The sequence below is a fragment of the Nycticebus coucang genome, chromosome 11 (assembly GCF_027406575.1).
Source record: "Nycticebus coucang isolate mNycCou1 chromosome 11, mNycCou1.pri, whole genome shotgun sequence".
Classification (NCBI taxonomy): Eukaryota; Metazoa; Chordata; class Mammalia; order Primates; family Lorisidae; genus Nycticebus; species Nycticebus coucang.
The window spans coordinates 110,923,256-111,058,358 of NC_069790.1; the positions used below are offsets into that span (position 1 = coordinate 110,923,256).

At 39.5% G+C, this 135,103-nt stretch overlaps 1 protein-coding gene and 1 non-coding gene across 3 annotated transcripts; one reads left to right on the plus strand and one right to left on the minus strand.

Annotated features, from left to right (window-relative positions):
• Positions 1–2,546: 2,546 nt before the first annotated feature.
• KDM7A (lysine demethylase 7A) lies at positions 2,547–103,138 on the minus strand. 2 transcript variants are annotated; one of them, XM_053609301.1, is made up of 21 exons: positions 102,876–103,138; positions 67,892–67,977; positions 61,244–61,361; positions 54,263–54,423; positions 51,831–51,972; positions 51,332–51,518; positions 49,970–50,132; positions 44,369–44,456; positions 42,468–42,574; positions 28,424–28,515; positions 24,073–24,162; positions 19,268–19,474; positions 16,991–17,115; positions 16,611–16,765; positions 15,504–15,601; positions 14,873–15,021; positions 14,556–14,764; positions 12,883–12,965; positions 12,265–12,357; positions 9,712–9,985; positions 2,547–9,103 (listed from the first exon to the last, which is right to left on the minus strand). In XM_053609301.1, exons 1-21 carry the CDS (start codon positions 103,067–103,069, stop codon positions 9,009–9,011), a joined length of 2,916 nt encoding a protein of 971 aa, XP_053465276.1. In that variant the 5' UTR covers positions 103,070–103,138; the 3' UTR covers positions 2,547–9,008. The 2 variants fall into 2 exon arrangements, with proteins under 2 accessions (XP_053465276.1, XP_053465277.1); XM_053609302.1 differs by lacking the exon at positions 12,265–12,357 and having other exon boundaries at positions 102,876–103,129.
• LOC128560499 (U6 spliceosomal RNA) lies at positions 42,242–42,348 on the plus strand. The gene has a single exon (XR_008372997.1). It is a non-coding gene; the product is annotated as a U6 spliceosomal RNA (small nuclear RNA).
• Positions 103,139–135,103: the final 31,965 nt, after the last annotated feature.

The window sequence follows — 135,103 nt, forward strand, 5'->3', positions numbered from 1 at the left end:
TTAGGTGAGGGTCAAATACTATTTCTCAAATACTGTTTCTTACTATTATTGTGAATCTTTTGTCCCAGGTTTTATTCGGCTTAACAAAAATGTAGGGAATTTATACAAATTACTTTCTACTTGTAGAGCCTTAATTTTCCTTTTTTCCCTTTTCCAACTCAGGCATAGAAGGACCATGAATTTATACGAAGCATGATGGCTTGCACCTGTAATCTCAGCTACTTAGAAGGCTGACTGAGGCAGGAGGACCTCCTGAGGCCAGGAGCTTGAGACCAGCCTGGGCAACATAGAAAAACCCTGTTAAAATGAATATGAGTTTACAGAATTTCAGAACAGGCGCTTTAAAAAGTATAGAGGTGTTTTGGGGACAGAAGCTGGGAATAACCTGGACAAGGAAAGGGGAATGGGCAGCCCAAAAGTGGATGAGGATGTGGATAATGAGCATTTTGCAAGACTCTGAAAGGCAGTACCTCAGTATCAAACGTGATGAGCAGAACAGAATTTTTCTCCTTCTTTATCTTGGCCAATCCACTAACAGAGCAGAGGGGCAGAAGATGGTGGCAGGATACAGCTTCCATGTGGTAGGGCAGGAAAGGAGGGAGCACACTGGCCATGGCTAGGCAGTGAGGGAGGTCACCGTGCTGGCCTATGGGGCCACAGCCATGTGTGGTGTGTTGGCGGTGGGGGGAGACTTTGGGAATCCTCAGTTGGTTCATGTAACAACACTTCTCAAATGTCACTTGTTTACAGCTCATGTTCTTCACTACAAGGTGAGCACAATTCTAGAAGATAACCAGTGTTTTCTCAGTGTGCCCAGCTTCTGGGCAAATAGACACTCAAAAGTTAGGTAAGTGGCTCGGTGCCCATAGCACAGTGGTTACGGCACCAGCCACATACACCAAGGCCGGTGGGTTTGAACCCAGCCCTGGCCAGCTCAACAACAGTGACAACTGCAACAAAAAATAGCCAGGTGTTGTGGCAGGTGCCTGTAGCCCCTGTACTTGGGAGGCTGAGGCAAGAGAATCGCTTAAGCCTAAGAGTTTGAGGTTGCTGTGAGCTGTGATACCACGGCACCCTACTGAGGGGGACATAGTGAGACTCTGTCTAAAAAAAAAAAAAAGTTAGCTAAGTGACAGAACATTTCTAAAAGAAATTATATTTTCAATCCCAAATGGGTGGTGGCTACAAAGAAATTTTTAGAACACAAACCATAAGGATGTATGCCTTCTTAATAAAAGTATACAATTAAAAATAACTAGAGAAAAACAATTCAGAAGAAATAGTCTTTAGAGGTATTCCACAGACTCTTGATTAAAATCTCAATTTTTATTAGTGTGAACCTAGAAATGTGTTATTTACCCTTGGTTTCGTCTGTAGGATAGGGAATATAGGACCTGTCTCATTGGGTTACTATGAGGAAGAAATAAAATATTCCTTGTATCCAGTAAATACTTAAGTGGAATAAAGATAATGAGGGCTTTGGTTTCAAACCCTGCCTGTAGCATAATACTTGATGCCTCCTATTCTAAAATAATTGGTGTTTATCATCAATATCCCACAATGGTATATTCTCATACTGACTCACTGCTTGTTGCAAACATAGAAATTCAAGCTAAAGGTCTAAGGAGAGTAGCTCTTGATCATTTCACTGTAACAGATGAGCTTTTGGGAGGGTAAACATCTCAAAGATTTACAATAGCATGGATTTTTAAAAAGGATTTGTTCAGGTTTAGGTTTCAGTCAACTGTATGAAAGCTGGCCAGATGAAAGACAGAGGAGGTGTAAATAGTTTTGGGGGTACCAATGTAGCAGCTGTCGCAGTGTGTGTAAGCACGACCTCTGGCATCCTGACCCTTTCCCAGGTATTAAGGGAAGAAGAGCATGGTCTTTGGTCCTTCAGGTCACCTAGTTTCTATGACTCGGCACTCAGATACTCTCAAGAGTGGACACCCTGCCCACTCCAGTCTCCCTCCTAGGCTTCTCCTTTGCCCTGGAAATGTTGCCCAGAGGGCTCCTTCCTCCTTGGTCCCTGGCTTCTCTCTCACCCCTCCCAAGGCAGATGTTTTTCTCACCCATATCATCCCTGACCCATCTTTTCAGACCCTGGTCTAAAATTGAGCTGATCCTCCCAGAGCATGCACTGACGCTTCTACCTACACCAGCCAGGCCACCTGGCCATGCCCACTCCTTTCCCTGTCCATCTCACATGAGCCTCGATGCCTGGGACTTGGTTCTGCTCATTCCTGGGGCACTAGCACCAGAACAGCGCCTGGTGTGCTGCAGGCAGGGCAGCGAGGGCTCCTGAAGGTGCCTCAGTAAGCGCCCGCACTCCTCTCTGCAGCTCAGCCTCCTCCCTGTTACCTGTCTGCACTCTCCCCTCTCTTTCAGCAATAGCGCTTCTCCAGGGCTACAGCTGAACAGAGTACGACCTGCTTTTCACATTTAAGTCTTCAGAAGAAGTAAGGAACATAAGCACAGCACGTTTTTTCACATTCTCAAATAATTTACCAGGGTTCAATAAGCATAAAAAGGGAACAAAGTCAGGATTGGATATAGAATTCAGATTCTTTTTCTTTCAAAGACACATTTTATATAACTTCCAACATTTATACTTTTAAACAAAATGAGCAAAAAATACACCGAGTGCAAAATAAATCAAAACAGAAGTAATACAATTTTAATTTCAATATTTTAAAATACAGAAATTGGAAAGTAAGAATACCAAATACAACTTTAAACAAGTCACTTGTCCTCCCCTATAATAATCAATATAAGCTACTTAAAGACTTACAAATTTAAAACAAAACAGAAACAAAATAAATACTGTACACTTTCCTGCCTGCAGGCAAAAGATGGGAAATACTGTTATGAATCGAAAAAAATTGCTCTTCAAGCTTCAGCATCCCACTTCCCAGCCACACCCCATTCCACTGTCACACGGTGGGCTTCCACGTTGAAAGAACACACGTGTGCACACACACTGCCTATACAAACAGATGACACTACCCCGCAGACACCCCAAACAAGAAGGAGAAACAGTCACCTTGGACTGTGGGCGTAAAAGTCAGTAAGGAAAGTCAGTCAGGCTAGCAAAACGTTACTACAAAACTAGTAAATACATAGCCAACAACTGTCCTCTTTTCAAATTTCACAGATTAAAAACCTCTAAAACCAATACTATCCCTTCCCATCACCCTCACTAAAACAAACAAAAAACCCAACTTGCTGAAGCACTGGCAAAGTTAGACATTTCACAGTAAATGTCAAAGTTCATATTATATTATCTCTTAAAATGAACCTTTTCACCCTCTTTCCACAGCATGAAACTGTTATGGCTTAATTTATATTAAAAGTAGAAAAGTCTTTTCTGAAGGAAACACAGTTTGCATATGCATTTCCTGATCAGTGCTATTTCATACCTAACAACTGCATGACTTGCTTTTGCAGTCAGAAGCTGTTTTGGGAGAAGTTGAGGTTATAGCTTTTGATTCAGTCTAACCATAAACTGTAAGGCCCTTAGTTTGGTTTAGATTTCTTTTGCAAGATAAAATAACCTTAGGGTTCACTTAGCAAGTTACACCTCAGGTCCCTGACTATAATGTGGAAATTGTATGCATGCTTTGTAAAAATAAAAGGTTACTTATGAATCTGAGGAAATAAATGATTCTAGGCAAGGAGACAACTCCCCATTATATATTACATTTAATGCTGGTAATTTTTACCAACCAAAACCCACCAAAGAAATATAAGATTATGTCTGGGTTATTTTATTCCTGCAAAATATTATATATTCCAGCACTTAAGATCATTGTTTTGGTGAAAAATCTTGGGGAAAAATGGCTGACATTTTTGAAAAGGAAATGGCCAAAATAAAACTGGAGACAAGTTTTATCTTGAGAATTAAGTTCTGTTGATGACTGCTTTCTGAAATGAAGAAAAGTGAATTTGGAACATCACAGGTCTTGCATAGGTAAGCTACTTGGAGGTCAAGGGCTACGCAGTAGCCAGGGTTTATCAGTGAAACAGTGCAGAGTAGATAAACGTGTTAGAAAAGTCACTGAATAGTTTCAAAAAGGTTTTAACAAAAATGTGTAATGTTGTACTTGTTAAGACAAAACCTTAGGACACTAGAAAGGGCACCAAGGGTGAAAGGGAGAATCAAAGGGTATTTCAAATAAGTATTTTCTCCATTCATAAGGAGGAAAAAAATACCTTAGAAGAATAAAATCACAGTCAATCACAATAAGCTAACTGCTTTGGAAACAGGCATTTGCTTCCTAATGACCTTAATTTTTAAAAATTTATGTAGGGATGTCAAATATTTGACTTATGGTAGGATGTTCACTGAAAAACTGAAATAAGGGAAGGCTGTAGTTTCTAGTAAGGCTATAGTATTAAGACTACATTATGTTCAACAGCAATATAGTGAAATTGATTCTTCCCCTTTCTCTCTACCAGTAAGCACTTCAGCACCAACCACCAGAGGACAAGCAGAGGCTGTACAGCCCCAGGAGGCAGGGGCTGTTTTAGGAAGCAAGGTAACAGTGGTCCTAGACTGTGTATCCCAGGTAAATACTGCCCTCTCTGGGTTTCATCTGTCTCCTTTATTTCTGAGTAACATTCTTTTTCTAGGATAATGATCTGAAGTTCAACCTTCTCAATATTGCTTTAGATGCAGTCTAGGGACATTAGGAAAGGACTGGTGAGCTCCCAGCTTTTCTTTATGGAGAGAATAATTAGCTTAATATTTAACAAGAAAAATGAACTTTTGAAAGTTACTTGGAGTGGTAGCACACCCGGTCATATAGTTATTCCATAGTCTGTATCTATAGTGTGATCACTACAGACAGCATCTTTTGAAAATGGCTAAAGGAAACTTTTCTGCTGAAGCTGTGCCATGGAGCCTCCCTTCCTATACTACTACAGTGTTCTCTCTAAGGGCAAGCTGCTGCTCCCGTCCCACAGCTGTCTTTGTTGACTCCCATCTTTCTAACCACCTTATTGTTTTCCCTAGTTCACCAGGTAGCTGCTAGCGAAATCATCTTAAATTCATCTAAATCATCTTAATTCTATATTTATTTCCCCTTTGTCTAGAAAAAGTATGCTCAATCTGTGGGGAATTTCTAAATTCCTCTTTGAGAGAAATTTAAAGTTATCTTTAAATTACTTCAAGTCACCTTAACATACTTGAGGATAAACAGTCTCACTTTTCTTATCTATAAATCATCTTGTTTCTTTTTCTTTCATTTTAAGCATGGAATCTGATCTTAAATTCAGCACCCTGTTAGAGATTCTTGAGATTTTTGAAGTAGTAGGCCCTTGGCATATATTTGATATGAAATAAATTTTGTGAATAGCAGTTTTCACTTTTGAATGGATATAAAGGTATGGTCATTATCAGCTGTAACTTAATAATAAATTATAAGTGTGACGTGTTAATAGACTATGAAATGCTTTCCTATGTGTTTTTCTTAACTGGTTATCATAATAAGCATTATAATCTAAACATATAAGTGAGAAAACTAAGACTCAGAAAGAATAAGTGACTTATTCAAGGTCACACAGCTGACACATAGATGCAAGAACATGGACAAAGAGCCAGGTCTTCTGCTTCCTTCCATGCCACACTAAGCCCCAGTATTGCCATATTAAATTACTAACTTGTGAAATTTTTTTTAAGTTTTGAAAAAGAACTCAGGCCTTTGTTTTACTTTCACTTCTACAGTGGCATATCTTGGTTGAAAATAATAAAGTTACGCTATTTTTATTTTTATAAATGGACTCTCTTTTATTAATGTTTGCTTAGAAGTGAAAATAATACTGCTAATTTTCTGGAGAAGATAATTTCAAGGGCAGAGACTACAACTGCAACTTTATATCCCCCCACAGTACTAACTAGTGCTGGGCAAACAGTAGATGTCTGATAAGTACCTGTTGATCTCATATGAAAAATACAGTAGAGTACATTGAAAAGACAACAATTAAGATTATTTAAAAAAGAACAGTATTTAAGCTAAGTATTTAATTAGTGGTAAGGATGAGCTTATTCCTCTTGGAGTTTATGATTTCAGTAAGAGTCTTCAATTTTGTATGCTTTAAAAATGAACTGATATTTATGAAGTTTAATATATTTCTAGGATACTGAACTATTCTAAACTGCCAGCTTATATTGTTTACATCATCCATCAACACTGAAGAGCATAATATTATGTGATGTTGTGAATTACAGTACAGTGGATCCCAGGTTAAGTGTTACTTATTTGGTAACAGTATAGGAAAATTATCATCTACTATTACTACTAAACTTGCATACATCAAATCATAATTCTCTATTTTACATATTTGTATTTGCTTACAACTGGCTAAATGCTATCATTGCTGTCTTCTTAAGCTGTGGTGTCTGTATGATAGTACTGTTTATCAATGGGACAAAAGGAAAGACGAGAGGTTGTCTATCACTGTCGAGCCCAGATACTGGCAGCAGTTACCTCAAAGTACAGCCACTTCCAGGATATAAAGGGACCCATCACAGCCAAACTTTACAAAAGTTTTAACTAGGAAATTTGCTTGATCAGTGGCTGAATTTCCACCAATTCAGAAAAAGACATGTATTCTGTTACAGTGGTTATATTACTGTGCTAGAAGTTTGCTAACTTAATCAGTTAATGGGCTAAAACTGCCAAAATGAATCCATAGTATCTTCACTTAAAAATTCCACATTACTGGCTACTCAAAATTAGTATTTATTAGCCTAAGTACATACAGTGAATGAATACTGGCCACAATTTTAATTCATAAAAATAAATTGTTTTGTTTTAATTTATATGGCTAAAGGAATAAAGGATAATTAAAAACATTTAGAGTTATGAAAAATATAAAGAAAAAACCCATCCCACATTATAATGTTACTGGAAAAAGAACTCATAGCTCTTATTTCTTAAACCAAAATAAAAACACGTGTACTGTAACACCAGAAAAGGGTCTACAGAAAACCAAGACATCACAATAATATACTGTGTGAGAAGGTAGAGCAATCAAACTCAGAATTGTGACATCCTGAGAAAAAACTGCCAATGACTGACTCTACCCATCTCTTCACTAGTTTTTGGCATGGTGTAGACAGGGTTTAATTTAGGCCGTTTATAGACACTGAGGATTTCCATAACAATTCTTCCTGGTACTAGCTGAGATTCAGACTTTGGTCCACTCACTCTGGACCAAAAAGGCTAATTCATAAGCTATTTCACATTTATCCCATAAAATTTTGGAGTAGAGGCAGAATAAGGAATATTTCTCATTGAAAATATACATTTGAATGCAATCATAAAAGATGATGGTATAGTTTTTTCCTGTTTTTTTTTTTTTTTTTTAGTAATTCAAGTGATACTTAATACAGGAGAGAAAATCCTGCTACCTTGCTGAGTAAAAAAAATTCATAATATGGCCATATTTCTTCTCCACAAAAATAAAATTTATCCTATTTGCCTATATTTTCTCCATAGGAACCTGTAAAATGCTCTATTGTCAAACCTGGGAACATTTCTAGCCCACTCTCAGAAATTACTTATTTTTATGTCATGGGAGAAAAAGAAAAAAACTATTACAAGCAACTAAAACTGGCATTTAGTAAAAATTGTCCATAAAGGAGATAAATGACTAAAGTTCAACCAGATTCTTAACCTCAGTATGAACTAGTCAAGTTAGGATAGATGGAAGAAACTGCAAAAAGCACCCATTTTACTCCAAATCTAGCTTAAATAATTTTTAGAAGGTTAAAAAATAAAAAAATGTAAACACACACACGCACACACTGAGGATCTCCAACATGCTTGCTTCTATACAACTTAATATAGTATAATTCTATTATAGTACGGCTTATTATGCAGATTTGAATATCCTAAGTTAAATCATATTTTCCAACAAATTAGGTAGAGAGAATAAAAGCATTGTTAAGATATAACCTTTGCAGCAGGTGTTGGTCCTGTTCACCAACACTGGCTGCTATAGTTACACATGTATTTGGAAAAACTACAAACATGACAATTTAACCAAACTTATAATACTTTTCCCACAAGTAGGAAAAAAAATATTAAAGCTGTTTTCTTTGGGACCCAGATATGATCAGCAGAAATGAAAATGCAAGAAGCCTATTTTTTATATTTAGAAGAAAATCACAATGTCAAGTGAAATGAGATATGAGGGATCTTTTATGGAGTTCTTACACATTGGTTATAAAAGTATTTCCCTGCAAAGAGAACAGTCTTGTTGGGTCGTCACAAAATAACGGGGAGTGCAGAGGGAAGGTGGGATATAAGGTAATCAACCTGGATAACAGTATGCACCTTGGATGTTAGCAAAAGCGAAGCTAATAGCTTATAAAAAACATGAAATATATAAAATAAAATGATTTTCATATACATCTTAATTTAAAATAATTAATGCATCAAATCCCTGTTTAAGACTTTAACCTGAATATCAAATTTAAGAGTCCAGACTAATTACTGTTACCGTGGCTCTTCCCCACATATAACACACACACTATCAAAAATAATTTAAAAACCTTCACATTCTTAAATCTAAATTAGTGAGATATTTCTCCAGAAATCTTCCAAATAAATAACTTTAAAAAAGAAAGAATTTATAAGCTGTTAACTTTAAAAAAAATCTGTTAAATAAATTATTGATAATTCTTTATCCTACCACTGAAAATAAATCAAGACACTACCAACCATAAAATGAAATTCAAGCCCTGACAAGAGACCCTTTCCAGTTCCAGGTCTCTTTTTAAGGTTCTACCCTCCTTCTTCCTCTCCCCCACCAGGTCCAAAATGGTTATTGCTGAGTGGGTGTGGCACAGTGAAAATGCAGCATCAGGTTCATTCTGTTTTTCAGGCAGCGTTCTTACTGTACACGCAAACTGCTCCAGGCCGGGGGGCTGTGGAAGCGCCAGGCTCCTGCACCCCCAAGACTGGTCTCCAAAGGGAAAAGTGGCTGCAACAGCAGCTCTGTCACACAAAGAAACGTGCATGGCCATTTCTGTTCAACTTAAGAATCTTCCCAAGACGTTGTTTGGCTGTTGCCATTCCTTTTTTGGGGCGTTTACCTATAAAACACCAACAACAGTGTAAATAATAATGAAAAGCACATTTGGCAGACAGCACCTGGAAGACTTACTAGGAGTTTATGGTAAGTAACCACTGTAAGTGTTCTCAATGGACAAAGTCATACTTCTAGACTTCCATTGTTTAAAACTCGTTCACCTCCTCACATTAGAGATAAAGATCAAACTCTCCTTCATTTGATTACAAGGACCTCCCACAGTTTGATTTCTGCCTAGCTCTCCAGCCTGAACTCTTATGTATCCTGCCTCAAACTTTGCTTTGGCAATAAAACTGAGTACAATTTCACAAATACCTCCCATCCCACTTCTGCCCTTTCTGCCCTGGCTCAAGTGCTCTCCCCTGCCTTCAGAACTGTCCATCTGTCACTCTCCCCGGCTCAGCCTGGCTAACCCCTTAGTATCCTTTTACAGGGTTTGCTTCCTGACCTCAGAGCTGACTTAGGAATCCTTCTTGTTTCCACCGTAGCCTGTGTATACTGCATCACTGTGCTGTCTGTAATGCACTAGACGGTGAGCAACTTCATTGCAGAGACTACATCTACACCATCACACACAGAAATATACTTAAGCTACAAATATGCAAAAGTTACCTTTTGTTGCCTGGTTGCTGATAGGTGGTGGATTTGATGCAAGTCTCTTGGTAGGGTGAAGGGGCACTGAAAAAGAAGTTTCACCAACTGGCCTTTCTGGGCTCAGACTGCCATTACTTATCTGGCATGCCCCTGAAATCAAGGTTGAATTCTGTATATACTTTCCACTCTGAAGGCCTGAGCCACTGCTGTCCACATAATTCCGACTTTGTACCTTTTGACTGGTTTCTGATGAACCTTCTTTTTTGATGCATTTCTGGCTTCTACTTAGATCCTGGAAGAAGGAAGGAAATGAGGCTGAATTTTGAGGGGCTTAAGAAAAGTAAGGTATTTAAGTTCTCTGTGCATTAGCAAAGTCAAGAGATATAAAAAATAATCTGTTGAATTTTGGTTTTCTTAACTTCCATCAGCCAGCAACAACCACCCTTTCAGGATGGTCATCTCAGTTCATACACCTAACAGCTCTGAAGGATTCAAGTCTTGAAGTTGCTTCATAACTTAAGTCAAGAAGAAAAAGGAGAGAGAGAAAATTACAAGTTGAAATGCCCACCCTGCCATTACAGTGAGCCCGTGCCTTGAGGGCCTGAGAGGGGAGATGTAGACTTAGGCTTCTATAGCATGCCACAGCTCCCTTATACCTCTCACAGTATCAAGTACTTGAGTCTCACTATGTCACTCTCAGTAGAGTGCCATGGCGTCACAGCTCACAGCAATCTCAAACCCCTGGGCTCAAGAGATTCTCTTGCCTCGGCCTCCCACACAGCTGGGACTACAGGCGCCTGCCACAACGCCTGGCTATTTTTTGCTTGCAATTGTCACTGTTGTTTAGCTGGCCCAGGCAGGATTCAAACCCGCCAGCCTCGGTGCATGTAGCCAGCGCTGTAACCACTGTGGTACAGGCACCAAGCCTATAACCACCTACTTTCTTTAAGGTAAATCTTTACATCCAGAGCCCCTAGCTTAGTGTTTTTCCTTAACTACATACAACTCCTCTTTCAGTCTCTTAAGACTATTGAGTAAACTTTCAGAAAAAAAAAAAAAAAAAAAGTGACTGACTAGTGAGTCTTCAAATCAACAGAGGGTCAGGACCAGTATTAAAAAGAGAAAGGAACAGATGATGTGAAAAGAGTACACTGCAATGTGATGCTTCACAAAACTAGTTTTAATCATGCACATGTGTATCAAAGAGAGATATAAAATATATCTCTGATGCAGTCATGACCAAGTAAGTTTCAAAATCAGTATTAAAGATAATAGCTTACTTTTAATACTGAACCCTATAATGCTAATAAATAATAAACTTTATGGCCGGCTACAGTGAGGCATTATAAAATCATATACTGAAAAAGTGAATTATATCAGTTAAAGGACTGATTCTGACTCTGGAGTATATCCTTCTAAATTCAATGAAGAACTTATACTCACAAAGCCTTGCTTTAATAAAAAACTTGACCGTTTTACTTCTTGTAAAAGTAATAGCTAACTATGTAGAAAATACAGATAAGCCAAATAAAGGAAATAAAAAACACCCATAATTCCACTACTTAGAGATTAATGATCTTACATACATATTTAGGTTGGTGTCTAATTATCTTTTCTGCTTGTATATTATACATCTCCTTCTCCAGGCCAGGACTCTGGAAGATGGGAAAATCTAAAGGCTCTTTTCACTTCTGCTGAGGTTATTCCAGTGCTATGAGAAAGCTTTATTCACAAGAGATTTCCCCACCAGACACAGTGGCTGATCCTGTAATCTTAGCACTTTGGGAGGCCGAGGCCTCAGGATTACCCGAGCTTAGGAGTTAAAAGACCAGCCTGAGCAAGAGTGAGACCCTGTCTCTAAAAATAGCTGGACATTGTGGTGGGTGCCTGTAGTCCCTGCTATTTGGGAGAATGAGGCAAGAGAATCATTTGAGCCTAAGAGTTTGAGGTTGCTGTGAGCTATGATGCCATAGCACTCTACCACGGGTGAAAAAGTGAGACTCTGTCTAAATAAATAAATAAATAATAAAGAGTTTTGACTCTCTTTGGCTGCTATTTTCCAAGGTTTGCAGCAAAAGGTTATAACACTTTCCTTATTTGGTGCTGCTGGTCAAGTTTTTTTTTTTTTAAACATGTATTTTTGTTATTTGTTATTATTTATTTATTTATTTATTTTGCAGTTTTTGGACAGGGCTGGGTTTGAACCCATGACCTCTAGCATATGGGGCCAGTGCCCTACTCTGTTGAGCGACAGGCGCCGCCCCTGCTAGTCAAGTTTTGATTTCTAATTTTGGTTCATTTTCTTTGGTGTAAGCATTAATATGCTGGGATCCTAAAACATCTAGTTTCATCTCTTAAAGCAGAGGTTCTGCTGGGGTTAATGGATAGTCTTGAGGCTGGGGTTGGGGTGCTGGTAGCAGCACAAACCATGGAAAAATGTAAACAAAAGTCAGTATTTATGATGAACATTTTCCTCAAAAGAGAATCTGTAACTTTCATCAAATTCTCAAAGAAATTTAGTATCTAGAAATGTTCAAGAAATAATGTCAGACTGGGTGCAGTGGCTCACACCTGTAATCCCAGCAATTTGGGAAGCTGAGGTAGGAGGATTGCTTGGAGCCAGGAGTTTGAGACCAGCCAGGACAACACAGCAAGACCCAGCCTCTATAAAACATAAAAAAAAACTAGCTGAGCATGATGATGCATGCCTGTAGTCCCAGCTACACAGGAAGCTAAACTGGGAGGATCATTGAGCCCAAGAGTTCAAGACTGCAGTGAGCTATGATCACATTACCACACTCTAGCCTGGAAAAGAGAGTAAGACACTTGACTCTTAAAGAAAAAAAAAGAAGAAAGAAAGGAAAGCTATAACATCAGAGTTATAAAAAAGATCTTCATGGTATTCTTTTCCTTTCATGTTTCAGTCTAACCATACATACATACAGGTGTTGGAAGTCAGTGATTTTTAAAACTACTGCTTTGAATAAATTATTATTTTCCAGATCACATTCTATCCACGAGCCTTACCTTAATCATCATAGTAGAATCCCAACATGGACAGTTGTTCAAATGTGAATTTAATCATAATTTTTTTGCCTCCTAGTTCTAGTCATTAATAACTATACAAAAATTTTAACAGCTTAAATAAGAATTTTAAATGTCCTTTTATGTTTCCAACTTAGAATATACCTGAGGATTAAGTCTGGAAGTATCAAACTGTTTAATCCAGGAAGAAGTCCTCAAATCTCGATCTTCAGTCTTGACATGGTATCCTAAAGAGAAGTTTTAATTAAATTATCTTTGCACAAACTTGATCTGAAAGGACAAAATTAGCCTAATGCTTAAAACTGAGAGCAGAATTATGTTGACATTTTAAAATAAATACATTAACTCTTTTGATATTTGTTCATATACTTTCCCCTTTACTATTTTCCTTTTCCTTTCAACAACAAAAAACAATCACTAGCTCACAGCTTATCATGTTAATACTTTCAATTCTCTCAAAGACTGTATTTATTTATTATTATTATTTTTTTAAAGGCTACTCAAGTAAAGCAGTGGGTGCAGAGAAGGAACAATGAAATCTGTAACTGAGAAAAAAATACAAGAAATCTGTAACTGGTTCTGATCAATTAGTTGTAAACCCACTGCATTTGACTAGCCTCAAAGATTTTCTTTGTATGACAGGTTTTGGGCCAAATACTGGAAGACCTAAACTCAAATTTTATGGCCATCTGTTGTAGCTATAAAACCAAAAGCAATATCCTTTCTCTAAAAATGTTATTTCCTATGTAGAAGATTTTCCCAAATAGAATAAAGGCAATTGGTTGCAGTGGAAAGATAGACAAATTCAGATTTGAATTTGAGATCTTCCATTACTAATGCAATTGCAGGCAAGTTACTTACCTTCCCCGAACTTCAGTTTGCTCTTATACAATAAGCACAGGCTTTGATATCAGATGGTCTTGGGTTCAAATTCTAGCATCAATGAATAATAGCTAAGTAAACTGTGGGCAAATTAATTTCACTAAGTCTTACTTCCTTTAACTATAAAATGGGAGTGATTTTTACCAATGCTATATGTGTTATTTCAAGAATTAAGTGACATGAATGCCAAGCTCCTGTCCATAGTTGACAATTATGTAGTCAACACAATTATTACATAGACATTCAATTTTAATGTAGTCCATCTTCTCCCCAAACTTCCTCAGGTTTTTTTGTAAATAAAAATTTGCTCTAAAGGTACAGAGCAAAAAAGACAACGGGACATATCTGACATTGTCATTGAGTCTGCCTTCTTTTCCTAATTCTCCGTTTCAAATAGAAGGAAGAATAGCCTCAATCAGAAAGAAATAGTTCAAAACTCATTTTCCTTTTATAAAAGGACAATAGGATTGACTGTTCAAATTTAGCAGACCATTTAAGACACCAAAACATTCCTTTTCACTCTGATAATAATACTGTCTTGCAACAGCAATGGTAGAATTATGCTACTAAACACAATTCTGAATCCTAGGTAATTTACATTTTGAGTTCTTATGCCTCCATCTTACATGACTTGGCAGCATTATATATATTTTGTCAACATTCTTTTTTTTTTTTTTTTTTTTTTTTTGTAGTTGCCATTGTTGTTTGGCAGGCCTGGCCTGGGTTCAAACCCACTAGCCCGGGTGTATATGGCTGGTGCCTTAGCCGCTGAGCTACAGGTGCCAAGCCTCTATCAACATTCTTAACACCATTTAGAGTTAAAGGTGTGCAATGAATAGTTTTTATTCATAATCTCTAACTTGAACTAGGATTAGTGAACTATTAGGTTGGGCATCATGTTACTTCTTAGAAGACTGATAATTTCTTTTTCTTACCATATTCCACTGGTTTATCATAGCGATACAACCGCCTAACCTCATGGTTATTGCTGTGGCAGCTGCTGGGATCCTGGTGAGAGTTTCTTTCACTGCTGCAGTCTGTGCTTTGTATTTGCCTTTGTAAACATGTGGAATAGTGCAACCCTGCCATAGACAGCATGCCCTGAATAGCTTCTTCCTCTGTGCTCGTCGAGGTAGGACATTCCCTAAAAAGCAGATTATCAGAAAAAAAAAAGTGTATTTTTTCTGATAAAATTTTCAGCAAAATTTAAAACTAACAAGTGTTTTAAGACTACTACTATCAGCAAACCTACCTTTTAATTGGAGTTTCACTTCTAAATGGCTTCTGGCTCTTTTGAAGGAAGCTCCTCATCACATTAGATTCTTCCTTAAAGTTTGATGTTATTTCTGGTTTCTTTTCATCACCTGAACTTTCAGACTCTTCAGTGGTAAAATTATTCTTCTGAGATAACAAATAATTAAATAGAAACAAAGCTATGTAAGAAATTGACCAAGTCTGTACAAGCTAATCCAAAAGACTTTATGTGTCTGGAGAAATTCAAAATCTTAATTATTATGAAATTATTTCAGATTTCACATGAAAAAGTAAGAATATCTATCAACCACAGGTACATACTACTTTAATAAAAAACATCCAGGCTTTCTTTAAGGTAAAATGAAATAAAACCTATGAGAGAGATGAGAAACATAGGAACAGCATAAGCAGTAAAGTCCTCTCCCTCCACTTGTCCAAAATCAGACAAAAGCTATGTGAACAGTCACATGACAGTGAGTACATACAATGACCACTACAGGAAGACCCTACACTACACAGATCACAGATTAGCTTCAAGGAAGGCTGTTGTTTGCCTTCCTCCCAACTGATGCTACGTGGTGCTCATCTTTCTATCAAATAACATACAAGTCACAGGGTCTCAGGCGTACCAGTGCAGTGCACTCAGGTCCAGAGTCTTCTGACTCAGAAATATCAGAATATCCTGCTGATCTATTCCTGAGTTCTGATTTCACACGTGTAAAAAATCCTACAAAGGAAGGGAAAAGATGAGGGAAGAAAGACAAAGTCATTAGAATTTGATGAATAAGGCACAAGTTAACGCTAAAGTTCACCCAGCTCCAGGATATTTCCCAATTTTGTCTACGGCCATACCACCCTGAACGCGCCTGATCTCATCTGATATTTCCCATTCTTTCCTCTTCTATCCTCCTTTAGGAAAAACAACTTCCCTAAACCTAAAAAACATTCATGTAGTTAGTGAAGTCAACAACCTTATAATCTAGACTTTCTCTTTTCATGAGGCACCACTATCTAGCACTTCTTGTTTGAGGAATTTCCTGTTGATTAGCACCTTTTTCCTGCCATGTGCACAAAACTAGAGTAACCAACTACAGCAGTGCCAAATTTATCTGAATTAGCAGGAACTAAGATGTTCAGTATGGATGAAATAATGTTACTTATTTGAAACATTTACTTGTCAAGTATAAAAATATTTCAACTACTTTTTAAAGTAGAAGGGTATTTGAAGGTCCTAAAAAATGTTGAGAAATTAAGACTTCAATTAAAGGAGAAAGATCTCAAGGAGAAGACAGTGTTGATATTTTATCATATTGAAAAGAACCAAATTAATAACCTAGTAGAGGCCTTTTTGTCAATAGCTAATCAAGTAACACCACAACCTAACAGCTTCAGATCAGCCAATCTGAAAATTATATACATGTTAGCTATAATTATTATACATACAAAATTTCATTAAACATGGAATTTTTATTTTGGGGATTAGAGACCCATAAAATGTATGAGCTTTCACATGACTAAAAACTGACTAGAACGAAGGTATGTGACCTCCATAACCCCCTGTCTCTGATACCACTTCCCGTTCACATTCAGCACCTCTCCGATGGGTGACAGCATAAGGGCCACAAAAATTCTCAATTCTACTATACATTTACAAACTTTAAAATTACCAAGTTACTTAGCATGTTATCTCGTTAGTAATGAACAGATCTTTAAAATAACCATTAAAACAAACATACTGTTAAGTGGCTTTTGAGATGCTTCATTTTCCATCCCCTCTATTCCTGAAATCCCGTCTATCTTCATTTTTGTCTTTTTTGTCCTTCTTTTATCATCTTCATTTTCACTATCTGCTGTATAAAGACTCTGATCTGCGAAGGGCTGTCTCTCATCTCTGTGTCACGAAGGAAAAGTACTCAAGTCAGAAAATACGACTATGTAAGACTATGCAGCCAAACGGTATTCCCCTCCCCATTAATTTACAGACATTGAGGGTAAAGAACTGAGACCTTGTCCCCATATTTCAGTCAGCTGTGCCACAGTATAGACTAGTGATAGAATGAACAAAGGGAATCCTCTGAAAATTAATCTGCTTGATAATTTGATCTACTTTACGTACTTAATTATTCTTCCATTTGTCAGCAGTAATCGTAGATCATTATCTTTTGCTCTCCATTCAGGTACTGTGGAAGATGGCTGGAGATGTTTGTTGAATTTTCCATTCAATTTAGAGCTCAAGATGTCCTTAAAGTACAAAAGCAAAAGTTACTTAACCTCCACCCTCAGATGTCCCTGCTTGACTGAGGAATACAGTATACCACCAGCTCCCCTATGGTGCTGCATCTCAAAGTGACAGGTAGCCTCCAGAGCATGGGGACATGTGGCACTATGGCACTCCAGAGTTCCTAAAGCCAAAGCAAGAGTAGGGCTCATCTTTCTGGAGGACCATTAACAATAAAATACATTCTATAAAGTAGAATGTCAAATGTGCATAAAGCGAATTAAAAAAAAAATTCACTCTTACAGAAAGCTGAAAAGCTGCGACAGCCCCATATAAAGTATTTTAACTCTCCCTCCCCCCCTGCTTCTTCCTGCTGCAGTGCTGTTGGGCCTTTCGGTTCACCCCATCCTTCACTTAATGTCTCCCTAGCAACTAATAGGTCACCATACTAGGAACACTAGGAACAAAGACCACTAAGTGACATAACAGTATAATAATAGCTGGGTTTTAATGCATAAAAAAGATTTCCTTTTTCCTTAATAACAAATAGAACCTTTCATAATAAGCTAATCTTCCCTGATGACTGTAGGTAAGTAGATCTAGAAAATAACTTAAAACAATTATCTAAAACTTAAAATATTTAAGAAAGTTGACGTTTCCTTCTTTCTTTTTTGTTTTTTTGAGACAGTCTCTGTCACGTTAGGTAGAGTGCCATGGTGCCATAGCTCACAGCAACCTCAAACACCTAGGCTCAAGCAATCCTCTTGCCTCAGCCTCCCAAGAAGCTGGGATTACAGGTGTGCACCACAATGCCTGGGTAATTTCTCTATTACTTTTTTAGTAGAGACAGGGTCTCGCTCTTACTCAGGCTGGTCTTCAACTCCTGAGCTCAAGCAATCCAGCCTCCCAGAATGCTAGAATTATAGGCATGAGCTACCACACCCAGTCAGAAAGTTAAAGTTTCTATAAAACTTTTTTAAATATTTAGTTCAGAGATACCCCTATTTTATTCATTTTATGTACTTATTTATTTTTATGTTTTTAGGGTTGGGGTCTATGTGGCCCAGGCTGATCTCAAACTGCTGGGCTTAAGCAATCCTCTTGCTGCAACCAACCTTTCAGCCAGGCAGGACTACAGGCACATGCACCACACCCAACTCTATCTCATTCATTTTAAATTACTGCCTATCCTCTACTTAAGATACAAAATTATGAATGATACAGCTCTCATCATAAACTTGTTACCATGTTTTACAAAAGTGCTTCATCAATCTCATTACTGCCTCCCATTTTCTCCTTTGTCCAGTAGGCCAGCACTTTACAAATTTTAATGAGTCTATTCTAATACTCTCCCAGTCTAACAGTCTTCTAGGCTGATGATGGTGGCTCAAGTACAGACATTCTGCATTTGCTCTTCTCTCTGCCTGTAACATTATTCCTCAGATCTCTGTGCATTCATTGAGTTGGTGTGATGCATCAGTTCAAACCTGATAGGCTCTCTGACCACCTCAGCTAAAGTCGCCAGCCATAGCCCACCCATTTACTCCTACTGCTGCTCTGTTGTTTTAGGTTCTTTCATCATTTATAATCTGAAATTATATTATTTTGGTGTCTCTGCCTCCCCATCCTTCCAACTTGAACTAGGATGAAAGCTTCATGAGGGCAAGACTTAAGTTTTGCTCACTCTGGCATCTTCTCCAGAGCCTAGAAGAACATATGGTACTTGGTAACATCCACTGAACAGGTCAGGAAATGAATGAGGTCTATTCATCCTAATTCTACAGGACAACTAGGAAGATTACGCACCACTCCTCAAAGCGGGATGATACCTACAATTCTACAGCAAAAATTAGAGAACAAGAATAGTCAGACTGTTCTTTCCTTTTTTTTTTTGAGACAGTCTCACTCTGTTGCTCTGGGTAGAGTGCAGTGACATCATAGCTCACAGCAACCTCAAACTCTTGGGGTTTGAGAAAACCTCTTGCCTCAACCTCCAAAGTAGTTGGGATTACAGATGCCCACCACAATGACTGCTAGTTTGTTTGGTTTTTTTTTCTACAGGAATATAGGTGAGCCACCACCCTGGGCCCAGACTATTTACTTTTTATTACCCTTTTAAAGAACTTCAAAGAAACAATCATATCTCTTTTTGTTATTATGAAACATAATACTTACCTCTTCCCATGGACACATCTCTAATCTTTTGAGGACCTCCCTAGTGTGGAGCTCTAGGATGTCTAGGTTAGAAGGAGTTCGGACATTATCTCGAAGTTTCCTCATCTTTCGCCGAGAATGGTACGGGGAAGTTGCTTCATTTGAGGATCGTGAAACTGGACACACAGTAGGAATTCCCTGAGATTTAACTGGTTTGCCATTTTCTTCCTTTAAGAATTAAAATCAAAGTATTTTTATGACATAGCTACTATATTCATATCTGCCTAATTACCCATAAATACATTTTAGAAAATTAAACCATTCAGTTTAATCATATATACAAAAAAGGTTAAATCATAAGCCTCAAAGAGCTTTGCTGGGACCTTTATTCTCTCTTTTTTTTTTTTTTTGCAGTTTTTGGCCGGGGCTGGGTTTGAACCCACCACCTCTGGCATATAGGGCCAGCGCCCTACTCCGTTAAGCCACAGGCACCGCCCAAGGAACCTTTATTCTCTTCTTTCCCCAACATAAGACACCACTGTGAACACATTTCCTTGATTTTCATTATCATATTAAAGGCTATGTTGTACACATATGCCACTGTATGGATATAGTATAATTTATTTATTTAATGCTTACCGGTAGCCATTTAGTCTGCTTACAATTCTTTTCCACAATAAATTCTTTTCACATAAATACTTGCATAAATCAATATTTACTTTTAAATTTTTTTTTAATTTTTTACTTTTAAAGACAGTGTCTCACTCTGTTGTCCAGGCTGAAGTGCAGCGGCATGAGAATAGCTCACTGCAGCCTTGAACTTCTGGGCTCAAGCGATCCTCCCAACTTAGCCTCCCCAGTAGCTGGGATTATGTGATGGCTAGCTAATTTTAAAATGTTTTTGTATCTTAGAATGGGTACAGGCAAAGACTAAAGACAGAATACAAATGTCCACATACAATAACTAAGAAAATGCCATGAAGGCTACGTTGAACAGTTTGATGAGAATATTTTAGATTGTATATGAAACTAGCACATTGTACCCCTTGATTGCACTAATGTACACAGCTATGATTTAACAATAATAAAAAAAAAACTACCACCAAAAAAAAAAAAAAAAAATGTTTTTGTAAAAATGGGTTCTCACTGTGTTGCCCTGGCTGGTCTTGAACTCTGACCTCAAGCAATCCTTTTGCTTCAGCTTCCCAAAGTGTTGGGATTATAGACATTAGCCATCTGTAACCATATCATGAAAAGTTGTAGTCTACTATTCCCCAATCTGATTCCTATTCTTCAAAAGCTACTATTTGCAACTTTTTTTTTTACTATGGTAATATACATGTAACATAAAATTTTCTATTTTAACCATTTTTTTTAAAATTTCAAGATAGTGTGAGGGTACAAACAACCAGGTCAAAATATTTCAATTTGTTAGGTAGAGTCCCTCTTGTGGTTATGTCCTGCATTCAAAAGGAGTGCCAAATACACCCACACTGTGTCCATTCAGTGGGAGCACTCCACACTTTTTCTCCTCCCTTGTCACCCCTCCCCCAACTTAAATTGAAATGAGTTTTTCTCCTATGTGGGTATGCATTAGATCAGTGGTTCTCAACCTTCCTAATGCCATGACCCTTTAATACAGTTCCTCATGTTGTGGTGACCCCCAACCATAAAATTATTTTCACTGATACTTCATAAGTGTAATTTTGCTACTGTTATGAATTGTAATGTAAATATCTGATATTAGGCAACCCCTAAAGCAAGTTGAGAACCGCTGCATTAGATCATCTACTGGCTTCATATTAGTATTGAATACATTGAATAATTGCTTTTCCACTCTTGTGATACTTTACTAAGAAGAATGTTTCAGCTCCATCCAGGATAATACAAAAGATGTGGCATCACCATCTTTTTTATGGCTGAATAGTATTCGATGGTATGCATACACCATAATTTGTTAATCCATTCCTGAGTGACGGGCATCTTTAAGTATATAGTTCAGTTACATTAAATATATTCATACTGTTGTACAACCATCACCACCATCCATCTCCAGAACTTTTTCATCTGCACGAACTAAAACTGTACCCACTGAACAATAAGTAGCTTACCATTCTCCCCTGCCCCCAGTCCCTAGCAGCTACAATTTTTATCTGCACTCCTCTATGAATTTGACACTAGGAACTTCATATAAGTGGAAGAATATATTTGTCCTTTGATGACCGACTTATTTCACTTAGAGAAATATCTTCAAGGTTCATCTGTTTTGTAGCATGTGTCAAAATTTCCTTCTTCTATAAGGCTGAATAATATTCCATTGTATGTATGTACCACAATTTGTTTATCTTGGCCCAACTTTGGCTATTGTGCATAATGCTGCCATAAACATGGGTTACATACATCTGAGTCCCTGGCTGCGATTCTTTTAACTATTGGGTAGCCAGGACTCACAACTCTAATTGTGGGGTTTTCCCCCCAGTTTTTTGCTTTCAAATTTCTAAATAACATGTTTAAACTGTTTTCAGCTTCAGTCATTACTGAATTCCTACTATTCAAGATGAAGTCTTAATCCTCACATACCTCTCCGAAACATACACATACTCTCCTTTCCTTCAATATTCAGTATTTAAATTATGCTCAGTAAAAATTATTGATAACCCGATGCCATGTAACATACTATTATTACATTCCTTTCTTTTACACCTTTAGATAATCCTTTGAGTTACAACTGCCTCACTCCCCATCTGCTTTGTTTTCTATGAATTCATCATTAATTGATCCTCAAATTCTCCACTAGAAGAATACATTAGGTAATCCTTGTAGACAGCCTCCTAGATAGGATTGCCAGACAAGTACAAGACACCCAATTAAAGTTGAATTTTAGGTAACAATCAATATGGAGCGTTTCAATCTCCTGATTTATCTTGGACTGGCTGCTCTTTGGGGCAGACTTACCAGTATATTTTACCACTTTAAACTTGCAGTATGAATTTGGAGTTGACACAGTTTCAGAAATGACACTTTTTTTTTTGCAGTTTTTGGCTGGGGCTGGGTTTGAACTCACCACCTCCAGCATATGGGGCCGGCACCCTACTCCTTTGAGCCACAGGCGCCGCCCAGAAATGACACTTTCATTTATTTACATATGTTTTACTTCCCTTAATAAAGACTTACAGTTTTTTTTTTTTTGAATGTTTATTAACTTTATTTATTTGAAGCTACCATTTAGGGTATCAATCAGGATCACATTGAGCTGTATGTACCAGAGACTGAAAAATAGCAGCTTAAACTAGACAAAGGCTTTAACTTTTGGTATACAATGAGGAATCCCAGATTTGGAGTCCAGTCGAGATCTGAGGCACTTGGTCAAGAAAACAGACTCCTCTGTCTCACTGCTGGGCTGCTCCACCTCTAGGAATTGCTGTGAACTGTTTTGTTGTTTTTGGACTTGGCACTCAGTTGAACTGCCTTGGGGAGAGCTTGAGCAGGAGTGCGGAGAACTTTGGGCGTTGTCTAGGGCCCCAGACTGAGCCACTGAGCCGGACAGAGCTAATAGTGTTCGGCTGTGGGCCGCAGGGAGCATTGTGAGAGAACTCGACTTACAGTTTTTTTTCATATAGACTCATACCTTTATATTAACTTTATCCTTAGTTTTGGTTGTTATCATGCAGGAGATTTATTTAAGATCAAATATATGACTTTTGATACTAAATTCATTAATTTGTGATTAGTATCACTCGTTAAGAACAGAAAATATTTTTCTACCTTAGCTAGAATATTTTCCTACTATAGCTATTACATGTTCGATTCTATCCATGCATATTAAATCCAGTATTTTTTTTTTTTTTTTTTTGAGACAGTCTCACTTTGTCACCCTCTGTAGAGTGTCCTGGCATCATAGCTCACAGCAACCTCAAATGCTTGAGCTCAAGAGATTCTCTTGTCTTAGCCTCCTTAGTAACTGGGACTACAGATGCTTGCCACAATGCCTGGCTATTTTTTTTTGTTGTTGTTGTTTGTTTGCTTAGCAGGCTCAGGCCGGTTCGAACCCACCAGCCCTGGTAAATGTGGCCAGGACCCCTAACCACTGAGCTTTGGACGCTAAGCCCAAACCCAGCATTTTTAATATTTCTTAGATGTATACTTCTTCCTATTCTCCAAACACAAACCTAATGTAAGCTGTGAAATTATCAGCTGTCCTTCATTCTGCCACTTAATTTCCTCCATTCAAGCTACACACTAACAGAACGACCTTTCTAAAAAATTATTTTAATTAAAACATCCTTTCTACCCTTAAACACTTAGAAGAGCCCTTAATTAATAAATTAAAACACCTAATCATAAATTTTATGAGCTTTGATCAAAAGGCATTTACTTGACCAAGTTGCTCTAACATTTTACTCCCAACACAAAAGGCATTTACTTGACCAAGTTGCTCTAACATTTTACTCCCAACACTATCCTCATCCCTTTCTCCAACCCAGCTTCTCTAGCATAACTCATCCCTCTTACATTTTTCCTCTTGTTCTAATTACTTAACATGTATTCATCTCTGGGTAGTTGAAATTAACTGGATCTGAAAGTGGTATCGTTTAGTCTATAAAGTAACCCAAAGTAATCTGGTAACTGCTTATTATTTCATTTCACTTTAATATTCTAAATTTCTCTCTAGGAATTCTGAAGCTTGAAAACCTGAGAATCCACCCAAGACTCATTCAATTATTTCTAAGTGTCTAAGGGTTTTCAAATGTTTGTAGTGAGATGGTAAATGTATTTGCTTCTCAAGCAGACAGTAACAAAGCGTTTACACAATAGTTTCTACTTACCTCTATTGCTCGAATTACTTTAGAAAGTTCTTTAATAAGATGTCCAGGTCTAACATTATCTGGAATTTCAAAGGCATGTTCAGATACAAGCTGTATTTGGATAAACAAAGATAAGAAAACCAAAGTTACTTACATTTTTACATGTAAAAACTAATTTACTAAACCAATTTTTGAATTCTCTAGGCTCTATAGACATAGCCAAACACTAGAAAGCCATGTCTCAGAGTTCACGAAGTTGATATAATACCATCTAAAGAGATCTTCATTAAAACATAAAAATCAGCTCAGCGCCCATAGCACAGTGGTTATGGCACTGGCCACATATACCAAAGCTGGCAGGTTAGAACCCAGCCCAAGCCAGCTAAACAACAATGACAACCATAACAACCACCAAAAAAAAATAGCGTTGTGGAGGGCCCCTATAGTCCCAGCTACTTGGGAGGCTCAGGCAAGAGACTTAAGCCCAAGAGTCTGAGGTTGCTGTGAGCTGTGACGCCATGGCATTCTAGCAAGGGCAACAGAGTGAGACTCTGTCTCCAAAAAAAAAAACCAAAAACAAAAACATAAGAGTCCTTAGATAGACTTATTTCCCCAGTGAGTTTTGCTTTACATTGAGTAGTAATCTTATACTTTAAATCTTAAAACCCAGGTGGCGCCTGTGGCTCAGTCGGTAAGGCGCCGGCCCCACATACGGAGGGTGGCGGGTTCAAACCCGGCCCCGGCTGAACTGCAACCAAAAAATAGCCGGGCGTTGTGGCGGGCGCCTGTGGTCCCAGCTACTCGGGAGGCTGAGGCAAGAGAATCGCTTAAGCCCAGGAGTTGGAGGTTGCTGTGAGCTGGGTGAGGCCATGGCACTCTACCGAGGGCCATAAAGTGAAACTCTGTCTCTACAAAAAAAATAAATCTTAAAACCCACCATAATTAATAAAGTATAATTAAGCCTAATATTTAATTCATAATCATAAAGTTTTTAAGGGAAATACAGGCACTGACATAATCCTAATTGCTCTTGGAAAATCTAATTTGAATAAATTTTTGTAAACTGTTTTTCTTTTAATAATCAAAAGCAAAACAGAAGGCCAGACACAGTGGCTCACACCTGTAATCCTAGCACTCTGGGAGGCTGAAGGCAGGTGGATTGCCTGAGCTCACAGGTTTGAGATCAATGTGAGCCCAAGTGAGACCCCATCTCTAAAAACAGCCATGTGTTGTGGCAGGCGCCTGTAGTCCCAGCTACTAGGGAGGCTGAGACAGGACAATCAATTAAACCCAAGAGTTTGAGGTTGCTATGAACTGTTACGCCGGTACTCTACTGAGGGCAACAAAGTGAGACTGTCTCAAAAAAATAGAAAAATGATCCAATAATAGTAAAGGGGAATTAATTGGTGAGTTACCATATTGATAGAACTGCAAACTATTGTCATTATTTATCATGTCTATTTCAAATATAAATCTCTATATCTTAAGTACCTTTAGCTTTTTAGACATACTCAACATACTAGTTTCTACTTTTGCTGTATACTTGGCTTTAGCATAATTTGTTAAAACAAGTTAATAACACAGTAATATTAAGTGCTAACATTAGAGTAACTGTGTACTCTAATATTAAGTATTTTACAAGTCTTAGCTCATTTAATCCTTCCAACAACACTATGGCATTTTACAATTTCCCCCATTTTACAATTGAGGGAACTGAGACACATTAGTTAGGTAACTTGCCCAAATCACCTAGCTGGTTTATTAGTAACAAAGCTGAGATTTGATTCCAAACATCTGACTCCAGAATCCATGCTCCTAAACACTATACTGAGTTGCCTCTCATCCTAGAACAAATTAACAGATAGTTAACGTAAACATCATGCTATTTATTTATTTACTTTTAAGACAGGGTCTTGCTCTGTTACCTGGGCACAGGTGCAGTGCTGTCATCATAGCTTACTGAAACCCCAAACTCCTGGGCTCAAGTGATCTTCCTGCCTCATCTTCTTGAGTAGCTGGAATCACTAGATGCAAGCCACTACTAATAGTAATTTCTTTTACTATTTGTAGAGATGGGGTCTCACTAAGTTGCTCAGCCTGGTCATAAGCAATCCCCTGCCTCAGCCTCCCAAAGTGCTAGGATTATAGGTGTGAGCCACCACACACAGCATATCATGCTTTTTAAAATGTGCTGCATGTATTAACAGTATTAATTTTTTACTGTGTATTACTTTGTATTAAAAGTATAAATTTTTTACTATGCACCAAAATCACCTGTGAACTTTGTTAAAAATAGAAGTTCATTGGCTCCCACTGTTAATCCTAGCACTCTGGGAGGCTGAGGCAGGTGAATTGTTTGAGCTTACAAGTTTGAGACCAGCCTAAGCAAAAGCAAGACCCCCATCTCCAAAAAAAAAAAAAAAATAGCTGAGCTTTGTGGTAGGCACCTGTAATTCTAGCTATTCAGGAGGCTGACGCAAGAAGATCACTTGAGACCAAGCATTTGAGGTTGCTGTGAGCAATGATGCCATTGCACTCTACTGGAGGCAAGAAAGTGAGACTGTGTCTCAAAAAAAAAAAAAAAAATAGAGGTTCAGGTCATACTCCTAAATCAGAATCTCTAGAGAAGAATCCAGGGGCTTTATTTTTACAAAATGCACTAATGGGAATTCTGATAAACTCACAAATTTGAGCACCATTTTCTAAAGCCATTAGTAGAAAATGAATTATATTGTTTTTGCAACATGCCCATTTTTATCTTGTTACAGGTGGCCATAAAGTTTATGTGCAATTCAAAATGGTAAACCCTGTACAGTTTTAAATTAGCTTATGCCTTTCCTTCTTATATGGATGATAATGTCTTTTACAGTGGAAGACATGATTTTAATTTTCCTGGATGTTTTCACACTGCCTTGCTCTAGTAGACACATAGCAATGAAAATAAAGTGACAGGGAATGTACAGTTATTGGGATGGTAACCTATTAATTACTGTTCTCCAATATCCTTTAAGAGCAGGATTTTTATTTCAAAGGGACACTCAAGATATTAATTTGGACAGTATTTTCATTAGCTCACATATTTATCATTTATTAAAGTATTATGTATGAATCTCCACAAAGTTAAAATAAAGATAAGAAAGTAAGTTTCTGTTCTTCAAGAGCTCATAAACTTGATGAAGGAGAAATGCATACATTACTTTATATACATTAGTTGTAAGACTACTGCCACAAGAAATATGCTATAAAATTATGAAAGAAATTAACACTAATTCCAAGTGGAGATCTGAGATGACCTTTGGAGGTGGTAGGAATCAATGCAAATATGACCATGTTTTAATGAAAATGAAAAGCTCAAGCTTAAATCTTGACCTCTCCTGTCCTTCATTTGTACCAAAGTCTAGCAGAGGAGTAAAAAGCATATGCTTTGCAATCCCAGAATTACGAGCTTTAAGTTCTAATTCCACCAGTTCTCTTGGGAAAGTTACTTTAAAAACTCTTGAACCGGGTACACGAGAAACTTACCAAATGTAGAATATAAATGTCTTAACACAATAACTAAGAAAATGCCAGGAAGGCTATGTTAACCAGTGTGATGAAAATATGTCAAATGGTCTATAAAACCAGTGTATGGTGCCCCATGATTGCATTAATGTACACAGCTATGATTTATTTTATTTTATTTTTTTGTAGAGAGAGAGTCTCACTTTATGGCCCTCTGTAGAGTGCCGTGGCCTCACACAGCTCACAGCAACCTCCAACTCCTGGGCTTAAGCGATTCTCTTGCCTCAGCCTCCCGAGCAGCTGGGACTATAGGCACCTGCCACAACGCCCGGCTATTTTTTGGTTGCAGTTTGGCAGGGGCCGGGGCCGGGTTTGAACCCGCCACCCTCGGTATATGGGGCTGGCGCCTTACCAACTGAGCCACAGGCGCCGCCCCACAGCTATGATTTAATAAAAAAAAAAAAACAAAAAACTCTTGAACCTCAGCTTTCCCATCTGTAGAACAGGACCCAGACCTTATGTAGTTGCTATGAGGATTAAACAAACTCATGTATATAAAGTCTAAGCACATTGTAAGGGTTCAATACTATTTATTATTCTATTGTATCTACATGTTCATTTCTCCTAAATACACTTAAATTACTTTCTTTGCCAGATTAAAGACATACTTAAGTACTTAATTCTCATAAATATGAACAGAAACCAGTACATCTGTATATATTGTATAATAAAATGCAGGTTGTACTTAAAACATTAGCTCTATTTGAATCCCTTACTACTGATACTCACAAGCACTGCCAAAACAGAGTAAGGACTCCTTGATCTTGCCACATATAAAGCAACAATGATTTCACCAAAGAATATGACTTACTTCTTTTTTCATCCATAATTTTAAAGCAGTATGCAGTGCTTTCACTCCCTGTACTAGGTAAGTTTGAGGCTGGAAACCATCTTCTCTCAGTTCTGTAGGAATGAAAGTGGGGTGGAAAAGGCTTTAAAGTGGTCAAAAGAGAAGGGATTAACTTTAAATTCTGAGTAACCGCCAAATATAAAAATGTGTAACTTCAGCCAGGTGCAGTGGCTCACACCTCTAATCTTAACACTCTGAGCGGCCTAGATGGGTGGACTGCTTGAGCTCAAGACCCCTTAAGCCTAGGAGTTTGAGGTTGCAGTGAGCTAGGATGCCACTGCACTCATGCCTGGGCAATAGAGTGAGACCCTATCTTCAAACAAACAACAAAATACATTAGAAATCAGAAAGTATGTTGGCTAAACAAGACTGAAAATATTATATCAACATGTATGGTATATTATACATAGGAAAATGTATAGCTTTAAATGCTTAGATTAGGGTGGTGCCTGTGGCTCAGTGGGTAGGGCGCTGACCCCATATACCAAGGATGGCGGGTTCAAACCCAGCCCCGGCCAAACAGCAACAATAAAAAAATAGCTAGGCATTGTGGCGGACACTGCCTAAGCCCAGGAGCTGGAAGTTGCTGTGAGCTGTGTGATGCCATGGCACTCTACTGAGGGCGATAAAGTAAATAAATAAATAAATAAATAAATAAAATAAATGCTTAGATTAGAAAAAGAATCTGAAAATTAATGAACTGAGGACCCACTAAAGATTAATTATGAGCAAAAATTAGCAAAATAGAAAAAAGGATGTTAAGTCTTAAACTGGTTCTTCTTTAAGCATTTAAAGCTATACATTTTCCTAAGTATATAACAAATACCTAGTATCAAGCACAAATACCTAGTATCAAGAATAAGAAATCATTACAAATGCTACAGATATTAAGTAGTTAAGAGCGATTAACATGAACTTTCTGCCAACAAACGTAAATTTAGATAAAATTTCTAGATACATTCTAGAAACTAATTTGTCAAGATGGACTGAATAATTAACTAGAAAGCCTTAATATTCCTTTAATCACTAAATATGCTGAGTTAGCAGTCAAAAATCTTCCTAAAAAGAAAACTGTAGCTCCTGATGGAGGTCTGTCCATCACTCAGGAAAGAAAGAAAACTGTAGCTTCCTCAGTGACGTCTGTCCATCATTCAGGAAATAAATCATTCCAATCATACATAAACTTCTCCAAAAATCAGAAAAAGAAGTAACAATCCCAACTTTTTATTTGAGGCTATCTTAACTTTCATACCAAAATCTAACAAGGATAGTATGAGAAAACAAAATATAAACCACTATCACTCAGGGCCAAAATGCAAAAACTACACACACATATGCACACATTTATAGGTAACATGTAAATATATATCCTATATTTGTATAAAATTTATTTTATATAATTTATAAGGTATATTTTATATATTCTAGATATATTGAATATAGAACATATACAAATATTTATAAAATATAAACCATACACCAGCTTACTAGTATATAAAAAGGCCAAGGATGTATACCAAGTGTATATCAAGACCAATGGTGGGTTAATATTAGAAAATTAATGAAGGTAACCACAAAATTAAAAGATTAAAGGAAGAAAAATCATAGAACTAGAGAAAATCATTCAACTACCACTGATCATTCTTAAAAATACAGAAAAAAAACAATATTTTAGCTAACTTAGAATAGACAGGGACTTCCTAAACCTGATAAAACTTACAAACATAAAGCCACAGCAAGACATAATACTTAATGGTACAAGGTTGAAAGCCTCCTTTTGACACTAGGAACAAAGATGAAGATGCCCACCTTCACCACTTTTATTCACTATTGCCATAAAGGTCCTCGCCAATCAAACAAAACCAATAAAAATAAATGAATAACATAAATATTAGGAAAAAAGGAACAAAACTGTCATTCACTGAGAATATATGTGATTGTGTATTTCAGAATCCAAAAATATCCTCAGATAAATAATAGTTTTTAACAAGGCTGCTAGATACAGAACTAGTATAAAATGAACTGCTTTGGCTCAGCGCCCATAGCTCAGTGGTTAGGGCACCAGCCACATACACTAGGACTGGAAGGTCTGAACCCAGCCCAGGTCTGGGTTCAAACAATGACAACTACAACCAAAACATAGTTGGGCATTTTGGCAAGCGCCTGTAGTCCCAGCTACTTGGGAGGCTGAGGCAAGAGAATCCCTTAAGTCCAAGAGTTTGAGGTTGCTGTGAGCTGTAACACCACAGCACACGATGGAGGGCAACACAGTGAGACTCTCTCTCAAAAAACAAAAAAATGAACTGCTTTTATATTAAGTTTCCCATGCCTAGTAGGCTGAACCATATGTAACTGCCAACATTTGATCATTTTTTGAGATAATAATCAGCAATTTCATATGGCCTAACCATACATATATAATTATATATACATAATAATGATATGTTATTTATAATAGTCCTTAAAAAAGTACCTTGAAATAAATCTAGTAAGAGACACATGTGCAAGATTTTTACCAAAAAAAAATCATGAAATGCTGAGAAAACCTTAAAAAAAATCTAAATAGAGATGTTCCATGATCGTTTTTAGAAAATTCAATATTTAGGGCGGCGCCTGTGGCTCAGTCGGTAAGGCGCCGGCCCCATATACCGAGGGTGGCGGGTTCAAACCCGGCCCCGGCCAAACTGCAACCAAAAAATAGCCGGGCGTTGTGGCGGGCACCTGTAGTCCCAGCTACTCGGGTGGCTGAGGCAAGAGAATCACTTAAGCCCAGGAGTTGGAGGTTGCTGTGAGCCGTGTGAGGCCACGGCACTCTACCGAGGGCCATAAAGTGAGACTCTGTCTCTACAAAAAAAAAAAGAAAATTCAATATTTAATAACAGAATTTTACCTAATGGATCTCTAGATTTAAATGTTCTAAGTCAAACTCCTCATGCCTTTATTTGGTTACCTGCTTGCTTTTGGAAAGGAAAGGGGTCAGCTTGTGACAAGGTAATTCCAAAATTTATATGGAAATGAACTAGTAAAGAAAAGCCAGGATATACAAGAAGGATAAAGTAGAAGGACCTACCAGATAGTCTTATTATAACACTAATAAGACAGTGCTTGGTGGAGAAACAGACTACCAGCCCACTGGAACAGAAGATTGAGTGTAGGTATACCACAGGACCTTCACATATGTCAACATATGATGTAGCACAGGAGTGGTCTTTACAAAGACCAGAAAAAGAATATAGACTATTCTAGTGGTTCTCAACCTTCACAATGCTGCCACCCTTTAATACAGGTCCTCATGTTGTGGTGACCCCCAAGCATAAAATTGTTTTCATTGCTGCTTCATAATTTTGCTATAATTTTGCTACTGTTATGAATCCTGATGTAAATATCTGATATGCAGGATATATTTAGGTGACTCCTGTCAAAGGGTCCTTCAACCCCCAAAGGGGTTGCAACCCATAGGTTGAGAACCACTGGACTATTCAAAATACGGTGCTGAAAACAAGTGAATACTTGTAACAAACAACCAAAAACATATCCCCTTCCTTCTGCATCCAGGAAGAAATCAATTGCAACTAAGTTAAAGGTCTAAATTCAAAGTAGAAAATTACAAAAGCATTTTGAAAACAGTATCTGCAAGCCCTCAGGGTAAGAAAGAACTTATTAAGCAAGGCACAAAAAGCACTAACCATAAACACTGAGAAAATACTATTTTAAGAAATTTTGTCCTTCAATAAACACCACAAAGAGAATAAAAAGAGAAGTCAAAGGTATTTGTTATATTTATTTCCAAAAGTAGTAGGATTTGGAATATATAGGGAACTCATATAGATCACTAGAAACAGAAACAACTAAATTAAAATACTGGCAAAAGACCTGAACAGGAGGTGGAGCAAGATGGCAGCTGAGTAACAGCTTCCCTGCAACGGGGCACCATGAGCCTGGAGAGATAAGACTCCAGGCATCTCTGGCTGGTGGGATCTGCCTATAATCATCCCTTTGAGGATACAGAGAGTCAGGAAGGGACTTATGGACCCCAAGAGGAGGACAAATACAGTGGAAAACTGGCAAGTGGTTGCGTTTGTTCGATCGACCTAATCCCACCGGCAGGCATGAGTACAAGCAGCAGTGAGACTGCAAACCAGAAAGGCCTTACCTGCGAACTGTTTTGGTGTTTTTGGACTTGGCACTCAGTTGAACTGCCTTGGGGAGAGCTTGAGCAGGAGTGCAGAGAACTCTGGGCATTGTCTAGGGCCCCAGACTGAGCCGCTGAGCCAGACAGAGCTAATAGTGTTCGGCTATGGGCCACAGGGAGCCATTGTGAGAGAACTGCCCTGGCAAGCTCCGTCCTCAGGGTCACAGAGCAAGGATCTGGCGGGAGCTAGTAACCTAGTGACTGAGCAGCCTAAAGGCAGGGACTGAGCTGCCTTACAGCCTTAACCCACCAGGGGCAGAGTGAGACCGGTTTTGGCACACTGGAGCCTGGGGCTGTTGCCCTGGGTAGAGTGTCTGGCGTCACAGCTCATAGCAACCTCAAACTCCTGAGCTTGGCGCCGCCCGGACCTCCATAAGAGCTGTGCCACGACCCCCGACCTGCAACACGCGCCCACCGGGCCTCTGCATGCCCTGACCAGGAACTGCGGGAGCCGTGCAACCCTGCGTCCTCCGTCCTATACCCTCCCTAACTCCACACGGGCCTGCTCATCTGGCCAGGGACTCTGGTAGCCACATGCCCTCCAGAGCCCTCCTGCCTCTGCGCAGAGCCCTTCTCCTGGCCAGACACTGCTGGCGCTTGCGCTCTCTGTGCCAAAGTCACTGGGCGCCAGGCACTCCCAGAACCGTGCGCAACGCCTCCTGCCCTGTTGCTGGATCTGGGTGTGTCACACTCCAGAACTACTTCCACAACCAGAACTCCCTGGCTGGGGCAGCCCCAGAGGAACTACACAGGGTCACTCCCTACAAAGATCCTGCAACAACAGAGTGATCCCGCTGGGGTCTAATCTTGGAGAGACACCTCCCCAACTCTGAGGACGGCCAGAGGCAATGGTGAAAAACAATCATGAGGCGAAATCAACAGAAAAACTCTGGCAATATGAATAATCAGAGTAGATCAACTCCCCCAAGGATCAATGGGGCAGACACAGTACAAGATCCCATGCACAAACAAATAGCTGAGATGTCAGAAACCAAATTCGGAATCTGGATAGCAAATAAGATAGAACTAGAATTCCAAGCAGTAACCCAAAAGATACCTCAAGAATTCAACGATTTCAAAGAACAAATGACCAAAGATTTTGACACATTGAGACAAGAAGTTGCAGCCCTCAAAGATCTGAGAAACACAGTAGAATCCCTCAGTAACAGAATGGAGCAAGCAGAAGAAAGGATTTCTGACATTGAAGAAAAAAGCTTTTGAATGCTCCCAAACTCTCAAAGAGGAAGAGAAATGGAGGGCAAAAACAGATCACTCTCTCAGAGAGCTCTGGGATTAGAAGAAAACCAATATTCGTCTCATAGCGATCCCCGAAAACGACAAAGTGGCTTCACAAGGCAGAGTCTCTTCTCCCTGAGATTCTGAAAGAGAACTTTCCAGACATGCCAAGAGATTCTGAAATTCAGATAGCAGACAGTTTCAGAACTCCAGCATGACTCAACCCAAGTAAGACATCCCCCAGACACATCATAATCAATTTCACTAAAGTTAATATGAAGGAGAAAATTCTGAAAGCAGCCAGATGAAAGAAAACCCATCACCTACAAGGGGAAGAATATAAGAATAACTGCAGATCTCTCTGCTGAAACCTTTCAAGCTAGAAGAGGATGGTCATTGGCTTTTAATCTCCTAAAACAAAATAACTTTCAACCCAGGATCCTGTACTCAGCTAAACTGAGTTTCATTTATGATGGAGAAAATAAATATTTCAATGACATTCACATGTTGAAAAAATATGCCACAACTAAACCAGCTCTTCAGGATATTCTCAGACCTATCCTCCATAAAGACCAGTATAATCCTACACCACAAAAGTAAGCCCACCCAGAAAATTTTGATCAAATTCCAACTTCCACAGTTGCAAAAGGATTAAAAATGTCCACTGGACTCTCAAAAGGCTTATCAATATTCTCAATTAATGTGAATGGTTTAAATTGTCCTCTAAAGAGGCACAGGTTGCCTGACTGGATACAAAAACTCAAGTCAGATATCTGCTGCATACAAGAATCGCATCTTACATTAAAAGACAAATATAGACTCAAGGTGAAGGGATGGTCATCTATACTCCAGGCAAATGGAAAGCAGAAAAAAGCAGGCGTTACAATCCTATTCGCAGATGCAATAGGCTTTAAACCAACCGAGCTAAGGAAGGATAAGGAGGGACACTTCATATTTGTTAAAGGTAATACTCAATATGATGAGATTTCAATTATTAATATTTATGCACCCAACCAGAACACACCTCAATATATAAGAGAAACTCTAATAGACATGAGCAACTTGATTTCCTCCAGTTCCATAGCAGTTGGAGATTTTTTTTTTTTTTTGGCCGGGGCTAGGTTTGAACCCGCCACCTCCGGCATATGGGACCGGCGCCCTACTCCTTGAGCCACAGGCGCCACCCGCAGTTGGAGATTTTAACACCCCTTTAGCAGTGCTGGATAGATCCTCCAAAAAGAAGCTAAGCAAAGAAATTTTAGTTTTAAACTCAACCATTCAACATCTGCACTTAACAGACATCTACAGAACATTTCATCCCAACAAAACTGAATACACATTCTTCTCATCAGCCCATGGAACATACTCAAAAATCAACCACATCCTAGGCCACAAATCTAACGTCAGCAAATTTTAAAAAATAGAAATTATTCCTTGCATCTTCTTAGACCATCATGGAATAAAAGTTGAACTCAATAACAACAGGAACCTGTATACCCATACAAAAACATGAAAGCAAAACAACCTTATGCTGAAAGATAGATGGGTTATAGACAAGATTAAGAAGGAAATCACCAAATTTTTTGGAACAAAACAACAGTCAAGACACAAATTACCAGAACCTCCGGGATACTGCAAAGGCAGTCCTGAGAGGGAAATTTATACAACTGCAGGCCTTCCTCAAGAAAATGGAAAGAGAGGAAGTTAATAACTTAATGGGACTTCTCAAGCAACTGGAGAAGGAAGAACACTCCAACCCCAAACCCAGCAGAAGAAAAGAAATAACCAAAATCAGAGCAGAATTAAATGAAATTGAAAACAAAAGTATTATACACCAGATCAATAAATCCAAAAGTTGGTTTTTTGAAAAGATCAATAAAATAGATAAACCTTTGGCCAACCTAACCAGGAAAAAAAGAGTAAAATCTCTAATTTCATCAATCAGAAATGGTTAACGATGAAATAACAACAGACCCCTCAGAAATTCAAAAATTCCTTAATGAGTACTACAAGAAACTCTACTCTCACAAATATGAAAATCTGAAAGAAATCGACCAATACCTGGAAGTACGCCACCAAGACTTAGCCAGAATAAAGTGGAAGTGTTGAACAGGTCTTTATCAAGTTCTGAAATAGCATCAACTATACAAAATCTCCCTAAAAAGAAAAAGCCAGGACCAGATGGCTTTATGTCAGAATTCTACCAAACCTTTAAAGAAGAACTAGTACCTATATTACTAAACCTCTTCCAAAACATAGAAAAAGAAGGAATATTACCCAATACATTCTACGAAGCAAACATCACATTGATCCCCAAACCAGGGAAAGACCCAACAAGAAAAGAAAATTATAGACCAGTGTCACTAATGAACACTGATGCTAACATACTCAATAAGATCCTAACAAACAGAATCCAACAACACATCAAAAAAATTATACACCATGACCAAGTCAGATTTATCCCAGGATCTCAAGGCTGGTTCAACATACGTAAATCTATAAATGTAATTCAACACATAAACAAACTAAAAAATAAAGACCATATGATTCTCTCAATTGATGCAGAAAAAGCTTTTGATAATATCCAGCATCGCTTCATGATCAGAACACTTAAGAAAATCGGTATAGAAGGGACATTTCTTAAACTAATAGAGGCCATCTACAGCAAACCCACAGCCAATATCGTATTGAATGGAGTTAAATTGAAATCATTTCCACTTAGATCAGGAACCAGGCAAGGTTGCCCATTGTCTCCATTGCTCTTTAACATTGTAATGGAAGTTTTAGCCATTGCAATTAGGGAAGAAAAGGCGATCAAGGGTATCCACATAGGGTCAGAAAAGATCAAAGTTTCAATCTTCGCAGATGACATGATGGTATATCTGGAAAACACTAGGGATTCTAGTACAAAACTTTTAGAAGTGATCAAGGAATACAGCAATGTCTCAGGCTACAAAATCAACACCCATAAATCTGTAGCCTTTATATATACCAACAATAACCAAGCCGAAAAAACAGTTAAGGACTTTATTCCTTTTACAGTCGTGCCAAAGAAGATGAAATATCTGGGAGTATACCTAACAAAAGACGTGAAAGATCTCTACAAAGAGAACTACGAAACTTTAAGAAAAGAAATAGCTGAAGATGTTAACAAATGGAAAAACATATCATGCTCATGGCTGGGAAGAATCAACATTGTTAAAATGTCTATACTACCCAAAGCAATATATAATTTTAATGCAATTCTCATTAAAGCTCCATTGTCATATTTTAAAAAAAGATCTTGAAAAAATAATACTTCGTTTTATATCAGAAAAAAAATCAGAAAAAAACTCGAATAGCCAAAACATTACTCAGCAATAAAAACACAGCAGGAGGAATCACACTACCAGACCTGAGACTGTAGTATAAATCGATAGTGATCAAAACAGCATGGTATTGGCACAAAAACAGAGAAGTAGATGTCTGGAACAGAATAGAGAACCAAGAGATGAATCCAGCTCCTTACCGTTATTTGATCTTTGACATGCCAATTAAAAACAATCAGTGGGGAAAAGATTCCCTATTTAACAAATGGTGCTGGGTGAACTGGCTGGCAACCTGTAGAAGATTGAAAATGGACCCACACCTTTCACCATTAACTAAGATAGACTCTCATTGGATTAAAGATTTAAACTTAAGACATGAAACTATAAAAATACTTGAAGAAAGTGCAGGGAAAACTCTTGAAGGAATCGGCCTGGGTGAATATTTTATGAGGAGGACTCCCCAGGCAATTGAAGCAGTATCAAAAATACACTACTGGGACCTGATCAAACTAAAAAGCTTCTGCATCGCCAAGAACATACTAAGTAAAGCAAGCAGACAGCCCTCAGAATGGGAGAAAATATTTGCAGGTTATACCTCCAATAAAGGTCTAATAACCAGAATCCACAGAGAATGCAAACGTATTAGCAAGAAAAGAACACGTGATTCCATCTCAGGGTGGGCAAGGGACTTGAAGAGAAACTTCTCTAAAGGAGACAGATGCACGATCTACAAATAACATGAAAAAAAGCTCATCATCCTTAATCATCAGAGAAATGCAAATCAAAACTACTTTGAGATATCACCTAACCCCAGTGAGAGTGGCCCACAGAACAAAATCCCAAAACCAGAGATGTTGGAGTGGATGTGGAGAAAAGGGCACACTTCTACACTGCTGGTGGGAATGCACACTAACATGTTTCTTCCGGAAGGATGTTTGGAGAATACTTAGAGACCTAAAAGTAGACCTGCCATTCAATCCTATAATTCCTTTACTAGGTTTATATCCAGAAGACCAAAAATCACAATATAACAAAGACATCTGTACCAGAATGTTTATTGTAGCCCAATTTATAATTGCTAAGTCATGGAAGAAGCCCAAGTTCCCATTGACCCAAGAATGGACTAGCAAATTGTGGTACATGTATACCATGGAATACTATGCAGCCTTAAAGAAAAATGGAGACTTTACCTCTTTCATGTTTACATGGACAGAGCTGGAACATATTCTTCTTAGCAAAGTATCTCAGGAATGGAAGAAAAAGTATCCAATGTACTCAACCCTACTATGAAGCTAAATTATAGCTTTCATATGAAGGCTGTAACCCAACTATACACAAGACTATGGGGAAAGGGCCAAGGAAGGAGAAGGGAGGGGGGAGTTTAGGGTGGAGGGAGTGTAATGGGTGGGGTCACACCTACGGTGCATCTTAAAATGGGTACAGGTGAAACTTACTAAAGGCAGAATACAAATATCTACATACAATAACTAAGAAAACGCCATGAAGGTTATGTTTAACAGTTTGATGAGAATATTTCAGATTGTATATGAAACCAGCACGTTGTACCCCTTGATTGCACTAATGTACACAGCTATGATTTAACAATAAAAAAAGAAAGAAAAAAAAAGACCTGAACAGGTCTTTCAATAAAGAAGAAATCCAAAAGGCACACACATGAAAAAATGCAGAATTATGAGGGAAACGCACATTAAAGGCACAAGGAACACTATTTTACACCTATTAGATTTGCAAAAATTAAAACCTAGAAATACTAAGTAATGGCCAGAATGTGGAACATTGGGAACTCTCATACCCTGTCAGGAAATGGGAATTGGGGACAATTTGACAACAACTACTAAATTCTTCCTATAACCTAGAAATTGGATCTGTTCTTTGGAGTAATTCTTGTAGTAGTTGACAAAGACAAGATTATCTTAGCAACATTTTCCAAAACTGCTAGAAACTGAAAACAACCCTAAAATGTCCAATTGTAGAATAGGTATATAAATCATGGTATATTCATACAAAGAATACTATAGCAATGAAAAAGAAAACTACGACTACACACAAAAACCTGCACGAATATCATAAACAATGCTGAGTAAAAGACAGTTGGTAAGAGATCATCAGCATGGATCTATTCATCAAGCTTTACAAATGGAGAAAATTAAACTTTTTAGTTTGTGGATAGGTAACAAAACTGAAGAAAAGAATTATCCCTAACGTCAGGATAGTGCTAGAAATGCAGTGAAGGAAAAGGGTATAATGGGAAAGGTAAAAGGTCATTCCTAAGATATTGGCAAGGTTGTTTTTGCTTAACTTGGGTAGTGGTTACCTGAATAATAACAGCTTGATGCTTTAAACAGTACAAGAATGTGTGTGCATATACAGTGTTTATTGTATGTGTATGACACATTTCACTATGATAAAAGTAAACACACAACATATACACACAAATGTCTACTCTGGGTTTTTAAACCAAATTTTAATAATCTAAAACGCAGGTAAAATATGTTAGATGTGGTTCAAAATTCAGAAAAGCTGAAGCAAAGGATTTCACTTCTGCTCAGTGACTAATTTACTGACATAAATACAAACTGGTTGTTTTATTATCACCGACATGAAACACAGTTAAGAGTTTCATATAATCAGGGCAGGGCCTGTGGCTCAAAGGAGTAGGGCGCCGGCCCCATATGCCGGAGATGGCGGGTTCAAGCCCAGCCCTGGCCAAAAATCACACACACACACACACACACAAAAAAATACTTTCATATAATCTACCCCTATTTAGCCCATCATATAAGCCTTGTAAGAGTCTAATAGTTGACAAACAATAGGCCACAATGAGAAGTACAAAGATTAAGAATGAAAGAACATAATTTGGGGTCATAAGATCATTATTTCCATTCCTAGAATGTATTCTTAAAACCATGGCAATTACTATAATGGTCATTTGGCTTTAGCCTTGATGAGACTGGATTCAATCACTAGTATTGCCAGGGATTCTATACCAATCTTGCTGATAAAACATCATAAAACAACCTACAAATAAATACCCTTTTATAGCAATCTTTAGAAAAAAATTTTTTATAGAGTCACACAATCAGGCCTCAATGTTTCTCTACTTTTGATGGCCTAACGCAAAGACTATATAGTTATTTCTAAGACTAAGCAAATTGCTGCTGTGATTTTGATAGTAACAGAAAAAAATTGTCTTTTAGATAAACTTTCCATTTGTTATAAAAAGTTGAATTATAAGCCTTTCTTAGACATTAGGGGAAAAAGAAGCCACTGTGTATCACCCCAGGGCCACATGTGTACGTGCCTGTCTGTGAATAGATAATTTCCCCTAGGAAAGAAAAGTTGGCAGAAAGTACTCTAAACCAAGTATAGAAATGTCAGCTTCTTAACTAGAGAGCTGGGTTTTTTTTTTATTTTTTATTTTTTTGCAGTTTCTGGCAGGGGCTGGGTTTGAACCTGCCACCTTCAGCATATAGGGCCAGCGCCTTACCCCTTTGAGCCACAGGTGCCGCCCGAAAGCTGGGTTTTATTACCACAAAACAAAAACATCTGTAAGTGTTTTTGTAAGTATGTATAATAAGTGTTCCAGCTTTTCTAGGCTTGTACTTAAATAGGAAACTATGAACTCTACTGTCCGGTATTTTACTGAAAACTCTATATGACCACTCTACAGTCCACTGTGACATTCTTAGAGCCAAGAAAAATACCTGAAAACAATAAGTCTGGGATTCACACTGTAGAGCTGAGACTGGTCTTGGGAAGAAAGGACCTATTCCTCCCCATCCACAGGATCCTACCTGCATCATAAATACTTGCAGCACATCAAGACATCTGCCTCTTGTCTACACTGTACTGTGAGGTATGGGGTTTAGGGTGCCACTGTTATTTCCTTAATCTCAAAGGTCGGGGGGTGTCTTGAGACAGAGTCTCTTATCACCCTGGATAGAGTGCTGTCACAGCTGGCACTCTGGGTGACCCCTGGGCAGAGTGGCATGGCAGCTCACAGTAACCTCCAACTCTTGGGTTTAAGTGATTCTCTTGCTTCAGTCTCCCAAGTAACTGGGACTACAGGCACCCACCACAACACCTGGCTATTTTTTGGTTGTAGTTGTCGTTGTTTGGCAGGTCTGGGCTGGATTTGAACCTGCCGGCCCTGGTGTATGTGGCTGGCGCTCTAGCCACTGACCTACAGGTGCCGAACTGGCTTTTTTTTCTTTTGAGGAAAAAAAAGAATACATGAGTTTTATCATTTTTGTTCTGTACATAGTTTCCTGAGAAGCATATTTTTGGTTATTTCTTTTCATTTTCCCTTTTCTTCTTACGTAACTTTTATGTGGAAAAAGAAAGAAATGTTCAGAATAAACTTTACTGTTTAATCTCTTTATATCTGTTCTTCTGAGAGTTATAAATTATAATAGCAGTACTATTTGCAAACTGACTAGTTAGACAACACAAAAACAGATAAACTATGTTCTCACTGCTCAAGTACATGAAAGGCAGAAAATGGATAGAGGCAGAAGCGATAGTCAGTCTCCCAACTTGACTGCTCAAGGATTCTTAAGCCAAAACATAAAAATGTCAACATTTTGAATTCCACATTTTAAAAAGTAGTGTTTGAGTTTAAATAAAGAGATGTTCAAAAAAAATATTTTTCTTTACCTACAGAACATACCTGACAATTGAAAAGTTGGTTTGCATGCTAACAGATAAATTATTCTAGCAGCATAATGGTCATAATAGTGATGGCATAAACCATTACCTGATTCTCTCTGGATATGAAAATTATGCCCTCAATTTTTTAAAACAAATGTTTGGGAACAAATAGTAGGGAAGGAATCACTTGATATAAACAACGCTTTTGAGAGTAAGGCACTTCTACATGCTTAATAATGTGTACTGGCTACCAGAGAACTAGATAAACACTTTCCAACATTACAGGTTGTTAGTTTATGAACTAGAGACTCTAATTCACTAAAGAGGTTTCTGCAGAAGGGAAATCATGTATTTAAAAAAAAAAAATAGGTGCTTGCTTCAGCAGCACATACACTAAAATTGGAACGATACAGAGAAGATTAGCATGGTCCCTATGCAAGGATGACACGCAAATTCGTGAAGCGTTCCATATTTTAAAAAAAATAGGCATGACATCTACACCCTACTAGAAAAAGTACTCTGTGAGGTGGCTTTTAGTTGATTAACAAATGTTATATATCTTATCATCTAAAAAAATGCACAAATTATTAATTACCTTTCAGGGTTTCCAGCAAGTTTTTGGCTACAAACCAACATATGGCTTCAAAGAAAGGGAATTTGAAAAGATCTGGTGTTTTTAGCCTTTTCTCCATCTCATAACACCTAAATGAATAAAATTTGAAGAATTGTTTAATATTATACTAGTATTTCAAAGTTAAATGAAGGTAACTAACTTGAAAATAAAGTATAAAACAAATCAAGTATTATACTTAGCAACACCACCACATATGGACAAAACTGAGTTATCTTATCCAAGTTCTGACTTTAACAAATTTGACAGCATACTTTCACACCCTGGGATTTGTATCCTTATTTTTTCTTTTTTTTTGAGGCAGAGCCTCAAGCTGTTGCCCTGGGTAGAGTGCTGTGGCATCACAGCTCACAGCAATCTCCAACTCCTGGGCGCAAGTGATTCTCTTGCCTCAGCCTCCCAAGTAGCTGGGACTACAGGTGCCCTCCACAACACCTATTTTTTGGTTGTAGTTGTCATTGTTGTTTGGCGGCCTGGGTGGGATGTGAACCTGCCAGCTCTGATGTATGTGGCTGGCACCTTAGTGCTTGAGCTACAGGCGCAGAGCCTTGCATCCTCATTTTAACAAAAGAGATTTTACAAGGGTTCCGCTATAATAAGTAAAACAATGTTTTTGCAGTGTATTGGACAACACAGCAACACCTACCCAGAAGTTTTCTTTAGCCTCAACTCAAGACCTTACTTGGCACCAACCAAGGTGAGAAGACAGCTTGTCGCAGTGTTAAGTCTTCTGTCAGAGTCCCTGCAGCAGTTCATCTGACAGAGCAGGGATAGCTCAGGTCCAAAGAGAAGAGATACACACCTGGTTGTTGTGGGAGCTGCCCTGGCTTTAGCCTCATGTCCTGTAGCCTCTCTCTCTTTTTGTTAAGCGTTATGTTACATATTTTTCTTTGGAGACAGGATCTCGCTGTCACTCAGGGTGGAGTCAGGGGCACAATCATAGCTCACTGCAGACTCCAACTCCTGGGCTCGAGTGATCCTCACACCTCAGTCTCCCGATTAGCTGGGATTATAGGTGCATACTACCATGCCTGGCTATTTAATTTTTTTTTTTTTTTTTTAGAGACAGGGTCTTGCTATTTTGTCCAGGCTTGTCTCAAACTCTTAGCCTCAAGCAATCCTCCTGCCTCAGTCTCCCAAAGTACTGGGATTCCAAGTGTGACCAAATGCACCTAGCTTCACTCTCCCTTGTAATAACTCCATACACAGATGCACAGCTCCCAGGGGTCCTCATGTGCATGCCAAGTGAAAAGAGTCACCACATTCAGGGAAGCCCAAAGATATGGCTTCCTACCAGGTATTTCTAGTTCTCCCAGTCCTGATACAGTTTATCATCAGGAATCACTTTTACCACAGCAATGCTGCTTAGTAACATTCTACCTTCATTGGACTACTAGGGGAATAAAATCAGGCAAAGATCAAATTCCCATACAGAAGGGGAAATAGCTGTTAATCCTTTACCTGCAGCAAAATTAAAGCAGATGTTTTGACAGCAATTGGGACTTAGGGTTGTTTTTTTCCAGCACCGTATGTCACACCTGAGTCTGACTGGATTTCGTTCATTTCCCTCATTGCAAAAATAGCCAAAGAAGAACATATACTTATAAAATCTTGAAATTTAGGGAGATATTATCAAACAGAATAAGTTACTTTTTGTTTTGTTTTTAGATTTAAAAATGCATCAAAATATCCTCCTGCAAAATTTTAAAATACTACTTTTGTTTAAAGTTCTTATTCCTTAATCATTTCTCGGGGTGTATCTCCATGAGATCTCAAATAAAATGTTGTGAATTTACTCTTTTTAACTTAAAAAAAATTCTATTTAACAAGGGACAAAAGATCCTTTAAATACTGGTGACACAAACCTGAGCTGCATGCCAATGTTAAGGTTGTGCAGAAAGTTCCCCCCAAAAGCCATACAGTCCTGAGAAGTGAGCACAGCATGGATCCACCCTGAAATGGTTAAAAGTATAGAAATTAGTAATTTTTCAATATTTGAACCAAACAAATGTGATATCTACCTGTGAAGTAACTCAAAACATCAACCTCAGTTTCCTTCATTAGTCCAGTGCTAGAAAAGTTAGTTTATTACAATCTATAGATTCATTTAATTAAATATTTATAAAATGCTGATTTTACATACCAGACTGTATGCTGAGTTTGAGAAATAGGTGAAGAATTTTTCTGGTTGTTGTTGGTTTTGTTTAAAAACACAACCTGACTTTATAAAGACTGTACTCCACAATAAGTCAAATCTGGTTTGAACTAAGAAAGCACGTCTTCCATAAAGAGCCTCCCAGGGCCACCCTGAACCTAGTGCCCTTAAAGGTAAGCAGAGGAGATCAGGGAACTCAACCCAAGACCTGACTCTATAAGAAGGAAATGGTAGATCACTCACATTTAATTATGAAGGTTTATGGTCTTCCAAGTATAAACTTTGGCAATCAAAATTATGCTTTGTTTTCCCATAAAAATGTTTTCAAAGTGAGAAGCATTTCTTAGAGATGACACATTGGTTTTTAATTGTTTGGGATTCATTGAGAGTACGAAGAATTAGGTTACACTGATTGCAGTTATTAGGTAAAGTCCCTCTTGTAATTGTGTCCCACCCCCAAGAGGTGTGCCGTACACTGTGACCCTCCATAACCCTCCCTCCTCCCCAATCCCGCATTCCCCTACCCTATCCCTTGTATTAGGTCATCTACTGCCTTCATATTAGAATTGCTTCTCCATTCTTGTGATGCTTTACTAAAAACAATGCATTCCACCTCCATCCAGATTAATATAAAAGATGTAAAGTCTCTTTTTTAATGGCGAATAGTACTCCATGGTATACAAATACCACAGCTTGTTAATCCATTTCCGGGTTGGTGGGCATTAAGATGGTTTTCATGTTTTGGCAACTGTAAATTGAGCTGTGATAAACAATCTAGTGCAAATAATCCTTATGACAAAATTTTACGAAATCCTTATGAAAAAAATTTTTTTTCTTCTGGGTATATGCCTAGTAATGGGATTGCAGGATCAAATGGGAGGTCTAATTTGAGTTCTTTAAGGATTCTCCAAACTTCCTTCCAAAAAGGTTGTATTAGTTTGCAATCCCACCAGCAGTGTAAAGGTGTTCCCTTCTCCTGACATCCATGCCAGCATCTGCAGCTTTGAGACTTTGTGATTTGGGCTATTCTCACTGGGGTTAGGTGATAGCTCAGAGTAGTTTTGATTTACATTTCTCTGATGCTCAGGAACAATAAGCACCTTTTCTTTTCTTTTATTTTTATTATTTGGGATTCATTAAAGGTACAAAGAATTAGGTTACACTGATTGCAGTTATTAGGTAAAGTCCCTCTGATAATTATGTCCTAACCCCAAAAGGCGTGCCACACACCGTGATCCCTCATCCTCCTCCCTCCTTCCCTCTTCCCACTTGCTCATTCCCCTACCCCCACCTTGTATTAAATCATCTACTGCCTTATTATTAGAATTGACTACACTGGATTCTTGCTTCTCCATTCTTGTGATGCTTTACCAAGAAGAATGTGTTCCATCTCCATCCAGGTTAATACAAAAGATGTAAAGTCTCCATCTTTTTTAGGGGCTGATTAGTATTCTATGGTATACATACTCAACGGGTTGTTAATCCATTCCTGGGTTGGTGGGAATTTAGGCTGTTCCCACATTTTGGCAATTATAAATTGAGCTGTGATAAATAGTCGAGTGCAGCGGTTCTCAACCTGTGGGTTGTGACCCCTCTGGAGGTCAAATGACCCTTTCACAGGGGTCGCCTAAATACATCCTGCATATCAGATATTTATATTATGATTCATAACAGTAGCAAAATTACAGTTATGAAGTAGCAACAAAAATAATTTTATAGTTGGGGGTCACCACAACCTGAGGAACTCTATTAAAGGGTGGTGGCATTAGGAAGGTTGAGAACCACTGGTCTAGTGCAAACGTCCTTATGATAAAAGGATTTTTTTCCTTCTGGGGAGAAGCCTAGTAACGGGACTGTAGGATCAAATGGGAGGTCTAGTTTGAGTTGAGGATTCTCCACACTTCCTTCCAAAAAGGTTGTATTAGCATCTGCAGCTTTGAGATTTTGTGATGTGGGCCATTCTCACTGGGGTTAGGTGATATCTCAGGGTGACTCTGATTTGCATTTCAAATCAAATAATAAGGGACAATGAGCATTTTTTAATATGTTTGTTAGCCATTCATCTGTCTTCTTTAGAGAAGGTTCTATTCATCTCTCTTACCCAGTCATGTATGGGGTTGTTGGGTCTTTTTTTGTTGATTAATTTGAGTTCTCTATAGATCCTAGTTATCAAGTTTTTGTCCAATTCATAATATGCAAATCTCTTTTCCCATTCTGAAGGGGTTTTTTTGCTTTGGTTGTTGTTTCCTTAGATGTACAGAAGCTTTTCAGTTTAAGTCCCATTTGTTTATTTTTGTTGTTATTGCAATTGCCATGGAAGTTTTCTTCATAAAATCTTTCCTCAGGCCGCTATCTTCAAGTGTTTTTCCCACTTTCTTCAATGATTTTTATTGTTTCATGCCTTAGATTTAAAACGTTTATCCATCTTGAATCAATTTTTGTAAGTAGTGAGAGGTGTGGGTCCAGTTTCAGTTTTTTACACGTGGTTCTCCCAGCACCATTTATTGAATAGAGATTCTTTTTCCCATTATATGTTCTTGTTTGGTTTATCAAGATCAGGTGGCTGCAAGAAGTTAGTTTCATCTCATGGTTTTCTGTTCGGTTCCAAATGTCAATGTCTCCATTTTTATGCCAATACCACGCTGTTTTGGACACTTAACTTTGGAAAGAAATGTTGATAGACTTAACATAAAGACTTCATGTAAATAAATATATATACACATTCATGTGAAAAGTCAGCTTTTAAAATACATAAATTCCTTTCTCTGTATGTTTTTCATCTTTTGGCCCCTCACTGTACTATAACCCAGTATCAAAAAAATCCCAAAGGACTCATTTCAAAATGTGCCCATTTATGTGCTCAAAGGCTCTGAAACTTGAGTGACCCTGAAACCACAAATTAGAAGTTTGTGCCAGTTACAAACCCTATCGATCAGTGCTTCTCAATAGTGGCAGTCCACCTGTACAGGGTGTTTTAGAAAGTTTGGAGGCGGCATGAAATTGTATATTACCTAAAGCTTTCAAGAAAGTTTGCAATTTCAAGGGTCTTTCCTGTATTATCAGATGCACGAAATACCTCAATTCTAAATATTATTCGTGAGCAAAAAAAAAAAAAAAGTTTGGAGGCTTTTTTGATTGCAACTATCAGAGAGCACTATTGGCATTTTGTGACTGGGAGCCAGCAGTGCAACAAGAAAGACAGTTCCATACAATAAGAAACTGTCCCACATCACTTGGGACTGTCAGCTTTGGCTGGACATTCATATAAGTACTAAGTCTATCCATCAACTATCTCAGCCTAGAAACTAGTACTCCATTATATATCTAAACAATGAATTTTGCATGGTTTTGGGACAATTTGAAAGAATATAACGATTCTGAAAACGAAGAAAACATTTGGAAGTTTACAAATGTCAACTATCTTGGGGGGTGGGGGGAGAATCACATTTCCTATAGCAGTGGTTTGCCAAGTGTGGTCACCAGGCCAGCAGCACCTGCATCAGTCAAGAACTTGATAGAAATGCAGATTTTCAGGCCCACTCTACATCTATAGAATCAGAACCCTGGAGATGAAGCCAGTAATCTGTGTTGTAACAAGCCTTCTAAGTGATTCTGACACTCCAGGAAGTTTGAGAAGCACTAGCCTGTATCAATGCTACTGACAAAATTTGTCCTTAAGCCTTCCATCAAAATAGAAGGTCTGTTTATGCAACTAACAGTTTCATTCTGTCCTCTAATGCTGCTGTGCCTAAACAAGCACATATTAAAAGAGCATTTCATTCTAAATTACCTTCTTATTTCTTCTTTGTATTCCAGTTAGATCATTAAATTGATATTTTTTAAAAATTAGTTGTTCAGGAGGTTATCTTACCTATGAATTTCAATGTAAGAACTTAAAGAGGCCACAACAAAATATTTTTATAAAAGGGAAAACTAGGAAAAGGACCTAAGAGGTGGTTAGCCCATTCACAATGAAAGTACTGATACTTATCTGGGCAAATATTTTGGTAGTTCTATGCATTTATTCATTTGTTAATTCAACACACATTTATTTATCATGTACATCAGGGCCAAGACAAAAAAGCAGAGCCTGTGGTAACAGATCCCCGTGAACTCTGCAGACATTAAGGTTGGTCCAAAACCACTGGTCTGGACAGGCTACACTTCGTATTTATTCATATTGCAAAATGACAGACCTGATACTTATACTTAAGGTGATAGCTAAGACTGATACTCAGCCCCTGGCTACTCTTTCCTTCGTAATTATCCTGGGAACCCAGATTCTTATAGCAGGTTTGGCAATGAAGAGCTAACCAAAGTTAAAATTGAAGGGAACAGCATCAAAATTTAAAAACTTCTGTGCATCAAAGGACATTATAAAGAAAAAGTGAAAAACTGACCAACAGAATGGGAGAAAATATTTGTAAATTATATATCTGATATGGGTCTAATATACAGAATATATTATATAAAGAACATTTACAAACTCAATAATAAAAAAGGACAAATGACCCAATTTAAAAATGGGCAAAGGGTTTAAATAGACATTTATCGAAAGAAGATATAACATTATACATACATGCACCAGTTGAGCATCCCTAATAAGAAAACCCAAAATCCAAAATGCTCCAATGAGCATTTCTGGTGAGTATTAAGTCAGTGCTCAAGCAGTTTTGAATTTTAGAATATTTCAGATAAGAGATTTCAGATTAGGGATGATTAACCTATATATCCCTACAATGAAACATTATTGGGACATAAAAAGATGTAGTACTATTATGTGCTACAACATGAATGAGCCTAGAAAATATTATGATAAGTGAAAGAAGTGAGACAAAAAAGGCCACATCACATTATTCCACTTATATAAAGTGTCCAGAATAAGTAAAGTCATAGAAACAAGGAAGGGAAGAATGGGGCATGACTGCTAAAGGGTACATGAGGTTTCTTCCTGAGATGATGAAAATGTTCTGAAATTTAGATAGTGGGGATGGTTGTACAAGCTTGTCAACCTCTACTTAAAGTCACTGAATTACATACTTCAAAAGGGTGAATACTATGGCATGTGACTTTGACCTCAATGAAAGCAAAAATGAAGGCAAAAGACATAAAATAATGCCAAAGAAGTCCTACCTACAAGACAATCCCTCTAAGGGACAAAAAGTAAAAAGTCCAAGATCAGAATTATCTCTCATGTAATGCCTAACTACTTTCCAAACATGTTGAAGCCAGGGGTTCTAACTAAAAGCTGACCCTCTGTGACTGAGTGTGAACTATGGGGAGTAAGGGCTGGGATGAAAGAAAACCTTACCTGTAGGAACAAATAAGGTATGTCCCTGCTTTACCACACACTTGTAGCATTTATCCACCTTATCTCCAAAGAACACCTCACTCTGGGTCACAGATGAACTCCAAGATTCATAGAGTGCCAAATTTTCATCTGTTGGCTTTATCAAATAAAAAATCTTCTCACCCTAGAACGAAGTAATCGAACTATTTTTGAAAAAGCAAAAGCCATTCCTAGGATGGCCTACATTGATGTAATTTCCCACTATAATGATCTAAAATAAATTAGATAATTATCAGATTTTTTAGGTTCAAAACACATATTCCACATACATGATCGGTAGCTACTGACTTAATAAACAGGTGCTAAACCTCGCCCTCCCCAACTAACAAAGACTAGATAAAGTAGTGTTGAAGAAATAGCTGCGAGAAAGGAGAGTAGAAACCATACACATCCCGCTGACCTCCTCTCATTTTCAAAGTACAGAAGTAAGTATGTGACAGGCTCCAGGTTACAGAGTCCTCTACTACAAACTTTGCCCTTTCTCCTAATTTCTCTAACCTGATGATTATTTTTTAAATAGCTGTAAATAAACTTCCTTTAATAAACTAACTCTCCTGCTTCATGAAGAAAAGGAATAAGAGTCTAAGGATAAAGCATCAAATACAGTCCAGAACATTGCCAAGGCATAGACATTTGACACAGATGAAGATCTGTACTAGATCAGTACTCTCCAATGGAACGTTCTGTAATGATGAAATTTTAAAAAATATCTATGCTATCCAATACAGTAGCCACTAGCCCTGTGTGCTACTGAGCACTTGAAATATAACAAGTGCAAATGAGAACTAAATATTTAATTACATTCAATTTAAATTTAACCACACACAGCTAGCAGCTACTATATTGAACAATACAGTCTAGATAAAGCAAGGTGAACTGGTATTTTTACCAAATCCAACTAACTGTCCTTGCCCTATCTTTTTTTTTTTTTTTAAGACTTGCCCAATCTTAAGGCCAAAAGCAATTATTACTGTAATTTTGCTCCTTCTTAGGTATTTGAGTCAAGGATTAATGGATAAATAGGGGGAAGAGAAAATAAAGAGAGACAAAGGCTAAGAGAAACCAATTAAAAGATGAGGGCGAAAGAGAATCTAACTCTAAATAAAAATGTCCTGGCTCTTTCATTACTTGGGATAAAAAAATCTAATGTTTAAAGGCAAAGTGATAGTTCCCACTTAAAAAGTAGAAAAATGTTCCCCTTTACAAATGTCATTTACAAAGAAAAAAAAAGATAAAAACAAAAGTATTTACAACCTATCACTGAAAAAATATAGCTATATATTTTTGTCAATGAAAAAACAAAGAACTATACCCCAATCTTACCCAGAGGACATGGTACCAGACCGAAGTTCCACCGAAGTCAATGTGGAAATCTGTATAGCTGTCCTGAACTCCCATTAAGCAGTATTTCTGAACAAATGGCTTGGGAAATACTGAATCATCTGGCCAATAATTTTCTACCCAAGAAAGTTTTTTGGCTATATCAGGGACTTCCACCAATTCAGACATCCTTAAAATAACAAACAACAAACAAAAAAACCACTTATACACATACCCACATCGTGGAAATTAAACTGCTTAAAAAATGCTTCTTCCATCTGAGCCCAAACCAAGTAATTAACTGGAACTTAAAGTTAACAATATTACTTAAAGTTTAAAGCACATTTTATTTCTAAATATTCTCTGAGCATGCCAATGCAAAATTGATAACATTGCTACCACTGGAGGACTTTGAAAGTCACAACTATCATTCTTACTAAAATAAATGTATCATTTTAGGTAACACTCAGAATGCTAACCCAAAATGTTCAGAACTACTCACTTTGTATCTGAAAATTCAAGGCTGATCACATTTAACACTTTTGGTCTGTTAGGATTTGTGAAGTATTTAACATAATTGTGAAGTGTCATTTTGCTGTCTGCTTGCCTCGCCACATCAATGACATCTATCACTTTGTCACCACCTGCAGAAAAAAATTATAGTCATATTATTATTGCGCTTAAGACTTATGTCAATAGATGCTCTAAACAAAAATATTTTCAAGACTACATTTGAATGGTATGGTAATTAAACCAACTATAAAACTACACAGCGTAGACCAAGATTCTCCATATATTCTTACTTTTTAAACTGGACCTATAAAAAAAAAAAAAAAAAAGGACAGTTTTTGAAGCAAAAAATAAAGCAGTAAGACAGAGATGCATAACTAACACTGAGTGTAAAAATTTATATAGCTTACAAAGTTCTCGAAATACTAATGATGCCCTGTCGCAGCTCATAATGACAAAAAATACATTATGCTGGTGTGTGGAAACTCTGCAACGCTTTCTGGACTGGCTCTTTCATTACTTGCGATAACAAATCTAATGTTTAAAGTGATAGTTCCCCTCTTGAAAAGTACAAAAATTTTCCCCTTTACAAATGTCAATTACAAAGAAAAAAGAAGAAAAAAACAAAACAAGTCAATTTTGCATTTCAAAATTTTGGATTTCAGTTTTCTCAGACATAAAATGAAAAGACTGACTTCTCCTTTTCACTTCTATAATACCTAAAATTCTATTATTTTTAGAAAACAGATCAGTCATTGGAGAATTAGTGAGTAAGTTGACCAGGACAAACAATTTCTGCTTTCCTGATAAGGTCTTCTCTTTTAATATTCTTTTTCAAAAAAAAAATCAGTGGTCAGGCAGCAAAAACCTCAGTCCATATTATTTATTGCCAGTGTCTGAAAGCCCAAGTTCTGAATTATGACTAATTTACAGTTTTCCTGTAAAACCACAACCTGATGCTTATGGGCCACTGCATTGCTACTCTCAGAACCATAACTAGTTTTAATAAAAGAACTACAGGATGAGATGGAATGGAAAATATGGCAATACTTATGCAATCTGAAAGAGAAAACAAACAAGTAGTTTAACAAAGTTCTGTCTCACAGACTATTTTTAAGAGGTAACAGTTCTGTTACTAAAATTTAACTGAAGTTAAATTAAAAAGTTAGCTATCAAGCAGTTTGAACATTTCTTAATACTTATATTTACATTATCTATTTTACAGTTGCTATCTATGCAAATAGGTTTAAGTTAAACCTCAACCTCATGCCCTAATTTGTCAAATATTAAAATTTAACTAACTATGAAGTCATAACATTTAATTAGATTTCCTCAGTGAAACAATCATGAGCATTGTGAACCAATGGCTCAATAAAAAAGAGACAAGTTCCCAGATATTCCAGGGTGACAAGATAAAATTATTGCAGTGAACACACAATTTTGAGTCAAGGTAGATGTGGGATCTAATCCTCCAATAGTATCTGTCTGTCGCTGACAAGGAATGACATCTACACAGTCAGCTTTACTATTAACTACCAAGATGATAATGTAAATGACTGAAAACCTCAACAACATGTCAACAGGGAATTTTTCACCTTGTTTCTTATGCCTTCCTGGGCTTCAAAATTACATATTAAATCCAGACGTTTCTACATGGCAACATTCACCAAGTCATTACTATAAAAACAGATTTCAAAATGATCTCCTCTTTTTATGGTCCCTCCTCTAAGCAGCAAGAGGTCACAAGGCTGATTCCAGAGGACTTATGCAGCTGGAGTACTGGGTTCCAGGAATTCTGCAGCTATTCTACAGATGCCTTCAACCAATCCAATTTCCCATGTCTTCTTGGTGTCTGTGGCTGCTCCTCAGTCATGGTTTTCCCTAACCTCGTATCAGAAAATTTAATGACACTGCAGAAAGAAATAGGATGGGGCTCAGTAAAAATAGGCAAAATGTGAAGGGCAGTGCCTGTGTCTCAGTGGGTAGAGCGCCAGCCCCATATACCGAGGGTAGCAGGTTCAAACCCGGCCCCAGCCAAACTGCAACAACAACAAAAAAATAGCCGGGCGTTGTGGCACGCACCTTTAATCCCAGCTACTCAGGAGGGTGAGGCAAGAGAATTACCTAAGCCCAAGAGCTGGAGGTTGCTGTGAGCTATGTGATCCACAGCACTCTACTGAGGGTGATAAAGTGAGACTCTGTCTCTACAAAAAAAAAAGGCAAAATGTGTCATTCTGTTTTTCTGACAGTTGTAGGTCTGTTGAGAAAACAGTCTTCAACATAGGTGATACCAAGTTTCATTTTTCCTGATCTAGGAAACTGAACTAAATTAACATTTTTTTCATTTAACATTTAATATTATGAGAACCAACATTATTACTTTTACCGTGTCTTCCCAGGTACTTAAAGGAATCAAGTTCGTACCTACATAATGTTCCACATCTGTCACAGAAAAAGTAGGTGAAGGGAGCCTGAGCCCCAGATCATCTAATTTAGGGACCATAATAGGGACATCAAATCCATGTTTCTCTAGATATCTTTGTGTCAGCTGGCTGCCATGCATCTTTACGATGATTTCATCGGCACTATGGAAAAATATAAGAATAAAGTGTCATTTTTTAATTTCAATTTAAAAACAATACTATAGTAATGGGTTAATTCATATGCTATATAATTATCTATATTCATGGTTCTTACCTATCATGGCTGATTCTCCTTTTAATAAAAAATGTTTTGTAAAGTCCCTTTTAGTATACTAAAGTAAAATTTGTAGACAATATAATTTTCTTAAATCAATACATATAATTGAAATATAAAATGCTCTAACTATAAAAAGAAAAAATATCAAACCAATTTACAGCAAAATATGTACAGATTGAGTACATATGTACAGACTGAGTATCACTGATCCAAAAATCCAAAATCCTAAATGGTCCATTTTGAATGTTGATATGATGTTCAAAGAAAATGTTCACTGATGTATTTCAGATTTTTAGTTAGAGATGCTCAAGTGGTTATGTGTAATGCAAATATTCTAAAACTTAAAAAAAAAAATTGAAATCTGAAACACTTCTTATTCCAACCATTTTGGATAAGGGATACTCAGCCTGTACTTCAATGTGTACATGTTCATGTAGACTATACTAGAGGACATCATAAAACAACAGGATGCTTAAAACTAGTTCGAGGATTTAAGAAAAGTAAAAAAGATCAGAAACCATTCAACATGAGCTGTGTAAATCATGAGAGCAAAACATAGGGTATACATTAAAATAAAAATCTGATTTAAGATAAGTAAAAATAGCCCAGATTTTATCTGACTATAAAATTTCATACAAATATTTGCCCGTCATTTCAGAGTCTAATGGGACACAGACCAATTAATTGTTCTTCTGCATATTGGGGGACAACTAGCATCCCTGGGCTCTACCCACTGAAATAAAAGTCCAAAATGCTCCCATTGACAGTTAAATAATCTGTCAACTGGTATTAAATAATCTGTTATAACTGGTATTAGGTAAGTTTTAATACTAGGTAATAACTTTAAGCCACTAAGGAGGTTTGGACCCCCAGCTGCCCTCTGTGATGATCAACATAAGCATTACACTTAAGTATGATCCATCCCTTGGTCATTGTCCTCCAGATCTCTTTCAATGGGGTATTCTAGATTTTGCTCACAGGACACAGATGCTATACAGTCAAATTTAAGTGCAACACTTGCCTTAAAGGTTAAAACAGAACAGTTTCCATTTATACAATCAGATCTGACCTGTTTGATGTCTTTGCAGCCTAGGTGGCAAGGAAAAGACAGAAGAGGGCGGCGCCTGTGGCTCAGTGAGTAGGGCGTCGGCCCCATATGCCGAGGGTGGCGGGTTCATAACCCAGCCCCGGCCAAACTGCAACAAAAAAAAAAATAGCCGGGTGCTATGGCGGGTACCTGTAGTCCCAGCTACTCGGGAGGCTGAGGTAAGAGAATCGCTTAAGCCCAGGACCTGGAGGTTGCTGTGAGCTGTGTGATGCCACGGCACTCTACCAAGGGCCATAAAGTGAGACTCTGTCTCTAAAAAAAAAAAAAAAAAAAAAAAAAAAAAAAAAAAGAAAAGACAGAAGAAAAAGGAGATGCTGGTTCTCTGCATTACTGGGCTCCAACCTTCCCATCCTTTCAGTAAGGCAAAGAGAACTGCCTATAAAAACTGAGACAGTCTTTTCCGAGACAGTCTTATAAGTGAGTGGCTTAGATCTTCATTTGCCTTATCCACTGAGATAGAGTTCTGTACTACCTTTTAGTTTCCCCCAGTAAGCATCCACAGTTGTCCTTTCTCCCAACTTCGGAGGATTAAATAATGCCTTAAACTTCAATCTAAAAGGGAATTTTATTTTTTATTTATTTTATTTATTTATTTTGAGACAGAGTCTCACTATGTTGTCCTTGGTAGAGTGCCATGGCATCACAGCTCATAGCAACCTCAAACTCTTGGGCTTAAGTGAGTCTCCTGCCTCAGCCTCCCAAGTAGCTGGGATTACAGGTACCTGCCACAATGCCAGGCTATTTCTTTGTCATAGTTGTCATTGTTGTTTAGCAGGCCCAGGACAGGTTCGAACCCGCCAGCCTCAGTGTGGCCGGCACCATAACCACTGTGCTATGGGCGCCAAGCCTAAAAAGGGAATTTTATTTTTTTTTATTGTTAAATCATAGCTATGTACATTAGTGCAATCAAGGGGTACAATGTGCAGGTTTTATATACGATCTGAAATATTCTCATCAAAGTGCTCAATGTAGCCTTCATGGCATTTTCTTAGTTATTGTATGTAGACATTTGTATTCTGCATTTAGTAAGTTTCACCGTAGGTGTGGCCCTACCTATTACCTTCCATCAATCCTAACCTCCTCCCTCCCTTCCCCTCCCTTGGCCCTTTCCCCATAGTCTTGTGCTATAGTTGGGTTATAGCCTTCATGTGAAAGCTATAAATTAGCTTCATAGTAGGGTTGAGTATATTGGATACTTTTTCTTCCATTCCTGAGATAATATGCTAAGAAGAATATGTTCCAGCTCCATCCATGTAAACATGAAAGAGGTAAAGTCTCCATCTTACATCATATTGAGTATTGCCTTTAACAAATATGAAGTGTCCATCTTTATCCTTCCTTAGTTCAGTTGGTTTAAAGCCTATTGCGTCTGCGAATAGGATTGTAACGCCTGCTTTTTTCTGCTGTCCATTTGTCTGGAATATAGATGACTACCCCTTCACCTTGAGTCTGTATTTGTCTTTTAATGTAAGATGAGATTCTTGTATGCAGCAGATATTGGGCTTGAGTTTTTGTATCCAGTCAGCCAACCTGTGCCTCTTTAGAGGACAATTTAAACCATTCACATTAATTGAGAATATTGATAAGCTTTTTGAGAGTCCGATGGACATTTTTAATCCTTTTGCGACTGTGGAAGTTGGAATTTGATCAAAATTTTCTGGGTGGGCTTACTTTTGTGATGTAGGATTACACTGGTCTTTATAAAGGATATGTCTGAGAATATCCTGGAGAGCTGGTTTAGTTATGGCAAATTTCTTCAACATGTGAATGTCGTTAAAGCATTTAATTTCTCTGTCATAAATGAAACTCAGTTTAGCTGAATACAGGATCCTGGGTTGAAAGTTATTTTGTTTTAGGAGATTAAAAGTCGATGACCATCCTCTTCTAGCTTGAAAGGTTTCAGCAGAGAGATCTGCAGTTATTCTAATATTCTTCCCCTTGTAGGTGATGGGTTTTCTTTCGTCTGGCTGCTTTCAGAATTTTCTCCTTCATATTAACTTTAGTGAAATTGATTATGATGTGTCTGGGGGATGTCTTATTTGGGTTGAGTCATGCTGGAGTTCTGAAACTGTCTGCTATCTGAATTTCAGAATCTCTTGGCATGTCTGGAAAGTTCTCTTTCATAATCTCATGGAGAAGAGACTCTGTGCCTTGTGAAGCCACTTCCTTGCTTTCGGGGGATCCCTATGAGACGAATATTGGTTTTCTTCGAATTATCCCAGAGCTCTCTGAGAGAGTGATCTGTTTTTGCCCTCCATTTCTCTTCCTCTTTGAGAGTCTGGAGCGTTTGAAAGCTTTGTATTCCCTATCAGAAATCCTTTCTTCTGCTTGCTCCATTCTGTTACTGAGGGATTCTACTGTGTTTCTCAGATCTTTGAGGGCTGCAACTTCTTGTCTCAATGTGTCAAAATCTTTGGTCATTTGGTCTTTGAATTCGTTGATTTCTTGAGATATCTTTTGGGTTACTGCTTGGAATTCTAGTTTGATCTTATTTGCTATCTAGATTCTGAATTCGGTTTCTGACATCTCAGCTATTTGTTTGTGCATGGGATCTTGTACTGTGTCTGCCCCATTGATCCTTGGGGGAGTTGATCTACTCTGATTATTCATATTGCCAGAGTTTATCTGTTGATTTCACCTCATGATTGTTTTTTCACCATTGCCTCTAGCTGTCCTCAGAGTTGGGGAGGTGCCTCTCCAAGATTAGACCCCAGCGGGATCACTCTGTTATTGCTGGAGCTACCCTGTGTAGCTCCTCTGGGGCTGCCCCAGCCAGGGAGTTCTGGTTGTGGGAGCAGCTCTGGAGTGTGACACACCTGGATCCAGCAACAGGGTGGGGGGTGGTGCACACGGTTTTGGGAGTGCCTGGCACCCAGTGACTTTGGCACAGAGAGCCCAAGGCTCCAGCAGTCTCTGGCAAGGAGAAGGGCTCTGCGCAGAGGCAGGAGGGCTCCGAAGGGCATGCGGCTACCAGAGTCCCTGGCTAGAAAAGCAGGCCAGTGTGGAGGCAGGGAGGGTACAGGAGGGAGGACGCGGGGTTGCGCGGCTTCCAGAGTTCCTGGTCAGGGTGTGCGGAGGCCCAGCGGGCGCAGCTCTTACGAGGGTCTGCGCGGGGGCAGATCGCTGATCGTGTGCAGCTCTTACGGAGGTCTGGGCGCCGATAGCTGATCGTGCGCCGCTCTTACGGAGCCAGTGACCTTTTGTTAATGACATACATGCATGTATAACTAACCAGCTGGTGGAGGTCAACAAACAGGAAATAACTCCAATGTGGAGAAACCAAAACGCTTGTGCACTGCTGGTAGGAATCTAAAATGGTACAGCCACTGTGTAAACAGTATGAAGGTTCCCACTGCTCGCCAGGAACCTAGACCCAGGGTGTTTCAAAATCAGAAATGCAGCAGGTAAGCTTGCTCAGTCCCATCAACAAAGAGCCTAAACCCCCACTTCAGAGGTACCCATACGTGCCTAAAAAGGAAATTCTAAATCAGTTGTACTCTCTGATCTCAAATGATTGGTGTTTTATTTCCCCTGTTGACCAAAAATATAAAAATACAAGCACTTATTGCCTGAGGTCATGAGTTCAAGACCAGCCTGAGCAAGAACAAGACCCTCATCTCTAAAAAGTATCTGGACATTGTGGTGGGCGCCAGTAGTCCCAGCTACTAGGGAGGCTGAGGCAAGAAAATCACTTAAGCCCAAGAGTTTTGAGGTTGCTGTGTGGTACTCTACTGAGGGCCACAAAGTGAGACTGTCTCCAAAAAAAACAAGTACTTGAAATATAGGTACAACATTACTTGCAAGAGGAAAAACCGGAGATAAACTAAACATAGCACAAAGGGATGGTGTTTATATACACACATACTACAAAGCAGTTAAGGAGAGGTAAATCTATGTATACATGTGGAAGGACATCTATGAAATACAACACATAAAAAGCGAGTGGCACAACACTATGCATAACATAACTCCATTTTATTTTTTTTAATTATGGGCATCTATATGTGTATATACACAAGTGTATTAAATGTTATTATTTATGGGGAAAAGGGTCTCAAAAAACTTATACTAAGTCTTAACATGGGGAGGGGAAACACATCTGTGTAACCACATCGTGTGTGTAATTTAGTAATTACTGTTACTGTATTATGGTTTAAATGATGTAAAGGTTTACCAAGTTAAAAGATAAAAACAAATAAGACCCTTAATCAATGATAATTAGAGTCTGGGCATTTGTGATCATCTCTATAATCTATTTTCATTTGTGTTAACTTTGGCAGAAAAGCCACATGAATTAGTAAGGCCAGTGTTTTTAAACACTACTTTTATGAGTCAAGAACCTATTGGGGAAAAAAAGGGAGCTTTAGCTCCTCTATGTAAAAGGCTCTAAGCTATGTGAAAAATGCACACTCGCACACTGACACTACATCGTATATCCAGTCTTCAGGAGCTCACAAACATCCCTAAGTCTATGAACAGACTCAGACCGAAAACTCTAGGCCTAGACCCTAAACCAAAAAAAGCATTATCCAATACAAAGGGAAATAAACAAGCAAACATTTCTCCTACCATTTTAAAACTAATAAGGAGAATATTTGAGAATAGGGCCTTTAACACCATAAAAAACACATGAAAACACTGCATTTCATCTATGTTTTCTTTCTGTCTCCTGGTAGACTTGAGGGAGCCACAGTACATGCTTACCATTACATGTTCCTGTTTAAGGACCAAGGGGCAAGGGAATAGAGAGGAATCTCAAAGATTGAGGATAAATAGCAGGAGTTGTATCATTCTAAGATCTGAAATAATTCTATAATAGGCTGCATGTGATACTGTGATTTAAATTTGTGTTTCCCCCTTTAATAAGCCTGGATATAATCTTGTGTAAAAGCCTATTAAACATTACCACTTTAAACAGACATCAGACAGTGAGCAGGAAATGGTCTAAATTAGTATGATTAAATGTTTTATAATGCTTTTGACTCTCTTTGAGCCACAGACAACTCAAATATATTCCATTATTTAAAAAACAAACAAACAAAAAGCCCAGTCCTGCTGCCACCAGAGGCTAAGCAATGGTTGTGTGCGCTTCTGCTGGACCATGGGTATAGACCAGCTGTTCTCAACCTGTGGGTCATGACCCAAGGAACTGTATTAAAGGACGACAGCATTAGGAAGGTTGAGAACCACTGGGATAAACAGATAGGAAAGTAACATAAGGAAAAAAAAAAGTTGGAAAACAGAAGATGAGGTGAAAGAAAAAGAGAAGCAGCAGCTACATATTATAAGAAACCAAATACTGGGACAATTGTCTCAGATTAGTCCATTTTGAGCTTTTTGGACTGTGAACCACAGTGAAGAAGTACATTTTACCATAGTGATAACATGGTGACCCAGGGTGCACATATAACAAAAGTTCTATGAAACTATGCTTGCTGTATTGCTATTTTTCTATTCTACATCACTAAAGAGGAAAAAAAGTGAAAAGCTGGTTGAGAACAATAATAGGTTGTAGCCTGAAGACTGAAACACTGCTTTAGAATAATGTCACTTTATCAGCCAACATTCTCACATTTTCTTTGAACAAGTTTCCATACCTTGGGAAGACTCGAGAACGTAATTCCTTAACAAAAGTTCTAGTTCCCGCTTGCACTGGTTTGGAACCATCATCAATTTCTGTGTAGTCATGCCTGTGCCAGTTTCTCCTCTTCTTCACTACAATTTTTAGAAAAATTTAAAAAAATGTTTGTTAACTGGTAATACTAAGTACTTTTCTATTCACCATAGTCTATATAATCCGAAATAACAATTCTAAGTACAATAAAAACACTCAAATTTTTAATGAATTTCAGCCCACAAAAGTAAATTTTGTTTACTGTAATGCTACAATTACTGGCAATTAACTGGATTTTTTAAATCTACTCTTTTATTTCAAAATATTTAAAAATTAAATTAAGGCATCCAAATCAGCAGATGGAGCTTTTTATAATGTCCTCATTAACACATACTGTAAAGTTTCTCAATTATTTGAAGTTATGATTTTAATTAGAACATTAGATCATAATGTGACTATCCAGACCATCCAAATCACCCTCTCAAAATAGGGCCTTTTATCTCACATCAGTCATCTACTTAACAACATAATTCCCTCCTCTTATGTAAAATTTATCTTCAAAGTAAACATGGCTACAATGACACGAAGAAAAGCAAATGACAAAATCACAACTGAAGGAAGACACTGGGATGACAAATACTTCTAACACTAAGATTCTGTGACTTTATAGTTCTGAGAAGCTACAATCTTGGGCAGGGCAGCAATCGAAATCAGGAGACTTGGATTTGATTCCTAGTTCAGCCATTACCTTCCTCCTTAACCTTGAGCAAGTCACTTAAAACCTCTGGATCCAAATTTCTCAAGGTGGGAATGAAGGGGTAGGTTAGAGTGCTGATTTTTCAAACCGTGTAGAGGAACTCAGAACAAAGGAGACAGAAAAAAGGACTCATTCCTCTTTCCATTAGAGTGGCATCACCTATAGCGTTTTTGTGTGGGAGCAAGGTTAAGATTTCAGTTATAAATCTTTTTTTCTTAAGCTTAAATATCACTCTTAAACCTGAAACTTCCAGGATTCTTGAAAATGTTCTAAGGTCCACAACTTACATAGCAATGAATCCAAAAAAATAAGACAGTGGGATAGCTTATAGATAGATAATGTGGTAAAGCAAACATAAAATGTTAATAGCAGAATCGGAGCGGTAAAGGCTTATATGTACTTACTGTAAGATTCTTTCAACTTTTCTATACATTTGAACATTTTCATAACAAAATGTTGTGGGGAAAGCAACTTTATAATTCCAAATTATTTTAAACCTTCACCTCACAAAGGATCACATTAATACAATAATACTGGGTCCTCACATGAATAAGAACAAATCACACTAAATAATTAATAAGAATGGAAATCAGGCTTATTCATACAGAAGAAACCATTCCCAAGTAACTTATGGAAGCCAAATCTTCAACTTGGAAGAGTGTAAATCCCATTTTTAAAAATTTCGTAAGAAAAATTTAGAATTACAAACAAACTTTCATAGGGAATTCCATTAGGCATCCTTTTTGTGTTTATTTTTCTCATTTAAAATCAATCCTGGCCAGCCGAGTGCAGTGGCTCACATCTGTAATCCCAGCACTGTGGGAGGCTGAGGAGGGAGAATTGCTTGAGCTCAGGAGTTCGAGACTCGCCTGAGCGACAGTGAGACCCCCGACTCATAAAAAAAATGGAAAAACCCAGCCAGGCGCTGCGGCGAGTGCCTGTAATCCCAGTGGCTCGGAGGCTGAGGCAGCGGGGTGCCCACAGCCCAAGTCTGAGGTTGCGGTGAGCTACCACGCCCACTGCACTCTGCTCAGGGGCATAGGGTGGGGCCCTGTCTCAGCAAAAAAAAAAAAAGTAAAGAAATAAAAAATAAGCAACGAAAAAAAGCCAAAAAAAAAAAAAAAATCAATCCTGGCCAGGCACAGTGGCTCCTGCCTGTAATCCTAGCACCCTGGGAAGCTGAGGTAGGTGGCTTGCTTGAGGTCAGGAGTTTTAGACCAGTCTAAGCAAGAATGAGACCCTGTCACTACAAAAAATAGAAAAATTAGCCAGGTATAGTGGCACACACATGCCTATAGTCCCATCTACTTTGGAGGCTGAGGCAGAATGATGCCCTCAGCCCAGAGGTTGAGGTTGCAGTGAGCTATGATGAAGCCATTGTACTTTAGCTGGGGTGATTAAAAATAAGGAAAATAAAAATCAATCCTAAAACTCAAGGATATTTCATTCCAGACTTCCTCCAACTATATATAGATATGAAACTCCATTTTATTTTCTACTGGGATCACAATGTTTACCCTGCTTACCTTTCTCATTATATCATGAGTATTTTCTCCTTATTAAATATTCAAAAGCAATTTAAAGGCAGCCTAGAATTTTAAGATGTACATGAACTATATTTTATTCTTAAACATTTAGTTCATCCTTAATCTTCCTTTAAAGTTGAGATTAATGTTTCTCTAATTAATTCCTCAGGATAAATTCTTAAAAATGATAGAAGAAAAATCAACATCTTTAAGATATTGCTGCATATATATTTCTTTTTTTTTGTAGAGACAGAGTCTCACTGCACCATCCTCCAGTAGAGTGACATTACTTCACATGGCTCACAGCAACCTCTAACTCTTGGCTTACGCGATTCTCTTGCCTCAGCCTCCCAAGCAGCTGGGTCTACAGGCACCCGCCACAACACCCGGCTATTTTTTTGTTGCAGTTTGGCCAGGGCTGGGTTTGAACCCACCACCCTCGGCATATGGGGCCGGCGCCCTACTCACTGAGCCACAGGCACCACCCTATTGCTACATATTTTAAAAGCGCCTCCAGAAAAGTGGTACTGGAAATTTATATTCCTTGTATTATATAAGCAGCCTATTTCAAGGCCCTAGGTTAACAATAGCATCATCATTTAAAAAGAAAGAAAGAAAGAGAGAGAGAGAGAAAGAAAGAAAGGCTGTACATTTGACAGTTGAATTATGATATTATAATGTCTTAATTTTAATTTTTTCAGAGCAGATTAATCAGTGAAGTGCACTGGCTTTGGAATTAAGACAGCTATGGGTTCAAATTCCAACTCTGCCAAACAGCTACATAAAAGAACTAGTTAGATAAGTTTTCTCATTTTTCATATCCAATTGTTAAAATATCAAAGGAGATAACACAGGTCAAGTACTTACCTACTATAGTGCCTGGCATGTAATAAGCTGCTGATTACTACCATTTCCTTTTAAATGTGCTGACTTGTAAGAGGTTAACAGAAGGATACAATTGTCCTGTTAGGACAATGTGCTTAAAACATAAAATGTCTTAAGTTTTATGTTTTAAGCCAACATAACTGACAACAGCTGACTGAACTTGATAAAGGAGGGAACATTTTAGTAGTGGTCATAGGGAAAGGAGAGAAAATGTTGTGTTTGGATTGTATGTGCCTGAAGAAGACAGAGAATATATGTTTAATCACTGAGTTATTTTTTGATATCTGCCCTTAAACAGAGTTCTTAATTCCCATTAAGAGGGTCAAGTCCAAACTCACCATATCAAGTGGGTATTATCCTGTGGTATCTATAATAAAGATTCCCAGGGGAGGCTCGGCACCTGTGGCTCCGTGGCTAGGGTGCCAGCCACATACACTAGAGCTGGCAGGTCCGAATCCAGCCCAGGCCTACCAAACAATGACAACTACAACCAAAAAAAAAAAAAATAACCAGGCATTGTGGTGGGCACCGGTAGTCTCAGCTACTTGGGAGGCTGAGGCAAAAGAATAGCTTCAATCCAAAAGTTTGAGTTTGCTGTGATCTGTGACATCATGGCACTCTACCCAGGGTGACATAGTGAGACTCTGTCTCAAAAAAAAAAAAAGAAGAAGAAGAAGAAAGAAAATAAAGACTCCCAGGAGAATTTTGAAAGAAACAGGAAACCTGAAGTAGCAAGCAAGAGAGGCTTAATAGCAGAGGGAAAAAAATCAAAAGGGTTTACCCAAATTGAAGTGGAGGGTGAGAGGTGCAGAAGCTAAGCCTTATATCAAGAGAAAACAGATTACTGGATTTCAGGCACTTTCCTTAGGAGTAGTCAGAGTTGGGCCTTTGCCCAGAAGATTGCCAATGCCTGACCTTCTGCTCTTCGAGGATGAGAAGCATACAAAGGACCCCATGGCAAGCAAGCTTCTCTGTGAAGTATCATTATTCAAAGTGTAGGTTGTGACTCATTATGGACTGTGTAATCAATTTAGTGAGCATGACAAGTTTTTAAAAAATTAAATCATGTAAGAAAAACAGAAAATAGAGGGCATTACATGTAGTAGATTATTCTGCCTCACAGTAACTCTCAGTAATTGCAGTTAAATTCAAATGATTTCCGTTGGAACTTTAGACTTAAATTCAATGCTAAAACTTATAAATTTTAGTTAGTTACATTTCTCTTGAGTTAACAACACTGTATTATTTACTTCCTCCAAGAATTACTCTTGGTCAACAATTATTTCAAGTTACATTCCACATAGTTCAGTGCTGCCCAGAATAACATTCTTCTTTTTTCTTTTTTTGGAGACAGAGCCTCAAGCTGTCGCCCTGGGTAGAGTGCCATGGCATTACAGCTCACAGCAACCTCCCAACTCCTGGGCTCAAGCGATTCTCCTGCCTCAGCCTCCCAAGTAGCTGGGACTACATGCGCCCGCCACAATGCCTGGCTATTTTTTTGGTTGCAGCCTTCATTGTTGTTTGGCAGGCCCGGGCTGCATTCGAACCCACCACCTCAGGTGTATGTGGCTGGCGCCTTAGCCGCTTGAGCCACAGGTGCCGAGCCCAGAATAACATTCTTTAAAAATATTTATGTCAATAAACTGGTCAGTTACACATGAAACAATTCTATCAATTTGCTAACCTCAAGTTGTGTATACTGTGTAACAGAACAGATAACCTATATTTTACAAGGAAATATCTTAATATATTCACATAGTTTCAATTTCTAAGTCTCTTGTAAATAAATTAGGAAAATCATTAACATTTCTAATAAAACAAATGAGCAGGGGCAGCGCCTGTGGCTCAGTCGGTAAGGCGCCGGCCCCATATACCGAGGGTGGTGGGTTCAAACCCGGCCCCGGCCAAACTGCAGCCAAAAAATAGCCGGGCGTTGTGGCGGGCGCCTGTAGTCCCAGCTACTTGGGAGGCTGAGGCAAGAGAATCGCTTAAGCCCAGGAGTTGGAGGTTGCTGTGAGCTGCGTGAGGCCACGGCACTCTACCAAGGGCCATAAAGTGAGACTCTGTCTCTACAAAAAAAAAAAAAAAAAAAAAAAAATGAGCAGTCAGTTGCTAGTAAGCTTATCTTCAAAAATTATTTGAATATAACATCAGAACAAAATTTCTATTCTATTTTTTTTTTTAAGTGCTGGGGGGGAAGCTGCATTCAAAATAAACAGGTATGGTGGTTCACACCTGCAAATCCAGCACTTTGAGAGACTGAGATCACTTGAGCCCTAGAGTTTGAGACCAGCCAGAGCAACATAGTGAAACACCCCTCCATCCCCCATCTCTACAAAAAAATAAAAATAAATTAGTTGGGCATGGTGGCATGTGCCCAAAAACCCAGCTAATAAGGAGGCTGAGGCAGGAGGATCACTTCAGCCTAGGAGTTTAAGGTTATGGTGAGATGTGAACAAACCATTATACTCCAGCCTGGGCGACAGAGTTAGAGCTCATCTCTTAAAAAAATAAAGAGGTCATATAGGTTATTTACATCCAACCCAAGTATGTATCAAGGTGTGTTTAGGTAAAGGTTTCTTTCAGTTTTCAAGTATGTATCAAGGTGTGTTTAGGTAAAGGTTTCTTTCAGTTTTAAGAAAAGTCTATAGTTTTCCCTTTAATTTTGTAAACACAAAAATGCTAGTTTGTAGCTTAAAGTTTTAAAAGAAATAGGTATAATCCAAAGCCCTTTAAATAGTTTCTCTCACATTTGCACATAATAATATTCCAATTTATTCTTCTGAAGTATCTGTAAAAGGTTCTCTAAATGGCTAAAAGTAAGTATTTTATGTAAGTGTACACTCCAGAGGATGTGTGAGGCTTCCTTGCCTTTGCCCTCCCTTTTTAGGAAAAAGACTGTGGTCAGAGACTTGGTCTGGCCTTGTCCTTTGGACCTTACTTCCTCAGACCTCAGGAAAGGAGTTTCGAGCAGAGAATAGCTGGGCAGGATTCCAGGCCATATTCAATATGACAACCAAATTCAGAAAATATAAATAATATTTTAGCTTACCAGTACTTTTTGTCCTTAAAATGTAAAGCATACCAGTGTATCAGAATAAAGTCTTGTTTCTCTCACATTTGCATGCTCTGTATGCTATCCCTAAATATTACTGATATACCTTTTATTTATGAAGAGATAAAAACAGTTGAAATCAGTTTCCAGAATAAGAAAATTTTCACTTTACCACACTTCTCAAATTGAAACCTTTGAAAATATGTACTTGAGTTTGAGGGCTCTGAACTGGCAATTAAGACTGAAAAGTATTTTTCCCCTCAATCTTTTGACTTATTTAATAATTCAGACAAAAACTATATTCTAGATAACTTCATTAAAATTTTCTTCTATAGTTCTGGGTGGATATAATATCAGGGACATGTTGAACTCAAAACAGTGATTTTTATTTAAGCATCTAATACTTACTCAAGGAGGATCCATGTAAAACTGCACAGTTGGGACAGTGATACAGGTCAATGTCAACGGCATGATGTTCTTCTACTCCAACACAGCTAAGACAAAGAAAAATAAAGTCAGTATGTAATTAGGCTGAAAATCGTTACTTAACTATAATAGAGTGGTTGGAATTAAGCTGAGAAATGTACACCCACCTCACCAACACATTTTATAAAGCACAGAAACATATATAAGGATAAATTTTATCCTCTTCTCCATAAGCTTGCTAAATGAGTCTAGGGGAGAATGTACCCAAATATATGTGAAGTGATTCACTCTTAGCAGCAGTAGAAACAAAAATAACTAATTGTAAGCCGTAAAACCCTTAACCATTATGTAAATGGCACCTGTTATAGAATGTCAATAAGGTATGAGTCAGAAGATAAATCATAATGAAAATCTGAAAATTATTTTGAGCTGAACAATGAAAGTACTATATAACAAAATTTGGGGGATGAAGAGCTTATAGACAGAAATGCGTAGCTTTAAATGCACTCTTCTATGTGTTAGAAAAAAGAGGCTAAAATTATTAAACTGAACATCCACTCAAGGAGTTACAAAACGAATGTAAAATAAACCGTAAAAGCATAGACAGAAGGAAAAATAAAGGCAAGGAGAAAACTCAGTAACAAAACAAAGCCAAAAATAGATTCTTCAAAGATTTACAAAATTGGCAAACTTATAGCAAGATCAGGATAAAAGAGAGAAGACACAATCAACATTAGGAATGAAAAGGGAGATATCATAAAAGAGGACATATGAACAATTTTATGCCGAGATCTCTGATTTTAGACACAGGCAAATCTGAATCGTGAAGAAGTAGACTATCTGGATAGCTCTGTAACTATCAATTAGTAATTTTTTAATTGACCCACAAAGAAAACTACAGGCTCAAATGACCTCACAAGCAAGTTCTACCAAATATTCTAGAAGTGAATAATTCTAATACATCAATTTTGTTCCAGAGAACAGGAAAAAAGGACTTATTAACAACATATCCTTGGTATCACAACTTGGAAAGGATGATTATAGATGACTTTCACTTATAAGCAATGATGCAAATATCAAGCTGGGTCTATGCCAGGAATGCAAGGTGGTTTTTAACACTAAAAATCTTAATCAGTGAGCTCATCACAGTAACAGATCAAAGGAAAAAAATATCATATAACTATTTAAAAAGACATAGGATAGTATCTGACAAAATTCAACATTTACTTATGATAAAAAAGCAAACAAACAAAGCCTCTTAGCAAACTTAAAGGATACTTCCATAATCTAGAAAAGGAACTTCTAAAAAATTTCTATATAAATAGCATGAAAGCAGTCACTTCAAGATTAAGAACAAGAGGGCAGCACCTGTGGCTCACTGAGTAGGGTGCCAGCCCCATATACGAGGGTGGCGGGTTCAAACCCAACCCTGGCCAAACTCCAACAAAAAATAGCCGGACGTTGTGGTGGGTGCTTGTGGTCCCAGATACTCAGGAGGCTGAGGTTGAGAATTGTCTAAGCCCAAGAGCTAGAGGTTGCTATGAGCTGTGACGCCACAGCACTCTACTGAGGGCGACAAAGTAAGACTCTATCTCTAAAAAATAAAATAAAATGGTAATCTCTTAAAAAAATAAATAAATAGGGCGGCACCTGTGGCTCAGTCGGTAAGGCGCCGGCCCCATATACCGAGGGTGGCGGGTTCAAACCCGGCCCCGGCCAAACTGCAACCAAAAAATAGCCAGGCGTTGTGGCGGGCGCCTGTAGTCCCAGCTGCTCGGGAGGCTGAGGCAAGAGAATCGCTTAGCCCAGGAGTTGGAGGTTGCTGTGAGCTGTGTGAGGCCACGGCACTCTACCAAGGGCCATAAAGTGAGACTCTGTCTCTACAAAAAAAAAATAAATAAAAAATAATAAATAAATAAATAAATAGATTGGGCGGCACCTGTGGCTCAAAGGGGTAGGGTGCCGGGCCCCATATGCTGGAAGTGGCGGGTTCAAACCCAGCTCCAGCCAAAAACTGCAAAAAAAAAAAAAAAAGATTAAGAACAAGACAAGAATGCTTGATATTCCCACTTCTAGTGAACAATGTGTTGGAGGATTGAGGATTGAGCTAGTATAGTGTTTAAAAAAATAAAAATAATTAAAAGATATAGGGATTGGGAAAGAAGAACAGTTATCATTGGCAAATGCTATGGTTAAACATGCAGAAAATGTAAAAGAATCTATAGATAAATTATAAGAATCAATAAAAAGATGGACTGCTAATTATTAGTACATAAAAAAGATCATATTTTCACATACCAAAAAGGTGAAGTAAAACTAAAAAATAAAATAAGGCTCAGTGCCCGTAGCTCAGTGGTTAGGGTGCTGGCCACATACACTGAGGCTGACGGGTTTGAACCCGGGCCAGGCATGCTAAACAACAATAATAACTGCAACAAAAAAATAGCCAGGTGTTGTGGTGGGCTCCTGTAGTCCCAGCTACTTGAGAGGCTAAAGCAAAAGAATCATTTAAGCCCAAGAGTTTGAGGTTGCTGGGAGCTGTGACGGCATAGCACTCTACTGAAGGCGAGAGGGTGAGACTATGCTTCAAAAAAAAAAAAAAAGAGTAAAATAAAACACTAGATACAAGTGCATAAAGTTGCCAAGTATGCTGGAATAAATTTAACAAAAATTATAAAACATTATTGAGAGACTTGAAAAGAAGACCTAAGTAAAGGAAAATATACATCCTGATCATGGATTTGAAACTCAATATTAATTCAAAGTGATGTATAGATTCAATTTAATTCCAATCAAGATCTGTGGAACCTGACAGACCAATTCTAAAATTAATATGGAAACAAAAAGGGCCAAGAGCATGCAAGGTATTCTTAGAAAAAACAAAAAAAACAAAAAGCCCCCCAAAACTGCATCAAGCATTAAGACTTTTTTTTTATTTTAAAAATATTTATTTCCTATTTCTGAACATTTCACATTAAAGGATATTCATTTGACACTCCCCCATAAAAGTATCTTTTGCGTCTCCTTCCTTAGGCACACACTCTTTACCACAATGTCTTTGGGTTGAAGTTCTCCTTTGGAAACTTTAGAGGGTGATGTGTCCTCAGCCACCGTCCTGTTTTTAAGTTGTCCCAGAAAATTGGGGATGATCCAAGGAGCCCACAGCGGCCCTGTCTCTTGGAGTGTGTAGTGAGCATCAGCTGTGGATAAGCTCCCAGAGGACAGCCTGAGGTGTGAGGGTGGAGCCTCTCAAGGTAGCAGCTGGGTGCTCTGGAACTGAGAGGAGTTTCCTGCTTATACATGTCATTGAAAAAGCTAACCCCTTGGGACATTAACATTTTCTTTTCCCACCCCCAGTTTTTTGTTTCTTGGAGACACATTGGTGGTCAGCTAATAAGACTTTTTTTTAAGCTACAAAAATCAAGGCAATGTGGAACAGATGCCAGTGTCCCAAAAGAGACGCATGTATATGTGGACACTTATGTATCATATATTGGCACTAAAGGAACACACAGCAATAGACTTTTCAATATAAAGTCCTAGACACTTTTTACATATCTGTGCCAGGAAGAGTTTAATCAAAACACAAAAAGGACTTTCCATAAGTAGAAAAACTGTTTAACCTCAGAGACATTAAAATAACTTCTGTTCATTAAACTATAAAGACAAAATAAAAAGCCAGAGTAGTAGAAGATATTATAATACAGATAACTACTGAAAGAATTATACCCAGAATATAATGAACTCCTACAAATCAATAAGAAAAAAAAAAGAACCTAATACAAAAATGAACCAAAGATTTGAATAGGCACATCTACGAGAAAACCCAAGTGGCTGATAAACATGAAAAGAAGTGCAGCAACTTCATAAATAATTGGGGCAAATATTAATTAAAACCACAATAAAATACCTCAACATACCCAACAGACTGGCTAAAACTAAAAAATCTGATGATAGCAAACAATGCAGATGATGTGGAGTAAAAGGAGCTTTCATATACTACCGGCTGGAGTTATAATTTGATAGAATCATTTTGGAAAACAATTTTGCATCAGAACTAAAGAATAATGTATTCTATGACCAAGCATTCCTCTTTTAGATAAATACACTTTAAAGAAACTCATATACACGGCTGGGCATGGTGGCTCACACCTATAATCCTAGCACTCTGGGAAGCCAAGGCAAGGCGATCACTTCCGTTCAGGAGTTTGAGACCAGCCTGAGCAAGAGTGAGACCCCACCTGTACTAAAAATGAAAAATTGAGGCAAGGGGATCACTTGAGCCCACGAGTTTGAGATTGCTATGAGCTACGACACCATTAGCGCTCTACCAAGGGCAACAAAGTGAGACTCTGTCTAAAAAAGAAAAAAAAAAAAGAAAGAAACTCATGTACATGCACACCAAAATACTTACCTATACAGGAATGTTTACAGAATCATTATTTGTAAATCTATAAACAGTAAAATGAATACAGTATTTCTCAGATTTCTATATGGTGATGAAAATGAAAGAATTATATCCCCGGGGGCGGCACCTGTGGCTCAGTGGGTAAGGCCCCAGCCCCATATGCCGAGGGTGGCAGGTTCAAACCCGGCCCCGGCCAAACTGCAACCAAAAATAGCTGGTCGTTGTGGCAGGCGCCTGTAGTCCCAGCTACTCGGGAGGCTGAGGCAAGAGAATCGCTTAAGCCCAGGAGTTGGAGGTTGCTGTGAGCTGTGTGATGCCACGGCACTCTACCGAGGGCCATAAAGTGAGACTCTGTGTCTAAAAAAAAAAAAAAAAAAAAAAACATGTACTAAGAAAAATAAACCATGAATTTATTAAAAAAAAAAAAAAGAATTATATCCCCAAGCAATAAATCAGTGAATTCTCTAGAATTAATCTACATGAGTATATGCAAATTAACTCAGATTAATCATATGCCTAACTGTAAAAGCTACAACTATAAAAAACTCCAAAGCCCATTAAGAGGAAATCTTCAAGGCCTTGAATCAAGGTATGATTTCTTAGTTCTGACACCAAAAACACCTGGGAGAAAAGAAAAAATAGGTAAACTAGATCTCATACTACAGTTTGAAGGCTTTTATTCTATTTCTCAGCTTAGTGAAAAAAATCAGCTAATTATGGAAAGACGTAGGTGTGAGGAAAGAAAGTATAAAATGGCTGATCCAGAGAATGAAAGACAAAAAACACAGTAACATTGCTAGGTAATATTGAGAATCCACCCGAAGCTAGTAATAGGAATTCCAAATCTTTTCTGCACAGCTGCAGGAATTTTTTTTTTTTTTCAGCAACGTTCAGCCACAAGGTGCAGGCCCAGAGTAGGAAGTCCAGTCCATTGTAAGTTGGGGTTTTTATAGATAAAGACCAGAAAGAGTGTCTCAGATATTTACAAGAGAGTTACTATAATGATGACCCATGAAATTTAAGCTGGACAGAGGTATGTAGAGACAGATGAAAGTAGTGAGAAAATGGTGAGATGACCTGAGGGGTCTCCGTGTGGTCCTAGTATTATCTCCATGGAAAGCCCTGAGCAAGGGATCCATAAATAGGGGAGACTATGCTCACAGAGTAAAATGCTGAAATGACATTTCTGAGGTAGTATAGTCTCCAACACTGATAAATTCCCATTGTGATAACAGTGTGTGGCTAAATGGGGCAAAGAAAAAGATCACTGCAGATAAAGAAGATTCATAAGAGCTATCCTTGCATTCAGTGAAACAAAGTTCAAAATTTTGAAGGTGCAGTTCATTAGGTGTCAGTAATAGGTGTTACACTCCTACCAAAACAGAAACTCAAGGTTACAGATGCCAACATGGCACTTCTTCTAGAAAACCACAGTTTGTCTTGTCATATCTTGCCCTACTCTACCTTCACCAGGCCATATTCCTCACTCTTAGAAAATGATGGTGACACCAGCATATATAATAAACTCATCTATGAATATCTAAGATGCATAAACAAGGATGGCATCCAAGAGGCTTAAGGAAGAAAGAGAGAGGGATATTCCAATTAGTTAGGAACACTCTGAGCAAAATTTAGTGATTAATCCTCAAAGATCTGTGAGTTCCTCTCTTTAGATTCTACTCACTCCCACCCTCACTCCACATAACCTGTTTTACTAAAATGTCATGATGACTTCAGCTTCTGGCCAATTCGAATCAACTGGTAAAACACTTATAGCCACATTTCTTTTTAAATTTCAACACTTAATAGTAGATTTAGTATATCAGTAAAAATAGTAAATCAATATATTAGTAAATCCAAAAAAACCAATTCATTTAAATTAATCATCAAAATAAAATTTTTAAAAATCAAATTAAACATAAAAATTTAATGTTCCTAAAGCAAGAAACTTATTTTAGATCTTTGAAGAGCACTAAAATGAACTACTACATATGTTTTAGTTTCTCTCTCAGAAAAAGGGATAACTTCTCCCTACTTTTTATCAAGCTCACCCATTCCACCCTTCACTCCATCCCAGTAAGAAAATTCTGGAATCACCATAGCTTTTGTAGATACATTAAGACCAACTGCAGTAGGACACACAAAACGCACAACTCAGAAAATAAATTTTGTAAGAATCATTTCAAACCTGGCATGTAACCTTCTATAGTCTCTCCTCCATTTATTTTCCTTAAAATTTTCTTCATGTACAAATCATTAACACTGTTTCCTAACAGCAACATGTTCAAAGTTTATTAACCATTGCGTGTGTGTCGGGGTGGGGTGGGGTTGGGGGTTCCTACGGAGTGACATCTGATCTTTGCTGAATACCTTCCATCTATAGTAGAACAGTCTCAATGCCATTTGGTGAGTAGGGCAGTGACAATTTTAGCACTTTCCATTGTCTTAATCTTCTGAAATTGTTGCTTAGCTGGCATTTTTTGACACTTGATGAGACCTGAATTGAATTAATGAGTAACCAGAATTCCCTAGGCCCTGCCAAACATTCCCTTTTTCTCCTCTCAGATAATACTCCCATTTATAGTTTCTGTTCTTGGTGTTAGAAGAGTGGGTGGTCAAATTCTTTAAGATCTCACTGTCAGTGGACTTCATTAGATATTCCTCTTGCTTCAAATGCTCTCCCCATTCTTCACCAAGCAATTTTACACTACCTAGTCTTCAAAGCCCCAACTCAAATTCCTCCTCCTTGGTAAAACTTCAACTGATCATGCCACAGAAATCTTTCAACATTCTATTCATAATACATTTTATACTGAAAGAGAAGGTAAAGGAAAAAACCCGTACTTCCACTTATTTATGGCCTAGTATTGAGGTATTTTATATACCCTATTTACTGAGCATCTTAAAGACTTCTTTCTCAATACCAAATACATGATCACAGTAATCACTGTTGATTTTGGGGGGGAGGGGCAGGGGTGGGAGACAGAGTCTTACTCTGTTGCCCAGGTTACAGTGCTGTAGCATCATCAGAGCTCACAGCAACCTCAAACTCCTGGGTTCAGGTGATCCTTCTGCCTCAGCCTCCCAAGTAGCTGGGACTATAGGTACTACCCATCACAATGCCCAGCTATTTTTTCTATTTTTAGTAGAGATGGGTCTTGCTCTTGCTCAGGCTGATCTCCTGTGCTCCAGCAATCCACCCACCTCAACCTCCAAGAGTGCTAGGATACTGAGCCCAGCCAATTTCTGTTGATAATTAACTGTGCTACAAACTTATTTGAAAACCATTATATTGTGGTAAAGTCTTTTAAAAGTCTCCCTTGAGGCTGGGCACAGTGGCTTCCACCTGTAATCCTAGCACTCTGGGAGGCCAAGGCCAGTGGATAGATAGCTTGAGACCCTGTCTCTACTAAAGTAGAAAAACTGAGGCAAGAGGATCACTTGAGCCCAAGAGTTGGAGGATGCTGTGAACTATGACACCACAGCACTTTACCCCAGGGTGACAGCTTTAGACTCTGTCTTAAAAAAATAAAAATTTACCTTGAATTTTTTAAGAATCTGGAAAACAAAAATTTGCCTTGAATTTTTTAAGAATCTGGAACTAAAGGCAATAGTTGGTAAATAGGAAAAGACCTTTCAACATATAAATCAGTAAGTTGTTCATCTTTCCTGAGATGGTAGAAGGTTCTGGTAATGAAACTGAAATTCTGCTTCAGTACTAGTTTCCACATGTCTATCAGAAGTTCTTCTCATCCTAAGCACTTAACTATTCAATTTCTTCTTCACCACGGTATCTGACATAATCAGAGGACTGAGTCATTGTGTACCCCTAAAGTCGCACACTAATAGACAATGGGGTATGGAGAATGGTCTTCAAAGCAAGTCAACTCCAGCAATATAAAGGATAGTTTACAACTTGTTCTTTGTATTTCCTTCCATGTCTTAACTCTAAGGTCAGTTTAGGTAAGGCAAGGCCTGTTCAGTCTAGTTGCATGCCACCAGATAAACAAATATCAGTTGGCTTTAGTGGGAAGCATAGATTGTGGATTTAGAAAGACTTGCTTTTATTTCTAGGTCTACTTGTTCTGATTTTGGCTAAGTTTTGTAATCTTCCTAAGCAGGAGGTCCCCTTCCTAGGGAACTGTGCGTGTAAATACATAAACCACAGGGCTAGGTATAGAGTAAACAATAGCATAGTAAATATGTTAAGTAATAAGTGGCAGTTATTAATATTATTATTATGGCTCTATTAGGTACAAGTCAGCTCACATTGTCATATTCAACAGCTCATCAACAGCTTATAAGCTATAAGGTGTAAACCTGAGTAAAAAACTAGGCCTCTATGATTGGGTTTAATATTTTGTTCTTCAATGTTTCTTCATAGTACATAATAGGCACTCAAATGGCTATGTTTCAAGAAAAAAAGAGAATTTGTTTGCAATTTTTTTTTTTTTTGGTAGAGACAGAGTTTCACTTTATTGCCCTTGGTAGAGTGCCGTGGCATCACACAGCTCACAGCAACCTCCAACTCCTGGGCTTAGGTGATTCTCCTGCCTCAGCCTCCCGAGCAGCTGGGACTACAGGCGCCCGCCACAACGACCGGCTATTTTTTGTTGCAGTTTGGCCGGTGCTGGGTTTGAACCCGCCACCCTCGGTATATGGGGCCGGCGCCCTGCTCACTGAGCCATAGGCGCCACCCTTGTTTGCAATTTTTAATTAAGTTTTGATGGTTGAGTCAGTTTGCCTATATCAGAATCCTAGCTAACCCACTTACCAGCTATGTGACTTTGGGTGACTTAATTTATCTGTTTTTTGGTCTCCCCACCTATAAAGATGAAAGATAATAATAGTACCTCTTTCAAAGGATTGTTAAGAAGATTAATATAGCTGGGTGCAGTGTAATCCCAGCACTGTGGGAGGGTGAGGAGGGAGAATTGCTTGCACTCAGGAGTTCGAGACTTGCCTGAGCGAAAGTGAGATCCTGACTCCTAAAAAAATGGAAAAACCGGGGCAGCTCCTGTGGCTCAATGGGTAGGATGCCGGCCCCATATACTGAGGGTGGCAGATTCGAACTGGCCCCAGCCAAACTACAAACAAAAAAATAGCCGGGCATTGTGTCAGGCACCTGTAGTCCCAGCTACTCGGGAGGCTGAGGCAAGAGAATAGGCTAAGCGATTGGAGTTGGAGGTTGCTGTGAGTTGTGATGACACAGCACACTACTGAGGGCGATAAAGTGAGACTGTCTCAAATAAAAAAAAAAAAAAAAAGGAAAAACCCAGCCGGGCACTGTGGTGAGCTCCTGTAATCCCAGCGGCTTCCAGAGGCTGAGGCAGCAGGATGCCCACAACCCGAGTTTGAGGTTGCAGTGAGCTATGATGCCATTGCACTCTGCTCAGCGCATAGGATGGGACTCTGTCTCAACAACAACAACAACAAAAAAAAACCCAAGGAAATAAAAAAAAGAAAAAGAGAATTTATATATATTAAATGCTTAAAATGAAACTATAAACCAATGGTTGTGTTGATTCAAAAACCTTATTATGCTAGCCAGTAAAAATAAGACTTATTAAATGACAGTAAGTTGACATTCTTACTAATAGTACCAGAATACTAAAAGGCACATTTTAAAATCATTAATAGTTTTATACAATGTTTTAACCCTAAGATATGTCACTTTATTTCCAGATATTAAGGCAAAAATTTATACTTCACGGGCGGCGCCTGTGGCTCAAGGAGTAAGGCGCCGGTCCCATATGCTGGAGGTGGTGGGTTCAAACCTAGCCCAGGCCAAAAACCAAAAAATTTATACTTCACACATATAAAATGTTCTTAGTGAAAAAAAATCAAACTGGTAGTTTGTGATTAAATTACCAAAACCCAATTTCTGCTGTTTTCTTGCTGACATATGAAACTATTTCAACCTTTATAAAGATTACATTTTGGCCCATTAAAGCTATTTATTGGCATACTATGTGTTTAACTGTGTTTAACAAGGGGTCTGAGCCAAGTGTATTCTCTGAACCAAATTCCTTTGGTTCACAATAAACTCAGAGGATTAGTCACTTTTCCTATCTCCATCTCTGGGTTCATGCTTCAGTCCCAGGGCTTCTTGAGCTATTTCCAACCAGCTGACTAAGAGTACCTATGTTAACAAGGGTGAAGGGAGGAAGACAATAGAAAAAGAAATTGAACAAAGACCATGAGAGAAAGGGGAGGTGGGGGGAGGTTGAAGAACCAAGAGTGACAACAAAATGTGTCCCTTAAAAAACTGAAAATCGGGCGGCGCCTGTGACTCAGTCGGTAAGGCGCCGGCCCCATATACCGAGGGTGGCGGGTTCAAACCCGGCCCCGGCCAAACTGCAACCAAAAAATAGTCGGGCGTTGTGGCGGGCACCTGTAGTCCCAGCTACTCGGGAGGCTGAGGCAAGAGAATTGCTTAAGCCCAGGAGTTGGAGGTTGCTGTGAGCTGTGTGAGGCCACGGCACTCTACCGAGGGCCATAAAGTGAGACTCTGTCTCTACCAAAAAAAAAAAAAAACTGAAAATCTCCTCAGTCCTCTAGTGGTACAGAAAATTAAAATTAAAAAGGCTGAAAATCCAGCTGGCCTGAAGGTAGTGAATTATCTTAATTCACTGTTCAAATCTGTTACAGATCGAACTCCTTGTTCCACTCTTTAGCCTCTTCTCACTACTGCACTTGACTAGTCTTAAAAAATAAACTTTTTCTTAAAAAAGCTGAAAACCCTGTTGACAAGTTTCTAATGAAATTTGCTCCAAGATAAATGTGAGAAACATATATATCCAATATGATTTTCATGTTAATACAATAAATTATTTGCTTCTTGAGTAAAGAAACATCCTTATTTTGCTTGTCACTTCCATCTGACTCCTAGCACAAAAAGTGGGCAATGCAAATCATACAGGGTCCTTATTAATTAAGCACAAATAAACCACTCTCTCAAGAGTGGTTTTACAATTTCATTGTAATAGAAATCAAGGTTCTAAAGAAGAAACAGGTTTTTAACATTTCTGAAATATCTAAAGAGCTAAATGTATTTGCTTTTCAGTTATCCTGTGGTCGTTCCACCCATCCCTCAACTTCTCAAGCTAATTCTCTCTTACTCCTCTTCACCTGTCTACTTTCTGCCGACCTGGCTATGTATGGAGAATGTCTACAGAGATGAAGAGAAGCTAGAATGCAAACAGTGCCCAGCAGATCTGCTATTTTGTGGAGATAATGACTATTCTGCCAGGTGTGATGGCACACACCTGTAGTCCCATCTATAAGGGAGGCTGAGATAGATCACTTGAGCCCAGGAATTCAAAATAATACTAAAAAGACTATTCTTTTATTTATAACCAGTAATGCAGCAAATAAAAGCTACCCCAAGTGAATATTATATGAGAACTTAATAAGAACTTTATAAACCATCTTGGGGGGAGTAGAAAAATTGCTATGATAATAAAGGATAAACAGTTATCAATTTGATAAAGGTTTGCTTGGCAATGTTTTTAAGTTAACAAAGGAAGGAATTAAAAGCATATCAGTAATGTCTACCTGAAGTATATATATTACTATGTATGTGAGGCTAGACAACAGATATGAATATTCACATGCATTTCTTACACATAGGTATTAGAGTGAAAGACACAGAAGAAAGTGATTCCTTTTTTGAGCAAGTTTTTTTGTTGTTTTCTTTTTTCTTTTTTAAAATAATTTGCTACTTGCTTTGTCCATTCCACCATCCTTAACATTAAGGAAAGGTGCAAGAAACAGTTGCAAGCACCTCTAGCATAAAGGTAGAAAATGGAAAAACCTTCCTGTTTCTAACTGATTCAACCACCACACAATGGCTCCTCAATAATTAAATAAATGAAAACACACTGCTGCCTTCATGTGTTTTTGACTAATGAATTTCACCTAATAACTGCAGCAAGGAAGGAACATTATACGAAAGTCACTACCTAGAAGTATGTGAAATGTTTACTAAGTCCAATTCCTTGTGAAATGCAGGATTTCAGGGATTAACATTCCAAGAAAACTTTCTAAAACCTCTTTAGCCTTCAGTCTACCTGTAGCTCCCAAACCTGGCTGTGCAGTACAACTCCCAGTAGAGCTTTTACAAGCTGCTTACACAGCCTTTCAAAAGAATGAAGCAACTCTTCAAAAGGGTATGAAAAGAACTCCAAGATATGGTGTAAAGCCAGGTGCAGTACAGTTTGCATAATATGCCTTCCCCGCACACACATTTGTAAATGCAAGGCAGATGTCTTAAAGAAATTGGTAGCAGCAGTTGCTTCTGGGAAAGAAAACTGAGTGGATGCAGAATGGAGGAGAACTGCTTTTCACCGTTTAACCTTCTATATACCTTCTGAAATTTGCACTGTGCATTATTCTAAAAAAGAAAAACACATTCTTGAACCCCATCTTGATCTGCTGGGAAAAGTTAATGGGTGTGGCCCAATAATCCGTATGCTTAACAAGATCCCCAGGTGATTCTTTTGCAGCAAGCTCAGCAGAGAAATGGCACTGGGGGGCTACTGATGTAAAACCCTAGCATAAAGGTTAGCATAACACCTAACTCATAGTCACTTCCTATAAAAACTATGTTACTCCAATTAGAATTTAAACTCCTTAAAGACATGGGTAATATTTAATAATTCAGAATTTCCTATTCCCCACAGATCTACCTGCAGCTGATTACAGAGCAGATCCTCATAAAATATTTACCAATTGACACAAAGCAGGAATGTCAAGTACATCAGGAAGGCATCAGTTTGGGCTACTATCTTAAAGCCTGTTTAAAGATAAATTTTGTTTCCTCATCTCACTAGGGTCTGAGAAAGAAAAGTAAATAAATACAAACTTTGCAAATACAAAGAGGTAGAATATGAATATGAGGGAAAATATAGAACTGATGGAATTTTTTCCCCAAGATCTTATTCTGAAATGTTCATATTTCTTGTCAATGAAAAAGAATGCACTATTCTTGACTGTTTAGGTTCAGTTGTAAACAAGATTTTGTTGTACGAATGTATATATTAAAGCCCATTTACTTTGTTTTCCTCTCATGTGGCCCCTGAGTGTCCCTATCTTAACTTGATTTTCCAAACAGGGTGTCTATTAAAAGGATAAACGGGCAGCACCTGTGACTCAAAAGAAGTAAGGCGCCGGCCCCATATGCTGGAGGTGGCAGGTTCAAACCCAGCCCCAGCCAAAAACTGAAAAAAAAAAAAAAAAAAAAAAAGATGAATCAATATTTGTCATGAACTTTCCAACCCATTCAATACAGCAATGCTATTTTTTTGTTTGTTTGGTTTTTGTTTTTGAGACTAGTCTCACTTTGTCACTCTCAGTAGAGTGCCACGGCATCATCCTAGCTCACAGTAACCTCAAATTTCTGGGCTCAAACAATCCTCTTGCCTCAGCCTCCCTAGTAGCTGGGACTACAGGCACCCATCACAATGCCTGGCTGTTTTTAAGAGACAGGGTCTCACTCTTGCTCAGGCAGGTCTCAAACTCCTGAGAGCTCAAACAATCCACCCTCCTGGGCCTCCCAGAGTGCTCCAGCAATGGTATGTTGAACAAAAAAAAGAAGAAATGGTCTGATCCATTTGACAATTTTATTTCCCGTTGTGAGCACAAGAAGGAAAGCTATATTTTCTAGGGTCTAATGACACCTACAGATGATTTAATATATACAGGGATAAGAGATCACAACCTGGGATAAAAGATAACAGCAAGTTATATATCCAGAGTACTTAAGGAAGAGTCAACTACAGGGACAGTCAACTAACGCAGATGAAGCAGATCCCAGTTTTCCCACAAACATTCTCATCTTATAGTCTTCAGGGTCTGCATCTGAGGGGAAAGGCCACGCCAAGCCAACCCAACAGAAAGGATTCATATTAAAGATCTGTCAGGACAGAAACTAAGGTGTCACTCTAATGGGGACTTAATATCCTTAGGATGCTTCTTCACCCCAGATGAAGGATCCCTCACTAGTAAAATAGGTAGTACTGTTTGGCTTTTGGTAGTCATCCAGAAAAAGCCAACAGCAAGCACTAGACCATCCTATTTCAAAACATATAGGTCAGAGTAATATATAAAGTATATAAGAATGTAAAGAAGGACTTTTTACCTAGTCATGTTGGAACCATTCAAAGAGTAATTGGTCATTATAGTTTCCTTAAGATCCATTTTGTAGTTCCTTTTTTTTTTTTTTTTTTTTTGACAGAGTCTCACTCTGTCACCCTGGGTAGAGTGTAGTGGCATCACAGCAACCTCAAACTCTTGGGCTCAAGGAACCTCTTGCCTCAGCCTCCCAAGAAGCTGAGACCACAAGTGCCCAACACAATGCCCATCTAGTTTTCTATTTAGTAGAGGTGGGGTCTCACTCTTACTCAGACTGAGCTCAAGTGATCCACCCGTCTTGGCCTCTCAGAGTGCCCCTAGAATAACAGGCATGAACCACCATGCCTGGCCTATTTTCTAATTCCCACTAGAGGTCAGATGATGTTTGACTGGGAAATACAAGAAAAATACAGGCAATCCTTGCTTTGCCTGGTAGTACAGGACCCTAAAAATAACTATGTAAGCCTAAATCATGCAAAGCAACTTGATAATCTATGCAGGAAATTATGATTGTTCTATGACCTCTAAAAATATTTGTCAAAGTATTAAAGACACTCTTGCTGTCAGTTATAATGTATTAATAAAAAATAATAAAACTATTCTTTAGTACACTGTAATTTAAACATTAAGCTATTTAGAGTGCCTTCACTAAGAACCTCTTCAGCATCCCTAGAGTCTCTCAAATAGTGGCAGCCTCAACATTCCCACTGTTGATTATTTTATTACTCCATTTACGCTAGATTATATTTCACTTTCAGAGTTATCACTTTTTGTTTCTTTGCTGCACTTTAATCTTTACTGGCCAATTCATTCTTTCAATTATCCATTTTGGTAATAGGTTGCATGGGTTTATTACTGGGAGGCAAAATACACTTTCCTGTCTATGTGTGAAGAACAGATGAATGCCTCTTATTTACACAGTGATTTCTCACCTGTATGCTTAAGAGCTGGCAGCAAAGTGTGTACTGTATGCACTCATGGGTAATACAGGGTGTCCATAAAATTCATGTATAATTTTGCACATAAACTTTGGGGACATCCTGTATATCATGGTGTCTGAAATCGAGATCCTGGGGTACTAGTGTTATGGTTATTTAACTAAAACCTTGGTAACTGAAATCAGTGCACATTGGAACCATGCACAGCAAGGACTGTCTATATAGCATTCACTAAAACAGCACTTTCTAAACTGTGTTCCACAGAAGTCAAGGTTATTCACAAAAAGATTCCATAGCACCTAAGACTGGGAGACATTGAGCTGAAATCAAATCACCTTTATTTACTCAAAGGACTTCTTAGAAAATTCAACAAGTTAATGAGCCCTCTGAATTTCCATGGTGAGGATCTAGCTAGCATAAGTGAAAAATACTGCATTAGACGTCAGGTCTCTCACTTTTTTCACAAAACACTTCACAGGCTATTATTTTCCACCTTGGAAAATTGCTTTAGAAATTAATATTCAGATTCATCAGCTGTGAAAAGTCTGTTATAAATTTAATGCCTTTATATAGGTATAATTACAATTGTTACAATTTTGTTTTTTGTTTTGAGACAGTCTCACTTTGTTGCCCTGAGTGGAGTGCCATGTTGTCATAGCTCATAGCAACCTCAAACTCTTGGGCTCAAGTGATTCTCTTGCCTCAGCCTCCCGAGTAGCTGTGACTTTAGTTGCCCACTACAATGCCTGGCTATTTTTAGAGACAGGGTCTTGATCTAGCTCAGCCTGGTCTTGAACCCATTAGCTCAGGAGATGTGCCCACCTCAGCCTCCCAGAATGCTGGGATTACAGGTGTTAGCCACTGCTCCTGGCCTAATTGTTAAATGTTACAATTTAAATTTGCAAAGTTAAAACATTTTTAATGTTTCACAACATTACATTCATATGAGAAGGATCCCTGGAAAGAGATGATAAAGTGAGACAGAACGAGAGGCCACCAAAGCAGGTACCTAAAGAGTATATATCCTTTACTAAGAATAATGTCTTCCACGTCCATCCAGGTTAATACAAAGGATGTGAAGTCTCCATTTTTTTTAATGGCTGAATAGTATTCCATGGTATACATATACCACAGCTTGTTAATCCATTCCTGGGTTGGTGGGCATTTAGGCTGTTTCCACATTTTGTCGATTGTAAATTGAGCTGCAATAAACAGTCTAGTACAAATGTCCTTATGATAAAAGGATTTTTTTCCTTCTGAGTAGATGCCCAGTAATGGGATTGCAGGATCAATGGAGAAGCATGAATCCTATGTACTTAATTTTGATATGAGGACAATTAATGACAATTATGGTTATGGGGGGGAAGCAGAAAGAGGGAAGGAGGGAGGGGGTGGGGCCTTGGTGTGTGTCATACTTTATGGGGGCAAGACATGATTGCAAGAGGGACTTTACCTAACAATTGCAATCAGTGTAACCTGGCTTATTGTACCCTCAATGAATCCCCAACAATTAAAAAAAAAAAAAAGAGTATATATCCTTTGGGGACATCTGGAGAGCCATACAGAAGAGCTTCAGAGTGGTCCTACCCAAGGGAAGTGGGAGCTAAGTATTTATCTATTATCTCTGACAATGGTTGAATGCTATTCCAGAGGCATTAGCTCCCCAGCATTTCCAGGCTGCTTACAAGCTGCTAAGCTCCCATAGACAGAGAAAGCCCTCAGGCCAGCTATCAGGTACTTTCAAGGAAGAAGCATTCCAGGTATAGAGACAGAGACCAAAACAGAGAAATCCAGGGGATACGGGTGGGGCTCCGACAGTGTCTACTACATATGTAAAATTCTGGTCTAGCCAAACTTTATGCGTGCACACTTAACCTGCCCATTCCTTGTACATACAGGCTCATCTGCCTATTCACTGTCTTCTCTATCCTCCTCCCTGTATCCTAGCATCCTCTCTGGGATAAACTCTGAACAAGAATGTACATTAAAAAGTGTAAGTTATTATTTATTATACTTATTTTTATACTCATTTATAGGTAAACAGGCATAGATTAAGTAAATAATACCTAAGCAATATTTGATACTTAATTCCTGTACGAAAACTAAAGACAAAATTGTCCAACTTGACGAGAAAGTCCACAGTTGATTTGTATAGGAGGATCTGTAAATCTCAGGAATTCTCTGAAGGGAAAAATAATCTTTCCTAGCAACTTCCTATATGTCAGTTCTGAAGACATAAATCTAAGGGCAATTATTTTCCCACCAATTATTTTAAGGGCAATTATTTTCCCACCACTGAGGGAGTCTCAGTTTAGGCTGAGCTATGTATGGTTAAGTCTGGCTACCTTGAATCTCTTGTGAAACTGAACTATTATGAAGAAGACCAAAATGTGAAGCAGGTGGAAAAAGAACAATAGTCTTTAAGACAAAAGGGATTAAAATATCTAAGACATTTAAAGAAAAGTTCCCACAGGCTTGGTGCCTGTGGCTCAAGTGGCTAAAGGTGCCAGCCACATACACCTGAACTGGCAGGTTCTAATCCAGCCCCGGGGCCCACCAAACAACAATGATGGCTGTAACCAAAAAACAGCCAGGCGTTGTGGCGGGTGCCTGTAGTCCCAGCTACTTGGGAGGCGGAGGCAGGAAAACAGCTTGAGCCCAAGAGTTGGAGGTTGCTGTGAGCTGTGATGCCATAGCACCCTACCCAGGGCGACAGTTTAAGGCTCTGTCTAAAAAAAAAAAAAGAAAAGTTCCTCAGAGAAAGTAGCACTTCGGGAACTATTTAAAAATGAAGGAGGAAATCATGACAATAACCAGGGAATTTCCAGAGAAGTTTTCCTTATGAGGGCAAATGTTCCACTAAATTACATTGAAGTATGGAGGGGAGGGGTGATGGAGGCAGGGTACAGAAGAAGGTGTGGAGGGGGTGGTTTTAAGAATAAGGAGGAAGAGCGGCGCCTGTGGCTCAAGGAGTAGAGCACCAGCCCCATATACCAGGGGTGACGGGTTCAAGCCCAGCCCCAGCCAAAACAGCAAAAAATAAAAAATAATAAAAAATGAATAAGGAGGAAAAACAAGAGGCTTAGGCAGAAGAGATTAGGTCAGGAAGAGATACCTAGAAGACAATATATACCGTCATGGGAGAGGTGTACACAGGGAAGAGAAATGTTAAAAAGCAGAGGTACATGTCCTGATACTAGTTTACTGGTATAACATGCCATAAACTTGTACATGGATAAAAATACACACTTGATACCAATTTCATCAAGAGATAAACTTTGTACTGTAAAACAAACCGAAAATGCTGATTACTGGCTCAGGCATTCATTCATTCAAAGCACTATCAGAACAATCAAACTTCAGCAATGATAAAAATCAACAAATCAAATATCTATACTTTTAAAGAAAACGAAACAGTTTGGATAGCATTTTTTATTTTAATTGTTGGGATTGAGAGTACAAGAAACCAGGTTACACTGATTGCATTTGTTAGGTAAAGTCCCTCTTACAATAGTGTCTTGCCTGGATAGCATTTTATTATTTATTTATTTTTATTCTACACAAAGAGAGAGGAAGGAAGGGAAGAATGAATAGCATTTTAACTGACCCAGTAAGTGATTAGGGATACAGATATCCTTGAAGCAGAGCCTTTCTGGTCAATTTCCATCAACCGCTTCAGAAATTTTCTGTGATGACCACACAGGAGCTCTCTCCCTCAAAGACTGGGTCTGTGAGTTTATGGGTTTTTACTCTTGTAGATATGCGGTTAGTCCTTCTTACTTGGGGTATAAACTATATGCAGATTTCAGGAATTTTAGTCTTTGTACTGAATTTAACTTTCACAAGTCTGATTCATTTTTCCTATTTTAGTATTTTTTAAAAGGCTCTGTGTCCCTGATTCTTTGAGTCACTTGTCACTTTCCTTTTTGTGCTAGCCTGTCCTTCTGTCTTTATTTTCTGTATATCAAAGGATCAACATTTTCATTAGATCCCATCATCACTGAGAGAACATAGTCCCTTCTGTTTGGCTCATGGCCATCTTTCCCCATACCTGCTTTTCCAACCATCCAAATGCCCAGTAGTCAGTGCTAGACTCCACTCCCCTAATTTTCTATTGTTTGCTTTGCCTTTGTCTGCATCCAGCTGTGGTGTAAGAGGTCAGATCTTTCCATCTGAACTTGCTTTCTCCGTTTTCTTATTCCTTGAACCCCAAATAGGAATTGATCATCCTCTTAAAGCTCAAGAGTCTCACACCTCTTTCCCTGTGTGTGATCACCTATTGGGGTGCCCATCTCTTCAGGAGTATTACCACTTCAGCCTCTGGGAAATCCATATACCGATGCTCCTCAACTTACAATCGGATTACCTTCTGACAAGCCTGTTGTAAAATTGAAAAATCCTAAATCCATAAATCTGGGGCTGTACTGCACTTATCTTTTGCCAGTCTGCAGGATATTTTATTTTTCAGCCTCATCCACATCCCCAGCTCTGACACATGAGAGGTTCTTTCGAGGACAGAACTACAGAAGACCATGGTAAAAGCTTCTTAAGACTTTAAGATCAAGTGATGTTAGGATATAGTTAACTTTTCTTCCCGTCCCATCCCTTCTCCATCAATTTAATGGTATTTTAATTTCATCTACTGCTATCATTTTTCAAGCTTTCCTTGGCCACCATCATAGTTTCTGCCATACCATGTAACACTTTCATATTTAATGTTTAAAATAACTTTACATGGATTTAATTTTTTTAATTTAGTTTTGCCATAAACAGAGGTATCTGGTAAATTATGTCTGTGATGCTCATGACACATTTTAGTATGCATAAAAGACATTTATTTAAATAGAGAATCTTTATTATCTAAAATGTATACCTATAAGACTGTCAGGAGGGTAGTGATGATAGAAATAATAACAGACACATGGAAAGGGTACGTTTTTTAACGGAAATAAATAAAGGATTGAGGAATTTAACCAAATGATAATGGCTGTACAAAGCAGGAGGCTCAGCAGAATCTCTCATTGGCAGGACAACCTTCTTTGGCTTTCATATACCTAAAAAAGGTGCCTTGTTGCTAATAATAATGTTGACTGAGATCTAGATGCCATCAAGTTCAGCTGTTCTCATGGTGATGAAGGTGCTGGGGTCCTGTTGATTCCTCATTTTAATGGTGACCTAGGCCGCTTAACAGGTGTGAACAACTGCTCACCACCTCAGGACATTCTTCAGTATTTATGGCAAGATTGAGTAACATTGGCTTCTCAGGTATCTCAGACGCATAATTCTATACTTTAGTAGACCTTGAATTAGATCAATGAAAAGTAAGGAGGTTTGTACATCCCCACTGGAAAGAAGTGGTTTTTAAATGGCTCAAAGTAACATACAGGGTGGCCGTAAAGTTTGTGTGCAATTTTAAATGATACACTATTTTAAACTGCACATGAATTTCATGGCCACACTGTATATTCTTAAAATAAATAGTATTTTTCCCTTTAGAATTTTTATTCTAGTAATTGTTTTAATTCTAGTAAATACTAGAATACCTGAAAGGAAAATCTATAGATCAGAGTTTCTCAATGGCAGCACTACTGACGTTTTAGAATAGATACTGCTTTCTTGTGGGTCCTGTCCAGTGCCAGATGTTCAGCAGCACTTCTGCCCGCCACATACTACATGCCAGTAGCAAACCCTTCCTGCCCTCAAATCAAAAATGTCTCTAGACATTGTAGTCTCCCTGGGGTCCAAAGTCCCATCTAGTTGAGAACCACTGCTATGTATTAAGTTGATGTAGCAACTAATCCCAATGTTGGACCTTATTTAGATCTTGAGTCAAACACATAGTGAACCAAATCAAAGACTTTTATGAGATAATTAAAAATTTGAACACTGGATATTTGATGATATTAAGGAATTGTTAACTATAATATTTTTAGTTGTAAGAAAGGTCAGTTTTTAACAGAGGGTATTTAAATATCCAACAAAAAAAAACAAGTAGTTAAGGCTATCTTCCCATGAAACTATTCTTCACAGAAGCTAAATGATAAGCTACACTTAAAAAGATGTTACAGGTGGGCGGCGCCTATGGCTCAAAGGAGTAGGGCGCCGGCCCCATATACCGGAGGTGGCAGGTTCAAACCCAAATTCTGGCCAAAAACTGCAAAAAAAAAAAAAAAAGATGTTACAGGAGTCCCTTCTTATCTATGATTTCACATTTCAGTTACCAGCAGTCAGCCAAGATCCAAGAACATTTAATGGCAAATTCCAAAAATAAACAATTCTTTTTTTTTTTTTTTTGTAGAGACAGAGTCTCACTGTACCGCCCTTGGGTAGAGTGCCATGGCGTCACACGGCTCATAGCAACCTCTAACTCCCGGGCTTACGCGATTCTCTTGCCACAGCCTCCAGAGCAGCTGGGACTACAGGCACCCGCCACAATGCCCAGCTATTTTTTTGTTGCAGTTTGGCCGGGGCTGGGTTTGAACCCGCGACCCTCGGCATATGGGGCCGGCGCCTTACTCACTGAGCCACAGTTTTAAATAGAATGCTGTTCTGAGTAGCATGATAAAATCTCACGCTGTCCCACTGCATCCTGCCCTGGATGTGAATCATCTGAATCATCCCTTTGTCCAATGTATCTAAACCATGTATACAACCTACCTGTTGGTCACTTAGTAGCCATCTCAGTTATAAGACCAACTGTTGTGGTTATTTTGCTTCATACTGGCCCCAAAGAGCAAGAGCATTTATAACGGCATGAGGCTAGCAATTTGGATATACCGAAGAGAAACCATAAAGTGTTTCTCCTTTAAGTGAAAGGTAAAAGCTCTCAACTTAAGAAAACAGAACAGTGAGGTTGCTAAGATCAGTGGTTAGAACAAATCTCCTACCTATAAAGTTGTGAAGAAAGAAAAAGAAATCTGTACTAGTTTTGCTGTATCTTGAACTTCAAGATATAGCCACCATGTATAACTTTTATTATAGTTGGTTATAACTGTTCTATTATTAGTTATTGTTGTTAATCTCTTACTGTACCACATTTATAAATTAAACTTTATGACAGGTATATGTATATAGGAAAAAACGTAGTATATATAAGGTTTGGTACTATCTGTGGCATCAGTAGCCACTGGCTATCTTAGAGCATATCCCCCATAGATATGTTCCTACTACATATGCATATTAATAGATCTAAGGAAAAACCCATAGGGCTCTCTCCACAGATGACGAGGAGACAAAATTCAGACAAAATTCAACATCCATTCACAATAAAAATACTAAAAAACAAGGGAACCAAGGAGTACTTTTTTGGGGGGTGCGGCAGGGGGGACAGAGTCTCACTTTGTCAACCTTTGTAGAATGTTGTGGCATCATAGCTCACAGCAACCGCAAACGCTTAGGCTCAAGCAATTCTCTTACCTCAGCCTTCCAAGTAGCTGGGACTACAGGAGCCCACCACAATGCCTGGCTATTTTTAGAGACGGGGTCTCCCTCTTGCTCAGGCTGGTCTTGAACTCCTAAGCTTAGGCAATCCACCTACCCCGGCCTCCTAGAGTGCTAGGATTACAGGCATGAGCCACTGCACCCGGCCAAGGAGTACTTTCTTAATATGATAAATTAGTCTTAAAGCTAATATCTTCTTTAATGAGTGAATGCTCATTAGAGGCCATTTCCACTAAGATCAGAAACAAAGCAAGGATATCCACTATGTGCCACTATTTAACACTGTAGTAGTATAAGCCTGTGCAATTATATAAGAGAAATCAATTAGAAGTGTAAGAATGCGTAAAAAAGTAATAAGAGTATTTCTATTTGCATATGATAGAAACCTCTAGGGAACTGATGATACAACTAATTCAACAAGTAAGGTAACAGAGGATATAAAAGCAACATCAAAAAAATCAATAGTCTTCATATACACAAACAATAACCAATACCAAACAAATGGTAGAGAAAAATACCATTTATGATCATACCAAAGGATGGACACAGTAAGTGCATGCCTGCCATCCCAGCTACTAGGGAGCCTGAGAGCAGAGGATCCCTTAAGCCCAGGAGTTTTAGACTAGCCTGGGTAACATAGAGAGACCCTGTCTCTAAAAAACAAACATCCATTTTACTTATTCCAATTTCAAAAAAAATTTTAATAAAATATAAAAGAAAAAACTACAAGAATAAATTTCAAACAAACCTGAAAGCCAAAAAGCAGATGTAAATAAATATCATAAAAATGTCTCTTCCCATAAATTTAATATAATCCCAATAAAAATGCCAACATGCCTTTTAATGATTTTAGACAAGTTGATGCTAATGTTCATGCAGAAAAATAAATCTGCAGGAATAGCCAGAAAAACACTGAAAACAAATACTTAACTATAAGGATGGGATTAGCCTTAACAAACTTGAAAACAGACTAAAAAATCCTCTATAATTAGAATAAGTGGTGCTGGTACATTAATGAATAAACAAATCAGTAGAATAGAATGGAAAATGCAGAAACAGATCTAAATATATATGAAATTTTCAGCATATTATACATATATGCACAAATGTACATATATATAAACACACACACATATACTATACAGTTTTGGCATCTCAAAAGTCTCTGGATATTTTAATAAGTAGTACTGGGAAAACTTGTTAGCCATTTTTTAAAAAATTCTATTCCTATTTCATACTTCGTACAAGAATAAGACCCAAATGGCTTATGGATCAAAACTTTAAAAATAAAAAAAAAAATAGGTAAATCTTCATCTTAAGATCAGAGAAAGGATTGCTCAAATATGACTCAAAATCCAGAGCCAAAAAAAGTAAAGAATATTTATTTATTCACCATAAACAAACCAAAGGACAACTAAAAACTGGGAGAGAATATACATATGCCAAAAAGGGTTAATATCCCTCATATGTAAAAAGTTCTTAAAAATTGAGGGATAAAGGACCAAAAGCTTGAATCAGTTAAAAAAAAAAAAAAGGTAGCAATCTCAAAAGAAACAAAGAAAATGGTCCTCAAACAAGGAAAAAAATGAAATTTTCAAACTCATTTGTAATTAGAGAAACGCAGATTAAAACATGAATGCCATTTTTCATTTAACAGATTAACAGAGATTAAAAACATTACTACACATTGTGATGACAAGGATGTGGAAAATGAGGCACTCTCATCACACACTGCTGGTGGGAATGCAAACTGACCCAACCATTGGAGACAGACATCTAGTAATCGTAATGCAGCAATTTATGCATTTATCTTTTGACCAAGTAATCCCACTTGTAAGAATCTAATCCAGAGATATGCCTCCAACAATATGAGAATATATATGTACAATGTTATTCATTACAGCATTGTTTGTACCTGCAAAATACTGTAAACAATTTAAGTGTCCATATGTAAGAGAATAGTTAAGTAAAACTATATGGAAAAAAATAAGAAAGATCTCTACTAACTGACATGGGTGTGATTTCTAATACATACTGTTAAGTAAAAAAAATAGTGCAAAAGAGTATTTATAATACACTACCTTGAAATGATAAAACAGAAGCTAAGATTGATTACATCCAGAGGGTCAGTGGGAAAGACGTGGAAAGAAGATAGAAATGGGAAGTTATGGGCGCCGGCCCCATATGCCAAGGGTGGCGGGTTCAAACCCAGTCCTGGCCAAACTGCAACAAAAACATAGCCGGGCACTGTGGCGGGCGCCTGTAGTCCCAGCTGCTCGGGAGGCTGTGGCAAGAGAATCGCGTAAGCCCAAGAGTTAGAGCCGTGTGACGCCACAGCACTCTACCCAAGGGCAGTACAGTGAGACTCTGTCTCTACAAAAAAAATAAAATAAAATAAATGGGAAGTTATAGGAGGGATAAAGAGGGAGTGACATTTCTAAGTATTATCTTTTCATATAACTGACTCATTAGAACCACAGTAATATTTCACACACTTACAACCAACAGTTAAAACCAACCAGGAAATAGGAGGAATCCAAAATGCAATACGAACCGTAAATGAATCTGACTATATTATATCACTGATAAATGAAGTGGGGGGAGAAAAGAATTGACCCAAGTAACTTTGGAAAGCAAAGGTTTTTTTTTTTGTTTGTTTGTTTGTTTTTTGAGACAGATTCTCACTTTGTTGCCTTCGGTACAGTGCCGTGGCATCACAGCTCACAGCAACCTCAAACTCTTGAGCTAAAGCAACTTTCCTGTCTCAGCCTCCCAAGTAGCTGGGACTACAGGTGCCCACCACAACGCCCAGCTATTTTTTAGTTGCAGTTGTCATTGTTGTTGTTTGTTTTTTTGAAACAGATTCTCACTTTGTTGCCCTCGGTACAGTGCCGTGGCATCACAGCTCACAGCAACCTCAAACTCTTGAGCCAAAGTAACTCCCCTATCTCAGCCTCCCAAGTAGCTGGGACTACAGGTGCCCACCACAATGCCCAGCTATTTTTTAGTTGCAGTTGTCATTGTTGTTTAGCTGGCCCAGGCTGGGTTTGAACCCGCCAGCCTCAGTGTATGTGGTTGGCACCCTACCCGCTGAGCTAAAGGCGCCACCTGGAAAGCAAAGTTTTTAACTAGATTACTGTAAGCTACCTAAGCAAATTTTTCATAGGGGTATAGACTGGCAATTCTATGACTACTTTCTGTATACCCCAGGATTAAACAAATACGTTGTAGATAATGAAAGCTAGGTTTCTCAATGTTGGACAAAAAAGTTATAAGTAAGGAAAGGAGAAGGCTAAAATGAACCCTGTAGTATTGGATTAGAATCTAAGTTATTATGAAAATGTACTATTTTTAGCATACAGAGCAGATAAAGAAACAAATACAGATATATGTGCATATGTGTGATTCATATATTTATCTGTCTACCAAGAAAACCTAGAAGCATTGAGCCCACCTAATACCAGACCTTGGTTTCTTTGGGTTTTTTTGACACAGAGTCTCACTCTGTTGCCCAGGCTAGAGTACAGTGGCATCATCATAGCTCACTGCGATCTGAAACTCCTAAGCTCAAGCAGTCCTCCTGCCTCAGGCTCCCAAGTAGTTGAGACTACACAAGTGCGCCCTATCCCGGCTAGTTCTTTTGTATTTTGTAGAAAGGGGGTCTTGCTCTTGGGCAGGCTGGTCTTGAACTCCTCGCCTCAAGCAATCCTCTAGCCTGAGCTTCCCAAAGTGCTAGGATAAGTGACTGAGCTTCCCAAAGTGCTGGGATAGGTGACTCATCACGCCCGACCCTACCTTGGTTTCCAAACACTATTCTCCAAAAACAGAAAGCAGGACTCTCACAAATACACACAAAAATCATACAAGTTTCCTTTAATTCACATTATGATTAACAAGAAAAAATTAACAAGTAATATTTTTATTAACGGAAAATGCAACTTCTAAAAAAACCAAAAACTTGATAGCAAATGTAAGATCAGACTAGCCAACTGTTCAAAAACTATGTAAATTATCTTGGAATTTACATTGCTTAAAGCAACAAAGGCTCACTTTATAATAAAATGCTTCTATACCTATTCTATTCCTACTCATGAGCTTCCACCTCAAATCATAAAAAATAAAAGCATTCCTCCCCTTGGATAAGCAGAAAACTCAATTTCTTACCTAAAAATACAGGATATAAGAGTATACTAAGCAGAAATCTGTCCAAAACTCAAGCTTTAAAAAAAGCTTGATGAAAAAACTTATGTCCCATAATTCCAAGCAGCCTGAAATAAGCCTCCCACATCATAACATACTTTGTTCAATAGCCAAAACTGAGTATAAATGTACAAAACTTTTATAAGTGAAACACACAAATACTAATATTCTCCTATGATAAACTGTTGCATCAAAATAAGAAATGAAGTTCAATAAAGGTTTTTTTGTTTTCTTATGAAAAGATACATCTTCACCTACTAAGTTTATATTAATAACACTAAGAGTTACTCATGAGAAATTGTATACGAAACAAAATTTTTAAATAATTCCAATCCCTAACCATTAAAAAAAACCAAATATACTTTAATAAGAAATCCGTTTATAAGAATGAACACAGTCATATTATAAAACTTATTAAGTAAATCTTTTATTCACATTGTCACTAAAACATTTATAATTGTTCCTATATTTACACTAAAGAAAATAATAACAAAAAAATAAGATGTTTATGAGCATCTCTTTATGGAACCCTGTCACCTCTGTTCCATCTATGAACTCCCAACACACAAACAGACAAATGGAATCTACCCCTTTTCCTGAGCCTGGCTGTAGTTGAGAACAAAGAAAAGACCGCATACCACCGACCAGTTGACAACTAGTTGATCCTTGGAATTTACTATCTGAACTCAAATACAAGCTCTCTCACCATCCAGCTTTTGGATCCTGGGGAAGTTACAGAAAACTCTACCCTCAGATACCTCACCTGTAAAATACGAATGATAATAATAGCATCTGTAAGACAAGGTGACTGTGAGGATTTGATGTGTTAATAAATACCTAAGGTAATTAAGAGCAATGCCTAGCACTGGGTAAAACATTAGACAAATGTTCAGGTGCCTTGCTGGGGGCTCTCTCTGTAGAGCAAGTATCTGCAAAATACCTGTCCAACGTACTATTCTAGATAAAATTTTTCTATCCCCATGAACTAAGCTCTTCCTTCATTAAGGTTTCAGGAACAAAAATTAATGCAAGACATTTGTAAATTACCCAAACTGACTAGAACATTTAAAATCCTCTGTCTCCTTGATTATTACAACAGCCTTCTTACTCGTCTCTGCCATCCTATCTTTGTCTTCCTCCAGACTATTTCCACAAAGCAGACAGAACGATCTTTTTAAATGTTACATCACTCATCAACTTGTTTACTACTCCACTCAATGCAAACCTCTTCTCAGGGTAAAACCCAAAATACTAACCCTGGCCCACAAGATCCAACAACAACTTGGTCTGCTTTAAAACACATTGGTGTTCTTGCCTTTCCTAGAACATGACAAGCATGGTTCAGTCTTAGGATGCAGTACTTATTTTCTCTTTAGCCTATTCCTAGACAGCCTTGTGCTCAAATGTCTCCTTGAGGCCTTCCATGATCCCACCATATGAAAGCAGCATTCCCACCAGTCCTATCTCCCTCTCTCCCCCTAACTCAATGTTTATTTACAGCACTTATCATTCATCATATATTTGTTTACTTTTCTTCCCTTGCTTGAATAGAAGTTATGAGAGAGCAAGAACTTTGTTTTGTTCATTACTATATTCTCCACACCAAGAATAGCACCTGGTATACTACAAACTCTCAACCAAAGTCAGTATCATCCTTAATACTAAAACACAAAGAGGCTGGGTGGCACCTGTGGCTCAGTGAGTAGGGGGCCGGCCCCAGAAACCCAGGGTGGCAGGTTCAAATCCGCCCTGGCCAAACTTCAACAAAAAATAGCTGGGCATTGTGGCAGGCGCCTGTAGTCCCAGCTACTCGGGAGGTTGAGGCAAGAGAATCACCTAAGCCCAAGAGCTGGAGGTTGCTATGAGCTGTGACACCACAGCACTCTACCTGGGGTGACAAAGTGAGACTCTGTCTCTTAAAAAAAAAAAAAAAAAACACACACACACAAAAGAGGCAATCCCATTCCAGTTAGAAACAAGAAACAGAATTATAAAATACTACATATCAGTTGCCAAATTAACAAATTTTTAATTCTTTAAACTTTCCATTTTAGTGATTAAAGTATACTTCAAACATTAAAGTAAGTTTTAAAAAAAACTCTTCAGTGCATCTGCAGCTTGGCCAATCTTTACACCTGGACAAACTCATGCAACTACCACCTAAGATCACAATATAGAACCTCCACTTCAGAAACTCCCTCTCGGTTAACATGCCCAAAAAAGGTAAATACTATTCTGACTTCTATTCCCAATTATGCCTGTACTTGAACTTCATATGAGTGGAATCAAACAGTATATACTCTTTTGTGTCTGGCTTCTTTCTTTTTTTTTTTTTTTTGGTTTTTGGCCGGGGCTGGGTTTGAATGCGCCACCTCTGGCACATGGGACCGGCGCCCTACTCCTTGAGCCACAGGCGCCACCCCGTGTCTGGCTTCTTTCATTCAACTTTGTATCTGTGAGATTCAGTCAAGTTGTTGTGCACATCCGTAATACATTCTTTTTTATTGTTGAGCAGTATTCCATTTTAGGAATATACCAACTTATCCATCTACTGTTGATGAAATTTAAGTTGTTCCATTTTGGGGACAAAATGAATAATGCCACCATGAACATTGCTGGGTACATCTTCTGGTGGAAATATTCATTTATATACAGATAGGCTCTTTTTGAGAAGAGGAGGTTAATAATACCTTAGACTGGTGAGGATGCAGGGAATTAGAAAGTGGGTACTACTGATAAGCACATAAATTTGAAATAATCTTTCTAGAGGATAATCGGGCAACATGCACAAGAAACCTAAAAATGTCTGTATCCTTTGACCAATACCTCCCCACAATTTCTTACTGAGTATTACACATGCCAGGTTCTAAGTGTTTTACATGTATTAACTGATTTGATTTATTCTAAGGAAATAATTAGAGATGCCCACAATGAGATGCGCACAATGTCAATCATATCATTATTCGTAAATATTTTAAAAAGTAGTAAACAAGGTAAATAACTAACAATAGGGAAATGATTTTTTTTTTTTTTTTTTTTTTTTGAGACAGACCCTCAAGCTGTCGCCCTGGGTAGAATGCTGTGGCATCACAGCTCACAGCAACCTCCTGGGCTCAAACGATTCTCCTGCCTCAGCCTCCCAAGTAGCTAGGACTACAGATGCACACCACAACGCCCGGCTGTTTTTTTTTTTTTTCCGGTTGCAGCCATCATTGTTTGGCTGGCCCAAGCTGGATTAGAACCCGCCAGCTCAGGTGTATGTGGCTGGCACCTTAGCCGCTTGAGCCACAGGCGCCAAGCCAGGGGAATGATTTTTAAATGTATTGTACTTCTGTGAAGCTAAATACTTGTTTCAAAGAACATCAAGAATACAGGAAAAAGTATACATTAACGAGGCCTGGGTGTGGTGGCTAACACCTACAATCCTAGCAACCTGAGAGGCCGAGGTAGGAAGACTACTTGAGCTCAGGAGTTAAGACCAAGAAAGAGTGAGACCCAGTCTCTACTAAAACTAGGCCGGAGTTGTGGCAGGTGCCTGTAGTCTTAGCTACTGAGGCAAGAGGATCACTCGCACACAGGAGTTTGAGGTTGCAGTGAGCTATGATGACTCCACTGTACTCCAGCAAGGGCAACAGAGTAAACCTGTCTCCAAAAAAAAAAGTATACATTAATGAAAAAAGTTAGGTAACAGAATGCATAAAATAAACCCTCCCTGTTCTTTTTTTTTTTTTTTTTTTTGAGACAGTCTATTTTGTGGCCCTGGATAGAGTGCTGTGGCATTACAGCTCCCAACAACCTCAAACTCTTGGCTCAAATGATCCTCTTGCCTCAACCTCCCCAGTAGCTGGGACTATAGATACCAGTAACAATGCCTGGCTATTTTTAGAGATGGGGTCTCACTCTAGCTCAGGCTGGTTTCCAACTCCTGAACTCAAGCAATCCACCCACCTCAGCCTCCCAGAGTGCTAGGACTACAGGAGTGAGCCACCACGTCTGGCCTAAACTCCTGTATATCCTTTTTAAAAATCAGGAGTTTAGGCCTGGCATGGTGGCTCACACCTATAATCCTAGCATTCTAGAAGGCTGAGGCGGGTAGATTTTCTGAGCTCACAGTTTTGAGAGACAGCCTGAGCCAGAGCGAGACCTTGTCTCTAAAAATAGCCTGGCATTGTGGCAGATGTTCCTATAGTCCCAGCTACTTAGGAAGCTGAGATAGGAGAATCGCTTAAACCCACGAGTTTGAGGTTGTTGTGAGCTATGATGCTACAGCACTCTACCGATAGTGACAAAATGAGGCTCTGTCTCAAAAAAAAAAAAAAAACAGGAAATACATATACACATACTTCAAATGCTAAGAGAGTGGTTACAGTGGTGACTTCTGGAAGACGGGCATTTTCACATTCTTTATACTTTCACGCATTTAGCAATTTTTCTATAATTTATTATTATTATTTTTTTTTTTTATAATTTATTATTTTTATCAACCAAAAAAATGTGATTAAAGACTCATAAACAAAGGTGTTTTACATTATAATGGGAAGACAACAGATACTCCAATACAAATTAGGGAAATGATGCAGTTTTGCATAGGATGATATTATGTAAAAGTACTACAGAAAGACATCTAGCCTGAAGATTGGGAGTGGAGCTGTCAAGGAAAGATCTCCATTATCTTCCACTGAGAACTCAGAGCGGGCGAATTCCATGTATCAAGGTGGGAAGGATCCTTCCCTGGAAAATCCTATTAATTCCTGAGAACTCCATGTATCTAGGTGGGAAGGAACCTTCCCAGGAAAATCCTATTAATTCCTCAACTCACTGCCCCTAGGGTATCAATTATACATTGTGACCCCACCTGGCAAGTGTTCTTTTTCTCCTCTCACTTGTAAAAAGGCTTAGCCAAATTGAGAGATGGGAATTCCAGAACACCCAGGATACAGCCAAATTTAAGGGTTTCAGTCCTGGAAAAAGCTAGTTCCATCCACCCTGACACCTAACTGAAAAGTATAAAGGAAGGGCATTCATTCCTGTCAGAGAAAATTAGGGCAACATGTTTCAGATTTTCTTAAGGCGGGAACTCCAAGGAGAGTTAATTAAAATGTATATGACTTCCAGAGTCAAAAAGTTCTCCTACTTGAATAAATAAAGTATCAAGAAATTATCCAGGCAAAGGTAATTCTGTGTATCCATTCTCATATTCCCCCTTACTCCTCTGCAGATGGATCATCTCTGGAAACCAAAGAAAAGTCAACCAAGCATGGGGATTAAGGATACAATTTAATCTGTTAGGTGCCAATTCTCATGGAAGTAAATAATACCTGTTTAACAATTAATACATAAGGTGTGTTTTATTGTGTTCAAAAAAATAATCACTCATTTCATGATACAATAAACATGAGAGTAAATATTCATTAAAGGGAAAACATATAGACCCCAAATTACTAATACTTCATTAAGAGTTGAACTTACTGTAAAGATAACTACTTTCATAGGGCAGAGCAGTATCACTAAATTTTCTAATTTTTGATATCTGAACATGTCATTAAAGAAGAAATGATGATCAAAAAGACCTTAGAGTCACTTCTACACATATGAAGTTAACGATTTTATGTGACAATGCAGGGACAGCATACTTGTTTTGGCCTTGCTCGCCCTCCTTCCTGGATGCCCTCTTTATTTCCTCTGCAACTGCTCCTATTTACAAATTTATACTTAAATGCATTGTAAAATCCTCCATAAAATACTTAAAGGCTTTTCATGGTTAGTGTTAGGATACCCAAATTAAGATAAATAAAATTCTAGTCTAAAATTTACTAACCTATCAAATCTCTACATTGCATAATGGGACAAATTTCTTATGCAGCTTAAAACGCCTCAACTCAATTTCATAAAATAGTTCTTTGAAAAAAAATAAGCATTTACATAATCACCACAGATTCTGATTTTAGTCTAACTAGAACCTAAATTTTTGAATAATCTCTATTCTGGTTGCTTAGAATATGTTATGGGAACAGAGGATGCAGAAAATATAGAACTAGAAAAATTTGGTTTCTTCAAATTTCACTTTTATATGTAATCAAAACCTAGAATAACACCAGTTTATAGTAATAAAAAAACTATGGATAATTTATTCTTAATTACAAATGGCATATTACATATTCTTAATTACAAATGGTATATTGTAACAATATACCCAGATTCTGGTATCTCTGGTACCAGACTGCTAAAATTTATACAAAATGAGGACACTGCCCTTCTTTTAAAGTGATAATTTGTTCTACCTCGTTTTCTGTTGTCAGAATCGTCTAACCTGAAAACTGATTAAGTGAAACTAACTATACTTAAAAATTAAATAAAATTATACCTAGCACCAAACACTGAAAAGAACAGTCATTTAAATGGTTTTCTCTCCCTGGACCAGTAGAGGGAGACTAAGACATCTGGCCTGGTCGTGTAATGTTTCTCTAAAATTGGGGAGGGGGGAGCGGAGGCTGTATTTAAATGTCCTGCTGTCAATCAAAAGACACTTCCTACAATCACAGTCACCATATCTGCTATTACTCGTGAGCGTGCTGTCGCCAAGATACACCACCAAACGGGGCCCGGGAAACCTGCTTCACCTAAATGTGACCGCAGGCTTTGCCACAACACCCAAATAAGGACTTTGGGAGCCCAACCCCAACTAGTTTCTTTGTTTAAATGCCTGCGAATCCCTCCCACGCCGGAGTCAAGAGGCTGTGGCGCCGCCCTTTATTAGCCCCACACTTTGATTACAAAACACACGAGTCGGCGGCCTGGCTGCGGAGGCGGCCCGAGCTCTCTCAAACGTCAAACCCGGAGCGCAGCGGCGGCTGAATCAGAGAGCAACGTCCGCCGCCGCCGGCCGGCCCCGAAGCGCCCTCCCGGCCCACTCAAGTTCGCCGGCCCGGGGCACCGCTGCCAGCCGCCCGCAGTCGCCAGCCCTCGGGCGACCGCAACTGTACTCTTTGTAAAGTTTGAGCCGCAGCGCCAGGGAAAACACGGGGTTCTGGGGGAGAAGCTGTCCCTTCAGATCCCCGCCTCCCACTCCATCCGCCCCACCCCCGACAAGCAGGGGGTGTGTTGGGGGTGTGGGCCACGACCCCAGGCAACCTGCCGCCCGCCCGGGCCCAGGTCCCCAACTGCCCTCGGCACCTTTCAAGTCCCCAAGAGAGCTCTTCATCTGTTGCTCTGTTTACTCCGCAGAGCCCCACAGAGCTGGCTGGCGCGGTCGCCTCCCAGGCCCGCCGCCGCCCCCGTCCCACCGGCCCAGGAAGTTTGATAAAGACGGGGAAGGGGGCGCGACGGGGACCCGTGGCGGGGGGAGACGCGGCGCCGGAGTGAACCCGTCGCAGCCCGGAAGGAAGGCAGGCGGGGCGGCCGACCGGACAGAGCGACGGGGCGGCCGGCCGGGCGGCGACTCCGGGCCAGAGCTACGGGCGCGGCGGGCGGCGGCCAGGCTAGGGGCTCCGGGCCGGGCCGGCGCTCCGCCCGCCGCCCCCGGCGCGCCCGCCCGGCCACATCCCCCCAGCCCAGGCTCCCCCTGCCAACTTCTCTGCCAGCCCCCTTTGTTCCTGTTTGTTGTGGCGACTCTTCGCCCGGGCCGGGCGAGCTCATCTGCTCCCCTCAGCAGTCCGCCCGGTGCTCGGCGAGCCCGGGGCCCCGCGCGCCCGGCTGCCCGGCCCGGGGGCTCCGCGCCAGGGCCCCCAAGGTGCTGGGCGCGGCGCGACGGCCGAGCCGAAGGGAGGCGCGGGCGGCCGACCGGCCGAGGGGCCGGCGGCGGTTGGTCGGTGGCCGCCGGTAGCGGGGCCGGAGAGGGTTTATTTACCTGCCGTGGAACCAGTCCTTGCATATATCGCACTCGATCATGAAGCGGTTCACGTCGTACGGCTGCCGGCACACACAGTATACTGGTTGGGGCGGCGGGGGCGCCGAGGCCCGGCCCGGAGCCGCCACAGACACGGCTGCCGCGGAGGCTCCAGCTGCTGCTCCCGCGGCCACCGCCGCCGCCGCTCCGGCCATCTTTAAAAAACACACACACGCTCGCTCGCAGCTCCGCTCTCCGACTGGAGCGAGCGCAGCCGCCCGCCAGCGCCGCCCCCTGCAGCAGCCGGAGCAGCAGCCGCGGCGGCGGCGCTTCAGTGCGCGCGCGCGCGAGGCGGCGGCGGCGGCGGAGGCGGCGGGCGCAGGGGGAGGAAGCGGCGCGCGCGACGCGCGAGGCCGGTGGCCAGCGGCTTCCGGCGCTCGGCGCGGGGCCGTGCGTCTCGCGCACGTCCTCGTTTCCTGCGCGCTCCCCGCTCTCCTCCGCGGTCGTCAGGCGGAGGGACCCGCTGAAGGGCACGCGGGCCGAGGAGCCGGAGGTTCCGGAGAACGTGCGCGGCGGGACCGGGCGCGCGGCTGCGGTCGGAGGAGGGCAGCGGGAGCGTGCGAAGAGCCGGCTCGGCTATTTGGGCATGAAAGCCGAGGCCGAGGGAAGTTTCTGCGGAGTGAAAAAGGACAGATGTTGCCTGTGTGTCCTGAGGAGGGAGAAGGAAGGAAGTTTCCGCCTGCCAGGGTAGTCACCTTGCGGCTGAGGGAGACTCTAAAAACGATTAGCAACCCCGCTCTGGGGACGGGAGATGCCTCCCCGCGACCTACGTGCGTCCTCGCCGAGATTACAGGCCGGGCCAGTTACTTCTTTACAAGGTGCTGGAATGTGCATTGGAATCCGCTCAAAGTTTGGAAAAAGTCCCACCTGAATTCCCACTGAGCGGCTAGAAAACCAAAGTGTTGATGAAACCACTGTTACGTGGAGGAGGCTTGTCTCTAAGCGGAATTCATTCGCGTCTGCATGCCGATAGGGACCAACCTTGAAATGGGGTTGATGGAGAGAAGAATGGAGAAGGATCGGCGTGTTTATAAATAACAAGAATGAGCTGCAAATGCTTTTGATTCACAAGTTGAGAAGATAGGGGTGAAATTCTAAATGACTTTTCCCTCGGAAGAGGAAAACTATAAAAAGCGGATCGAAAGGTACTTGGTGCTTAATAGACCATCAATAATAATTTTTGAATAAAGGATGAAGTTGAGAGCCAAATGTAAGATAATAAAAACAACTAACAGAATATAAAAAAAAAGTTTGCTTTGGAATCATAACTACAGGAGTTGGAAGGGATGTTAAGGATTTGTGGCACAACTAATGCAGGGATCTAGGAAAAGCCCCAATTTTGGGTTGTAGAGGATAGAGGGTTGTCCATATCTCACCCACGCCCAGAAAAAAGCTATCTGTTCTAATCTCCTTGCTACAGTTGAGGAAAGCTGGTAACTCGGAGGATGTCACGTAGATTAGAGCTAGAAATGAAGTTTAAGTTTCTCAAACAGTCCTTCTAACACAGCACTGTTGGGCACACATATCAGAGGAAAAGAAAAACTTGGAAATGGGGTGGTGCTTGTGGCTCAAAGGAGTAGGGCACTGGCCCCATATGCCAGAGGTGGTGGGTTCAAACCCAGCCCTGGCCAAAAACCACAAAAAAAAAAAAAAAAAAAACTTGGAAATCATACCTGATCATCTGCTAAATGAATTTGAAACAAATTTTTACTGGAGAAGAAGAAAAATTACTCTTAAATATTTAGAGGCATCATAGATTGGTGGAGTGGAAAGAGCCCAGATGCTTTATATAAGCTGTGTAACCGGCTCGGCGCCAGCCACATACACCTGAGGTGGCAGGTTCGAATCCAGCCCGGGCCGCCAAACAACAATGAAGGCTGCAACCAAAAAATAGCCAGGCATTGTGGCGGGAGCCTGTAGTCCCAGCTACTTGGGAGGCGGAGGCAGAAGAATCGCTTGAGCCTAGGAGTTGGAGGTTGCTGTGAGCGGTGATGCCATAGCACTCTACCCAGGGCCACAGCTTGAGGCTCTGTCTCAAAAAAAAAGCTGTGTGACCTTGGGTGAGTCACTCCATTTCTCTTGAACTACATCCCTGAAGATCTGTTAAAAGAAAAATTATGGGTAATGATACCTTCCTTAATTACCTCAAAGAGGTTTTATAAACAGCAAAGGAGATAATGAATTTTAAAATGTACTTTGTAAAAAAAAATAATAGCCAGGCTCTGTGGAGAGCGCCTGTAGTCCCATCTACCTGAGAAGCTGAGGCAAGAGAATGGCTTGAACCCAAGAGTTTGAGGTTGCTGTGAGATAAGATGCCATGGCACTCTATCAAGGGTGACCAAGTGAGACTCTGTCTCAAAAAATAAAATGTACTTTGTAGAGGGTGTATTGTCCTGTTAGAGTCTGGGTAAGAAGGGCATCCAAGCATGAATCTGACCTGATGTGGGGTTCTCTGGGGGCCATTTGACCTTGAGGAGATGTGAAGAGGGCAGCCAAGTGGGGGGAGGGGCAGCAGCAATGAAAGATTGGGTATATAAAGATCTAATCAAATAGGTACAATCATGCATAATTTAACATCAGGGGTAGTTCTGGGAATTACATGATCAAGTGATTTCACTGTTGTGTGAGCAATTCACAGAGTGAATTTATACAACCCTATATTCTAGCCTACCACATACCTAGGCTCTATGGCAGGCGTCCTCAAACTTTTTAAACGGGGCTAGTTCACTGTCCCTCAGACCATTGGTGGGCCGGACTATAGTTTAAAAAAATAACTATGACCAAATTCCTATGTACACTGCACATATCTTATTTTGAAGTAAAAAAAACAAAACGGGAACAAATACAATCACACCGCTTCATGTGGCCCCCAGTCCACAGTTTGAGGACCCCTGGTCTATGATATAGCATGTTACTGTACTGAATACCATAGGCAGCTGTAACACAGGGATAAGTATTTGTGTTATCTAAACATAGAAAAGCTATAGTCAAAATATAATCTTACAGGACTGCTACCAATGGTTCATCACGGACTGAAATGTCATGTCATGACTATAGTAGGGCTGTCTGGAAAGTATCCAGCCACACAATATGAAAAATAAGGCACATGGGCAGCGGCTGTGGCTCAAGGAGTAGGGCGCCGGTCCCATATGCCGGAGGTGGCGGGTTCAAACCCAGCCCCGGCCAAAAACCACAAAAAAAAAAAAAGAAAAGAAAAATAAGGCACATACATGGCCGGATACTTTCCGGACAGCCCTCATATGTTAGGAAAAATGGGAGCCAGATTTCTCACTGTTGAGGGAGAGAGAAACAATAAGGAAAGAGAAAACTAGAATGAACTATTTGATAGTCAGCTAGCAATGGAGGTATCTATTATTATTTGTAGAAATAGATACAAGTGTGTAACGTATGTATGTACCCTGTCCACAAGAGGATCTGGGAGTAGTGACACCACAAAACAATGAGAGTATTTAGCCCAGATTCTGGCTTCTAAATACCACTCTCCACTTCAGTTTTCTTCTTGGCAAAATCATCAATACCAACACTAGAGAAGAAAAAGTATAGCATGAGCCTCAAGCCTCTAGCTTTACCAGAAAATAAGAAAATGCTCAAGGAATAATGAGGCATGTCAAAAGAAAAGAGACCAATTTGAGTTTCACTGCTCAAATCAGAGAAAAACTGAACTTCAAAATATATTTTAACCCACTGAATGCTATAGATTAAATAAACATATAAACTGAAATTGTGTTAAGGAGTGGAATACTGACATAAGGTTTCAAAGTACCTCCCTGAAAAATTCCTATTAATTACAAAAGGACCTAGAGTAATTGTTTGGTGTTGAGAAGCCTGGAGGACACTATTAATCAAGTGATCACGTGCCTTCAATAACGGACAAACCAAGATCACATGCCACCTGACAAGATCCCTTGAGAAGAATGCTAGCATTACTTTCTGCCCAGTCTCCTTGAGTCCCAAGTTGGAAATGCAAATAGTTGTAAAAGTCCATGAAGAGATCAGTAAAGAATAAAAACTTGACAAGGCATACAAATCTGTGAGGAAAGATTAAAGAAATTGTAAACACGAAGATTTGACCTTGAGAAGAAAGGGATGAAGGCTAGAAGTCTAGATAATGCTAAAATTTTACTGGCAAATTCCATATACATAGTAATTAAACTCATGGTTTGAATTCACAACATACTATTTCTGTGATAACTTATTAACACTTAGATTTTAGTTATCTCATTTTGACGGGGATTATAAGAATATATGCCTCGGGTGGTGCCTGTGGCTCAGTGAGCAGGGCACGGGCCCCATATACCGAGGGTGGCTGGTTCGAACCCAGCCCTGGCCACACTACAACAAAAAAATAGCCGGATGTTGTGGCAGGCTCCTGTAGTCCCAGCTACTCGGGAGGATGAGGCAAGAGAATTGCCTAAGCCCAGGAGTTGGAGGTTGCTGTGAGCTGTGACACTATGGCACTCTACCAAAGGTGACAAAGTGAGACTTTGTCTCTAAAAAGAACCAAAAGCAACAACAAAAAAAGAATATATGCCTCACAGGATTTGGGTGCATTAAGATAATGTGCTGGGCTCAATTTTTAGCATACAAAATGCCATATAGCTATTAATTATTAATAACTTGTTTATTAATAACAGAGGATAGGGAGGCACCTGTGGCTCAGTGAGTAGGGCACCAGCCCCGTGGTGGTTTCGAACCCAGCCCCAACCAAACTGCAACAAAAAATAGCTGGGCATTCTGGCAGGCGCTTATAGTCCCAGCTACTCAGGAGGCTGAGGCAAGAGAATCACCTAAGCCCAAGAGCTGGAGGTTGCTGTGAGCTGTGACACCACAGCACTCTACTGAAGGCAACAGAGTAAGACTCTGTCTCTAAAAAATCAAAAAATAACAGAGGACAGCTCTATTATGAGGAACACCTAACAAAATAGGAGAGAAGTCTAGGAAAGTATTATCTCAAAAACAAGGGGAGAGAGAATTTCACAAGGGAAATATCTTGAAGAAAGACACCCAGCATCATGTCACATCAGGTGACAATGCACTGTAGAACTCCCTCTACCCTTCTCCTTTGTGGATACTATAGTGCTCAGTACAGCTCTCTTGATTTTCATATCAAATCTAAGCTATTCTGTTGTCTGTTTTTAACATTCTATGTGTGCACAGAACCTCATTTTTCTGACAAGGAATGTTTGCTCTAACCTTAAAAGTTCTGCTTCCTTCTATTTTTTTTTTTTTTTTTTTTTTTTGAGACAGAGTTTCACTATGTCACCCTCGGTAGAGTGCCATGGTGTCACAGCTCACAGCAACCTCAAACTCTTGGGCTTAAGTGATTCTCTTGCCTCAGCCTCCAAGTAGTTGGGACTGTGGGCTCCCACCACAACGCCTGGCTATTTTTTGTTGCAGATGTTATTGTTGTTTAGCAGGTCAGGGCTGGGTTCGAACCTGCCACCCCAGGTGCATGTGGCCCGTGCCCTTAACCACTGAGCTATGGGTGCCAAGCCTGCTTCCTTCTATTAATGATACTTGCCTATCTCCATAACAGTCTCTGATACTCTCTTCCTTAGAAAACAAACACACTTTGGGGATGCTACATTAGACTGACATTCATTAAATGAAGTTTATTCTTAAGCAGCACTTTGTATTACTCAGTCTTCACAAAACCCTGTTCATCAGATTAACTAGAGTAAGCAAGGAACATCCTACCTAAAGGTGCATAGTGACAAGATTGGGAAATTTTAATTTTACTGAACAGGAGGAAAGAGGATAGAAAACATTGCCCAAAGAGAGCAGATCTTGAAGGATCAGTGGTGGTAGGAAGAAGGAAAATAAAGTTCTAGTATAAAAAGAAGAACCCAGTACACAAACTCAGCAGCTTTGTTGATAGCCTGCTCATCTTTGCTTCTACCTCAAGAGTGGGAGAAAACTCTAAACTGACAGCCCAAGGTTAAAATGTTGTTAAAGGAGGACTGTCACGGGCAGCGCCTGTGGCTCAGTGAGTAGGGTGCTGGCTCCATATACCAAGGATGGCGGGTTCAAACCCAGCCCCAGCCAAACTGCAACAACAACAACAACAACAAAAAAAAATAGCCGGGCGTTGTGGCAGGTGCCTGTAGTCCCAGCTACTCGGGAGGCTGAGATAAGAGAATTGCCTAAGCCCAAGAGCTGGAGATTGCTGTGAGTTGTGACGCCACAGCACTCTACGGAGGGTGATAAAGTGAGACTCTGTCTCTACAAAAAAAATAAAATAAAATAAAAAGGAGGACTGTCACCATGTTGAATATAAAGTGCAAATGTAAGAATAAAACAGTATTGGGAAAGTACTGAAATTAGTAAGAAAAGTGAATAAAAGATGTAGCCTGGCATTATACACTTTGTCAAAGAATACAGTATAAAATTACACAGCATCACCTATGAAGTATCCTGGGCAAAAATGTTTAACCTGAATATAATTAATTCTTTTTTTTTTTTTTTGAGACAGAGTCTCACTTTGTCACGCTTGATAGAGTGCTATGGTGTCATAGCTCACAGCAACCTCAAACCCTTGGGCTCAAGTGATCCTCCTGCCTCAGCCTCCTGAGTAGCTGGAACTACACCTGGCTAGTTTTTCTTTCTTTCTTTTTTTTTTTTTTGCAGTTTGACCATGGCTGGGTTCGAACCCGCCACCCTTGGTATATGGGGCCAGCACCCCACTCACTGAACCACAGGCGCCACCTTTCTATTTTTAATAGAGACCGGGTCTCACTATTGCTCAGGCTGATCTCAAACTCCATTTGCCTCTGCCTCCCAGAGTGCTGGGATTACAGGCATGAGCCACTGAACCCAGCCAGAATTAAAGTTTAATTCTTTTTTTTTTTTTTTTGTAGAGACAGAGTCTTACTGTACCACCCTCAGGTAGAGTGCCGTGGCGTCACACGGCTCACAGCAACCTCTAATGCTTGGGCTTACGCGATTCTCTTGCCTCAGCCTCCCGAGCAGCTGGGACTACAGGCGCCTGCCACAAGGCCCGGCTATTTTTTTGTTGCAGTTTGGCCGGGGCTGGGTTTGAACCCGCCACCCTCGGCATATGGGGCCGGCGCCCTACTCACTGAGCCACAGGCGCTGCCCTAAAGTTTAATTCTTTAAACTTAACTTCCACTTTATAGGAAATTCATAAGATAGAGCAACAAATCGCATGATACCACAGAACATAAGACAAATTCAAAATGTGAAACATTCCACAAGACAACTGGCTTAGTATTTTTTCAAAAATTGTCATTTAAAAAAAGGCTAAGCGCAGTGGCTCACACCAATAATCCTAGCATTCTGGAAGGCTGAGGCTGGTGGATTGCTTGAGCTCAGGAGTTTGAGACAAGCCTGAACAAGGGCAAGACCCTGTCTCTACTGAAAATAGAAAAATTAGCTAAACGTACTAGCACATGCCTGCAGTCTCAGCTTTCAGGAGGCTGAGGCAAGAGGATCACTTGAGCTCAAGTGAATTTGCTGTGAGTTATGATGCCAGGGCACTCTACCCAAGGCGACAGAGTGAGACTCTGTCTCAAGAAAAAAAAAAAAAAGATATGCAAGGGGTATAATACTTCTAGATGTAAGTAAAAGTCTTGAGAAACAACCAAATACAATACAGGAACCATGAACCTTGATGTATCCTGATTCTAAAAAATCAGCTATAAAACACAATTTCGGGAATCATTTAAAATTTTAAGTATAATCTAGATAGTAGATGATATTAAGAAAGTATTAATTTTCTTTAATGGTATATAATATTGTGGTTTTATAGAAAAATTTTAGAGAGGCACATGCTGAGGTTTTTAAAGGTGAAATATGTTAGCACTTACTTTGAAAGATTCAACAGAAAGAAAAGGAGGGAGAGAGATGAAGATGAAAAAAGCAAATACAGTAATATTGACAGTTGTTAAATCTAGGTCATGATGTGTCTATGGGTGTTCATTATCCTTGTCTTTCAACTTTGATAAATTTTTGAAATTTTTTATAATAAAAATGTTTAAATATAGCCTTTTTCTTTAGTCTGTTCGGAAGTTAAATCTACTTATGTAATAGTAATACCTTCTAAAATTACACCTGTCATCTAGAGATCAAAATGTTATGGGGCCATTGTTTTGTCAAACTTTACAACCCAAAGGATTATGAAATAAGGGGGTAAAATTTTGTCTTTCTAAATGGGGATGAAGAGGACACTGTTTTAGATTATTATACGCACATGCAAAGTCTCCTAAATTCTAGCACTTTGCACCCATGCCTGTGTGCCACAGAGGAGAACAGTGTGGAAGCAGAAGGAAGTTGAGAACCACTGTGTTAGACTGATGTCTCCGTTTAAAAAGTTCCACTTTTATCCCGGTCTAACCATGAGAACAATCATCAGACAGATTCCCACAGAGGCACATTCCACAAAGTACCTGCCCAGGATATCTCGAACTATCAAGGTCATGAAAAATTAGAAAAATCGAAAAACCATCACAGTCCAGTGGAGCTGAAGGAGACATGACAATTAAATGTGACATGGTATCTTCCTAGATTGGATCCTAAGAAAGGAAAAGGACATTGCATTTAAACTAAAGAAATGCGAATAAATTATAAGCTTTAGTTAATAATAATGTGTCAAGAAAATCTCGTTAATTGCAACAAATATATCAGACTAATATAAGATATTAATAATAGGAGAAAATGGGTATGTGCATATAGGAACTCTTCTATTGTCTTATTTTTTCTGTAAATGTAAAACTATTCCAAAAAAATAAAGCCTATTTAAAATTTTTTTTAAACTTTTACCTTTCAGGGACCTATAGCTCAGAGCTATCCCAAAATCATAAATTCTTTGAATTTGGATATTACTTTAATCTATCAAAACACTGTTGCACACATTATCTACAAAGTTTCCATGTTTCAAGTGCCAACCTAGTTACTAAAAAATAGTTGTGATGGGCGGCGCCTGTGGCTCAAGGAGTAGGGTGCCGGTCCCATATGCCAGAGGTGGAGGGTTCAAACCCAGCCCCGGCCAAAAAAACCAAAAAAAAAAAAAAGAAAAGAAAATAGTTGTGCTGGCTGGGTGTCCATAGTGTAGTGGTTACAGCGCCAGCCACCTACACCGAAGGTGGTGGGTTCAAACCCGGCCTGGGCCAGCTAAACAGCTGCAACAAAATATAGCCGGGCATTGTGGCGGGTGCCTGTAGTCCCAGCTACTTGGGAGGCTGAGGCAAGAGAATTGCTTAAGCCCAAGAGTTTGAGATTGCTATGAGCTGTAATGCCACGGAACTCTACCCAGGGTGACAGCTTGAGGCTCTGTCTCAAAAAAAAAAAAAAAAAGACAATGGCGGGCAGCGCCTGTGGCTCAGTAAGGTGCCAGCCCCATATACCGAGGGTGGCCCCCGGCCAAACTGCAACCAAAAAATAGCCGGGCGTTGTGGCGGGAGCCTGTAGTCCCAGCTGCTTGGGAGGCTGAGGCAAGAGAATCGCTTAAGCCCAGGAGTTGGAGGTTGCTGTGAGCTGTGTGAGGCCACGGCACTCTACCGAGGGCCATAAAGTGAGACTCTGTCTCTACAGAAAAAAAAAAAAGAATGGCAAAGATCCCTAATGGCATCAATAACTACAGACATCTGTTAAGCACTGAAGGCAGTGTGTTTGCAATATTGCAAATATAAAGAAAAAGTTATAACTACTTGAATAGAAAATTCTGGGCAAGTTCCTAATAATTTTTTCTTATTCTTATTTCAGAGGTGAGTCATCCCTGGTTCTGAATGAGAGCAATGAACAGTCACTCCTAATAATCAATAAACAAATATTTTTTTAAATCACAGAATCTCTTTCAAATTGAATCCAAACAACAATTCTTTTGTGACCTGAAAATTGTAACACTAAATTTATATGTAATAAGTTTGGGTATCGTGCCTTGTCTTTAAAATCTTCATTTGTCTTGTAACCCTTTTTCCTATTGGGGAACTAATTTATGGCCTTATAAATCTATAGATTTAATTAAATTATGAGTCCTATCTCTTCATTTTATTGGCTCACACATTTATTCCTGTATAGGTCCTAATTAAGAAATTAACATTAAACCAAAAGGGTTACAAGTTTTAATTTTGTTTTCTAATTTGCACAAGAGCTATAAAACGCCACCAAATATATTTCTTCATAGTATATGAGACAGAGTTCAGAATTCCTAGCCACCTTTTGCTTAAGTATTATACTTTAAAATAGTCATAAAGGTGTGCTGGGCATGGTGGCTCACACCTATAATCCTAGTACTCTGAGAGGTCGAGGCAAGCAGATCCCTTGAGATCAGGAGTTTGAGGCCAGTCTGAGCAAGAGCAAGACCTCATCTCTACCAAAAATATAAAAATTAGCTAGGCATTGTGGTGAGTGTCTATAGTCTCCACTATTTGGGAGACTGAAACAGGAGAATCACTTGAACCCAGGAGTTTAAGGTTGCTGTGAGCTAGGCTGATGCCATGGCACTCTAACCTGGTCAACAGAGTAAGACCCTGTCTTAAAAAAAGGAAAAGAATTATAAATGTATCCTTAATACTCAGAGCCAGTTATGAGAAAAGAATTTGTATTTCCATATGTTAGAGAAAAAATAGCTTTAAAAATGCTTTTAACAAATACACTAAAAAGAATTAACACAGAGTGACAAAAATTAAGTTGGGTTAATAAGATTTCATGAAGGTCTGTTTCATGTAAGGCAGTATGCTGGATGTCAAAAAAAATAAAGATAAAAATCGAGTCTATTTTTAAGAAAGTGATAATTTACAGGAGTAAAAGTGGTGCACAAAGGGTTAACCACAAGGTCTGCAGGGAGCCTTGAGGAGCCAAGAGAAAGGGACACTCAAGAACAAATACAAAATTGCAGCACAGACTTGTATAAAAGGTGTCAGGAAGATTAAAGCATCCAAAGCAGAGCCTTGTCAAAATAAGGTAAGGACGACCAAAAGGACTCTTTAATCTATATTTAGAATGAGAAAAAGGGACAAGGAAGGTGTAGGCATGATACTTGGGGCAGATGGTATAATATTGACAGATGAGAAAGCAAAATTGCTCAACTTCTGTTTTCTTTTCATCTCTCTTATCAGTAGCTGTCTTTGAGCTAGAAAATACTCTCTACCAAAAAAGATGGACATCAGACTAAGCATTGCTTTGACCCACTTATTTGTATCAGGATTGGGTAGGAAAGAAAGGCTCCCTATTTGAAATCAGATGAAGTTTCTTAGTGAGGCCAAAGGGGAATATCAAAGCATGGGAGAAGTGGAGGCAGGTGTGCTAGAGAAATAGACCCAGGTGCAGATGTGTGGAGAAGGGTGAGTTTGTCAGAAGGGTGAGTTTGTCAGAACTCAAAAAGAAAAAGAGAAAAAAAGCCCATTGTCCAAAGGTAAAAACAGATGACAATGGACGGCGCCTGTGGCTCAAAGGAGTAGGGCGCTGGTCCCATCTGCCGGAGGTGGTGGGTTCAAACCCAGCCCCGGCCAAAAGAACCAGATGACAATGCAGAAAAGACAGCTGACAGTGGGACTAGAAACAATATATCAGAGAATGAAAAACAGAGCTAGGGTTTCTGTACCAGGAACTCACCAAACTAGAATATATTATCTCATTTAATCCCCATAACAACCTTTTCTGATATGGAAAATAAGATTTAATTTGCCTAAGGTTATGCAGCTGGTAAAAGGAGCAGGTGGTGAGACTTGACCTGAGCTCGCCACAGTCTGTATTTTCCTCTGCTGAAGAGGGTACAGCAATGTGGAATCCAAGGGACAGTAAACCCAAGAATCTGAGGTGCCCATTGGCATGAAGTATGTCTGTGAGCAAGGATGCAAGAGCCTCCATCGTGAGGCTGGAGTTTAGGGCTGGAATGGCCTTCCCTGGGCAAGGAGACACAGTGACAAAGGGCCATAAGGAAAGTTTTGAAGGAGATAAATGTGTCTATTACCTTGAGGGTGGTGATGGTTTTATGGGAATGTGCAAAGGTCAAAACTCATTAAATTGCACACATTAAATACATGCAGTTCATTGTACAGTAGAACTTCCATAACTGACCACCTCTCTACATTGACCACCTCCTTAAGTGGACCTAATTTTCATAGAATGGACATGTACCACATGCAAGTGTCAGTACCGTAGGCCTAGTTCCTTATGTTGACCACCTCTGTATGCTGACCACTTTGTTACAACTTACAGAGGCTCTACTGCATATCAATTATACTTCAATAAAGCTGTTTTTTAAAAAGAATAAAGTTGGGCGGCACCTGTGGCTCAAGGAGTAGGGCGCCAGTCCCATATGCCGGAGGTGGCGGGTTCAAACCCAGCCCCGGCCAAAAAAAAAAATCACACACACAAAAAAAAAAGAATAAAGTTGAGTGGCGCCTGTGGCTCAAAGGAGTAGGGCAGCAGCTTCATATGCCAGAGGCAGTGGGTTCAAACCCAGCCCTGGCCAAAAACTGCAAAATAAATAAATAAATAAAGTTAGCTACTGGGCCTAAATTGACTTGTATATGTCAAAAGAATGACCTACTCACAGGGATAAGGATAGAAGGCCAGGAGTGAGAAGCACAATTCAAGGAAGGGTGATTTCATGCTGAGCTGCTTAAGTACTTCCTGGAAGATTCATGAGACATGGAAGAATGCTGAACGGAAACCCCAGGACCAGGGCTGAGCAGGGGACTTCTGTCCCTCTCAGACTAGAGGGGACAGAAGTCTACAAGACAAAGGTCTGCAGAAATTAAAAAATCATAAAGCTGATAGATTGTTTGAAATGGTCTTTTTGACATTAGAAAAAATAACTAATGAGAATGTGGCAGATAGGAGCATTTGAGGGGAAATTAATACATAAGCACTTAGAAAATTAATAAAAAAAAGGTACTGAAATAGAAAGACAAATCACAGGGCGGTGCCTGTGGCTCAGTCGGTAAGGCGCTGGCCCCATATACCAAGGGTGGCGGGTTCAAACCCGGCCCCAGCTGAACTGCAACCAAAAAATAGCCGGGCGTTGTGGTGGGCGCCTGTAGTCCCAGCTACTTGGGAGGCTGAGGCAAGAGAATCGCTTAAGCCCAGGAGTTGGAGGTTGCTGTGAGCTGTATGATGCCATGGCACTCTACCAAGGGCCATAAAGTAAAACTCTGTCTCTACAAAAAAAAAAAAAGAAAAGAAAAGAAAGACAAATCACAGCATATTATGAGGCTATGTAGTGAATCCCATTTGAACTCTGGCTATTAATTAAAAAAAAAAAAAATGTCCACCAGACTGATGGCTCATCCCAGCACTTTGGGAGGCCAAGGCCAGAGGATCCCTTGAACCCAGGAGTTCAAGGCCAACCTGGGCAACATTGTTGACAACTATGCCAACATAGTGGCAACATAGACTCATTTCCACAAAATAATATTATGTGGGAGTGGTGGCAGGTGCCTATAGTCCCAACTACTCAGGAGGCTGAGGCAGGAACATTGCTTGAGCCCAAGAGCTGGAGGCTGCAGTGAGCTATGATCATGCCACCGCACTCCAGCCTGGGCAACAGAGTGAGACCCAGTCTCAAAAAAAAAAAAAAAAAGTGGGTGGCGCCTGTGGCTCAGTTGGTAAGGCGCTGGCCCCATATACCGAGGGTGGCGGGTTCAAACCCGACCCCGGCCAAACTGCAACCAAAAAATAGCCGGGCGTTGTGGCGGGCGCCTGTAGTCCCAGCTACTCGGGAGGCTGAGGCAAGAGAATCGCTTAAGCCCAGGAGTTGGAGGTTGCTGTGAGCTGTGTGAGGCCACGGCACTCTGCCGAGGGCCATAAAGTGAGACTCTGTCTCTACAAAAAAAAAAAAAAGTAATGTAACAGTCTGTACTCAGAAAATGGAAATAAGAAAAAGGGAGAAATGAAGGAAAAAGAGTTAAATCTTCAATAACAATAACAGGAAGTCAGTAGATAATGTCAAAACTGAGAAATTGAGAAAGAGCGATAGAAGTATTTTATTGAGAAATAAGGAGTTAAATAACAGAAAAGTGGCTAAGAGTTCAAAGTAGTTGCCAATACAGATGGGTCTGGGTGCCATGGAGTGTGGAGAGGAGGGGCAAGGGTGTAGTGTTGCAACCAGAGACTGCTTATTTTCATTATAAGGCATTTCATACTATTAATTATATCCTTGTATTGTTATGGTAAAATTGTTACTTTTTATTTTATTATTTTATTATTTTCATTATAAGGCATTTCATACTATTAATTATATCCTTGTATTGTTATGGTAAAATTGTTACTTTTTTATTTTATTATTTTTATTATCTTACGCTGTCACCTGGGCTAGAGTGCAGTGGTGCAATCATAGCTCACTATAACATCGAACTCCTGGGCTCAAGCAATCCTCCTGCCTTAGCCTCCCCCTCCTGAGTAGCCCTGATCACAGGCTCATGCCACCACGCTCAGCTAATTACTATTTTTTTAAAGCAGGTGGCATTTGATTGATTAAAAAAAGGAAGAGCAGGCTTGGTGCCCATAGCACAGTGGTTGCAGCACCAACCACATGCACCAAGGGTTGCAGGTTCAAACCTAGCCTGGGCCAGCTAAACTACAATGACAACTGCAACAAAAAAAATAGCCAGGCATTGTGGTGGGTACCTGCGGTCTCAGCTGCTTGGGAGGCTGAGGCAGGAGAATTGCTTAAGCCCAACAGTTTGAGATTGCTGTGAGCTATGACACCACAGCACTCTACCCAGGGTGACATAGTGAGACTCTGTATCAAAAAAATAATAATAATAATAGGGTGGCGCCTGTGGCTCAGTGAGTAGGGCGCCGGCCCCATATACCGAGGGTGGTGGGTTCAAACCCAGCCCCGGCCAAACTGCAACAAAAAAATAGCCGGGCATTGTGGCGGGCACCTGTAGTCCCAGCTACTCAGGAGGCTGAGGCAGGAGAATCGCCTAAGCCCAGGAGTTGGAGGTTGCTGTGAGCTGTGTGAGGCCACGGCACTCTACCGAAAGCAATAAAGTGAAACTCTGTCTCTACAAAAAAAAAAATAATAATAATAAATAATAGAAAATAAAGGAAGAGCAACCACACCAAAAGTAATTGTGGATCTTCCCAAGAAAGTCTCAGAAAAGCCTCAAGCTGCAGTCATAATGCATTTAAAGAAAAGCAGTGATCCATGGGACAGTCATCAGGGTAACTCATTAAAGAACTCCTTTAGAACCACCTGGAACAAGTGCACCCCTGCCTCTTGTCCTCAGAAACAGAACTCCTAGCAGCACTGAGTTTGCCCTAAGCCAGTTGTTCTGAACCACTTGGCTTATTCTTGGGCTTGTTAGAGCCCACAGTGTTGAGCCTCACCCCCAGAGTTCCAGGAGGTCTGTGGTGAGGCAGACAATTTGCACTTCCAGCAAGTTTCCAGGTATGCTGATGCTGCTGGTCTGGGACCACACCGAAAACCACTGGTCTAGGCTGAAGCTAGGACTGCTCTCCAAAGAACATGGGCACCAGGCCTGAGAATGACTCCTAAGGGTGTTGGGAGATGGAAGAGAAACAGGCAGAGCTTAAGGTAACTCCAGGCCTCCACAACAGACACCAAGTAAATGAAGGAGGAGTAAAAGACAAGGATAAAAATACACTAAGGTTCCATTCTCCTAGAATAAAGCTGTTCTTAGTGTGATTATGGAGGAGTTCCCCAACCTGCTGGCTGACAGGCCAGGCAAATGCCTGTAAATACTCCTCACCCACTCACCTAAAACCCACAATCAGGGCTCCCATCTGAAGAAGAACCGAGTTAATAAGCTGCAGTAAACGCCCAACCCAGCGACATAAACAGAAACTTACAAGTATGAAGATACAAAAAAGGCATGTGAAGAAGATCAGCTGCATTAAAAAGGACTAGCATGAAAAACAGAAAAAGAAACGCCTCACCCTGGAAGAAACGTGATTCTGAACATAATAAATATTTTTTTCCTTAATTTTAATGAATAGCCTCAGAAAAACTTGAGAGAAAAATTTCAAGCTGCTATGAAAAAGGAGTCTTCATAACTCCTTCATAGTTTAAAAAATTGACTGCCAAAATTTATGTTTGTTTTTATTTCGGGGATAGGGTCTTACTCTGTGATCCAGGCTGGAGGACAGTGGCATGATCATAACACACAGCAAGTCCAATTCCTGGGCTCAAGTGATCCTCCTGCCTCAGCCTCCTGAGTTGCTGGGACTACCAGCATGCACCACCATGCCCAGCTTTTTTTCTTTTAACCTTTTTTGCTTTTTGTAGAGATGGAGTTTTGCCATGCTGTCCAGACTTGTGTCAAACTCCTGGCTTCCAGCAATCCTCCCACCCTAGCCCCCCAAAGTGCTAAAATTACAGGCATAAGCAACCATATCTGGCCCGAAATTTATTTTTTTAAAACAGTGAATGAACTGAACAATGAATCAACAAAATTAAAGACGAAATTAGTTATTTGGAAGAGAAAGCCAAGGACATCTATCTTCCAGAAAATAATGCAAAAAGGCAAGGAAAGGAAACATATGAGAAAAAAACATAAAAGATAACCGAAGTCCAACATCCATATTTCAGTTCTACAAGGAAAGAGAACAAAGAAGTGAAACAAAAGAAAGAATAGGGGGGAAATACCTATGGTTCAGGATGAAAAGAACGGTATCAGAATGAAGAGGCCTATTAAATGCCAAGAACTGTGTGGTAAGACCCACAGCTAGGCATATCTTGGTGAAAATTCAGAATTCTAATGATAAAAATATATGTGTGCATGTATGCCAAAAGTTTCCAGAAAGAGAAAGTACGTTTCTTATTTCAGACTCATCTGGTAGATGCTTGAACTTCTTCCAAGCAGGGCCAGCTTCATAATTTGCAAGACTATGAAAATGAAAATGTGGGCCACTTGTTCAAAAATTATTAGGTATTTCAAGATGATGACAACAGAATATCGAATGAAGAGTTCTTCTAAACATGGGATCGCTCATTTTCTTTTACTCCCTTTATTTCCAGGTCATTCTCAGCCACCAATGCCTATTGTATTTCATGCCACAGTCTTCCATAGAGTGCCCAGCTGAAAGTTCTGAGAAGCAAAGACTTGGAATCTAGAATTCTATACTCAGCCAAACTGTCCATCAAGTAAAAGGGCAAATAGAGATAATTTTGGACTTGTAAGGATTTAGAAAATTTATTCAACACGCACCCTAAATGAAAAAATTATTTGAGCAGCTTTCAGAAAAAGTTTCCAGAAAAAAATGAATAAGGGCAATAAGAAAAAAAGGGGCATGAACTACCAGAAGCAGTGGTTCTGAGAATGATCTAGAAATAAAGGAAGATAAGAAAATAGGCATTTTTTAGATTTTGATGTTTAAGAGATTTTTCTTTTAGTGATGAAGGAACCAAGGAAATCCCACTCTAAAATATGATTCCTTGGTAGAAAGAGTATTTTTTATTTTTTGAGGCAGAGTCTCAATTTGTTGCCCTCAGTAGAGTGCCATGGCGTCATAGGTCACAGCAACCTTAAACTCTTGGGCCAAACAATTCTCTTGCCTCAGCCTCCCAAGAAGCTGGGACTATAGACACCTGCCACAACACTTGGCTATTTTTGTTGTTGTTGTTGTTGCAGTTGTCATTGTTGTTTTAGCTGGCCCTGGGCCAGGTTTGAACCTGCCAGCCTCCGTGTATGTGGCCAGCAACCTACCCACTGAGCCTCGGGCACCTCCCACCATCATAAAAATAAAAAACAGAGAATCTTGAAAGTAGAAGGTTGTAGGGAGTGGAACTGAAGGAAAAATTTGGGGAGGGGAGCATGATGTTTCTTTTGTATTCTTATGCTTTTTCTGTATGATTTTAATGTTTTTCTGATTACATTTTCTCTAGTTAGTTTAACTTGAGCTAGAAAGGAAATAAGACCCAACAATAAAAAAAAAAAAAAAAAAAAAGGAAGGAAGGAAGAGAGAGCAGGTCAGTAGGAACCAGTATGGGTGGATGAACTTAACTTTCTTTCTTGATTTCCTGCTTGCAAGACTGGCAGATCTAGAGAACACATTGCTACCGTGTCCCAGGCCCCCTTCTAGCTCCTGGTGGTGCCATAGTGACCTTTAAAAAGTGAAACAAAACAAAAACTGGTCCTCATCCAACTTGCATACTAATTCAGAAAGGTGACATGCTAGATGGTTAAGTTCTAAAGAAATTTCAGTTAGGGAAAGGCAATTCAAAGCAGTTCCCAGGGATAGGGATAGGGAAGGATGTGGTGCAGTTAAAGGTTGGGTGACGAAGGATGTCCCCACTGAGACAGTGACTAAATGACTGACGACATGAAAGTGATGAGACAGAATAGTAAGTGCAAGGGTCCTGGGCAGGAATGTACCTGCCAAGTTCCAGAAACAGCAAGAAGGCCGGAGTAGCCAAAGTGGAGAAAGTTAGGCACAGCGTTTTGAGGGATGATGTCAGAAAAGTGAGGGGGTGGGACAGATCATGTACGCCTTAAAGGTTCTTTGAAGGACTGTGGTTTTTCAAAGATGGCAAGAGAAGTGGTACAGCACAACGCTTCTCAAACCCTAACACGCACAGGAACCACAAAAGCGCATTAGAATGCAGATTCTGATTCAGTTGGCCTGAGTTGGACACTGAGATTCTCCAGTTCTTCTAAGCTCTCAGGTGATACTGGTTTGAGGACCACACTGTGAGTAGCAAGAATAGCTCATTCAAACTTCATTGAGGCAGTTTTCAATAGAAGACAGTTACATTTAAAACCTCTGAGCACTTGAGACTCTTCTGATACGGTTGGACAGGGTTATTTGGTCCCAGTAATGATATACAATACTTAAAGAAGGAGACAGTTCTTTCATTTGTAACTTCGTGAGAACAACAGAAAGATATATTGGAATTTGGCCCATAAATATTCTTGGTAATTTTCTTTATATATGTTTGTATACTGAACTGTAAAGGAAAACCGTAGGTTCTGGTTTCAGACCTGTGTCCTCCTCACTAAGGAACTGGTGCCAACCTTTAAGTAGTGGAACTATGAAACGAATTTCTGTGCTGGAACATTCGGGAGCCTTTTTGTGTGTATAGAACCTAAGTTGACCGTGTCCTGTGTGTTTCAGTCTCTTATCATGAAGTCCTAAACACTTACTCACATTCATGCTGCAAAGTAGTTTTTGAGGACAGGACTTTGCTTGTTGACTCTGGGAGAGGCTGCAAGTCTCTTCTCTTGCCTCTGTGCCCACAAGGGGCCAAGTTCTTGTGCTCTGGAGGCTGAAAGTCTCTCAGTTATAGGAACATAGTTTTAAACTTCTATTGGTGGGAAGAATTTCTCCATCCTGAGAGGTCAAAAAAATTTTTTTTGAGACAGAGTCTTGCTTTATCACCCTCAGTAGAGTGCCATGGCGTCACAGCTCACAGCAACCTCCAACTCTTGGGCTTACGTGACTCTTGACTAGGCCTCCCAAGTAGCTGGGACTATAGGCACCTGCCACAACACCCGGTTATTTTTTTAGATACGAGGTCTTGCTCTGGCTCAGGCTGGTCTCGAACTCATGAGCTCAGGCAATTCATCCCCCTTAGCCTCCCAGAGTTACAGGCTTGAGCCACCACATTCATCTGAGAGTTCAAATTTTTTTGTTTGTTTGTTTGAAACAGAGCTGCAAGCTGTCGCTCAGGGTAGAGTGCTGTGGCATCACAACTCACAGCAACCTCCAACTCCTGAGCTCAAGCGATTCTCCTGCCTCCGCCTCCCAAGTAGCTGGGATTACAGGCACCCACCACAATGCCCAGCTATATTTTTGGTTGCAGCCGTCATTGTTGTTTGGCGGGTCTGGGCTGGATTGGAACCCACCAGGTCAGGTGTATGTGGCTGGTGCCTTAGCCGCTTGAGCCACAGGTGCCGAGCCGAGAGTTCAAATTTTTAAATCCTATGACTAGCAAGCACCAACGACAGGTAGAAACAACCAAAATGTCCTAATGTGATAAACTAAATATGATATATTATATCATGGAATATTACATGGTCAGAAAAAGGAGTGAAGTGTTGATACCTGCTACAATGTGGGTGAACCTTGAAAACATTATGATAAGTGAAGGAAGACAGACACAAAAAGTCATATATTATTGTGGAACACATTCTTCTTAGTAAAGCATCACAAGAATAGATAAGCAAGAATCCAATGGACTCAATTCTGATATGAAGGCAATAGATGATCTAATACAAAGAGAGGGGTAGGGGAATGAGGGAAAAGGAGAGAGGGAGGAGGGAGAGGCATGGGGGGTTACAGTGCATGGCAGACCTCTTGGGGGTGGGACTCAATTACAGGAGAGATATAACTGCAATCAGAGTAACCTAATTCTTTGTAGCCTCAATGAATCCCAAACAATACATAAATAAATAGTCATTTATTATTTGCTTCCATTCATATGAAATGTCCAGAGTGGGCAAATCATAAAGACAGAAGCAGATTAATGGATGCCAGGGGCCAGTGTTAGGGGAGAAGTAAGAGCCTCTGATTAATGGGCATGGGGTTTCTGTTTGGGGTAATAAAAATGTTCTGGAACTAGATAGTACATTGTGGATGTACTTAATGCCACTGAACTGTACACTTTAAAATAATTAAAATGATAAATTTTATGTTATGCATATTTTACCACAATAAACACACACAGAATCAATGGAGAATGTACGAAGCCCCAAACCTGCTTTATGATACCATTGGCATTTATTCAAGAGCAGTCGATTAGGACATTTCTATTTATTCACGTTCATGACTATGTGGCCTAAAATATATAATACCTTAAGAAGGAGAGAGGGTGGGTGCGGTGGTTCACATCTATAATCCCAGCACGTTTAGGAGGCCAAGGTGGGAGAATCTCTTGAAGCCATGAGTTCAAGAAAGAGGGGATTCTTTAATTTGTGGCTTATGAAGACAACAAAAAGATCTATTAGAATTTGACAGCTTAATTTTAGCAAGATATTTAATAAAGACGTCTTGATGACTTTCCATGAACAAACAGTATAATAGGGGCTGTTCAGTGAAGTAAATTCATTGCTAGTTGAGCAATGTTTCCCAAAAAGTGCTGATTGATAAATATGTTTTAAGTTGGAAAATGGTCTCTGGTGGCCTGCTACAAGGCACTGTCCTTAACTTCATCCTTGTCAACTTGGTTATTAATAAGTTTGATGCAGATCTTCATAGCAAGCTGATCAAAATTATGATATGATCTGAGGTTGGAAGGGAAAGCCAATATTAGGGGAGAGAATTAGGACTCCAGAAGAAAGTTGAAAGTTTGGAATCTGGGCAGATTCTAATAAAATTTAAATATAAGTTCTATAGGGCAGCACCTGTAGCTCAGTGGGTAGGGTGCTGGCCACATACATCGAGGCTGGCAGGGTCAAACCCAGCCCGGGCCAGCTAAAATAACAATGACAACTGCAACAACAACAACAACAACAACAACAACAAAAATAGCTGGGCATTGTGGCAGGCGCCTGTAGTCCCAGCTAATTGGGAGGCTGAGGCAAGAGAATGACTTACGCCCAAGAGTTGGAGGTTGTTGTGAGCTGTGATGCCATGGCACTCTACCCAGGGCAATAGCTTGAGACTCTGTCTCAAAAAACAAAAAGTATATATATATATATATATATATATATATATATATGTCCTATGCATACTTCCCTCAAAGCAACTTCATATTTAAGACAGAATGAAAAGTAGGGACTGGGACACTGTGGAGACCTGTTCTTCGGCAAGATGTATGAAAAATAACTTACAGGAAATTATTTGAATGAAAGCTACATGCATGCATTACATCAAAAAAAAAGAAAGAAAACAATCAACAGTGTGATGTCAAAACCCCCAAACTTTACATCAGGGGTCCTCAAACTTTTTAAACAGGGAGCCAGTTCACCGTCCCTCAGACCGTTGGAGGGCCAGACTGTAGTTTAAAAAAAAAAAAAAAAAACAACCATGAACAAATTCCTATGCACACTGCACATATCTTATTTTGAAGTAAAAAAACAAAACAGGAACAAATACAATCACACTGCCGCATGTGGCCCGCAGGCCGTAGTTTGAGGACCCCTGCTTTACATGATCTCTAACCTGGCTACTACACTTGAAGATAGACATTAACAAAATAGAATTCACCTGGATGAGGACAGCCAGGCTGGCAAAATATCTTAGTCCCTTTTGTGCTGCTATAACAGAATACTATAAACTGGGTAATTTATAAAGAATAGAGATTTATTTGTCTTGTGGTTCTGGAGGCCGGAAAATCCAAGAGCATAGTATCAGCATCTGATCAGGCCTACCAGAAGGCATCACATGATGAGGAAGCATGAACAAGACAGAGGGGCCACCAGGGGCTGGACCTACTTTATAAGAATCCACCCTCATGCTAAGTGACCTGCTTCCACCATAATGACATCAATTCATTCATGATTCCACCCTCATGACTTACTTACCTGTCAGTAGGCCCTACTTCCTAACACTGTTGCATTAGGGACTAAATTTCCAACACAAAAACTTTTGGGAGCTGCATTCAAATCATAGCAAAACATAGCATTTCTCATAGTGGTATGAGAAATATGTCTAGGCAAAGGCCTAGACATGCTTAATCAGGTAAAAGAGAAGGCTCTCTGAGGAGGACACTACTGTCGCCTAATACTTTAAGGGTTGTCATATAGAAAAGGAGTTTGAATGGAGCAAGGGACCAAAATTTACACAGCACAACTTGGATGTACAAAAAAACTCAATTTGATTTATATAATTTTCTCATTATGCTCCTGAGCTGCCATTCTCCCTTTGGGGTGGGGTGGGGCTTGCTTATTAAAGATGACTCTATTCACATTTAAAACAGTCTTTTTGGAGTATTAACTCAGTAGTTCATAATTTAAGTTCAGTAGTTCTGGAAGCTCTCCAGATGCCTGCTTCAGGATTTCTTCATTTCTTGGGGGTAGAAATGAAGGGGATTCTGCTTCATCCTTCATCATGGAGAGATGTCTAAGCTATAAGGTGGCACCATTTTGCCTCATACTAAGTCCCAAAACAGACTTGTTATTTTCCCAAGCAATGCTCCAGGAAACAAAGAGTCAAATTTTATGACATCTAAACCATATTCCATTGTGACATCACTCTTTAAGGAAAAAAAAAGAAAAACTTACAAACACAAATTAAATATGCGAACAAATGCCTATTTAGGATGATAAAAGAAATTAGATTTTTGGTTCATGTGACAATTTTGGAATATCATTTTTCATGGAGAACAGAAAGATAATTCAATCTTGTCCCTACCATGGTTGATTGATTTTTTAGAAATTATTGATAGCTTGGGAAAACTTTTTTCAGTTCTGCAAGACATTAGAAAAAATGATATGTAAATTTTTAAGATTACTTTTAAATTTTGGAAATGCCTCTATTTCATTTCTTTTATATGTGAGCTGAAAAATTTTAAGGCGGTTGCCATTTTCTTGTTCAGAGGCTAATGTCAAGGACTCTGAACTGAAGACACTAATCAGTTTGTTGTTGATATCCCCATTGTACTGATATGTTATCAGTTTTATTTTCCTCTCATGTTATCAGTTTTTGTTATCTTTGTTGGTATCAATATTTGGGCTTAAATCAGAAAATTAAAATCTTTTTTTCAATGTGTTTATGTAATTCACCTTTTTTTTTTTTTTTTTTTTTTTAGGAGATGGGGTTGCCCAAGCTGGTCTCAAACTCCTCAAGCAATACTCCCCCTTCAGCCTCCCAAGTACACTACCTTGCCTGGTTTCACTGGTTTCACTGCTATTTTTTAATTGAAATATCAGAAATAAAAATCTATTTTTTACTTCTATTTAAAGGCTATCTCTTCCTCTTAATGGATTAATATTTTTAGTGTGATTTGAATATATTTTTCTTACAATGCACTTCTGTCAGGATAATTGACATTCTATTTGCATTTTTAATTTTCATCTACTATCAATGCCAATCTGAATTTTCTGTGAGATCTTTAATAAACACATTTAAAGTTAACAAGGGAAATTACCTTTCATATGCATGAAAATCAGGATCCCATAATTTTTCACACATTTTGTATCAAGACGCTGAAAGCATTTTCCAAACTACAGTTAAAATGGTATAGTCGAGCTTTAGTTTAAAAAACAACACTCCTGCTAGTGGCAGGCAGCCTCTAGAATGGCCTCCAATGATGAGATGGGCCACTTGGTGTTCACATACTTGTATAATACACTTCCCTGAAGGGTGAGCGGAACACAAAGACATTAAGCTAAGAGACTCAAAAGAAATAATGGAATGTTACTTTTGAGATTAGGTTACAAAAGGACTGTGGCTTCCATCTTGCTTTCTCTCTCTTCCTCTTTCACTTTCTCACTCTGATAGAAGCTAGCTGTCACATTGTGAGCTGCCCTGTGGAGAGGTCCACATGGCTAGGAAATGAAGGACACCTGCCAACAGCCAGTGAGGAACTGAGTCCTGCCAACAACTTCTGACCATAGAAAAGAACCCCCCTCCCCACCCAAGGCCAGCTGCAGCCATAGCAGATACCTGACTATTGCCTTGCAAGACAGAACCTGCTCCTGACCTAAGAAAGTAGAAGATCATCAATGTTTGTTGTTCCACACTGCTAAATTTAGGAGTAATTTGTAACACAGCAATAGCTAACTGACTTGTTCTGTTTAGTGTTATTATAAAGGAAGGCCTGAGGCTCAGCATTTATAAAGAAAAATGGTCAGATCGGCTCACAGTTCTGCAGGCTGTACAAGAAGCCTGGCATCAACATCTGCTTCTGGTGAGGGCCTCAGACTGCTTCCATTCATGGTGGAGCATGAAGGGGAGCTGGTGCGTGCAGCTTTTGGCAAGAAGGGAAGCGAGAGAGAGCAAGGGTGGGATGTCCCAGGTTTTTTTTAACAACCAACTAATAAGAGTGAGAACTCACTTACTTCCCCTTCCTGGGAGAGCAGTAATTTATTCATGAGAGATCAGCCGCCATGATTCAAAACACTTCCCATTAGGTCCCCTTCCAATATTGGGGATCAAATTTCAACATGAGGTTTGAAGGAGCCAAACATCCAAACTGTATTAATAACTAATACACTATGAAAAAGATATTTTTTAAATATATGGGGCATTTGTAATTTTTTATTTTTTTTATTTTTTGAGATAGAGCTTCAAGTTGTCACCCTGGGTAGAGTGCTGTGGCATCACAGCCCACAGCAACCTCCAACTCCTGGGCTCATGAGATTCTCCTGCCTCTGCCTCCCAAGTAGCTGGGACTACAGGCACCCGCAACAATGCCAGGCTATTTTTTGGTTGCAGCCATCATTGTTGTTCAGGGAGCCCAGGCTGGATATGAACCTGCCAGCTCAGGTGTATATGGCTGGCACCTTAGCCGCTTGAGCCACAGGCACCGAGCCTGGGGCATCTGTAATTCTATACACTGAATTCATTATCAAGCATAATGTGGACAGGCAAGAACTTCCGTTTGATTAGGCACCAATGAGAATTAAACCTTCTTTGTACAAATTTACATACTTGAAGATTGAAAGGATTTTTGAGCTTCTGGTGCCATATATTTTAAAACCTTATTTTCTCCATTGCTCACATACTCCATTTCTAAACTACTAACTCTTGCCCCACAATTTCATGCCATAACTCAGGGTGAATCAAAACAATGGACAGGAGAACTCCTGGTTTACAGCAGAGTGCTAGAGCTGGCTCATTCCTACTGACGAGGTCTAATTGTTAGCTTTTTAGGAATTTGGGGAGGCACTTGTTAAACATAGCCTTTATTAAAAATCAAATGAAGGGGTGGCACCTGTGGTTCAGTGAGTAGGGTGCCCGCCCCATATACTGAGGGTGGCGGGTTCAAACCCAGCCCCGGCCAAACTGCAACAAAAAATAGCTGGGCATTGTGGCGGGTGCCTGTAGTCCCAGCTACTCTGGAGGCTGAGGCAAGAGAATCATCTAAACCCAAGAGCTGGAGGTTGCTATGAGCTATACTGAGGGTGACATAGTAAGACTCTGTCTCAAAAAAAAATTCTTTTTAATTAAAAATAATCAAATTATATGAACTTAAAATGAAATAAGTAACATTAAAAATGAATAATAAATATTCAAAACTATCATTTCACAATTATTTTGATGTATTTTACTATTACTGTGGTTTTGAGGTCATTTATGTCTATTAAATTCATCTGGTGAAATACATCAAAATGATGTGCTACTCTTCCCAATTTCATATTCTGTGACCATTGACAGCTTGGAATAGGCCAGGGTGGGAGTATTTATACCAGGGAAATTGGCAAACACTACAAATCTCATTAAATACATTTACTAATATACCACTGCCTGGTAGCCATTCCTATTCCTATTCCAGGAAGCCCAGCCATAACATAACTAGGCACAGATTTGACCACAATCTACATAAATATGTCTTACAAAACCCAAATGAAATGAGATGCAACTCGGTTTCCTTCGCTGGGTGACAAAAGTGCCTATGGCCCCTTCTACACGGCTCCGCAGGGGGAATAAGTGTGATGGAGGGACAGTCAAAATGGAAAGAGACAGCAGTTTTAACCAATGGCAGTTAAACTACATTTTGAAATTTTTTTTTTTTTTTTTTTTTTGTAGAGACAGAGTCTCACTTTATGGCCCTCAGTAGAGTGCCATGGCGTCACACAGCTCACAGCAACCTCCAACTCCTGAGTTTAGGCGATTCTCCTGCCTCAGCCTCCCGAGTAGCTGGGACTACAGGCACCCGCCACAACGCCTGGCTATTTTTTTGTTGCAGTTTGGCCGGGGCTGGGTTTGAACCCGCCACCCTTGGTATATGGGGCTGACGCCCTACTCACTGAACCACAGGCGCCACCCCCATTTTGAAATTTTTTTTTAAAAGGAGATTATGTAAACACATTGCTAGGGCCCATCTTAGGGTGCTAGAAGAAACCCCAGCAAGTGAGGGACCCTGAAACCAAAGCTTCCTTAGTTTCCCAGTACCTCTGCCTCTGCTCTGCCCCCAATGGCTGCCACCTGGGGTTCACTCCAGGGTGGGTAGACAGTGAGAGCACTTGCTCTCCACATGACATGCTTCTCTGTGCTCAGTCCCATGGCCTCAATAAACACACAGGGAGGAACTTTGCGTTTTCCCCTCCGATCTTCCTATCAGAAAGGAAGGGTCTTTCTTATTCTTAGGTGCCTCACCCTTCCCATAGACATTAAGCCTCAGTTTTCTGTCCTAGCATCAATGCTAACAACAACAACAACAAACTGCTAGAAAAAATTCCTCCCTGATTTATCAAGAAGGAAAACACAGCAGTAAGTATTTAAAAAACTCATTCAGCTACAGAATTATTCTATAGAAATTCATATAAAATAAAGATCAGGACTAGAACCCAGGTTTGGAAGCTGCAGGGAGGCAGATTTTAGTCTGGTGTGAAAGTATGCTCCAAAAGTAATGTTGCCTTGTATTGAATGAGCTCTTCACCATCTGATGCATTCAAACAACACGGCTGTCAGAGGGACGTCCCCAAGCAGAAGCCAGAACACTAGTCTGAGGATATTTTACTCACCAGATAAAGTTGTGAATCAGATGGTTTTCAAGTCTCTAACCCCACATTCTCTAATTTTTGCACTACTGGGGATGGCGAACACACCGCCAGCTTTAGCATACCTTTTATTTTAACAGCGTAAGAATACATTAGCATTCACAATACGCCACGTACTTCATACATTAGACAGAGTTATTGCTAAGTTATTTTGCTTTAAAATTTTATCTGGAAAAGATCTGACATGATTGAAAGACAAAACAAAAACAAAAATCCACCAAGCTCCCAGATCTGAAATTCAAGAAAAATGTTCCAGATCTCAGCATGAAATGATCCAAAATAGGCAATATAATTTTCACATCTTTTTGGAAAAATACTGAGTCATATTGCCCACCCACATCTTACAAAAATAACAGAAATCCAATGATTCAAGCAAGATACACTTTGTCATTGTCTGAAGCAAACATTTGAGTCATTCCGGAAAATTAGGAGCAAACTCTTGTCAGTGACAAAAGTTTAAATTCCATGGGCCAAGGAAAAATTTGCAGTGAAAAGTTCTTTTCAGACCCAAACTTGCCTTTTCCTTGCACCCTGGGAGAGCTTGGGGTCAAATATCAACCTCTTTCATGAAAACAACAAATACCATGTGTTGACCAGGCTGCACTGAATGGGTGGCGTCATTCCCTGCAGAGCAGGACAAAGTGTCCAGCATTCAGCAAGCAGTGACCAGGCCCCCTTCTCTCTTTCTTCCTACAATCTCGGATTTCCCAACATATTGCCCAGCAGAGTGTCTGATGGCAGTAACTGCCCTGGAGGACAAAACAAACTGTTCCGAGCCTGTCACTCCTGAAAGAAGGGACATTATAGCCTGGCCCCGCCCCCTGCCTTCCACCAGGAACTTGGCCTTGGGTTTGCTCACCCCCAGCTCTCCAGGCCCTTACTACTATGGTTTGCACCTGAAAACTCCACTGTGATGACCGCACACTTAGGGCACCAGTGGGTTCCTGGTTACTGATGGAGGGGCCTTTTGCCTGGCCTCATCCTGCTCACCCTCTGCACATTGAGCAGCGATGGACCCACTCTCCCAGGAAATTCTTCTCGTCTGATGTTGCCACTGATTTCCTCCTAAATATGCCACTAACATCTGTGTAGCCCTTCACGGCACTGCCCTCCCTTTTTCTTGTCTTCTCTGCAGATCCCTCTTTCTTCCCACCCTATCCCTGGTGCTGCCCAAATCCCTCCAAGCTATGCCCAAATCCCCCCAAGCTATGCCTCAGCCCCTCAAATTCCTCTGCCAGCTGTCTGCTGCCTTCTTCATCTTTGCCCCACCACGGCCGCTCTGCTTCCTTAATCCTGCCGCAAGCCCCTCTCTCCTTCCAATCCCATCCTGCAAGCATCACCCTTCTGTCTTTCTTGACTTTTATGCAGGCCTTGCACCACCCCCAAAATCCTCCCCTCCCTCATCCCAGGCAAATGCAGAAGCAATAGTCTTAGCAAAGCCCTAGGAATTCTTTCTCTAAATTCACTTTCGCCATGCATCTCCTGGTTCTTCCTACCACTCGCCTGGATTCTTGCAGTCCCCACCGCAGCATGGCTTCCCAAGTAAGCCTTTTCCTCCTCCAGTTCAGTTTGCAGCATCCTTCCAGATCATCCCCTCACTAAGCATCCTCCCAAATCACCCCCTCATCTGGTCTGCCCTGCTGGTGACACTTCGATGGGTTCCTATCCTCCCCTGAATAAAATGTACTTCCTTACTTGCCTCTCCCCGAGGCCACGGCAGCAGCAACTAAAACATAAATAAATGTAAATAAATGTGGCCCATCTTACATATACTTGGTCAGCAGCACTGGAGACATGATAGAATGCCTGAGAGCCAGAACTTGGATTTCATTTTTGAAGAGTGTGTTTTTGAGCACATTCTCTAAACCTCTCTGGGCCTCTGTTTTCTTATCTGCAAAATGGGCTAAACAATAACATTGTAGAGGAATAGACAATATATATAAGGCAGTTAGAATAATGCTTGATGTATTGTAATTGCTCAATAAATGGCAGCTACCACTATTTTTCAGTCTCCTTTCCACCATTCTCCAGACATGAATCTCTTTTTTTTTTTTTTTTTTTTTTTTTTTTTTTTTTTTTTTTTTTTTTAATTTGGCCGGGGCTGGGTTTGAACCCGCCACCTCCGGCATATGGGACCGGCGCCCTACCCCCTGAGCCACAGGCGCCGCCCCAGACATGAATCTCTTACCCAGCTGCCGGGTTGACCTCCTCAGGTTTTCTCTCCTGTGCTTTGTGTATGTGAGTCTGTCCATGTGAAATGCCCAACCCTCTCCTCATTGCTGTTGGTTGAAATCCCTTAAGGCCAAATTCCGGTGGTACCTTCCCCCATGAAGCCCTCTTTAATGACTTCAGCTGGAAGAGCTGGTGAGTCTTCCTTCTCATTTTACGCCTAGGACTTATGTGACTCTGTCCTACTAGATTGTCTTTGGTCCTCAAAGGCAGAAAACCATAATTAATTGTTCTATTCTTCCATAATCTTTTCATCTCAGACATCCCATTTCTCATCTTTGAAAGTTAAATTTGGGTCATTTTTATAGCTTCCATGTCTATTTATGCTAGTTGTTTTCTCAACCTTCTTGAACATGTGGGATGTATTTATAATAGCCGTTTTAATGTTTTTCTCTTCTGATTTTATCATTTGAGTCATTTCTGAGTCTGTTTCTACCAATTCATTCTTCTCCTCATCATGGATCTTCTTTTTCTGCTTTTATGACTACCTGATAATTTTTGTTTGGATGCTAGACATTGTCGACTTTGTATTATTAGATCCTGGTATTTTGTGTTTCTGCAAATGTTTTTTTCATTTTGCTCTGAGATTGAGTTAAATTACTTAGAAATAGTGTAATCCTTTCCAGGCTTGCTTTTAAGCTTTGTTCAATGGGTTCAGAACAGCTGTTAGTCTGGAGCTAATTTGGTCCCCACACTGAGATAATACCTTTCTGTGACTGCTATTTAGTGGCCTATATTTCTCCTGTGGCTGGTAAGAGCAGAAGCTATTCCCAGCTCTACATAAGCTCTGGTGGTTGATTTTCCTGTTCTTTTCAAGTGATTCTTTCCCTAGCCCCTATTTGTTTCCTCATAGACAAGCACAGACACATGAAGACTCATGGTGAGCATTCTGTCTATGTCTTTCTTTACGTGTGTGTGCACCCGTGTGCACAAGCACGCAAGTGCACACAGGAGGCTTTCTCTTCTTCTTTACTCTGCCTGCAAATTCCAGCCACATTGGCTTCCCCAAATTCTGAAGTCTGCTTCCCCAACTCAAGGACACTACTGGGCGGCTGGGTTCAGCCTCTCTGTACTGCAGAGTGAAGCTCTCTCTAGGGAATAAACTAAGGGAACTGCATGCTGCCCTCAGATGTTTCCACTCTTTCATCTAACATTGTCCTGCTTTGCCTGTCGTACAATGTCAGAAAACAGTTCTTTTCTACATTTTGTCTGGTTTTTGCTTTAGGTGGGAGAGAAAATCTGGTCCCAGCTTCTCTATTATGGCTAGAAGCAGAAGTCTAACTCTATTAATACACCATGCTATGAAAAGGGCTTTGTTCACCTAAATAATCAATAATATTATCAAATAGCATCTTTATTTTCTATTTTAAAATTAATCTATTTATCACAGAGAAGTGTAAAGGAAAAAAACCAGTTCACAGATATGCTCCCACCTTTTGCTGTATAATCTTCCTCTCCTAAATATATTGCTCTTTATGAACACATTTATGAATATATTTATTATTATCTACTTGTTAAACACTTCTGAATGAATACCAGGGAATAGCTATAGAGTCAGAGACACATGCAGGAATTCTCGGAGAAATCTCTTCACACTTAAGTGGGAAAACAATGACTGCTCAGCAGGTAGAGGCAGCTACTTAATAAGCAAGCCCCTTCTCCAGGAGGCTAGTTAAGGAGTTTGGAAAAACAAAGTCCAAATATAGAGCCCAAACCTGATCAGTTTTGGTGGTGTGGTTTGCCCTTACTTGGCAGGCCACAAAACCTCCAGAACAAAAATTACTCCTTGTCTGGGAAAGGAAAATACAGAGTGTGTTGCATGGTTGCATGACAAGCAAGTCTGGTTTGAAATGGCTGATGGAAGGAAGGGAGAACTTAGCTGAGAGGGCTAAGTGCCCAGCCTTGCTGAGGCCATGCTCTACCTTACACAGCAGACAAACGGCATCCTTAGAGGTCCCTGAATTCGTAGGCAAAACGCCTTTCATGCCTCCCGCCCTGTGCCCTGGCCATAGCAGACAGAATATGAATATTGGTTGGAATAGTAACTAGATTATATGAATAATAGAAGGTCTCTGAGATGCCAAGCCTTTTCTGAAAATTTCTGTCTCTCTGTGATGATTTCACCTTAGCAAAGCATTTTGTTAACTCTTTCCACCCCGGATCTGAGGTGTTTGGCACCCCTTGCACAGGGACGGGGCTCCAGTGAATTGGCTCACAGGTACAGAAGTTTCTATCATCCTTTCAGTTTTTAATTGCCTGACCTCCAATCATTGTGTAGGTGATGAAGCTGGTGTCTTGTGACTCCTGCCATTGAGCTCTGACTTCTCAATTGCTTTTAGTCTCTCTCTCTAAGTCGTAGGGGAATGTAGGAAAGAGAAAAAAGTTCAAATGTCTACCAAGCAG

Coding starts and splice junctions, on each gene's coding strand:
- KDM7A (XM_053609301.1), bottom strand. CDS start 103,069: ATGGCCGGAGCGGCGGCGGCGGTGGCCGCGGGAGCAGCAGCTGGAGCC. Junction 50,133..51,331: donor TCTGGTACCATGTCCTCTGG/GTAAGATTGGGG, acceptor ACTTCGTTCTAG/GGTGAGAAGATTTTTTATTT. Junction 15,602..16,610: donor ATCTCAAAAGCCACTTAACA/GTATGTTTGTTT, acceptor CTTCCTTTGTAG/GATTTTTTACACGTGTGAAA.